Source organism: Ranitomeya variabilis, chromosome 1, assembly GCF_051348905.1.
Source record: "Ranitomeya variabilis isolate aRanVar5 chromosome 1, aRanVar5.hap1, whole genome shotgun sequence".
Classification (NCBI taxonomy): domain Eukaryota; kingdom Metazoa; phylum Chordata; class Amphibia; order Anura; family Dendrobatidae; genus Ranitomeya; species Ranitomeya variabilis.
Window position 1 is genome coordinate 723,687,363 of NC_135232.1, and position 118,010 is coordinate 723,805,372.

General features: G+C 44.3%; 1 protein-coding gene across 3 annotated transcripts; it reads right to left on the reverse strand.

Annotated features, from left to right (window-relative positions):
- Positions 1–9,452: 9,452 nt before the first annotated feature.
- On the reverse strand, positions 9,453–99,423 carry CCDC88C (coiled-coil and HOOK domain protein 88C). 3 transcript variants are annotated; one of them, XM_077267769.1, is made up of 31 exons: positions 99,083–99,423; positions 95,230–95,330; positions 91,059–91,167; positions 65,155–65,224; positions 56,903–56,961; positions 56,414–56,497; positions 55,977–56,117; positions 54,311–54,495; positions 54,123–54,204; positions 53,712–53,870; positions 52,939–53,085; positions 52,686–52,830; positions 52,083–52,264; positions 51,769–51,906; positions 49,984–51,054; positions 49,254–49,381; positions 48,819–48,960; positions 48,197–48,367; positions 47,448–47,609; positions 47,070–47,347; positions 46,316–46,459; positions 42,394–42,580; positions 41,522–41,667; positions 41,340–41,429; positions 38,856–39,088; positions 35,988–36,176; positions 34,958–35,026; positions 34,627–34,680; positions 13,608–13,906; positions 12,918–13,139; positions 9,453–11,356 (listed from the first exon to the last, which is right to left on the reverse strand). In XM_077267769.1, exons 1-31 carry the CDS (start codon positions 99,140–99,142, stop codon positions 10,451–10,453), a joined length of 6,153 nt encoding a protein of 2,050 aa, XP_077123884.1. In that variant the 5' UTR covers positions 99,143–99,423; the 3' UTR covers positions 9,453–10,450. The 3 variants fall into 3 exon arrangements, with proteins under 3 accessions (XP_077123884.1, XP_077123890.1, XP_077123899.1); XM_077267775.1 differs by lacking the exon at positions 12,918–13,139; XM_077267784.1 differs by lacking the exons at positions 9,453–11,356; positions 12,918–13,139; positions 13,608–13,906; ... (1 more) ...; positions 34,958–35,026; positions 35,988–36,176 and adding an exon at positions 37,761–38,150.
- Positions 99,424–118,010: the final 18,587 nt, after the last annotated feature.

Below are 118,010 nucleotides of genomic sequence, written 5' to 3' on the forward strand. Positions count from 1 at the left end.
TTGCTTTCAACACAGTGCTGTGCCAATACCTAAATCCCTATTTGCGACTCTAAACTCCCTAACTACGTCTTTTATATGGGGGAGGACTAGGCCCAAACTTAAACTGACTGCTCTGCAGAGACCGAAACAAGGGGGCAGGGCGGCTTTGCCGGACTTTTATTTATATTATCTGGCCGGGCAGGCTAAAATTATAAATAAATGGATGCCCAATAACCCTCTTCCTAATTCTGAGAGCCATTTGCTCCATTCTGCGCGGGCTGATTGCCCACTAGGGTTCCTGGAGATGGATAAGGTCAGTGTTCCTCGTCTGCTGCCTCTACTCCGGCTGGCACGATTAACATGGAGGCAAATCAAAAAAATTACTAAATTTGTAGATATAATAGCCGAAATGCCACTGTGGAATAACAGTTATTTCCCGGGACTGTGGGGCCACCCGTCCGCGGAATTTTGGATGTCGCACGGTCTTCTCTCGGTAGGCAATATACATAGTCAGGGGGTCTTTATCTCCTTTGAACAACTACAGAATACTTATAATATCCCGAGGTCTCAATTTTTCCGTTATCTACAGTTAAGATCAGCCTTTCAATCACACATGCGAAATATGGGTATAGGGCGGACCATTTCATCTCTACCTTTAATAGGAATTCTCAAATTGCAAGGTCCTCAAGGACTTATTTCCTCTCTATACACCTATCTGTTATCCATAGGAGGGGGGTCTATTATAAATTCTATTAAAGGGAAGTGGGAGGCACTTCTTCGTAATACACTAGGGGAAGAATGGGACGATATTTTGGAATCTCCAACTAAGGTCTCCCCATCAATTAACAATAAGATGATCCAACTGTACATCATATACCAGTCTTATCTGACCCCGACTCGTCTTTTTAAAATGGGCCGTCTCCATTCGTCAGATTGTCTGAGATGTCACTCCAGTGATGCGGATTTCATTCATATAATTTGGAGGTGTCCTGTTATTTTTCATTATTGGAAGGAGGTGACGACATTATTGACGTCTTTGTTGTCGATTCCTGTCCCACTTGAGCCATTAACCTGTTTATTTGGGGTGTGGGATGCGGAAGCTTGGGATCACCACACTGGGATTTTCTTGCGAGAGACACTGTTCATGGCGCGAAAGGTACTGGCACTGCGATGGATGGGTGGTTGTTGCCCATCGCTTAGAGCCTGGGTTGATTTAGTAAACTCAATTATTCCGTATGAACGGACATTATATCAGAATAGAGGATGTCCTGATAAATTTGAGAAAATATGGGGTAGATGGAACTCCTCTCATCACACTCTATAGTCTGCAACAATACAATATCCATATGAGAAGCAGGGTCTATGGCTTCTGGGGATTGCTTACAGGGTGTAATATATGCGGAGATATCTTTTTGGCGGCGTTTTATTAGTAGTTAATGTAGTTAAGTTATATGATAGGAGATTTACACTCACCGGCCACTTTATTAGGTACACCATGCTAGTAACGGGTTGGACCCCCTTTTGCCTTCAGAACTGCCTCAATTCTTCGTGGCATAGATTCAACAAGGTGCTGGAAGCATTCCTCAGAGATTTTGGTCCATATTGACATGATGGCATCACACAGTTGCCGCAGATTTGTCGGCTGCACATCCCAAAGATGCTCCATACAAGGCAGGATGGATCCATGCTTTCATGTTGTTTACGCCAAATTCTGACCCTACCATCCGAATGTCGCAGCAGAAATCGAGACTCATCAGACCAAGCAACGTTTTTCCAATCTTCTACTGTCCAATTTCGATGAGCTTGTACAAATTGTAGCCTCAGTTTCCTGTTCTTAGCTGAAAGGAGTGGTACCCGGTGTGGTCTTCTGCTGCTGTAGCCCATCTGTCTCAAAGTTCGACGCACTGTGCGTTCAGAGATGCTCTTAGGCCTACCTTGGTTGTAACGGGTGGCGATTTGAGTCACTGTTGCCTTTCTATCAGCTCGAACCAGTCTGCCCATTCTCCTCTGACCTCTGGCATCAACAAGGCATTTCCGCCCACAGAACTGCCGCTCACTGGATTTTTTTTCTTTTTCGGACCATTCTCTGTAAACCCTAGAGATGGTTGTGCGTGAAAATCCCAGTAGATCAGCAGTTTCTGAAATACTCAGACCAGCCCTTCTGGCACCAACAACCATGCCACGTTCAAAGGCACTCAAATCACCTTTCTTCCCCATACTAATGCTCGGTTTGAACTGCAGGAGATTGTCTTGACCATGTCTACATGCCTAAATGCACTGAGTTGCCGCCATGTGATTGGCTGATTAGAAATTAAGTGTTAACAAGAAGTTGGACAGGTGTACCTAATAAAGTGGCCGGTGAGTGTATAAGATACTAATGATCGACATGCACCACTTGTTACTTTTGTAATATTCCAGATGTGACGATGCATTGTAATTATTTGCTTTGTTATGTTACAACTGATAATGATGGACACGAATGCAAATGTGTGTACTGTATGATTTATTTTGTAATTAATAAACGAGTTTAAAAAAAAAACCTCACAGCTGGGGGCTGCAACCTTCATCTGTCAGCTTCAGCAAGGCTGATCCTCAAGAATAGGGGAGTCCCCACGCAGTATTTTTTTAATTTTTTAAATAAATAATAAAAAAATGGCCTGGGGTCTCCCATTTTTGACAACCAGCCTTGCTAAAGCAGACTGCTGGGGGCTGGTATTCTCTGGCTGGTAAGGGGCCATGGATATTGTGTCCCCCAGCCTAAAATTAGCAGCCCGCAGCAACCCAGAAATGGCGCATCTGTCATCTGACTCTTTGCCCTGCTCTTCCCACTTGCCCTGTAGCGGTGGCAAATGGGGTTCATATATATGGTGTTGATGTCATCTTTGTATTGTCTGGTGATATCAAGCCCACGGCATGTCTATAATACACTTATCAATTGCTAATCCTATAGTTACATGGTAAATAAAGACACATCCAGAATGAAGTATTTTATTTGAAGAAAAACAAAACTTTTTTAAATTAAAAAAGTAAAACAGTTATATTCACCTAACGCCCATTCCATTTAATCCTTCGCCTCCTGTAATAATACAAAAAAAAACCTATCCCTCACCTATCCATCGTTCTGTCCCACACTGTAATCCATGTCTGGGGGATAAACAGTTTTCAACCTGTACGGTGCCAAGATGTGACCGTCCAGGCTGAGAACCACCGAGGAATGAGCTCAGCTTCCGTGACGTCATCAAGGTTACCGCTGGTCACGGAGTCTGTATTCCCAGCCGGGCTGAACTGTGGTGACCTCGGTGAGAACACCGCTAGCAGGGATCTCACCGAGGTCACCGCAGTTCAGCCTGGCTGGGAATGCAGCCTCAGTGTCCTGTGGTAACTTCGATGACATCACCGCTAGTCATGGAGGCTGAGCTCGCAGCAACTCATTTCCCAGTGGTTCTCAGCATTTTGACTTTTTTTTCTCGCTTCGCCGTTTAGTGATCAGGTTAATCCTTTATTATAATTGATAAATCAGACGATTCTGAAAGCGGCAATAACAAATATATATATGTTTGATTTTATTGTTATTGTTTTATTTTGAATGGGACGAAAGGGGGGTGATTTGAACTTTTATATTTTTTAACTTTTTTTTATATTTTTAAAAACATTTTAGGAGACTAGAAGTTGCCATTGCCCGATCGGCTCTGCTACATGCAGCTGAAGTTCAGATCGCCTCTATATACAGGTCCTTCTCAAAAAATTAGCATATAGTGTTAAATTTCATTATTTACCATAATGTAATGATTACAATTAAACTTTCATATATTATAGATTCATTATCCACCAACTGAAATTTGTCAGGTCTTTTATTGTTTTAATACTGATGATTTTGGCATACAACTCCTGATAACCCAAAAAACCTGTCTCAATAAATTAGCATATCAAGAAAAGGTTCTCTAAATGACCTATTACCCTAATCTTCTGAATCAACTAATTAACTCTAAATACATGCAAAAGATACCTGAGGCTTTTAAAAACTCCCTGCCTGGTTCATTACTCAAAACCCCCATCATGGGTAAGACTAGCGACCTGACAGATGTCAAGAAGGCCATCATTGACACCCTCAAGCAAGAGGGTAAGACCCAGAAAGAAATTTCTCAACAAATAGGCTGTTCCCAGAGTGCTGTATCAAGGCACCTCAATGGTAAGTCTGTTGGAAGGAAACAATGTGGCAGAAAACGCTGTACAACGAGAAGAGGTGACCGGACCCTGAGGAAGATTGTGGAGAAGGACCGATTCCAGACCTTGGGGAACCTGAGGAAGCAGTGGACTGAGTCTGGTGTGGAAACATCCAGAGCCACCGTGCACAGGCGTGTGCAGGAAATGGGCTACAGGTGCCGCATTCCCCAGGTAAAGCCACTTTTGAACCATAAACAGCGGCAGAAGCGCCTGACCTGGGCTACAGAGAAGCAGCACTGGACTGTTGCTAAGTGGTCCCAAGTACTTTTTTCTGATGAAAGCAAATTTTGCATGTCGTTCGGAAATCAAGGTGCCAGAGTCTGGAGGAAGACTGGGGAGAAGGAAATGCCAAAATGCCTGAAGTCCAGTGTCAAGTACCCACAGTCAGTGATGGTGTGGGGTGCCATGTCAGCTGCTGGTGTTGGTCCACTGTGTTTCATCAAGGGCAGGGTCAATGCAGCTAGCTATCAGGAGATTTTGGAGCACTTCATGCTTCCATCGGCTGAAATGCTTTATGGAGATGAAGATTTCATTTTTCAGCACGACCTGGCACCTGCTCACAGTGCCAAAACCACTGGTAAATGGTTTACTGACCATGGTATTACTGTGCTCAATTGGCCTGCCAACTCTCCTGACCTGAACCCCATAGAGAATCTGTGGGATATTGTGAAGAGAAAGTTGAGAGACGCAAGACCCAACACTCTGGATGAGCTTAAGGCCGCTATTGAAGCATCCTGGGCCTCCATAACATCTCAGCAGTGTCACAGGCTGATTGCCTCCATGCCACGCCGCATTGAAGCAGTCATTTCTGCCAAAGGATTCCCGACCAAGTATTGAGTGCATAACTGAACATTATTATTTGTTGGTTTTTTTGTTTGTTATTAAAAAACACTTTTATTTGATTGGACGGGTGAAATATGCTAATTTATTGAGACAGGTTTTTTGGGTTATCAGGAGTTGTATGCCAAAATCATCAGTATTAAAACAATAAAAGACCTGACAAATTTCAGTTGGTGGATAATGAATCTACAATATATGAAAGTTTAATTGTAATCATTACATTATGGTAAATAATGAAATTTAACACTATATGCTAATTTTTTGAGAAGGACCTGTAGCAGATATACTGACTTGCTATGAGCGCCGACCACTGGGTGGCGCTCACAGCGAGCCGGCACTGACAACCATAGAAGTCTTCAGGAGACCTCAGGTTGTCATACCAACACACCGGTGACCCGCGATCACGTGACGCAGGTCACTGGTTGCGTATTTCTGGCCCGATGGCCGGAAGGGCGATTTAAATGCCGCTGTTAGAGTTTGACAGCGGTATTTAACTGGTTAATATCCACGGGTGATTCCAACTACGGCTATTGTGGGCACATGCCAGCTGTTCAAAACAGCTGACCGGTCACCGGAAAGATGTGGGCTCACCGCCGGAGCTCACATCAAAGGGAGGGAGACAGACATTGGCGTACTGTTACACCCGATGTTGTTAAGGGGTTAAAAAATATGGCGTGGGGACCCGTCTATTCTTGAAACCAGCCTTGCTGAAGCTGACAGCTGAGGGTTGTAGCCCCCTGTTATGAGTTTTGCCTGATTGGTTATCAAAAATACAGGGGAACCCACGCCATTTTTTTTTTTAAATTATTGATTTACAGCACAGGAGCCGGCTGATGAATACTCCCATCCGCTGCTCCTGCTCTCACTGTTGTTAGCGGCAGCAGATGTCGGCTGATCAGCAGTAGTCCCATCAGCTGACACCAGTGAGCGGAGGTAAACTTTATACCTCTGATCACAGCTGCACTCAACGCTGTCTTTTGACAACGTGGGAACTGCGGCTGTCTGACGGTGATGATTTTACTGCCATTCAGAAGCGGTGTTTGCCACGCTGTCATACCCATGACAACATGGCAAACACTGGCTGTTTGGGCCCCCCATTCAAGGGTATGAGGTCTGGGTACAGTTCTGGTACCCAGACCCGAACATCCAAGTGTCCACCCATCTCTAGTCGTTCACCAGGCGATAAATTGTCACTGAACTCCCACCAGCTGACCTCTATGTAATGTGCATCTGCATTGTCCTATAAAATAAAAAATCTTTTTTTTAAAGTTTGGCAGAAAGCGATGTTTATGTGACACAACCCAGAATAAGAGCAGATAAAATATACAAAGACATCCCTCAGGAAGTCCAATTGTTTATTCCTCCTGGAACGTCCCCCCATTATTGGCTTTTGTAGGCTACTGAATCATCGCCTGGAATTTAGACATTTGTGGAGATTTCAGCATCAGTTTCTAAATTCCAGCATTTCACATCACCGGGGATTACAGTTCTGTTATTGTTAAAGGTATTGACCTGACCAATAATAAAGTTATTACTTGTAACAGTCATCTTTCCCCACCCCAATGAACTTTTGTATTTTAGGGAGATTGGTGCCTTCTAATAGGTCTTTTGGACTGAGTGATTTCCCTACTCAGGGACAGTGGATGTAGAGCAAAAGGACGCTAGCAAAATTTCAATTCAATTTTACTCACTAGAGCAGGGGTGAGGAATTTTTTCTACCAAAGGCCATTTGGATATTTATACCATCCTTTGGGGGCCGTACAAACGCCGCCCACAAAGTACATCCTGACTCTGGTACTGGTGTCAGGACATAATCTTTCATTGCATGTCCTTCAGTGTTCAGTAGTGAACAAAGCGTGTGTGTGTGTGTGTGTGTGTGTGTGTGTGTGTGTGTGTGTGTGTGTGTGTGTGTGTGTGCTAACAGAGCAAGAAGAAATTAATGACCTGGTGGTATCAAAATACAGCTCCCTGCCCAAGAATGCGGTCCCTGAGTATCTGCCCTGGGGCTTGATAAAAGGTCATCGAGGGCCATAAATGGCCCGGGGGGCCTGAGGTTCCCCACCCCTGCACTAGAAGGAAATGAACTTGAGGATTACAATATATATTTAAGTGATAGTAGGGTCGTCTTAGGTTTATAGTACTGTGCTAATTGTGAAAACACTTTGGTGACAAATACCTCAGCAGCACTTCCTTCACAATGCTCCACAGTGCTGGTCATGTCTCAGCAGATGTGCTCTTGCCTACTCACTCAGTTACTGCTCAGACAAAACTAATATTCATGGGTGTAGGAGTGAGAGTAAGGTGGATGGGCACCTTAAAGGGTTAGTCACCTAGCGGTGAATGGAGCAGGTGAAGCCACGTCTACTGCTATCTTCCAGGACACATCTGTACTTGGCTGTTAATGATGCACCAGTCCCATTCTCATGAGTTATACCAGTGCATGATAGCTGACTATCATGTGTGCTTCCAGGCAAATACAGAGGTGAGTTGACCAGTAATTACTGTTAAGGCTGGATGTCTCACAAACAAATTTCTATTGAATGGGAACCCCGACATGTGATTCACGCTGCCGAATCCCTGGACAGCTTGAATGGAAGTTTGCTTTGGTCATCTCAGCCAGGTGAGTTTTGCTCTGGATTTCTGCAGCGTTTGATAGAAAACATACTTTTAGAAGCAGCCAGGGACACTGTGATTCAGATGCATAGGCCAATTCCTGACTTCTTTTCCCCATGCTGTGAATCTATGATAGTGGTACAGATAAACCGCTAAAGGTACCTTCACACTCAGCAACTTTGCAACGAGAACGACAACGATCCGTGACGTTGCAGCTTCCTGGATAGCGATCTCGTTGTGTTTGACACGCAGCAGCGATCTGGATCCCGCTGTGATATCGCTGGTCGGAGCTAGAAGTCCAGAACTTTATTTGGTCGTCAAATCGGCGTGTATCGTCGTGTTTGACATCAAAAGCAACGATGTCAGCAATGTTTGACATGGAGCTAACGACCAGCGAGACCGATAAGTCAGTCGCCGTTACGTCACAGGATCGCTCCTGCATCGTTGTGGAGCTGCTGTATTTGACGTCTCTACAGCGACCTAAACAGCGACGCTGCAGCGATCGGCTCATTGTCTATATCGCTGCAGCGTCGCTGAGTGTGACGGTACCTTAAGGACCAGCCTCATGAACTAGGTCAGCCAAACGTACTTTGCTGAAATAACCAAGACAAAGAGCGGTCCAGGCGGAATGAACCAGGTGTCAGGTGACCATAAAATATGTTTTCTGACTTGTCAGCAGCATGTTATAGAGAAGGAGCAGATATCCATGTCGGTGAGAAAATATTCAATATAACTTGGATTAAAATGGTTGAAATATCTGCTCATTCTAGACTTGGCAGTCAAGGGGGCAGTCCTAATCGGATTGACAGCTATGTATGCACAGTTATACAGGGCAGGCGACTTCTTTGGAGTCCAGTGGGCGGTTCCAAGCAAAGAATGAGCAGAGGGTTTCCCCATGCATCATTCCTTCCATAACCTTCCATTTTGGAGCTGATCGGTTGAATGGCCATCTTTCCTAGAAACTCTTGCCTCCACATTTGATTTGCTCTCCTCTGAAGTGCAGTTCTTCTTTACTCCCTGCTCCTGTCTGGCCGTTCCATGCTTTGTGCTGCCGACAGCTGCGTTATGTAGCATTTGTGTAAACAGCACATGGCCGGGTATTAAGTGAGCTCTGCTCGGCTGCCTCCTCCTCAGTGACCTGACCTAATGAGGTAACCTGCGGATTACACTATACAGAGGAATCTATTGCACATCTCTTTTTTTATTCTTTGGTTTTCAGTGCACAAAAAGTTTGGAAACATTCAATGCCACTGTTGGTCACTCATGAACCATGACACGAACACCACATTCAGACTGATCCTAAGTGTGGGTTGGCAGTAAAGATGAATGGAGGCTTCAGATCCCAGATCTAGTGTTTGGTGGGGTTTCAGGGACCACACTAATCACCTATACTGACACTGTGATTGAAGGAAGTTCTGCTTCTGAAATCGCCAGTGATCAGTGGTGATCAGAGAGGAAACCTGAGAGCAAACAAACATTTTCCTGCAGCACCACCACTGGTGAAAGGAAGCATTACATAGATCCAACTGAACTCATCTGCTGTCAATGTAATGTGTGGATGGGATGAGTCTTCTCTATTTGTAGATTATGTGACCTGACATAAACCCCAAATTCAAGGTGGAAGTGAAGAGTTTCTGCTGAAAATATTCACTATATGGGTGCACGTAATTTCGACTGTTACGTTATCCGCAAGACTAGTAGAATTGGGCGTCACCGCTGCATTTAGCGGCCCACCTTGTGAGAGCCAGTGTCCTTAAGAGATGGGTTAACCGTCAAAAAGGAAATAAACACCAAATATCAGAAACCACACATTTATTTCCATGTTACAAAGACTGAGGCGGTTTCTATACTTTCGGCTGTAGGAACATACAGTGATTAGTTGGCGAACATTCATATACTGGCTATGAAGACACGAAATAGGTTGCAGCATTACAATGTGACAAAACACCTGCAGCGCTCATCGCAATTCAATAAGGCCACACTTAGCACCACATGGTTTTAGCTCGGGACGATCCTGGTGTGTCTTGGTGACCGGTTAGCGAACAGAATCCAAAAATTAATGAAATGCGGTATTTACAGAGCGAAGCTCTACAGTCCCATCATTTACATGCTATGTACATGGGGAGGCAGCAGGATGGAGACAAAGTGCACACGTGTCCGGGGCAGAGGGGGCGCTCGTAAATGAGGCCTGTTTAGGGAGTGTCATGTAGATACTTCATCTTTATGTAATCGTCTTGATAATTATTACACAGTCATAGACCAGGGAGCCATTGTACACTGCAGACATATTCTCCCAATATCTCTATATACAAGAGGGCGGCCAGTGACTGATCCCAGCCCCACAGAATATTCAGTAGTAAATGCATCCAATAAATTAACAATAGTTTCTTTTATGTTAAAATTCTGAATTAATTAATTTGTAGACTAGAAGAAAGTAGATGGAGAAAGTGCAAGATCAGGATGAAGCACGCAGACCAGAGCCGTCATCTCCTCATTCACAATTACTGTCTAATAATGAAGTAGGGAATAAATAAGAGGCAGCTCCGGTAAAAAGAAAGGTGACTGTCCCCGCTGACCACGGTGTAGGCACATTAGGACCTGTGCTGCCAAGAGTCCCTACCAGCTGCTAATCACAGCTTGTAGACCCCACAGAAGGCGATTACACAGGTACCAGCAGCAGCTATGACATGTGCAGCTATTAAGCAGCTCACACTCCAGTGTTTGCTCAGATTTCATACCGTACATAAGAACGATTATAGTCCTATATCCTAATGCCCAGCGTTGTTTCTGCCAGTCACACGCAACCATATTCATACCAGACTGTTTGTGGGTCGACGGTGGAGTCTGGGGAGGCAGGGGTACTCTTTGGGGAGGTTTTGTTGGGGTCATCTTCAGTAGTCACTAAGGCTTGGCAGTCAGACGAACTTGGAGGTGTAGGGTGAACAATTCCCGTCTGACTTTCCTGCTCAGGGATACTAGATATGGGTCGCACTGGTGACACCATGGCCACTTCTCCATATCGAGAGCTGGGTCTTGGCCTGCTTCTACCTGCAGTTTGGGTTGAAGTGTACAGCTGCTGCAAGGAGCTGCTGGATAAAGCAGGTTGTAGTGTCTTGTTTTCTCTGGAGACAGCCACTGACAGGCGTCGCGTATCTAGAGATCGGGTGCGCAGATCTTCACTTTTTACTGGGTTGGGTATCCTGTTTGAGTGCTGTCTGTCACTTGGGGAGCCAGTGGGTGTAGATGTTCGTAGGATATGGCTACTAAAGTCTTTTAGCAGAGGCGTTTCGAGCTCTGGTTTCTCCATACGGGTCTGGTCTGAACCATTGGCTTTTAGAAGATCTGCAGTAGCCAAGCTGAAAGCCCTACTCAGAGAGCTGCTCCTGCTGGCCATGGACCCTGGCTGCTGAGGCTCAGGAACTTGCTTGGATGTGGTGACAGGCTGCTGGATTTGGGTCCGTCTAAGAGATGCCAATTGGTTAGTTGCAGGATCTGTCGGTCGCAGGTTCGGCTTCACATATTGGCCTGGCCTCCCAGGTTTGGCCTCTCCAGATAATTTGGCTGATAGATTAACATAGTTTGGTGCTGTGCATTGAAAGTCGGTATAACCAGCCTGGACAACTGGGCCTTCAAAGTCAGAAGAGTCACCGATCTTCTTGAGATAATTGGCCACCATATCATCCCGACCACTGGCCGCGTCCTACACCAAAAAAAGAAAAAAAACAAAGATTAGTCAGTTGTCTTACCAAGATGGTTATGGCTGTAGCTGGCACCCGAGTACACACCAACTGGAAGTCAAAAATCTGCCAAAGATATTCTAGTCTACATAAATTATCACTTATCCACTGTCAAGCTCATGGGGAAGCTTTAATGATGTGCAAAGTCTGATCTGAAGCTCCTTGTATGTTGAGAGCATCCTTTTAGGTTTTTTTTTGTTCTGAGCTCTGTACCCGGTTATCTCCAGACAATGACTGGTGGTGTGCGTGCTTGAACTCCGCTCCATTGAGACATAGACCTGGCAGAGGCCTGTTCCTGGTGTCGGTCTGACCCCCATCGATCAGTACGTTATACCTCATCCTATGGATTTGGAATAGCTTACAATCATGGTGCAGAGTTTACCCTTTCCATTGCAAAGCATGAAATCCGCTCTCATTCTGCACAAAGTATTGTCCTACTGTGATTGTGAAAATGCACTGAAGAGGATAAATGTTAGGTGCAGGCTGAACCTGGACCAAGTCCAGAGATCAAGACCAAAAGAAAACAGCCGCACTCAAAAAGTCTTGCTATGATTGCAAATAGAAAACACTTGAATTTATTTTATATACAATACGCGTTCACCACACGAAAAATAAAGCAAGATATCAAGATAACGAGGTACGTTATCGTACCTCATTATCTTGATATCTTGCTTTATTTTTCTTGTGGTGACCTCCTATTGTATATAAAATAAATGTAAGTGTTTTCTATTTGCAATCATAGCAAGACTTTTTGAGTGCGGCTGTTTTCTTTTGGTATTGTGAAAATGCAAGCAGCAGATTGTGTGACCCCCCTCCAAAAAAAACAATAAGCTGCATTGTATTGGCCCTATATGAAAAATCTGTGATGTGAACATTAACGCTAAGTTGCACTTTGAAATCTCTGTTCACAAAGTTTAGTGCAAGTTCCATCCTTTCTATTGCCGATTCCTGCAAAAATCAATCATTGGGCCCTTATTGCACATCCCCAATGAGAATTCAATTCTCGCCACAGAAAATATGCCATATTCTGAACCCATTGCATAAACTTGGAGGGCCAGGAAGTTGCGTTCTACAGTGTGGTTTGTACAACTGAAAGTCGTGTAAAAAAAAAACCGCACATTCACTCCATCAGTGAACTGAGTTGCAGACGATATAACCGTCCTATGTGGAGCAGAAGCGTCCATGTACCTTGTCCCACAAAATAAAAATTGTCTGTACCACCCATCAGATCGGGTTCCCTGTAATCCCACTCTTCTTACAATCCCAAATAGTATGGGCAGAACATAAACCAGTCAGGAATGCTAAAACAATTAGAGATTAATAGATTAGTAGATGCCGCATCGCCCAGGGTGAAGAATAGATCGTCCACCTCGTACCACCATGTTAATGTGCACACACAGCTGAGAGAGACCCCCCACAGAGGAGTGTCCCAGCAGGTTAATTAAGGCCCCTTCACTAGTGAATGTTAGACATGCAGACTTGGTGTGGTGAGGAGATGGAGGACATATAACTGCAGCGGAGTACCCTGGGGATATAAAGCGAGGTCGCTCTTCTGTCGATGTGTTCCACATGAGGCCTCCAAGTGCTGTTTTCGATGGATGGCGACGAGGTTCTCGTAGATGACTCTGAAGGTTCCTTGAAGTGAAATGTGGGAGATGGGGAAGAAGAGGAAGGGTGTAGGGACTCGGCCTCTAACAGAAACTCCTGAAGGGTGATGAGCTCGCTGTCAATTATATTGTGCCGGCGCTGGAGGAGAGACGGGGGCGTAAGAGCAAGCATTATCAACTTCCCATAGAAAAGCAAACAATGTGGCATCTGCACTTCTGTATGTACAGTTTATCGATGTATAACATGGAGGAACTCCTATCTTATAACAGAGCTGCTTTGCAGCTAAGTGTCAGGATCCAGGAGCTCCCATCACCCCTCACTGGCTCCCATCTGCATAAAGCGCAGGCAATGAGGCCGGAACAGGCAAAAGCTGTACCTCCGACTGTCGGACAACAGCGATGGGAAGTGAGAGGCAGTATGATTGTGAATGCAGCTCTGGATGTGACTGCTGTTCTTTTGTTTTACACCAAAGTACTATATTTCAGGCTGAAAATCAACATAATATGTAAGTATTTAAATTCTCATAAGTGAAGCATTTAATTCCAGCTCCAGGGCAGTGGCCTGACCATAGCATTTCCATGGTCAGTGTAGTATATAGATACTTACCGTGGGAGGAGACAGCTGATTACTTTCCTCCAGAAACTCTTCTAATGTCACCATTTCACTGCTTGGAGACCCTGATCGCGGCCTCAGCTGTGAGCGGCTCGGCGGTCTCCTCTCAGGATTGGTGCCAGACACCAGACTGTTTGGTGTAGAAGTGGCGTCTAGTTTATGGCCAGAACCCAGCATGTTGGAGCTAGTCTGCCCAACATAGCCATCTCTATGTGATGTAGCAGCTTCCCGGGTGGGGACAAAATCATCGCTGCTCGTACTGTCTGGTCGTCCTGGAGGGAAACTTGCAGAACCTAGGAGAAAAAATAACAGATTCACCAATAATCCTGTGTGTTGCTCACACTGATAATTTCTGGCTCCTGATAGAAATTCTTATTACATTCTTACAATACAGGTTTGACTCTGAATTTTGTTTTTTTGGCTATTTTAATAAAATATAATCATTGTACAGTTGTCCAAACAATTAAAGTTATAGCTAGCTCATCCAGTCTGTCGTCTTTAGGAGATCCGCTCACTGCCAAGAAGCCGCACGGAGTAGAAATGGGAAAGGCACATCCATGATGCAATAGCCACAGGAAACAACAAATAATTCCAGCAGATTTTTCCGACTTGGCAATTAAAATCCATTATATTATATCCTCTTTAAAATATTCCATTTGGCAGAAATCTTTGGTATACAGAGGGGGATCTAAAAAAGGGCACACTGCTGCTTTATGCGTGCAGACAACTTGTTTCGACCTTTTTAGGTTTTCTTCTAGGTCTCAAATGTGAGCAGTGTCCAAGATAGTAATACACCCTGCTCTTAGGAACTTAGTCCAATTAGGAACAGGGTGGATTGATTTAAATCACGCCGATTTAAATCATGATTTAAATCACGATTTAAATCAAAAGATTTTTTTCTATTTAAATCGGATCGATTTAAATCATGATTTTAATCATGATTTAAATCACTGATTTAAATCAAAAGGGTTTTTTTAATATAAATCACGATTAAAATGAGAAGTGAGAGCAGTGCGCATGTGCACCCATAGTTACACGGACGAAACTAGGGGCAACGATCTAACGCCAGGGTGAGGGGGGGACCCCAAAGTAAGTAAAAATCTTTTTTGTTTTACTATATGGCAATAGGTAGGTGTTTAAAAGCAGCATGTCTTAATTGTATAAACTATTAATAGCCTCCACATTTTGTTCATACTGCCCCTTTAATTCCACACTTCTAGCTTGGTTTCACTTTTGGTTTAGTTTCTTTTTCCATTCAGTTGACATGCCCAAACTTGTTGGATAGTCAGCATCCTACAGAAACCTCTGGAAGAGCATGGCATTGTGAATGTTACACATATACAGCCTTTGTTCTACTGAGTTAAACAACTCAGCTTTATCTCATGATGGAAGAACCTTTGGATGGTAAAATATTTTCCTCAAAAAGCAGTTTATTGAAAAAAATCCGATTTAAATCAAAAAAATCCGATTTAAATCAAAAAAATCCGATTTTTTTGATTTTTAAAAAAAAACATTGATTTTTATCCACCCTGATTAGGAATCTAGTAATTTACATAATTAAAATAGGGTGTATACCCTTAGGCTACTTTCACACACAGCATATTTGCTGCGTATTTTTACGCGCGCGTATTTTGCTGCTGCTTTACCTGCGTTTTTTTACGCAGGCAAAAAACGCAGCTGCTTTCACACACAGCGTTTTTTTGCTGCGTTTTTTTGCAGCATTGTGTACTGAAAATAAAGTTTGTTTGAAAAAAAAAAAAAAAAAGGGGAAAAAAAAAAGAGTCATTGAGGTCATTTCCTGTCTTTATGACTCAGAATACAATACACACTGGAGTTAACATCATGTCGATTCTGCCAGCTGCAATGGCCTTGAGCCAAAGACGCCTCAGCAAGCGGAACAGACATCAGCTGGGGTTTACTAACCCCACTGTCACTAACCCCAGGTTACTAGGGCAGGCGTCAGTCAGACGCCCCCCCTCGTAACCCTGTACGGTAAGGGTATGTTCACACGATCCTGATTTCAATCCTTTTTTTTCAGGACAAAAACCGCAGCTCTTGGCAGAAAACGCAGGTGCGTTTTTGGTGCGTTTTTTGGTGCGTTTTTGATGCGGTTTTTAGTGCGGTTTTTTATGCAGTTTTCTCTGCAGATTGTCTGTGTTTGACACAAATAAAGCTTTAACTGCAGTGGGGGAAAAAAAAAAAGAAATGATGTCATTTCCTTGTCCAACCCTTTTCTTCTTCCATCCTCCATTTTGGGACTAAACACCAAAATGAGTGGACGTGTTTTGAATGACAGCGCTCCGCAGAGTGCTGAGCGTAGGCCAGATCACAGCCCGCGGATCCAGCTCTATCCAGCTATTTAAGTCTACGTTCACATTTGCGGTCTGCGCCGCAGCGTCGGGCGCCGCATGCGTCATGCGCCCCTATATTTAACATGGGGGCGCATGGACATGCGTCGCACTTGCGTTTTGCGCCGCATGTGTCACTGCAGCGCACGCATCCGGGCGCAGAGGACGCAGCAAGTTGCATTTTTGCTGCGTCCAAAATCAATCAAAAAAAGGACGCATGCGGCGCACAACGCAAATGTGAACATAGCCTAAGTGCCACGTATCAAAGTGCCACGTATCACGTATTTCAGTGCCACGTATTTCAGTGCCACATATTTAAGTGCCACGTATTTAAGTGCCACGTATTTAAGTGCCACGTATTTCTTTGCCACGTATCACGTATTTCAGTGCCACGTATTTCAGTGCCACATATTTCAGTGCCACGTATTTCAGTGCCACGTGCCACGTATTTCAGTGCCACGTATCACGTATTTCAGTGCCACGTGCCACGTATTTCAGTGCCACGTATCACGTATTTCAGTGCCACGTATCAAAGTGCCACGTGCCACATATTTCAGTGCCACATATTTACGTGCCACGTGCCACGTATCAAAGTGCCACGTATCAAAGTGCCACGTGCCACATATTTCAGTGCCACGTGCCACGTATGTAAGTGACACGTGCCACGTATCAAAGTGCCACGTGCCACATATTTCAGTGCCACGTGCCACGTATCAAAGTGCCATGTGCCACGTATCAAAGTGCCACGTGCCACATATTTCAGTGCCACGTGCCACGTATCAAAGTGCCACGTGCCACGTATCAAAGTGCCACGTGCCACATATTTCAGTGCCACGTATTTAAGTGACACGTGCCACGTATCAAAGTGCCACGTATCACGTATTTCAGTGCCACGTATTTAAGTGACACGTATCACGTATAAGTGCCACGTGTCACGTATTTAATTGCCACATATTTAAGTGCCACGTATCAAGATTTTCCATGGAGAACAGACACATCCAGAGATATTTCTGCTCTCCACGGCTGCAGCAACACACTGACAGGAGCCATAGTTCCTGTCGGTGTGTCACTGCGCATGCGCGAGCGAGGTTACCGGCGGTCATTGACCCCGGCACTCTCGCTTAACGGCAGTGCTGCGTGGGAAAGTTCAACGCAGCTGTACTGCTGTTAACCGAGACGCCGGAGCCATTGAACTCTGGAACAGTACGCGATACACTGCTAGGAGCTTCGCTCCTGGCAGTGTATCGCCGGAGAGCAGGGGATCGGCGTGGGACACTCGTTTTATGGATTCTGCGGACAGGGAGTATGGATTTGGTTTATTATTTTTGGATTTTTTCCTGGAGGATCGAGGGCTTCGCCTACAAGTGTGCTGTTGGTGAGTATATACTCTGTGTTATGTGTTGTATGTACTGTGTGTCATGTATGTGTATTGTGTGTAGGTGTTTTGTGTAACTTTACAATTGTGCTAAGTCGCCGGACACAGGGACAACTCTCCCATCCTAATACCGGATGGGAGTAGTAGTCCCATACGGCGACTTAGCACAATGGTGGCACTAGCGTCGCATGGGGACACGCACACACACGCACACACACGCACGCACACACACACACACACACACAGAAGGACTCCATGCTGCTTCACTGGGGGGCGGGGGCTTCCCTCTTCCTGTCCGACGTCACGTCCGGTCCTGGGTGTCAACCCCTCCGTACAAAGACGCCGACACCCAGGACAAAGGCGCTGTGTGTGGAAGGTAATATGGGGCCCTAGGGGGATACGCAGACACGCCGCTGCGTAAAGAATTGACATGTCAATTCTTTTTACGCCGGCGTGTTTGCAGACAAAAGCGCCGCGTTTTTTTGTGGTGTGTCTGAACGGCAAAGTGAATTTCTCATTCACTTTGCCGGCAGACGAAAATGACATTGCGCATTTTTGAAAAGCGCCCGCAAAATAGCGCTCAAAAATGCGCTATGTCTGAAAGTAGCCTTATACTGCAGGGATAAAACTGTTATATGTGGAGTGTGCTGGAATTTAATAAGCATATTGCCCTTTATTTTTTACATATAATATCATATATATCAAAATCAGTTGGGTCTGCTAATTTTCACAGACATACTATTAATAATTATTCATAAACAGATGAAGTCAAAAATTTTCCTTTGACCATCATTTTTAAAATTTAGCCTGTGGTGTTCAATAGAAATAGATATTTGTTAGACAAAAATTATAGTTTCCACATTATTATTATTGCATCTATAATATATTAATAACTCATTATGAAAAATAAGAACTATATTGGATTTATACAAATACATCTTATTTTGTAATATTGCATGCTCACATCTCCAATATTGAAGTAGAGTATATAAACAAATAAAAATAAATGAATTGACAATTATTACTGGATCTTAGAAGATGCATATTTCATGTGACAACCTTTAAATATTATTCATTGTTGCCTTCATATAGGCAGGAGTTTTTATATTTTCTACAGCCTTATATCTATCTCTTTAAGTCTCCACATTGGAGAGCTGGCAATTCAATATTGGCTAATTAGATCTTGCCTGCTGTTCAGACCATTTGGTACACGGCTTTCCAGTGTGAAGATCCAATAACTGTCCGCTGCCTCGGAGTAACCCTTGACTCTGCCCTGTCCTTCAAACTGCAAATCCAAGCTCTTTCCACCTCCTGTTGCCTCCAGCTCAAAAATATCTCCAGAATCCGTCCTTTCCTCAACCCTCAATCTACTAAAATGCTTGTGCATGCCCTCATCATCTCCCGCCTCGACTACTGCAACATCCTTTTCTGCGGCCTCCCTGCTAACACTCTAGCACCTCTCCAGTCCATCATTAACTCTGCTGCCTGACTAATTCATCTCTCTCCTCGCTACTCCACTGCTTTCCCCCCTCTGCAGAACTCTTCACTGGCTCCCATTCCCTCAGCGTATCCAGTTCAAATTACTAATACTGACCTACAAAGCCATCCATAACCGGTCTCCTCCATATATCTCTGAACTAATCTCCCGATATCTTCCTCACGAAATCTCCAGTCCTCCCAAGACCTCCTACTATCCTCCACACTTATTTGCTCCTCACCTAATCGCCTGCAAGATTTCTCCCGAATATCCCCCATCCTCTGGAATTCTTTGCCCCAACACGTCCGACTATCAACCACATTCGGATACTTCAGATGGAGCCTGAAAACCCACCTCTTCAGGAAAGCTCTGCACTGACACCGCTGCCTCCTCATCACTACCGAAGCTACCGCCTCACCAACACTGGAGCTGCCGCAACCCCTCAACCTACTGTCTCCTTCCCCTCTATCCTGTAGAATGTAAGCCAACAAGGGCAGGGTCCTCGCTCCTCTGTATCAGTCTGTAATTGTTAGTTTGCTTACTGTAAGTGATATCGGTAATTTGTATGTAACCCCTTCTCATGTACAGCACCATGGAATCAATGGTGCTATAGAAATAAATAATAATAATGATTGAGTAAAATCCTCCTGCTGTTTCCTCCCCGTGAAGGTTTCTTTATCTTCTCTAAGCCATAAAAAGACAAGTCACTCAGATCCCCTTTATGTTTGTACCAGAAATGTTTGGACACTGCGGAACTACCAATTACACTCTTTTACTGCATCTGACAGATGTTTACGGATCCTATTTTTTAGAGAACCCGTAGTACATCCAATATATTGCAGTTTACAACTATTACATTCAATAGAATAAACTACATTCGTAGTGTTACAATTGATGAAATTATTGATATGATATTCATCACCATTTTTACTGAAACTATTTTATCTGTTTTTTTTTGGTAAACCTACAACACTTACATTTCCTAGCTCCGCATTTATAAAATCCTTTCAGCTCTAACCAAGTTTGAGATTTTTGTTGCCCGACAACATTGTGTACACTAGGTGACAAAATTGACTGGATAGATCCCGGCTTTTTAGCAACAAATCTAATTTTGTTGCTTTTTAGAATCTTCTCTAGATCCTTTTCTTGATTTAGGATAGATAAATATTTCTTAATGATTTTAATTATATTTGCATATTGTGGTGTATATTTCGTACTAAAGGTAAAGTTTTGTTCATTATTGCTATTAAATAACTTTTTATTATTCTTATTATTTTTCAATGGTTTTTCCCTATCCACATTATCCACTATCGTAGCTGCTGTATCTAAACACCATTTTGGGTAATGTCTGGCCTGTATGTAGTCTCTGATATATTTTGTTTTGTTTTTTTCAATCTTATTGGTTTGTTTTTTTCGCTGTTTCTGCGGGCTCTAATTAACTCTCCCACAGGTATGCTTTTAATAGTGTGGGCTGGATGGCATGAATCAGCCAATATTGTACTGGATGCAGTCGGTTTTCTAACTGGAGCAGTGTCTACCTTCTTGGTCTCCGAATTCCCTGAAAGAGAAATGTCCAAGAAATCTATTTTTATGACTATCATGGGCACAAGTAAATTTCAAACTGAAATCATTGATGATAATATTTTTTTTTAAGTCTTCTAATTGATTCTATTGGACCTTCCCAAACAAATAATAGGTCATCAATATAACGCCCAATCCACATGATGCGATTTTTAAAAGGATTATTTTAATTGTATAGGTGCATTTCTTCCCACTGTCCCATTACCAAATTTGCAAGAGACGGTGAGAAATTTGCACCCATACTAATTTTGCACCCTTTAGTCTAAAGAAAATATTTATCACAAAATCTGAAATAATTATATTCCAATAAGAATTTGACTCCATCCAACAAAAAAAAATCTTTTATCTCTTTCTTATAATCACTATATGTTTCTAAGTAATAATGTAAGCTATCCATTGCTACATTAAATGGTATTGACCTATAACATCACAAGTAACCCATGTATAAGAATGTTGCTATTTAAGAGTCCATCATACTAATGACTGCTTTTGTATCTCGCACAAAGCTGGGCTTTTTTCTTACCAAGGGCTGCAAATAGAAATCCACCCACTCCCCTAATCTTTCTCCTAATCTCCCTATACCTGCCACTATAGGTCTCAGTGGGGGAGGAAAGATGTTTTAGTGAATTTTGGGGAGTGAGTGGTAGATGGGTACTATAGGAGACTCAATATATGTGTATTATTTTATTGCTAATAGCACCTGTATATACCCCTTCACCTAGTCATTTTATTATTAGCGAGTTAAATTCATTGGTTGGATCTTGTTTTAGCTCAGTAAAAGAATCCTCATTCTGTAACACCGATAGATTCAATTTTTCATATTGCATACTGCAATACTAATACTAATTAGTCAGTAAAATCCCCCCTCCTTATCTGCTTGTCTTATCAGCAGGTCACAATTCCCATCTAACTCATCCAGCCCTCTTTCTTTATTAGATACATTTTTTTCTTGCGGTTTAATTTACATTATTGTTCTAAGTAATTAACTCTTTCTCCACTAGTTCTCGAAAAGTGTCTAGAATAGACGGCCGAGATTTCAGGACAAAAAAATAGGTTTGGTGTGGGGAAGTCCTGATTTAGTGTAATTTCCTCTAAATTGCTGCTCTTTTTCATAGCATTCATATTCATCAATGTGATCCGGTCTTCAAACAAAAACAAAGTATCTTTTTCAGTTTCTTCTTTAATAGAACCAACTTGTTCAAATGTCTGATTTTTAAAATTACATTTTAAAGTAAAAGATCTCACTAAACGATTGACATCTAATATTGTTCTAAAGACATTAAACTGATTTGTAGGTGCAAAACGTAACCCTTTGGAAAGCACTGAGATTTGGGCCTCTTAACAGATAACTGGATAAATTCCAGATTGGTTTTTGTTATTTCATACGTTTTTTCTTGGTAATGGGACGGTGGGAAGAAATGCACCTATACAATCAAAATAATCCTTTTAAAAATCACATCATCTGAATGGGGCATTATATTGATGACCTATTTGTTTGGGAAGGGCCAAAAAGAATCAATAGAAGACTTAAAAAATATATTAATATCAATGATTTCAGTTTGAAATTTACTTGTGCCCATGATAGTCATAAAAATAGATTTCTTGTACATTACTCTTTCAGGGAATTCGGAGACCAAGAAGGTAGACACTGCTCCAGTTAGAAATCTGACTGCATCCAGTACAATATTGGCTGATTCATGCCATCCAGCCCACACTATTAAAAGCATACCTGTGGGAGAGTTAATTAGAGCCTGCAGAAACAGCGAACAAAACAAACCAATAAGATTGAAAAAAAATATATATATATATATCAGAGACTACATACAGGCCAGACATTACCCAAAATGGAGTTTAGATACAGCAGCTACGATCGTGGAGGGGAAAAAACTATTGCAAAATAATAAGAATAATAAAAAAATATTTAATAGCAATAATGAACAAAACATTACCTTTAGTACAGAATATACACCACAATATGCAAATATAATTAAAATCATTGAGAAATATGTATCTATCCTAAATCAAGAAAAGGATCTAGAGAAGATTCTAAAAAGCAACAAAATTAGATTTGTTTCTAAAAAGGCGGGATCCATCCAGTCAATTTTGTCACCTAGTGTACACAATGTTGTCGGGCAACAAAAATCTCAAACTTGGTTAGAGCTGAAAGGATTTTATAAATGCGGAGCTAGGAAATGTAAGTGTTGTAGGTTTACAAAAAAAACATAAAATAGTTTCAGTAACAATGGTGATGAATATCATATCAATAATTTCATCAATTGTAGCACTACGAATGTAGTTTATTCTATTGAATGTAATAGTTGTAAACTGCAATATATTGGATGTACTACGGGTTCTCTAAAAAATAGGATCCGTAAACATCTGTCAGATGCAGTAAAAGAGTGTAATTGGTAGTTCCACAGTGTCCAAACATTTCTGGTACAAACATAAAGGGGATCCGAGTGACTTGTCTTTTTATGGCTTAGAGAAGATAAAGAAACCTTCACGGGGAGGAAACAGCAGGAGGATTTTACTCAATCATTATTATTCATATATATAGAGCACCATTGATTCCATGGTGCTGTACATGAGAAGGGGTTACATACAAATTACAGATATCACTTACAGTAAGCAAACTAACAATGACAGACTAATACAGAGGGGCGAGGACCTTGAGGATTCTACAGGATGGTGGGGAAGGAGACAATAGGTGAGGGTTGCAGGAGCTCCGCTTTTGGGGAGGCGGTAACTTCAGTAGTGATGAGGAGGCAGCAGGGTCAGTGCAGGCTGTAGGCTTTCCTGAAGAGGTGGGTTTTCAGGTTCCGTATGAAGGATCCGAATGTGGTTGATAGTCGGACATGTTGGGGCAAAGAATTCCAGAGGATGGGGGATATTCGGGAGAAGTCTTGGAGGCGACTGGATGAGGAGCGAATAAGTGTGGAGGAGAGAAGGAGGTCTTGGGAGGACCGGAGGGAAGATATCGGGACATTAGTTCAGCGATATATGGAGGAGACAGGTGATAGATAGCTTTGTAGGTCAGTATTAGTAATTTGAACTGGATACGCTGAGGGAATGGGAGCCAGTGAAGAGATTTGCAGAGGGGGGAAGCGGTGGAGTAGAGAGGAGAGAGATGAATTAGTCGGGCAGCAGAGTTAATGATGCACTGGAGAGGTGCAAGGGTGTTAGCAGGGAGGCCACAGAAAAGGATGTTGCAGTAGTCGAGGCGGGAGATGATGAGGGCATGCACAAGCATTTTAGTAGATTGAGCGTTGAGGAAAGGACGGATTCTGGAGATATTTTTGAGCTGGAGGCAACAGGAGGTGGAAAGAGCTTGGATGTGCAGTTTGAAGGACAGGGCAGAGTCAAAGGTTACTCCGAGGCAGCGGACAGTTATTGGATCTTCACACTGGAAAGCCGTGTACCAAATGGTCTGAACAGCAGGCAAGATCTAATTAGCCAATATTGAATTGCCTTATATTAAAATTCCTGCCTATATGAAGGCAACAATTAATAATATTTAAAGGTTTTCACATGAAAAATGCTTCTTGTAAGATCCAGTAATAATTGCTAATTCATTTATTTTTATTTGTTTATATATTCTACTTCAATATTGGAGATGTGAGCATGCAATATTACAAAATAAGAACTATATTGGATTTATACAAATACATCTTTTTTTTCCTAATGAGTTATTAATATATTATAGATGCAATAATAATAATGTGGAAACTATCATTTTGTCTAACAAATATTTATTTCTATTGAACACCACAGGCAAAACTTTAAAAATGATGGTCAAAAGAATTTTTTTTTCTTCATCTGTTTATGAATAATTTTATTAATAGTATGTCTGTGAAAATTAACAGACCCAACAGATTTTGATATATAGATGTTATATGTAAAAAATAAAGGGCACTATGCAGCAATATGCTCATTAAATTCCATCACACTCCGCATATAACAAAGTTTTATCCCTGCAGTATAAGGGTATGCACCCTATTTTAATTATGTAAATTACTAGATTCCTAATTGGACTGAGTTTCTAAGAGCAGGGTATATTACTATCTTGGACAGTGCTCACATTTGAGACCTAGAAGAAAACCTAAAAAGGTTGAAATGCGCTGTCTGCATGCATAAAGCAGCAGTGTGCCCTTTTTTAGACCCCCCTGTGTATACCAAGGATTTCTGCCAAATGGTTTATTTTTATTTAAAGGATACAATAAAATGGATTTTAATTGCAAAGTAGTAAAAATCCGCTGGAATTATTTGTTGTTTCCTGTGGCTATTGTACAGTTGTGGTGCAAAGTATTGAGGGTAAGCCAAATGTTGGTTTTACGAATGTAACCTACCACAGTCTCTGTTTTTTTTATATGTGTTTTTTTTTTTTGTTATTGAATTCACATTAGAAACATTTTAAGTTTTTGCCTATACATGATATATCTGTCAGTAAGACTGAACATTCCCAGCGTGGCCCCTTATTCTCCAGACTTCCGCTCTTAGCCCGGCAGCTGGATAGCAGCTTCTGAGCCAAACCCTGACTGGTGACAGCCCGTTCTGGTCTCATCAGCGTTGGGAAATTACAAAAGAAAAATTGTGAATTAATATGATGATTGGATCTGTGAAAACAAATACAGTGGGATCTACTTGGGTTAAGTGTTTTGAACTCTGGGACTGAAGAAAACGTAAGAGAAGTCAAGTTGTCCTGTTTAGCCTTTTCACAGTGAATCTTCCTGCAAGTGTTTTTTTATTCCATCATCACTCTGTAATTTTGTGGTTTTATTTGTGGTTGATGTGTCTGGGTTGTCTATAGAGGTGTTGCATTCTGCCATGTATGAGAGGGCCAGCTGAGTCAGTAGCTGATGTGACTGTCATGGAGTAAAGAGATGGTGGACAATGGTAGAAGAGACTCCTAGAGTGTGTGAGGTTTCGGGGGGAGGGAGCTTAGCGTCTTCTTGCTGGACCTTGGGGCGATTGAACAGGACAAGTCTTAGAATGTGAGTGGATTGTGTTTATATAGGGGAGAGGTGATGTTATGAGGTTACATGGGGAAATTATTATTCTTATTTATTATTATTATTATTTATTTATATAGCACCATTAATTCCATGGTGCTGTACATGAGAAGGGGTTACATCAAAATACAAATATCACTTACAGTAAACAAAACTAACAATTACAGACTGATACAGAGGGGAGAAGACCCTGCCCTTGCGGGCTTACATTCTACAGGATTATGGGGAAGGAGACAGTAGGTCGGGGGGTGCAGTAGCTCCGATGGTGTTGAGGTGGCCGTGTGGTCATTACAGGCTGTAAGCTTCTTTAAAGAGGTGGGTTTTCAGGTTTCTTTTGAAGGATCCAAATGTGGTGGATAATCGGATGTGTTGGGGCACAGAATTCCAGAGGATGGGTGATATTCGGGAGAAGTCTTGTAGGCGATTGGGTGAGGAGTGAATAAGTGTGGAGGAGAGAAGGAGGTCTTGGGAGGACCGGAGATTACGTGAGGGAAGATATTGAGAGATTAGTATGGAAATATACGGAGGAGAAAGGTTATGGATGGCTTTGTAGGTCAGTGTTAGTAGTTTAAACTGGATACGCTGGGAAATTGGGAGCCAGTGAAGGGATTTGCAAAGAGGGGAAGCAGGAGTGTAACGAGGAGAGAGATTAATTAGTCGGGCAGCAGAGTTAAGGATGGACTGGAGAGGTGCGAGAGTGTTAGAAGGTAGGCCACAGAGGAGGATGTTGCAGTAGTTGAGGCGGGAGATGATTAGGGCATGCACAAGCATTTTGGTAGCGTGAGGGTTGAGGAAAGGACAGATTCTGGAAATATTTTTGAGCTGGAGGTGACAGGAGGTGGCGAGAGCTTGGATGTGCGGTTTGAAGGACAGGGCAGAGTCCAGGGTTACTCCGAGGCAGCGGATTTTGGGGACAGGGGAAAGTGTGATTTCATTTATTTTGATAGATAGATCAGGTTGGGAAGATATGCGAGATGGAGGAAAGATAATTAGTTCAGATTTGTCCACATTGAGCTTGAGGAAGCGAGAGGAGAAGGAGAATGTGGCTGATAGACACTCTTGGATTCTGGAAAGCAGAGAGGTGACATCTGGGCCAGAGAGGTAGATCTGAGTGTCATCAGCATATAGATGGTACTGGAAGCCATAGGACCTTATGAGTTGTCCTAGGCCAAGTGTATAGATCGAGAAGAGTAAGGGCCCAAGGACAGAGCCTTGAGGGACACAACAGAGAGGGGGCGAGATGAAGAGGTAGTATGGGAGTAGGAAACGCTAAATGTACGGTTGGTAAGGTATGAGGAGATCCAAGATAGATTTGACCCCAAAGGAAGAGAGGATCTGTTGTAGGAGGCAGTGGTCAATTGTGTCGAAGGCAGAGGACAGGTCTAGAAGGATAGAAGGAGGAATGTAGAGAATTGTCTGTTAGCTTTGGCTGTAAGTAAGTTGTTAGTAGTGATGGTCAGGGCAGTCTCAGTGGAATGGTGGGGACGGAAGCCAGATTGTAGGTTGTCGAAGAGAGAGTTAGATGCAAAGTGACAGGAAACTTCAGCATGGACGTACTGCTCAAGGAGTTTGGATGCAAATGGGAGCAAAGATATGGGGCGATAGCTGGACATAGCGCTTGGGTCAAGGGATGGCTTTTTGAGGATAGGTGTGATTGTGGCATGTTTGAAAGCAGTGGGGAATGTACCAGAAGTTAGTGATAGGTTGAAGAGATGGGTTAGGGATGGGATTAGGAAATGAGGTGTAGTGTGTGTGTGTCTTTTTATGGGTGGCTCTGAAGGAGCATATTATGTAAGACCAAAAGATTAAGCAAGTGACAAGAGATTGAGGACTGGTATGTGTGTGAGGGGGATGTTAAAATGGGGCATGATGACAGTAGAAATGTTTGCAGAGAGAAAGAGTAGAAGTTGGGTGGTGAAGTGGTGGATAAAGGTCTGGGGGGGGGGTTGTTATCTAATGGTGCATTGGAGCGAGATTGTCCATATACAAAGTGCCCTTAAAACCAAGAGAGGGTGAAGGTGCAGTGGTTATAAAGGAGAAGGGCAACTCCTCCACCAAGTTTTTTTATGCCAGTGTGAGGAGCAGCAGTGCAGCAGGGGAGGATGTGTTAGAGATTAACCAAAAAACACTTATAAGGTTGAGGTCCCTTCAAGAACAAAAAACACACTCAGCGGGTTGATGGGGTCGCTCTCCTTTTCTTCTGTTGTATTCTTTGGAGAGATACGTTAGCTCTTTTTTCCTCCTTGCTATTTGTATTTTTATTTTCAGGTTTTTGGGATCGCGTATCCGGATCTCTGTTGGTTGTGAGTCTTTTCTGGAAGAATTGGAAACTGTTGTAATTTACTTGGCTGCAATCTACAAGTCATGTGGAAGTCGCAATAGATTGGGATAAGTGGCGGGACTGTTGGACGGGGTTAACGGACTGTTTTAGATAAAGTGCGCTCTCTCCTCCATGTTAGGAGGGGATGGAAAGATGGGATTGGGATTTGGTGGGAGAGGTTTTTTGCTGTTTAGGGGGGGGGGGGGGGGAGGTGGGGTGGAAGGGGGGAAAGCATTTATACAATGTACGCCACTGTAGTTATGGCTTCAGCCGTAATTGGATGAAAAAAAATGCGGGGCAATACGTTCTGAGGAGGGAAAATGTCTGGAAGAATGAGAGTTGTGAGTCGGAATGTCAGGGGTTTGGGGTCTGGTGTGAAACGGCAAGCTGTGCTCAATTTGTTGTGTGATACCAAGCCGTCAGTGATTTGCTTGCAGGAAACTCATATGGTAAAAGAGAGAACACATTTTCTAGCCAAAAGATGGGTACAGGCGGGATATCATGCTACATATTCAACATATTCCAGGGGGATAGTATTCTCATTTGTGCTGGGGTACCTTTTCAGTATCACAAGGTGATTATAGACCAGACAGGTATATTTATATGCCTACTTTGTAAATTGTATGGATCCTTGATATGGCTGGTCTCAATATATATTAAACCGCCTTATTGTGGGAGACTGCTCTACAGGGTCCCAGAGATAATGGAAGAAACCCCGGGACTACCATTTCTGATAATAGATGATTTAAATAAGATTCCAGACATACATTGGGACAGGGGTAGATGAGAGCCGTTGACACCGGGAGGTAACTGTACACCTTTTGGAGCGGTTCTGAAGGAAACTGTTTTGCACGATTTATAGAGGATTTTTCATCCTGGTGTGTATAAGTATTCTTGTTTCTCGTCCTTTTTTGCATCTTTGTCGAAAATTGACCTTGCATTGGGCAATACTCAGATATTGGGCCTTGTTGTATATGGCTGGAAGGATATCGGATCATTCCCCCATGAGTGTGATACTTGAGGGAGTGGGCTCTGCGCCTGCTAGAGGGTGCATGTAGAGGCTGAATCCGTTGTGGGTACAACTTATTGACCTGGATGGACATGTAGGGGGTGATATTAGAGAACTAGATGCTGCAAAGCCTGCCCCCATTGGCACGTCACCACCCTCCTGTCCTCTCACTGTCTCCGCCACTCTCTCCTCTTTGCACCTCCGCACTCAGGAGCCCCGAGATCAGCAGCACGGAGAGCAGCATCTCTGGGATCCATCTGCCGCCCCTGCTCTCATCCATGTGAGCGGCGATCAGCACTCTCTCCTGCCAACATGGCCCTCAAAAGAGAGGGAGTGGTGGTGAGGCGAGTGAATTTGGGTTACAGGGGTTGTGGGTTTCAAGTGTGGTGTACATGGATTGTGTGAGGTATGAGTAGAGGTGAAAAGGAAAGTGGACCGCTTGTTGTTATTTTGTGTGAAAAGTTGTGTAGAAGGTTTAGAGCAGCATATAAGTGCAGGTGTGTAGTAACAGGGAAGGATTGAGTTGTGTTTTTTGAAGGGATGTATTCGTTGTAAGAGAATATGGAACTGTTGGAAAAGAGTCTTTATGGTTGTAGACTATGGGAGTGGTTGTTTAGTAATGGGTATCACGTTCATCCCTTCTCTCTCTTTCTGGTATATTTCTGCTTTCATCTTAAAAAGCTGCACTTAGACCACAGTCAGCAGAGACCTGGACCTCTACCACCCTCAGCACACACAATTATTACCAGGAGTGAACAAGAAGGAGCCCAAGTAACAGATAACCTAAGCGGCAATAGCTTCCCCTGTACTGGAAGCTTTAGTTATAAGCAAAACCTCCAGATCATTAGAGGACAGGTTCTTGTGTCAGACATTACCACTATCCCCATTTCAACATGGAAACAGCCAAAAATCCACTGGTCTCTGTGCCCTTAGTGAATGTAGACACTATTGGATAGATTACCCGCAAGTTGTACTTATTCACCACCAGAGCAATCCACAAATCACAGACACTGACCACTATGGATACTAAGTGCTATGTCGCTTTGTGGTTGTTCGGCTTGTTCTTAATCGGCAATCAACAGTCTGTGGCTGCCCATTTTTATTTCAGATTTCTTAACCCCTTCATGACCCCAGCTTTTTTCGGTTTTGCATTTTCGTTTTCCGCTCCCCTTCTTCCCAGAGCCATAACTTTTTTATTTTTCTGTCAATATGGCCATGTGAGGGCTTATTTTTTGAGGGATAAGTTGTATTTTGGAACGACATCATTGGTTTTAGCATGTCGTGTACTTGAAAACAGGAAACAAATTCCAAGTGCAGTGAAATTGCAAAAAAAGTGCAATCCCACACTGTTTTTTTGTTTGGCTTTTTTGCTAGGTTCACTAAATGCTAAAACTGATCTGCTATTATGATTTTACAGGTCATTACGAGTATGAACACCAAACATGTCTAGGTTATTTTTTTTATCTAAGTGGTGAAAAAAAATTCCAAAATTTGCTTTAAAAAAAAAAAATTTCCGCCATTTTCCGACACCCGTAGCGTCTCCATTTTTCGTGATCTCAGGTTGAGTGAGGGATAATTTTTTGCGCGCCGAGCTGACGTTTTTAATGATACCACTTATGTGCAGATACGTTCTTTTGATCGCCCGTTATTGCATTTTAATGCAATGCCACAGTGACCAAAAAACCCCCCGAAATTTTGGCATTTCGATTTTTTTTCTAGCTACGCCGTCTAGCAATCAGGTTAATCCCTTTTTATTGATAGATCGGGCGATTCTTTTTATCTTTTTATTGTTTTATTTTGGATGGGGCAAAAGGGGGGTGGTTTTAACTTTTTTTTTTATATATTTTTAAAAACTATTTTTTTTTTTTTTTAAGTTTTGGCATGCTTCAATAGCCTCCCATGAAGCTGCCACAACTTGATTGCCTCTGCTACATAGAGGCGATGCTCAGAGAAAAGCGCATTAAATGCCACTGTCAAGAGTTTGACAGTGGCATTTAACTAGTTAATAGGCATGGGCGGATCGCGATTCCGCCCACGCATATTGCGGGCACATGTGAGCTGTTCAAAACAGCTGACATGTCCAGGCTTTGATGCGGGCTCACCGCTGGAGCCCACTTCAAAGTGGGGGTACTGCCATTGGACGTACTATCCCATCCAATGGCAGTAAAGGGTTAAGGGAAGGTAAACTGGGGGCAGCAATATCCATGATACCGAAACCAAGCTCAGACCACAGACTGTGGTCTAACGACAGACCAATATTCCTTATCAATATAGACCTCAAGCTCTTAGCTAAAATTCTGTCTCAGCACCTAAACTCGGGCCTAGGATTCCCAATACACAGAGACCAGATTGGCTTTGTTCCCTGTAGACAAGCCTTAGACAACATACGAAGAATCTCCCACCTACTGCACCTCTGCAAGCAGTGTAACCTAGCGAGTACGCTATTATCGCTTGATATTAAAAAAGCCTTCGACTATCTCTTGGCCATACCCATTTGCAGTCTTAGGTAAATGGAAGTTCCCTGATTATTTTCTTTCATGGATCCATGCTCTATATAGTTCCCCTTCGGCTCAGGTTCGCTACAATGGCTTCTCTTCTGCGTTTTTTTTCTATTAGAAGAGGCACTCGCCCCTATCACCTCTATTATTCCTTCTCGCAATTGAACCATTAGCTATCCATCTTCCTCTTAGCGCTAATATACAAGGTATAGAAATTGCATCAGTTTCACACAATCTTTTTATGTTTACAGATGATATATTACTTCTCCTATCAGCTCCACAGACATCTTTGCCAGCCCTACTCCAATCCCTTAGTAATTTTGAACGAATTTCCAGCCTAGAGATTAACCAATCAAAATCGTATGCCATGAACATATCTCTTCCTGCTACTATTATCCCACAGCTCCAACAAGACTTCCCTTTTCAATGGGCCACTAACCACCTTGAATAGTTGGGAGTGAAACTGACAGCCAATCTGGACTCCCTCTTTTCAGCCAACTATCCCCCAATGCTTCGCAAAATTCGCTCGCTACTTCAAACATGGGAGAAGTTACATCTTTCCTGGCTAGGCCATGTATGTGCACTTAAGATGACTAAATTCCCCAAATTGCTTTACTTATTTAGAGTTTTGCCAATCCCTGTCCCTTCGCACTACCTCAAAACAGCCCAATGATTAGTTAATACTTTTATTTTGAGGGGTGGCCCCCCTAGGGCTAACAGAGCCACTCTTTATTGACATTGTTTAAAGGGAGGTCTGGGAGTTCCCCGATCTCTCTAAATACTACCAAGCAGCCCAACTAGCCCAATTAACCTTATACCATGTCTATTCGGGAACCACCCCTGTGGTTTTCACTGTGCTCCTGAATGTCACCCATGTACCCTCGATGCCTTGCTATGGATCCTCCCAGCTCAACGTAGGCAAATTTCAAGTCCCATCATAGCACATTCCCTTAAAATTTGGGACTCATTGAAATATTCTTCACAGTTAATTTCTCTTTTTTTGCCCTTCGCCTCCCTCTGAGGTAATCCTCAATTTCCCCCAGGTATTGAGTCCCTTGGGAACTTCTGTTCATGGGTTGTAGCAGGGATTACTAGAGTCCACCAACTCTTCAATGTTGATGGAATTATTCCATTTCCAGCCCTGCAGGAAAAATATAATTTCCCCCTCAGAGAAGTGTTTTGTTATCTACAACTTAAGATCTTTGTCACTTCACTGTTAAGAAACTCTATTCCACCTTATACATTTACTCCTTTCGAGCAAAGATGCCGCCAAAATCCACAAGCCCCAGGCACTATATCACCCTTCACATAGGTGTTGCTAAAACTACACTTCCTGCTGGGAGTCAGATATTGGTTCCACTCTAACCGTCTCAGAATGGTCTCAAATTTGGTCCTCCTCTACTGAAGGAATACTAAACACCTTCATATTGGAAACAAATTATAAGGTGCTGACTAGGTGGTACCTGACCCCAGCTAGAGTGGCCAAGGCAGTCGCTAACTACTCCCCCAACTGGTTTAGAGGGTGCGACTCCACAGGAGATCTGTTCCATATATGGTGGTTATGTCCGATAGTACATAGATTTTGGAACAGAGTATACCACCTTATCTTCTCTATTACAAATGTTAACCTAAAAAAAAAAACCTTGGGAAGCTTTACTTAATAAACATATTCTCAATGCCCCTATTCACACTCGAAACCTTATTGCATTTATATTTCTAGTAGCCAAACAAACCATAGCATTGGCCTGGAAAAAAAAACAGTCCTAGACCTGTCAGATGTTAAAAAGAGTCTCTCCTGGTATATGATTAATGAAAAATTATCTGCCATACTTACAAAGTTCACAAATTTGAGAAACTATGGCTTCCCTGGGTGGAATATGCCAATTATACCCCCTTTGCCACACTCATATTTTGTCTAATCGCTCCAGATTCCCCTGACTCTAGTTGAGTCACTTAACTGGAATTGGTCATAATACACACTCCTCTTTGGGCTTCTTTCCCCCCTTCCTTACCCTCTTAGCTAATTGTTTGTTTCCCTCTTTATAACTATCCTTTTAAAACATGTCTGTATTAAGGTTTTCAATATTTACCTTGTTTATAAAAATTTATTGCTGAAAAAAAAAAAAAAGGCAAACTGCCGTTGTAGTGACCATTGCGCTGCAGTCACCAGTACATTATGCCCAGCCTGTGCTTCTGGAGGCATGCACACGTTAGTTAGGTGTGCTCTCATCGCTTCAGAAATGCCAAACGTGGGCACAATATGTGGTTTAGGCACACTGGGGCTCAGAATGGGGGGGTATTTGGATTTGGGAGCTGAGAATTCGCTGAATTTCTTTTGGAGGGCGAGGAACCATTTCTCTTTTCCAGAGCCTTTGTACTACCAGTAACATGGAAGCCCCCTATACTTCCATTAACAGATGACAGAACTGAGTAAGGACTTGCTTTTTTGTGTGGACTGAGTTGAAGCTTTTATTGGGAACATTTTACATAACGTTAGGGATCACATTTATCCGGCGCTCTACGCTGAGCACTTTATTTATTTATTTTTTTTACTTTATCCCACTATGGAACTATCATTTTTTTTGAAGGCTGATTGCTGGTATAGCATGAGGATGCAGGAGCATCCCTATGCAAACTGTCAGCACTGCACTGACAGGCAAACTTGCTGATCATGCCCTGAGAATGATCAAGCAACTTTGCTAGCTCTGGTGACCCGGATGTCGTCGGGTCACCATGACAACGATCGGGACCCTGCAAGGACGTTGCGGGGTCTCTGATCCAAGGACAGAGGGAACTTGCTTCCCTCTGCCTGCTCCGGAAATGCTGCGATCGAGTTTGGTCACAGCATTTAGGGAGTTAAAGTGCTGGAAGCTGTGCAGTACAGTTACTGGCACTGAATGCCGGGTGTCAGCTGTCAGAATTGGCTGACACCCAGCAGCGATTGCGCGCACACGGAGGCGCTCAGTTCAGTAAGTACCAGGTCACAAGGACGTATGGATACGTCTCGGGTGGGAAAGGGGATATTATTATTACACCTACTACATATTGGGATCGGATCTTGAAGATGGGAATACACATTTAAGTTTCAACATTTTAAATATCCACCTGCAACAAGTGAATGGAAAGATTTGTGAACAAGGCTCAGTGTAGTTCCCACAGACAGTATCTAATGCAGTTAGAAAAAAAATGCAGATTTGGGACACATTTTGAATAAGGGTTCAAAATGTTAGCAGGCTGCTGATGTCATATTGTCAGCGCAGATTACTGCACATGTTCAGAGATACGTGAAAATCCCAGTCACAAGGTTGCTGCAGTAATACACACATTAATTGGACTTGTTACTACTCCATCTAGTCTGGACAGTTTGCAAATCAGGAGTCAATAGTGTTCACTCACCTTTCAGCGTCAGCGGGGAGCTGCCTGTGGAAGTGCTACTGTTGGGCCGAGGGACTAGAAAGAAAAATGTAGTTTTATGAAGGATAAGATAGTAGTAACGCGTGCCATATGAACTTCTAGAGACAGAAACCACATCGGGAAGCCACACCGAGTCCACAGCAGAAACCTGAGGCCGTGCCGTGACTTCCTGCTGCTGTTCCATGTAAATTTGAGTCTTTTTTTTGGTCAACATCAGAAATTTGGATCCAACATGTCCCCAAGGATCAGCAACAACTTATTATTTTACTGAAACCACAAGTCTACAAATATTAGCATTAAAAAATAACATTACCACAAAGTCCTCCAGGGCTGCGCTCATTATCCGGAAACTGTTCAAATGGGTTCTCATCAGAATGGTTACCTAAATATCAAAAAGTCAGATATTTTAAAAAGAAAGCCAAAGCAAAAAAAGTAATCACCAAAATTTAAAGGGAATCTGACATCTCAATTTGCCGCTATAAACTGCGGCCACCGCCATTAGGGGCTTATCTACAGTATTCTGTAATGCTGTAGATAAGCCCCCGATCTAACCTGAAAGATAAGAAAAAGAGGTTAGATTATACTCACCCAGGGGCGGTCCCGGTTCGGGTCCGATGGGCGTCGCTGGTCTTAGTCCGGCCCCTCCCATCTTCATACGATGACGTCCTCTTCCTTACTTCTGTTGCGGCTTCTGTGCAGGCGTACTGAATTGCCCTGTTGAGGGCAGAGCAAAGTACTGCATTGCGCAGGCAGTGGGCCTCTCTGACCTTTCCCTGCGCCTGCGCACTGCAGTACTTTACGCTGCCATCAACACGGCAGAGAATGACGCCTGCGCAGGAGCCGCGACAGGAAGCAAAGAGGACGTCATCGCATGAAGATGGGAGGCGCTGGACCCGGACCCGTGACGCCCATCGGACCCGGACCTCGACGCCCATCGGATCGCACCTGGGTGAGTATAATCTAACTTGTTTTTCTTACCTTTCAGGTTACATCGGGGGGGGGGGGGGGGGGGGGGGGCTTATCTACAGCATTACAGAATACTACAGATAAGCTCCTAATGGTGGTGGCCGCAGTTTATAGTGACAAAATGAGGTGACAGATTCCCTTTAAGTGAAAAGGTAGTTTACATGATTCGTCAACCCTACACATTTCAGTGAGATTTGCATATGACAGTATGTGCATGGGGGTCCTTCCTCCACCACCAAGAGCAGTATAAGTTAGTCTATAGGGAGCCATTACCATGGAGCTTTAGGAAAATGTCGCACATAACCCCACCCCAACAGTACCCTCCCCATTATTAATCCACACTTGCCTATCTCTACAGGAGCTGCTCCGATACTCACCTTTCCATCTGCCTGGCTGCTGAGACCTCAGACTTGTCGCCGGGCTCAAGTGAATTGCAGATGTGGAGAAGGCCCTGGAGCCGGCTTCTATCCTCCGTGAGCGAGAAGTCCGCTCCGAGCCCTCCATCTCCTCACTGCTGCAGCCATGATAAGATTTACGATGCTCCTTGTGACCAACATCAACCAGGACTAAAGAACCAAAGAGCACACGATCTAGTGAGCAGATGGTATACAGTATACAAGGAGCCCTGACGCAGCGCACGGCGGCAGATACTGACATATAAGTGCATCATGCTGGAAACAATGTAACAATTGGAATAACATTTTCTCTTCAATGTATTTGTAACTTCTCATTGTATCTGTCAGCCAATTACAGAACAATATAACCCCCCATATGTTAGCACTCTAAAGAAGGGAGATGGTGCAAAGTCTACAGCTGCCCATAGAGGACGTGCACACAGGAGATCGATCTACAGTGGTGTCTATTCACACTCTGAAGAAACATTTCCACAATGTACTGGGAGTCAGATCCGTGCCGCGCTGCGCCAGACTAAGCTATAAGTAAAGCAACAAAATGTCAAGCAATGCGTTACCCCCTTCACATCGGGGAGGCGATATAAGGGACAGAACAAGGGCAACAACATGTGGGAAAAAACAAGCAATCTCACGGGCTACACTACCATGACCCCCTGCCCTGGACCATGGGGAACAACTCCCCCAAATCCTCAAATATAACACACGGAGCTGCGTTCTTGCTCCCGACAAATCATATAAATTACATTCAAGCACTAGCCATTGCAGGATGCTTGCCCAGACCACCAATTGTAAACCCACCCTATAAGTAGGTGAAACCAACTCCCTAGAACGACATGTTGTACGATCGCCTCCACATATCGGATGATGCGTCCATTTTAGATGCTCGCACAGTGAACAGAGGGTTAATCGGCAAAGCGCAAACGACAGGTTAGAGGAGAGAAAGCTGAAACTGGACATGCAGAACAATGTCTGGACAATGGAGGTCACTGGTCTGACAAGAGGGGAAGCCGCCGTGACCAGGGAAGTATTCATTCATTTCTATGTATGTGTATATATAGGAGATTTCACATTTGCTATGTTACCTGCCCTATATCTATATAAATATGTAAAGTGAAATTAGTTTTTATTCAGGTTTTCAACATTTCCTCAGTCCTGTACTACAGCCTCCACCCAAAATAATACAAAAACCGCTGCACTCTAGGCTGCAGCTACATTAGATCCAAGGGCTAAGTCGTCTGCAAAGAGAAATGTCTATGTAGTTAACACCACAGGTCTTCAGCTGCTGTCAAACTACTACTCCCAACATGAGCGGACACAGGTTTCAGGGAATACTGGGAGTTTGACAACTGCTGGAGCTGCTGATCCTCTGTTAGTGCAGAGATTAAAAGGAGGCGAGGAGCAGTAACCTCAGCTAATCTACATATACAGACAATTGCTAGGAAGGCAATCGCAGTATATTCAGCAGATACGTTACCACTTAAAACAATGCCAATATCTGAATTACTTTCATTTGTTCTGTTTGATACTTCCAGCAGCCATAGCTACAAAAATATTGTAGGCTCAAAAGAAGTTCTGCAGCAGCTACCCAATGTAATTAAAAGCACAGTTCTGCTATACTTCTAACATCATGAAAAGATACTTCCCTGCGCCACATTTGATGACGGACAGTAACACAGCAGCGCAACATCTTGCAGACAAAAATATCATGGCTGCAGGAAACGCTGAGACTTACGCTGCCAGGACAATTACTTTGTGGTGAGTGACGATTGGGTGAAACTTCAGTTTTAAGAAGGGAGAGGTGTCTGATCAGCTTCACACCATTACTTCTGGGTAAACATACAACTTAGACAATACAGATAACGTGCGGAGAGTCAATTTTGGTCCTTGAGGCAAATGTATAAAAATGGAGAGTAATAAATTAAGGATAGGGGTGCGCTCTAGAAAGAGACTACACAGAGCATCAGAAGTCCCTGATCTCTGGAAGGGAGACAGAGCTCTTATGGGTAGTGGGCGAGAGATCTACAGACGACCAGAACCGCAGGCGCTCCGAGAAACGGCGCTGACTCTGTGACGCCTTCTTTTCTTGACTGTTGCTTTTCAAAAATGGAAACTTTTTGCGAGGAGCGGCTACGGATAGATAGAGAAGTCACCAGGCAGGACAGGAGAGAAGTGAGAGTTATACGGGTTAAACAGAGATAAATGTGGAATAGACGCAGACAGATAAAATGCATCTTAGATTATAGTCCAGTTTTTAGCCTACAAAGCCTTAGTTCCCCAAATGTCCTCATCTGCCTGTTGCTACCAGTAGGTGGCGTTCTCTACATGACTTCTCCAATCTAGAAGCTGGAGACAGACTGCCACCTAGTGTTAGCAACAAGCTGCGCAAATATTGGACAAATCAGAGTGCGCCTGAAGTCTCCTTTTTGGACTTGATCCATAATTCTAGTTGTTGACTGCAAATGACTGAAAGCCACAAATAAAAACATCCCTAGACTTTCTCCTGTGAATGAGAGATTTATATGTATTCACAATCTGCAGCAAACAGATAGGAAGTGAGGACCTGCTGCAGCCATGGGGTTAAAAGAGGTGAAATCAGGCACTTTGCAATTCTTCAGATTAGCTAAATAGTGACCTTTGGAGATGTATTGGCCTCATATAAATCAATAGGTGGATACAGATTCACACTGTATGCTCAATGGTCTGAAAATTGGAAATAAGCAAAGTTCATTGGATCTGAAAACCAGCAAACAGTTTAGGAGGCACCTAGATCTGGAGGAGATTCCAGATCGCTCTGACCAGGAATCATTAGGAGTGTTCACGCACACAACGCACCTTTACTGGTGAAGGACTTGGCCGCGTCCCTCTCATCAGACCCCAGAGAACAGTTATCCGTATTCTCTTGCTGCACTCTTAGGGGCCGCGTACAAGATGGCGACGCAGCAATCTCCACGTTCTCCACGGTTTGGTTGGTGACATCACCCACTGACTTGGGTCGCTCTCGGGAGCTCTCTTTTCTTGGTTTGATGAGCTTGGCAAGAGCTCGAGCACCGGACCAGTGGTTCTTCCTGCGGACACAAAATCCCAATAAGAATAGTCAGTAAACTGGAAGCTGGAGCCTTGAAGCAACGTACATTGGATATTGATAGGTGAAAAAGACAGAAATTACTTTTGTGTACTTCTGCTTTAACTTCAATAATACAACGCGCTTCACTTTTTGGTCCCAATTTGCGGTCAGCGCATTTGCAGCTCAGTAAAGTAGCAGCAGAGTAGATGATAGATAGTTTACAGATTCTTAGACACACGCTGCACAAAACAATCAGCAGCCAAAAATCAGCCTTCAGTGCAGAGATGAAATCAGGAGAATTGTCAATACAAAGAGCAAAGATCAAGATCCACAGCAAATTCAGCATTAAGTATGCCACATGTGGATCTGCAGCGATAACAGTACACACTAGCATCGAACTATACACCAATTACATTACACAGGGTCTACACGCAGCCCCATGCTGTGCACATCTAATACCGCCATACTGTGCCTATATCATACCATCATTTCACATTACTCACTATCCACAGAATACACTCATGCAGTCCACACTGAATTCTGCCATACTGTCACCAGTACATAATACTGCCCCAAAGGATAAAGATACCCTCAGCCATCAGCGATCACACTTACAGCTCTGCTGCATATGGACGAATTACAACTACACTCATGTAACTGTACAGACTTTAGAGAACAGTGGAGACTCCAAAATAATAATAAGATGGTCGGCACTCCGTGTGAACGTGGTGAATGTGGAGAGAAAAAGGCTTTTGTCAATAGTGGAACAAACATGAAATGGGATTATTTATGCAGTAACACCAAGGAAATGACATCACCACAAATTAACATAAAAAAATGCAAAACAAATATATGTATACACACACACATAAAATGATAAAAAAATATTCCAAAAAAGTTGTGATTGAATAACATAATATTCATCCTACCCTATCCATACATCAATTATTTCTAAGATATATCAGACATAATATACGGTAATTCATTTTTATAAGGACGTTATTCTTTCAATGGATGCAAAACAATCCTTTTATATGCATATTTGGAGTAATAATGAGGGTAAAAAAAAAAAAAATCTGATTTGTTTTATTTTTTCACGTATCTCAAATGAATATATCAAAAATCAATACTTTTGCCATGTGTTTTTTTTTTCCTCTCGTTATTTAAACTATTACATTTGTTTACTATTGCATACAAGGAAAAATATCCTCATGTGCATTTTTTTTTTTCATTTTTTTGGGACTCATTAATGCCATCATCATAAGTCCATCATGAGGTATAATGACATTTTATTACAGCTTCCATGTCTTTTTTTTTTTTAAAAAGACAATTTGCCCAATTAAAATATCAGGTATTAAAACAAGTTAAAATTCTCAGGCAAGGAGGGGATATTAAAAAAATTACTTCTTTGCAGAGAAGCTTACTGGATACACAGTTTGAACACGATATCACAGCATGGTCAGGAAAAGGACTATAAAATCGGTCGTATTATGTCAGGTAAATTCATTCTGTCTGCTTCTCTAAATCTTATCTTTTTTTATTCTTTAGACATCCCAAGCACAATGATTCAATAATGAATTATTCTCTACACGGAAATGCATACAATTAGTACAAAAATTTATATATTTATTATTATAATATATGAAGCATTGCATGAAAGATTTTTCTATATGTTGATAACTGTTCTCTATATGTGAATATAAATATCTCTATGACAGTTTTTTGCAGTGCGCTTTTTACCTTTTTTTTGTAGTTTTTATATGTTAAACTAAAAAAAAAAAAAACTTACTCTAAATATTATTCCAAATATGCATATAAAAGGATTGTTTTGCATCCACTGATTGAATAACATCCTTATAAAAATGTATTATGTCTGATATACCTTATAAATAACTGATGTATGGATCAGTTTGGATTTTGGGTAGGATAATTATTACGTTATGGAATCACAACATTTTTGTATAATTTTATGTATATATATTTGGTTTGCTTTTTTTATATGTGAATTTAGGATACTGCATAAATAATCCAATTTCAGGTTTGCTCCACTATTGCCAAAAGCCTAGGATAGGCAGAAAAGTAGGATTGTTTGGATTCCACTGGATTAAATAAGCATTTATTCTACACATGAGTGCCGGGATTTTTTTCCATTTAATAATGTCACCAGATTACAGCTATCTATATATCTCAGCTTGCTGTTATGTGGTCCGGGACTGTGACATAAGTGTCTTAGGACAAGGAGTAACACCTACTTCTTGGGTGCAGGGTCATAGAATTTATACTGGTCCATTATTTTCTCCTCCAGCTTCTCCTTCTGTCTTCTTAGGTCGTTCAATTTATCTCTAAAAGGAAGGGAAAAATAAACATTAAATAGCTAGAAATCAAAAATCTGATAGATTTGGTTGACCCATGACTTCCAGGCCCTGCACCTTACATGTACTGTTTCTGTTCCTCGTAATAATGCTCTTTACTCTCCATACTTGACTCCAGCAACATCTGGTTCTGCTGATTCAGCATCTGGATCTGGCTGAGAAGATGATGGTTCTCCTCCTCCAGATTTCGCTTCAGGCGGCTCATTAGCTGCAACACAAAGTCACATCGATCCAGCTCCACTTCGCGTAACGTCTGCTCAGATATGATGCATTTATCGTACAATAACTCCCAGCTGTCCCGGGACATTCAGGACTGTCCCCAATTTGGGGAGTTGGCCCAGGAGGTCGGGGGATGACCAATTTAAACTCTGCCCTCAGTTGAATACAGTGGTGCAGCAGGGAATCCACAGATCCCAAGTCCACCACTCCATATGGTAGCAGACCAGAGCAGTAGCAGAGCAGGACACATAGGCAAGTGGGAAGTTTTCGGGTGTGTCTGGGGTGGGATGAAGGGGACTACAGGAAGCATCATACTATATGTGGGGGCTTCACTAGCAGCACATTTCAGGGTGCATGCATATATAGAACTAGGTGTGTATCCAGAGGGTGTGTTTGTTGTTTTTAATGGACATAATCAATGTACGGAAAAACAACAGTCGTGTCACTAGGCCGCGCCCTTTTAGAAGAATGGAAACAAACAGCAGAGAAGATAATATCACATTGGTTTCTGTCTGTGGCCCATAGACCGTAGATAATGGTCACCCTACACATCTGTCTTCCTACTTCCATCATCAGTTGGGGGTCTTTATGGTGACAATGTGACACTATAATTTCCAGCACACGGAGGTTTGCACACTGAAAGTTGTAATGGAGGAAAGTTTTCCACCATGGAGAAACGAGTATGCCCCGCAGTGTAGTTAACCCCTGGTCCTACCTCGCAGCGGTTGTCCAGCTTGGTGAGAGTTATGTCCATGTTCTGGTGCTGCTCCTTTAACTCATCGAACTTTGCCTGCCATCGGTTCAGCTCCATCTGGGCGTTATTCAGCGAGCTCTTCGTGTCCTTGGTGTGTTTGTGTAAAGTGTTATATTCCACCTGGAGCTCATTGTGCAGGAACTTCAGCCTAAAACACACAGGAGTCGCAATGTGAACATCCCACAGGTCAAAACTTAAAAGGTTATTCATTTCATCAGCATAAAACGGGTGGTCTGGGATTTTCATGTATCACATTTTATCTGATTGATGGAGATGTGACACCCGGCCACTCCTGAGGATCAGATGTTTCCGTGCTGGCAGCGGCTGGATGGGCTGAGTTGCGCAGTTGCATAACACATATTCCTCAACTGAACGTATACTGTACACATGCCCCCTATGGATTCAATGAGGGGCGGATGTGCAGTACCCGGCCGCAGCCACTCTGCCAATGACTGAGCTCAGCACACCCAGTAATTGCTGGCACCGGGAACAGCTAATCCACAGGAGGAACCGGGTGTCGAACCCCCACCAATCAGAATGGCCATCAATGTAGAAGTCCTGGACATCCCCTTTAATGAAACCTACTGCATATGAAAAAAAATAGATGTTAAAGGGGTTGTCCAGGGCTGACATATTAATGTCATTATATGTAAGATCAGTAGGGGTCCAACATACTCAGCTGTCCTCTGTGTACCATCCAGTAAAGAGAAATTGGACTCTGCTGTCAGCGCAATTTAGTACAAAAACAGAAGGTGCTTCTGTATATATAGTAATAAAGTATTGAAAAAATATTTTAAGCATGAAAAGGCAAGAAGATCTTGGTCCCAGGCAAAAAATCTCTCAGAGGACTCTCTCCACACTTTACTAGTTCCACATAGATAATGGGATGCAACCGCAGTACAGATACAGAATTGTACAAGGAGGCAGGTAATAGCAATGCAAAGAAATAGGACAGGGCAAAGCCATTATCGTCTCAACGAGTAGTTGTTTCAATCAGAAAATGGGGGGGGTACAAAAACTTACAGGCTGTGCGTTGCCAGTGCAAGATGACGGTCGAGTCATGTGAATAGTGTCATGCATTTTGTACATGTATTGTGATGTTTGAACTAGGTCATGTGGTGAATGTAATGCAAGTAATGCATAGTGTTATAGGTACAGAAGCTGCTGAGTAGTTACTGCAAAGGTAACGCCTAAGGTGACACTGGTACACTAAGCTCAGGTATAGGGAAAGGATAGGAAGAGATATAGGATCCTATACAGGGTAGGATGTAGTTAATACTTGGGACTAGCCCATACTGGAGGGAAGCTAGAGGTGAGAAAAGGGGAATTGCTTCCTGATTGGGGAGTTAGTGAAAGTAAAGTGTTCGTTGGAGGCAAGGTCAAGTTCAGGATGCAGGGCACTGGAAGCACGATGTCAACAAAACGTTGAGGCGGTATGAAGTTGTACAAAACTCTCTGGAGACATTCCTGCAACATCCGAAGCCTACTGCTCAAAATAAGTGGTATGAAGAGAACCTTAACCCCTTCCGTACGGAGGAAGATGGACGTGGAACTGCGTGAGGGAAATACTGCGGTGCCGGGCAGATAATCCCTGGGGCTGACAGGAGTTGCAAGTATAGGGATTGTCCGAGCTGAACTTATGGAAATGTATTGTGTTAATGAAGCAAGTGGAGAAGGGTGCTGTGTAGTGATGGGCGGACACCTGGATGTTCGGGTCCAGCCAAACAGTTACAAAAAGTTCGATTTCGGGAACCAGAACAGTACTTACACCCGAACCCCATTCACTAGAATAGGGGTCCCCAACATTCAGTGTTTGAATCATAGAATGGTGGAGTTGGAAGGGACCTCCTGGGTCATCTGGTTTAACCCCCTGCTCAAAGCAGGAACAGCGCAGCAAACACTGCTTCTGATCGGCGGTGAAACAGTAGACGGGATTAGGTGCCGATTTACCGCATCTAATACAATCTATTACTGATGACCAGTGGAATGAAGCACTGGAGGCACATACGATGGTGTCTCCAGCTGCAAATAACAAAGGATTAAATAGATTGGTCATACGAGGCTTTTGGCGCTAGTTAACTTCATTACAAATCACTATACATGAAGTCTGTTTAAGAGAATATCCCATTGGCCGTTGATTACTATGGCAACAGGGACGCATAAATGAACCTACGGCGGAGAAGTGAAAACAAAGCCTTATTATATGTTTGTATATAGATTATCATGGATAATAAGGTGACGGTGATTTTTAAAAGGGATATATATATATGCACATAAGTGTTTGATGTCTGTTTTTATATTTTAAAATATTGTATTATGATGTGAAGAGGGCGGTGCTTAGTGGTGATTGGCTCCCTGTGTGGTGTCCACACTATTTAAGACCGCCTGGCTGACATATTTGTATGCTTGAAAAAGACCAGCATATGGTCGAAACGTTGCTTATGCTATATGGCTAAATAAAGATTTCTTTGGACCATTACACCCGGTGGAGCGCTGTTCTTCTGTGCAGAGATTGACGTTTTACCCAGGAGGGTTCCCCTGGATATGGAACGAGCGCCCTAATGAGTGAGTGCTGTCAGTCATTTGTATATTTTATCTGTTGGATTCCATGACAGACAGAGGCCGCGACCAATGAATATCCGTGACAGAAAGACAGAAGGACAGACAGAAGGACAGACAGAAGGACAGACAGAAGGACAGACAGAAGGACAGACAGAAGGACAGACAGAAGGACAGAAGTACCCCTTAGACAATTATATAGTAGATATTGTGGATGATGATTTGATGGATTACTCTGATATTACACTGCAATGTCACATGCCTATTATATTATTTTGTGGAATCTTTCAATAAAAAGTTTAAAAAAATATCTGCATGATTCCATTTTACAGGTGCGGATTTACCGTTGTTCAATGGACAGCAGCGTTTTAGACGCAGCGAATATATGCTGCATCCAAATCGCTGCTATTTCCGGATCGTGGGCACATATAGCCTTACTGTGCTGTGCCAACTGATTTCTACTGTGAGACATTCACAGTGATGGAGGGATAACAGCGTCACTCCATACACTGTAGTGGTCGCAGCTCAGCAACTATCGAAGACAATGTGATCTGATCTGCAGTACAGAGAATGGCCACTAGATGGTGCACTTATAAGCCCTGCTCTGGCTCCACGCACCGTGTACATCTGGTGGTCTTTCCACCCAGTAAGGCTACTTTCACACTTGCATTGTTTGACGTACGTTGCAATGCGTCGTTTTGGAGAAAAAACGCATCCTGCAAAGTTGCTCGCAGGATGCGTTTTTTCTCCATAGACTTGCATTAGCGACGCATTGCGACGTATGGCCAAACGTCGCATCTGTCGTGCGACGGATGTGTCGTGTTTTGACGGACCATCGGCACAAAAAAGTTACACGTAACTTTTTTTGTGCATCGGGTCCGCCATTTTCGACTGCACATGCGCGGCCGAAACTCCGCCCCCTCCTCCCTGCAACTCAGAATGGGCAGCGGATGCATTGTAAAACTGCATCCGCTGCCCACGTTGTGCTACATTAACACACTGTCCGTCGGTACGTCGGGACGACGGTTTTATCCTAACGATAAGGTATAAAATAATTTAAGTTTCAGACAACACCTTTTAATTTGCCCGATGTCCTATTGCAAACAGAGCAGTGAGGGTAGGATCGTGCTGCCTCTTAGCTACAGATTGGTCTGAAATTTGAGACTAATAAAAGAATAAAAATGAAATAATTACTACATCTAGATCTGCACGTTACTGGACGAGAAGGATTTCATAGTCATCGTGGTTAAGACCGCCAATGACAAGTGACCATTTTTGCATCTAAGTGTCGTGTTCATTCCAGACAACCTCCTGCGGCTCTCACCTCTGCAGCTCCTCCTGTAGCTTCTCCTTCTCACCGGCAGCCTGGACGTTCTTCCTCTTTTCCTGCTGCAATTCTTCATTCTCGCAGTTTAATGCTCGGTCCCGCTCCTCCAGCTCCGCTTTATGGCGCAGTAGGTTGTTGTAGCTTTAACAAAAAGGCAGCGGCTCATTATAGAAAAATGGAAATTGCACAGATCCCAAAGCTCCTGAGCACAAGGGTCATGCCGAGTGATTAGAACCTTCGTCCTCTCACTACTGGGTCATTACAATGTATCAGTCTACAGTCCAGCAAAGGACAGAGCTCTGCCTGCACTGATACATTGTGACACATTACAGGTTTTTGGCCTTTGGGTGACAATAACATTTCCACTTACTGACAGTAAGCAGAGATATTGAAATGAGGAGAAAATGAAGCATATTATATACTAGAAGGTTACAAAACATTTACGAGGATATTTTAAAGATAGTTAAAGGGGTTGTGTCCAGGATTAGGAAAGCATCGCTGAACTAATCCAAGAACAGCCCTGAAGCTTTCCTTAGGTGATGTCCAATATTGTTTATCGGCTCTAATGAAATGAATGGGACTGAGCTGCAATAAAAAGACACAACCTGTGCATAAATGTGGTGCGATTTCTGGAAGAAAGCATTTTTGGGGAAAAAAATGTTTACAATCCCTTAAAAGTGTGTAACAGATTATGTAGCAACTCCAGCACCCTAAAATCCTTCCAACCCTATGCCCACCATTTAGCACTTACCTATCCTCCAGGATGCAGTTTGTCTGCTCCAGGTTCTTGTGCTGCGCCTTCAGGGCGCTGTGCTGATTGATGAGACCCTCGTACTCTGCAGACTGGCGTTCATACAGGGAGACCAAGTGATTGTGATCTCTTAGCAGTGCGTCATGGCTGGCGATGGCCTCCTCTCGCTGGTGTGCCACCTTGTCGTTCTCGCCCTCCAGGGTGGACAGCTGGCTCTGCAGCTGAGAGATCTGGGATGTTAAGGAAACACTTTGGGAAGCAGCGGCCGAGCTCTCAACCTGAACAAGATTAATATAAAAGGGTTAAAGTTCGGCATATAAATCTCCACCACCTTGCCATCCTCCACCCCCTCATTGTGGCATCCCTGTAGCTTCTCACCTGCAGGTTGGCAGTTTGCGTCTGCAGTGTAGTGTTGTTTTCTTGAAGGAAACTGATCTGTTTCTGCAGCGCCCCCATCTGGTTGTTGAGAGCATGGTTCTGAGTCTCCAGATGCCGCACTTGCTCTTTCATCAACTTCTTCTCTGCTTGTAAAGCTGCATTCTACAAAAAAACAGAAAAGAACAAAAATACATAAAATTTTCTTAAAATCCAACATACATTACTTCAAGAGAAAGGCCAACTGATGCCAGTCATTCCCAGGCCTTCTCCGATTAATGAACATTGAGAAATGTGTCTGGGTGCAGCCACCACTAGGGGGAGCCTGTGGAGACAGATTTAAATATGTTTGAAAAAACAAACAAACAGAACAGTGCTTTACTCTGGTTTCTCAGGTACAGCACCGAGTCTGCGCTGCGGATCACAGTGTTTGTTATAGTCTGCATCACTGACGTAACGTCGATATCTCTGCAGCCAATCACTGAGCTCAGTGACTCGCGGCGTCTACTCGGGAAGAGCCGCAGAGCTGATTGACTGCCATCAATGTGATCAGCGCTGCAGACAATAACAGACACCTGAAGCAGAACTGTATCATACAAATATAAACAGATAGGGGTAAACCGAGGTTTCGGAACTCTGTATCAGAACAAATATAAAGATAGTCTAATATACTATACATTTTGATGACCATTTACCCTAAGGCGTTACAATAGAAATGAAACGAGAGAAACTCCTCAAAGACAAGAACTTACATCCCGCTCCACTTCGATGACTCGGTCCTTCGCCCTCCACAGATCCCGTGTGCTCTCCGGCTGTCCATTCTCCAGGGTCTCTGTGCCATGGATTTTTTGGATGCTCCGACCCCGAGAATTCGGGACAATCGAATCTACGGTCTCATTTTGCATCTCAAGGTCTTGTTTCACCTGAAATATTGGAAAAGACATATATAGTAGTCATAGCAGTAAAGAACAAGATGATCGGGACAGAAGAATTAGATCGCTTGGCATTTTAAGACACTGCTCCCCAAGAGCTGACCATCTAAATCTACAATCCAACTTTCTTCTTTTGATGCCACTCTCTCACGCTCCGCTGGCACCTTCTGCCCCTGCTGGTGATGGCCGGACCCTTCCTGGTGCTGATTAGGTTTCCTGTTCAGACTGTATATACATGGAAGAGTCTGTATTCATCACGGTAGGAGATTAATATCACCATTCTGCTTTGATCTGCAGAATTTAACGGTTGTAAAGGGCCCCTCCATTCTCATTTAAAATAAATCAGAAAATACTTTGAACACCAGTTCCTGACCAGTTATGCTTCGGACATTGAATGGCTAACATGAGTTTACCCATACAGTCCCAATCCCCTGTGTATTACCGAATTCAGCTCGTTCTGAAGCTGCTGGTTAAGATTCCGGACTTCGTCCACTTGACCTTCGAGCGAAAGGATTTTACTTTCTTTTATGGCCAAAGTTGTCTTTAGTGTTGATTCGATCTTACTTTCCAGAATCTTGTATTTCCTGTAATTACGGTACAGTGTGAATAACTGCGCATTTAAATAAATGTATTCACGTTTTTGTCAAGAATTATGACGAAGGGTGTAGAAGTGAGGACTCAGCACCGAAACTTAGCCCAATTCATAACTATTACAGTCATCCTCCCCCCAGCCTCAAATGGCCGGAAACAGTGAGCAATAGATTGAATCCATCTACTTCTTCCCCCTCCTCAGGTCACACATCTGTAGATGCTGTATTATTATACCGCCAGGAACAGAGGCTGAACTGAAGCTTTTTTGTACATGGGGATCACTTACTTTTCAGCAATACTGTTCTCATCTTGCAGCATTAACTCTTTATTTAACCCAATCTTCTCAAGTTCCAGGCTCAGTTTGTCCAATTCGCTTGACATTTGTTGGGTTTTTAATTTTTCTAAGACCAGATCCTGTAGACGGGGGTCCAAGTTAGTAACATAGATGGGTGTACAAGGAATCAACATCTGATCTACACACCAATATTTTACAGGAAAACTCCACTTTTAATGCAGATTATCATATGCTAATTTCCATTTAGCTGAGCAAGATGCAGTCGTACAGTGACAAAGACAGACAAACAGGTAATCTGCGCCAAAATGTAAAATACAGTACACATCCTCCCTTCGGTTTTTGTGTATAGACTGCGCCAGTGACATCCCGACAATAGTGCACATCAAAGTGCAGCAAATGTCTGAGCTCGGCGGATGTAGACAGCACAAGCCACAAGGATCAGCGATTGGCTGCAGCGGTGTTGTGCACTCTAATCATGATGTAACTCCTGCAGCCAATATACAGAGGCCAGAGCAGTGGTGATAAACCTAGACTTCAATGAGGACAACCACTTTAAAGGTGTCCCCACTTAAGACAATTCATACTTCTTAGAAAGGAACTTTTCCATCTCTTGAACCCCCAAATGAGGATCCAGAACCAAGTACTATCCTCTATTAACTCATCATCTTGACAGAGAGACAATAGATTTCCCACTAACATTAGTAATGTGCTGAGCTCGTACCTCCCTTAGTGTCGCCAGTGTCCTCTTATCAACAGTCATCTGTTGCACCAGGTCTTTATTCTCCTTTTCTAGCTCTCTGGTTCTAGAAGACGACTCCCTTAGCCGAGAAACCTCCTTCTCTAGTGTTTTACTCTCCTTCTCCAGGTCCGCTAGCTTCACTGTGTTGTCATCCAATATGGCGTCCTTCAGCTCTACCTGCTGCCAAAGCCTCTTCGATTCCTTCTCCAACATCTTCTTGTCCTTCTCCAGTTGCGACATTTCCTGCTCCGCTATCTTTTTTTCTTGTTCCAACCGTTCCAGCCTCTTGCTGGAAATCTTCATCTCCTCCAGGGTTTTTTGCATTTCTTTATTTTCCTTCTCTGTGTCCTTAAGCTCGGTCTCCAGCTCCGTCACTTTCTTCTTTCCAGTCTCAACCATCTGCTGAAGCCTCCAGTTTTCCTCGTTTAAGCCTTGGTAGCTCACTTCCAGACGCTCAGACTTTTTCCCCAGCACCTTCAGCACTTCCACTTCCTTCTGCAGATCTTCCTTCTCCTTCTGGAGCTTGGTATTCTCTCTTTCAATCTGGTTGATCCTGGCACAGGAGAACCTCATAGCTTCCACCGCTCTCCTGAGCTCTACGTTCTCTTCATCCAGCTGCTTGTTTTCCTTCTCCAAAACCTCCAGCCGAATGGACACATTCTGCAAAGTATCAAGAGACTTCTTGAATATTCTATTTTCACTTTCCAGCTTTCCATTCTCCTTCTCCAAAATCTCCACCTTTTCTTCAATGATCCTCATGGAGGACAACTTCTTAGCCAACCCTTCATTCTGCTTCTCCAGCCGTCGGACTTCCTTCTCCATCTCCTCCACTTGTTCAGCCTTGTCCTTCACCTGATCATGTGCCTTCTGCAGCTGCTTCTTTTCATGCTCCAGATCGTTCAGTTTACTGCTGGTGTCTGTGATGGTTTCATGGAGCATCTTGTTTTCCATCTCGACTTCTTTGACTCTAGAATCAGTGCTTTCTTGTGCTCTTTGTCTTAAAGCTGCCATCGCCTGGGACAAGTGTTTGCTTTCCTGTTCCAGCTCCTTAATCTGGAGAAAACAAAATATCCATCTAGGATTATTGTCTGGCTACAATGATTAAATAAACAAGACTCCTCTCAGTTCAGGTGACCTTTCAGAATAAGATGATGTGTCTTTGTGAGGGTAACAAAATTTCTGGCCATTATATCACCATTATATCCTGCACTTTCCACCAGTTTCTCCTCTGCACACGCTCTCTAATTCACGGTTCTCTGAGCTGTTGTATGGAGACAAGCTGCTATTAAGTCTCCAATACACAGCACACACAGAGACATGAGGGATTGCTGCCCTCCTGTCTCCATGTAGCACATTACCCGAAGCAGCCTAGTGGCTATTATATAGTAGTACTGAGCAGTGTACTAAGCAGTGTAACTGTGAATCTATATCTAGCGTGAGATAGAAGAATAAAAATTCTAGAATACAGCAACATTATATAGCAGTAATGAACAGTGTAACTGTGAATACAGCACTCATGCTTGTGTCTCTGCCTCTCACTCTGTTCCTCCCTTCTGCCTTCTCCATAATGAGATCGCAGTCAAACTTGTCTCGAGCAAGATAGATTTAAACAGTATTTCAGATTAAATGATGAAGGAGCAGAAATAGTGGATCTGAATCTTTCTTCACTTATATCAGGCAAGATTTATTACACCGCTTCTTGTATCCGCTTGTACTATTGATTTATGCCAAGTTTGATTAAATGACAGTGACCATCTCATTACCTACCTGCTTTTCCTTCTCAGATTTTACATTCTCTAGAATTCGAGAGAGATTATCCTTCTCCTTAAGTAAATCTTCGCTGAGACTCTCCAAGTCGAAGCTGCTCTGTTTTTCCTTCTCAATCTGAATGTGCAGGTTTTCAATCTAAAAATAAATTAATAAGTTCTATAATTCGTCACATATTTGCCCCCACATTTCACACACAACAACCCCCATATGTTCATATAACCAATATCCTTATTGGGATCTGAGTAAGACCACCAAATGAGGGAAGCCACACGGGAGGGGGAAGTAAGTCACCTCGTCCATCCGATGCCCACCTTCTTGTTGAGCTGCTGGTTGTCCTTCTCCAGTTCCAGGCTCTTCAAGCTGCTTTCCTCCAGATTGATGGAGGCTTCTCGTAACTCTTGGATGATCTGCTGAAGACCCTGGTTCTCTTTCTCCAGCTTCAGGATGCGACTGGACGCAGATTCGTTCAGCTCAAACACAAATGATTTCCTGGCTGTCAAGGAATAAGTTGTAAGTATCTGACCGGAAGACAGAGCGTAGAGAGCCAGACCCTCTGTACGTAATGTGCCCATTTTCAGCACTAAAGCCATGCACTTGGATTCTGCACTGTAAATGATGACCTCTGATCACGCGGATTCTAGATTGTGGCCGACATAATCTGTAGATTTATGCCAAAGCCACCAACAGGGGGCGCTCCTCTGCTACATTTGTCAATTGTAGGAAATTCGTTGGTGACTCACTGAGTAAAGGTAAAGAGCAGGTAACACGACCTGAGCCCTGGAGCCAAGAAACAATCACACTCTACTAATCGCATCCTTAGATCACCTGAGCTGACAGCAAAGGTTTTCTTTCTGGTATAGCTAGTATATACAACATTATTACTATAAATGACAAGGTCACCCCGCCATTCTTACCATCGGACAGCTCACTGCTCTTGGACACCTGCTCCAGCTCCCAGCCCAGCTGCGCCGACTCGTTCATGCTTTGCTTGTGAGCGATTTCCAGCACCATGTTCTCCTCTAGCAGCTCCTCGATCCGGTTCTTATCCGAGAATCGGTCCTGGCGACACAGAAGCACCACGTTATGAGCTATGACTGTCCCATTACCCAGAGTAACCCATTGTGGTGCGGCTTACTGCAGCAGGTATAAAAGCGTTTTCCCCCTCACCAGCTCCAGGTCATGGATCTTGGATTTCAGCTGCAGATTGTCCTTCTCGAGCTCGTGTACTTTGTCGGTCCGTGCCCGCGCCGCCTCCAGCTGCTCCTCCAGCAGAGCCTTGGTCTCGATGAGAATCACATTATCTTCTCTCAGCTCCTACACAGCGATGACAGCCGATACATTATCATAAAGACTGTGTGATATGAAAAGTCTGAAACTCCAGAATTGGCCACTGCAGGGTCAGTTTACACTCAGTTTCTGGCATTGTATTCAGCTTAAGAACTTCAACTCCCCAACTCCTCCTAGATGGATGTCGCAGACAAACAATCTGATGGCAGATTTTACATTAGCATTTTACATTTGTCTTTCATTTGACAATCCAGAACACATTCCTGCCGGTCAAATGGAATTTATACCCCACATGTGCCGTAATAGGCGGTAATATAATAAATGTATGTATTAATCTATACAAAGAATACAGGGAGTCGTCCTGGGTCAGCGCTCCTGCACACAATGTCACATGGGATCAGCGTCGTCTCAGTTTCGCCGCAGCTCTCTACATGTAAAGTTAATGAGATCACATTTCTCCTCCAAAGAGAAACTGGAAATTTAATCTTTTCCAGCAAAGTTCATTCTCCAGGTGTCACGAAACCTGGCACAGGGCATCAGAAAATGATGCCGGCCCTGAATGAAAAGAGGGATCTACATAGAATGTGACCCACTCACCACCATAAGCTTATGTAATCGCCTAGAGTTCCCAGACGCAGATATATGTCACCTACGTCCATCCGTGCCTTGTAGAATTCCACATCGTGAAGTTTCTCTTTGCAGCGGATGAGTTCACTTTCTAGGCGGTCAACTTTGCTAGCCGCTTCCTTCATCGAATCCACCTCATCCCGGTACGTGCGCGCAGTCCGAGCCTCAGCCGCCAACTGGATGTTCTAAGAAACGTCAAGAGGTTAGAGGAAAAAATGTTATATTTGTGACTTCATAGTTGAGATTTCTGATTGAGTACGGGTGCAGATTAAAGGTGATGTGGTCGCCCACAAGTCGCTGTAAATCGCAGAATCGGGGTTTCCACATGGAAAGAAAGTAGCGCAACTCGCTCGATAATTCCTTATAAATCTGAAGGACCGGATGTCACCAGGAAGCCCCAAGTCCAAGCAGATGAAAAAATATCATTCCTATTTTACCTCCTGTTTGAGCCTCTGAAGCTCCAGGTTCAATCTTTCAACTTCATGTTTAGTGTCCAAGAGAATCTCTGACTTTTCTTCTCTGAGCAGGTAAAGAAAAAAAAAAAAAAGAAAAGATACCTATTTCTTAGAAACCAGAAGATAAAGCAAACGTACTGCTCAATATAATAATAATAAAAATAACTCACAATTCCTGCCGTAGCCGTCGTAATTTCGCTTTGCTGTCTGCGAGTTCCACTGCCAGATGTTGCTTGTCCTCTGTAGAAAAATGGTTGACCACATTTGACGACACATCTGAACTTGTAGACTTGACCGGAGCAGGCGGATTCAGAGACTGGAGATAATCCCTTTCCTGGGTGAGATCGACAATCACCTGAAAGAACCACGATATTAATCAGCCATTTCTCCATGACCCTCGACATTGTACCTTGGTGCCGGGGCAGACTTCATATTGTCTTTGCTCTCAGTGTAGCTTTTCGTGTGCCCAGTGTCACCCCCTTTGCTTAATGTTTTTATCAGCTACCATGAGGAGCGGGGCAGGAACCAAAAGGCATTGTCAATTTTCAAGTTGGTTCGGTGACTGTCCTGACAATCTAAACCAGCAAGAGTTGTCAGTCAAGCAGGTACATGCCGTACCTATTAAAATGTTCTGCCAAGCAGAGACAAGCGGCGACATATGCATCAGGCAGACGCTTATCTCCTAGTGAAAAAAAGGGGGCAACCAGTAATTGCTGTAATAAACAGGTGACTACTAATGCAAAATCTGTAATATTGGTCCCCACCTTCTATATAACCGGTGCTCCAAATACAGACAGACTTTTTGGGCCCCCATCATTTACCAGGGCTGGGATGCCCCCTTATATCATTATGACCCTGCCTCAAAAGTCAGTGGATCCCATAAAAAAAAAAAATAAACACATCTATAAAATATCGAATATACATGGCGACAGCTAAAACTTTTTACTCTGCCAGAAAAGCAAAAAAGTAACTCAGGACTCGAGGAACAGTTTGGCTCTGAGCCCTGGAGACCTGATAATTTATTGCTCAACTATAAAAAGTCCCAAAAACTGTACTTTATTCGCCACCCAGAGACATTTCCATAAACAGACCCCAGGGCGGCCGGCAGAACATCCCGTCATGGATCCAATGTCAGATAACGCATTATGAGCGCAGTCAATGGAGCAGAGAATGACCCCCCCCCACGGCCCACATTCATTTTGGCTGCTGTTCAAAGAGGACACGTGAGCGTCGCGTCCTGCGACAGAGGTCACCGCCACCAGCGGGAAGAGGTGACGACTGCTCCCTTCCTCCCCAATCATCGGGTGGAAAAAAAATCAAATCACAGGACGAGCGCATCGTTACTCCCATGACCCCCTAGAGACAAACATGATATTACACCATCAAAATATGGAGAAAAGGGACCCCCAGGCTGAAAGAAACGTGACCTTGACCTAAGAAAAACAACTTGTTGACCTCAGTGTAGGAATGCCTCCCGCTTTGGGGGACTTGGATTGTCTGTGGACGCCCATTCAATATCTGTTGTTTGCTGGGGGTGAAGGGCATCATCAATGGAAACTATATCAAACCAAAACTTTCAGGCGTCTGGGTGACCCTCCCCACTAATAAAAATGCCAAAACCTCATCCCTGGCTCCTCACAAATATGGAAGGCTGCAAAAAAATAATTAAACTACGAGTAGTGATCTGTTTGGTTCTTATGGACCAGGCTGACACTTGTTTTTAGGATGGAAGTGGGGGGTTATGTGACTTGTGGATTTATGAGGGGACGGAGCTAACATCTCGCACCATGGGACACTGCTTCATGGCGATGATTGCACCCGCCACTGGCATCTTACCTCTTTATAGTCATCCCGCTCATCGAGCAGCCTCCTGAGGTGCAGTGCCATGCTTCGGGACAGCGAGTCCAGCTCTTCAGGGGCCACGTCCGTTACATCCAGCCATTGTAGATCAAACACATTCTCCTGGTTATGGGTCACCTGTCACACAGCGAGATCCACCATTATTAAAAGAAGCACAACTGGCTTCACTTATTGATCTGAGAAAGATGGACGACAGCGGTACGGTCGCCATGATGACTCCAACAACAGAGGTCATCCAGCTTTACCGGGCCCTAGAACAGTAACCAGTCACCGATGCGTCATATTTATTATCGATTACTCAATCTCGTGATCAGTGACCGCCATCATCTGTGTCCATGCTGCGCACATCATAGGCCCGTCTCCAGGACGACTCAATAACCCAATGAATAATAGATGGCGGCAGCGAGCGTTACCTCCTGGATGTGCGATACGATTTCCTCCTGTGTCTCGATATCCAGCTGCTTGATCTTCTCAATGTACTCCTCTTTCCTGTCGCACTGGAGAGAAAAACAAAAATAATTATATAAAGGCTTTTCTCTCATCTCTTCCAGACTTAAATATGACAAATGTAACCAGGCAGAGGAAACTTAGGAAAGCTGTGTGACATGATGGCGGCCATATTGATTATCACACAACTTTGCTAGAGATGATGTCGGTGGCAGCAATAACAGGAAGGAACACGATTCAGGTAAGGCAACCATAATGATTGTAATCCCCCTCATTGTTGTGATCTCAGCTAATTACTGACCCTGACAATACGGATTTTCCCAGCGCTGGAGGCGACACATCCGCTCTGCTGGGACATGTCGATTCTAATCCCACAACGTCTTCTCTCATTATAACACACCGATAACACGACAGTGTTCTCAGCCAAGAGCTGACAACACTGCCCGGAAACCCACCTGTACGGCGCAGCCCAACATCAGCAGCAGAATCTTCTTCACCTCCTCCATACTTCTCCCTGAATGAAACACAAACGTATAGAAATAGATGAGTGTGTAAAAAATCCTACATCTATGTATGAACCATAAGTGCGTATATTTATGTGTATAGATGTTTGTACAGTCCTGCTCATCATTATTGGCACCCACGAAGTGTAAGTACATAATGTGGATTATCTCCTGACAAAAACGAATCAAGTGAAACTGTTTTCTGTAACGAGCACTTGTGTTAAATACATAGAATCATAGTATGTCAGAGTTGGAAGGGACCTACTGGGTCATCTGGTCCAACCCCTGCTCAAAGCAGGATTTACTAAATCATCCCAGACAGATGTACAAGATATACAAGACAGCAAATGATAAACAAGGATTAAAAACAAACAATGAGGCAAAAACAGAAAGACCCGAATCAGGCTGTGAACCTGGTATTGGCCCCTTTACATTACATTAGAATGGAAACACATTTTGACTCGCCTGTGGTAAATCACAAATGAGAATCGCCTGTGATTGTTAGTGCCCATGTGACATGAATTAGCCAATGAATGATGACTTTAGTGTTTTAAAAAGCCACATGGTCGTCTCTGTTACTTTGTCACAATGGTGAAGACAAAGGAGCTGTCTGAGGACATCAGAACTGCTATTATCAGCTATCACAAGACTTCCAAAAGGTATAAGGCCATCTCCAAAGATGTTGGTATTCCAGTTTCAACATTGTGCAATATTATTACGAAGTTTGCCAAGCATCGAACCGTCAAAAATCTCCCTGGACTTGTGGGAAAGTGGAAAATTGACAAGAGAGGTCTTCAAAGATTGGTGCGAATGGTGAAAAAAAAACACCACATCAAACATCTAAGACCTGAAATCCAACCTGGAACAGTCTGGGGTCATGGTTTCAACAAGTACCATATGCTGCACACTGAACCAGGCAGAGATTTATGGGCGAAGGCCAAGGAAGAAACCATTGCGGAAGAAAAGACATAAAAAGGAACGACTGCTATTTGCCAAAGAGTACCTTGACAAACCACAATAATTCTGGGAAAATGTTCTGTGGACAGATGAAACAAAAATAGAGGGATTTTTGTGTACTCACCGTAAAATCCTTTTCTCCGAGCCAATCATTGGGGGACACAGACCGTGGGTGTTATGCTGCTTGCCACTAGGAGGACACTAAGTGATACAAAGAAAGTTAGCTCCTCCCCTGCAGTATACACCCTCCTGCTGGCCCTCAGCTAACCAGTTCGGTGCAAAAAGCAGTAGGAGATCAGTAACAACATATTAGCTTACAGCATGTCATATATATATATATATGAGGGTATAACATGTCAGATTACATAACAAGCATAAGCTAGTAACAGGGTGGGAGCTGTGTCCCCCAATGATTGGCTCGGAGAAAAGGATTTTACGGTGAGTACACAAAAATCCCTCTTTCTCCTACGCCTCATTGGGGGACACAGACCGTGGGACGTACCAAAGCAGTCCCTGGGTGGGGACAACGTCAGATCAGGCCTTGTGTAACTGCTACTTACAAGTGTGCCACCGCGGCCTGCAGAGTCCGCCTGCCCAGAGTGACATCTGTGGAAGTCTGGGAATTATAATGCTTCAAGAATGCATGCGGACTGGACGAATCCGCAAGCTTGCAGGCGTGTCTTGTTGACGCCTGGTGCCTAGAACCCACGATAGACAGGGAGATAGACTGTCATCTAACACGGAAGGACTCCTGGATGGTGAAGGAAAACACCAGGCTAAATGGCCGATGGAGACGGCCAAACCCTTCCTGTAAACGTCAGGAAGCCTTCCTCTTACTGTTAGGAAACCCAAGATACAGTGTCCAACCTTCGGAAGGACGCCGTCCTCAAGACGTACCTACTCAGAGCACTCGCTTCGTCCGGAATATGGGGGACTCATTCCATTTTGTGGAGTGGTGCCAAAAGAGATGAGGGAAGAACTATGCCCTCATGACAGTAGTAATACAATACCACCTTGGTAAATAAGGACAGGGAAGGCTTGAGGACAACCTTGCCTTGAAGGAAATAAGAGAAAAAAAGTCTGAAAAGACCCGTTAGCCCCGAAGACTCGTCAGGATGAGGATATCGCCGAGAGAAAAGGGGGCAACCTTCCCTAATAGAATAGATCCCAATGATCTAACGGTATGCAATAGGGAAGAACTACATGTGAAAACATCCTGCGAGGTGGTCCCTACTTGCAGTTTTGTTGCGAAAGACAGAAAGCTACCAGCTCCGCAAGCGAACTGACGTGGTCAGTGCGGATTTCCGAGGATCACTGAGGCCCTTTCTGCTTCTGAAAAGCTGTCGGAAGTGGAAACTGGTACCACAGAATAACCGGAGCATGCAGTGCGATGGCTCCTGGATCTCGAGGCCGAAAAACAAACTCCAGTACACAGGCGATCAGTCAGGACGCCATCCGAACTACAACTGTAGAACTCCAGTGAAGGCGGGTCTGATGGAAGACTTCCGGTGAAGTTCCCACTCACTTGAGGTGAAACCCTGACGGCTAAATATGTTCGCAGCCCAGAGTTCTACTCCTGGGATATGTACTGCCAAGATCACCGAGTCATAGATCTCGGCCCATGTGAGGTACTTTGGCCATTGACGTATGACACAGCCGTGGCGTTGTCCCGATTGAATTCGGATGGGTTGACCCGCCATAAGGTACTGGACCTACTATAGGATTACCTTTGAGATCTGCAGAGCAATGATCGGGAGAAGAGGACTGGCATTGGAAGTTACTAGTAACCATGGAACCGGGAGAAAAAACCCCGGATGAAGAAGGAGCTCAGAGACTATCGTCTGAAAGGCTGCTTGACTTGCTGAAAACTAATGGAGCGAAGGAAACTGCTTCCATTGTCGTCTCCGTTTTTGTTTTGTTTTTTTTTCTTTAAGAAACCTCCCAGCAAATCGAATGAAATGAGGGGATGAGTGAGCAAGAGCGCGAGCTCCCTGTTGAAAAACCATGACCTTGTCTGGAGGGAGATTTACCACCCTTCTGGAAGAATACTGGATCATCCTCAAAAAGGATATCTGCTGGACTGGAAATGAGGAGTTGCCTAAGTCTAGCCACCAGCCCAGGTGAGAGGGTATCGCAAGTGATATAGACGACTTAGCGTAGTCCTGCAAGGGCGGGTAAACAGTCGGCCAAACAGGGTAGGACGGCTACGCCTCTAGGTGCAAGATGACAGCCGCCATGACCTTTGCGAACACTCGGTGCGGTAGCAAGGCCGAAGGACAAGGCGTGACTTAAATGCTGTTCACGAATGGAAAAGCAAAGAAATTTTTGAAGAGGTTAGGCATCCTGAATGTCGATGGATGCCAGAAACTGCACCCTGTTTTATTGAAGTATGGCTGAGCGGAGGAGACTCCATTCGAAGAAGAAGAACCTTGTGAAAAGATTGTTAGAAGTTTGAGGTCCGGGATCGGTCCTACTTCTCGTTCCCCTTTTAGGAACCAAGATCCCTTAGATCTAGACTGTCCTGGACAACCCTTTTACTGTTGGTCGGGGCTGCGGAAACGTACGATCCTTCGTTAGTCTCCCGCTCAAAAATATGATTGACCAGCTGAACTGTCTTCAGGAAAGGGTACTTGTGTGAATCAAAGTAGTTAAGGTCTTCCAGGTAGGAAACCGTTGCTCTAGCAATCCATGCAGCGGCTAGGGAGGGTAGAGGGCTGGACCCGTAGCCGAAAACGGAACAAACCAGATGTGCTATTTGACAGATCGTGGCATTTTTAATTGAGGACCTATCGGGCAGGGATACTGTAGGTAAACCACAGGAGATTGTACCCAGTTAATCTGCCGAGTGGCAGAATGCGCCGCTGCTTTCAGCAGGTCATTGCAGAGTTAAAAATTAGGAGCCTCGATCCACCATCCTCTTAACAGGGAAGTGGAGAGGGAACATTCGCCTTCTTGCATCTTCTGTTAAATAGTGGTGATGCAGAGGGGGGTGCTCAGACGCCCGAAAAAGGGTGCCTCTGTACATCCACAGAGTTCAGGTCTCCGGGTGGACAGGACAGGTTGTCTGGCGATGGGCCTGGATGCAGAAAAGGATACCTGGAGGTGACCTTCTTGTGCCCGTCTGTTGATGGTGTGGGGAGACCGGCGCCCTTTAAAGTGCCTGTCACCCTTAAAAATTATACCGGGCATAGCGTCCCACGTAGAGGCTTCTGTCCAGTTAATCGCATATCCGGACTGGATGGCAAAAGCTCTACGAGGGAGTTTAGACTGAGGGATAAACTGGGATCAGCGGCAGAGGGCTCCTCATTTATGACCAGTTTCGGATTGGTCATGTGCCTTTAAGACCAGGGAATACTGGTCGTGTGCCTTGAAGACCAGGGAATACTGGTCGTGTGCCTTGAAGACCAGGGAATACTGGTCGTGTGCCTTTAAGACCAGGGAAAACTGGTTGTGTGCCTTTAAGACCAGGGAATACTGGTCGTGTGCCTTTAAGACCAGGGTATACTGGTCGTGTGCCTTTAAGACCAAGGAATACTGGTCGTGTGTCTTTAAGACCAGGGAAAACTGGTCGTGTGCCTTTAAGACCAGGGAATACTGGTCGTGTGCCTTTAAGACCAGGGTATACTGGGCGTGTGCCTTTAAGACCAAGGAATACTGGTCGTGTGTCTTTAAGACCAGAGAATACTGGACGTGTGCCTTTAAGACCAGGGATACTGGTCGTGTGCCTTTAAGACCAGGGAATACTGGTCGTGTGCCTTTAAGACCAGGGTATACTGGGCGTGTGCCTTTAAGACCAAGGAATACTGGTCGTGTGTCTTTAAGACCAGAGAATACTGGACGCGTGCCTTTAAGACCAGGGAATACTGATCACGTGCCTTTAAGACCAGGGAATATGTTCACGTGCCTTTAAGACCAGAGAATACTGGTCGTGTGACTTTAAGGCCAGGAATACTGGTCATGCGGGTTTAGGTAAAATCTCGCAGCGAGCGAGAAGTGCCAATTCAGGGGGCGGAGCCACAGGCGGCAGAGGGCTCCTCATTTATGACCAGTTTCGGATTGGTCATGTGCCTTTAAGACCAGGGAATACTGGTCGTGTGCCTTGAAGACCAGGGAATACTGGTCGTGTGCCTTGAAGACCAGGGAATACTGGTCGTGTGCCTTTAAGACCAGGGTATACTGGTCGTGTGCCTTTAAGACCAAGGAATACTGGTCGTGTGTCTTTAAGACCAGGGAAAACTGGTCGTGTGCCTTTAAGACCAGGGAATACTGGTCGTGTGCCTTTAAGACCAGGGTATACTGGGCGTGTGCCTTTAAGACCAGGGAATACTGGTCGTGTGCCTTTAAGACCAGGGTATACTGGGCGTGTGCCTTTAAGACCAAGGAATACTGGTCGTGTGTCTTTAAGACCAGAGAATACTGGACGCGTGCCTTTAAGACCAGGGAATACTGATCACGTGCCTTTAAGACCAGGGAATATGTTCACGTGCCTTTAAGACCAGAGAATACTGGTCGTGTGACTTTAAGGCCAGGAATACTGGTCATGCGGGTTTAGGTAAAATCTCGCAGCGAGCGAGAAGTGCCAATTCAGGGGGCGGAGCCACAGGCACGACGTGGGCGGAGCCTCGAGACTTCCATGAATAGGCCCAAGCCGGGGCGTAAATTTCTGCAGCCGGCGCCAGCGTAGAAGTTAGGGGCGGTCACCCGTTGCTCGAGAAAATTGAGCGCTTCCGTGCCAGGCGAAAAACGCCAGGAAAAAAGGCAGAGCCGCCTTAAGGCGCCACAGTGCGCTTCTGGTGGTGCGGCCTACACATCGGCCTAAGCCAGGAACTAAATTTTGTAGCCGGCTGGAGCGTTACCTCAGGGAGGTGGGCCACAGGGAAGTCTGAGACTGCCTGTGAATATCCCGCTGCAGAAACCCATCGCTGGCAGGATCCACTCACCAACGGTGCGCGTCCCAGCATGGAGCCGCCGCGGATGTCGGGTCGGTGCAGGGATAGAGGAATAAACCTCAATCCATCATCCCTCTTGTTAGGGAGCTGGAGAGGAACCATCCGCCTCCTTGTGCCATCCGCTTTCACAGTGGTGGGACAGTGGGGGCTGCCCGGATCATGGAGAGAGGCTTCTGTACTTCACTAAGTTCAGCCCATCGGGACCGTGAAGGCACCTTCACCCCTGAAGGGGATTTCAACTGCGGCCTAGTCCGGCTGAAAAAGCCGGGGACTAAATTTATGGAGCCTGCCGGTGGAGCGCGTCGGCGGGCCGCACGCCGAATGATTGCCGCTGGCGTACCGGCCAGTGGCTCCCCCAGGACCGCATCTTCCACGCAGGCAGCGTGAGGAAGAATGGCCCCCGAGATCTGCAGGGCGCCTCTCGTCCCAGACGAGAAGCGCCGATATAGGGGGCGGGGTTACGGCCGTGGGAGGAATCTGCCCACTGCGGCCTACTCCAGCTGAAAAGCCGGGGGCTGAATTTCCGGTCTGCCTGGCGATGCGCCTCTCCCCAGGGGCTCTGCCGCAAGTACCGCCGGCGGCTACCCCATAGAGGCCACTGCGGCCTACTCCGGCTGAAAAGCCGGGGACTAAATTTCCGGCCTGCCCGGCGGTGTGCGGCGGCGCGGCCGCAAAGTGATCCGGAGCGCAGGAGGGGAACTCCTGATGTACTCACAGTCCGGTAATGCAGGTCCCCCTGTCCCTGCGCGCTCCATCCTCATCCTCTTCTGTAATCCCTTTGGGCTCTCAAGTATGCAACGCCATGTAAAGTGGGCCTTGTATGTCGGGCCCCCGGAGAGGAACATTAGAGCAGGCTCTATGTGCTCGCCGTCTTGCAGGGGGAAGGGAGATCGGGACCAAAGATGGAAACCCGTCGCCCCAGTAAAATTTGGCGTGCTCCAACGTCGCAGGAGAGGGACGGGGAGGTATACTCGCCGTGCTCGCCTGTTGCTGGTTCGGGGGAGAGCGGGTCCCATAAAAAAGGATCCGTCGCCCCCTTCACTCCGTTGTTTACAGAAAAATAAAAATTAAAATTAAAATAAGAAAGTTGGGGTCTGAAAACAGACCCAAGTGCCTCCTACAGACACTAAGCAAGAACTGGTTAGCTGAGGGCCAGCAGGAGGGTGTATACTGCAGGGGAGGAGCTAACTTTCATTGTATCACTTAGTGTCCTCCTAGTGGCAAGCAGCATAACACCCACGGTCTGTGTCCCCCAATGAGGCGTAGGAGAAAGAGCTTTTTGGCAATGCAAAGCAACATTTTGTTCACAGACGGTGCAATGAAGCTTATGAAGGAAAGAACACCCTACCAACAGTTAAGCATGGTGGAGGATCCATGATGCTGTGGGGTTGCATTGCTGTGTCTGGTACTGGAGGCCTTGACCGTATCGCAGGAATCATGAAATCGGAGAATTATCAAGAGATTTTAGAGCTAAAAAAATCTTGGTTTCAGGCAAAGATCATGGGTCCTCCAATAAAACAATGACCCAAAGCACACATCCAAAGGTACACAGGAATGGCTGAAAAATAAAAAATGGACTAGTTTAAAATGGCCAGGAATGAGTCCTGACCTCAATCCCATTGAAAATCTTTGGGATGAGCTGAAATCTGCCATTGGAAAAAAGAACCCTGCAAACATTCAAGAGCTTGAACAAACTGCGAAGGAAGAGTGGGAGAAAATACCAGCTGAGAAGTGCAAGACGCTTATAGATGGCATCAAGAAATGTTTGGAGGCGGTCATCAATGCCAAAGGGTGTGCAACCAAGTACTAATTAGTGGCGCCTTTACTGCTGCACATGCTGCTTATTCTGTTCCTTCTTTGAAATTTCAACATGTAAGTTGAGAAACAATATTTTATTCTTGTATTACTGTGGACAACTAATCATAAATCCTGAGGATAGAACTATGGTACATTTCCATTTATTTCTGAAGATATTGTACAGTCTATAAAAAAAAGTTAAGGGGTGACAATAATGGTGAGCAGCATGGATACTGATACTTGGAAAAAAGTTTTAGGCAGGTGTGAAATAATGCTGCAGCGTAAGAAGCATTCACAAATAAAAAAAAATAAACCATCATCATTTCTATCATTTACCAAAATGCAAAGTGAAAAAAAACAAAAGAGAAATGTGAATACCATCTATATTGTAATTTACTAAGTATTTCTCCTTTGCAAAAAAATTTCCACACCTGCCCAAAACTTTTGCACAGTGTTCCACAAACATACAAGATAATTGTATTTCTGAAAAAGATGACGCACCTGTCAGAGGGTCTTTACCAATCAGCAGAACATTGGGCAAAGTCATCACGATCAGCTGCTGCAGAACCTCCTGGAAAAAAATAAATATATATAAAAAACCCTACCTCTTTATTTTCTTTCATTCAGTGGAAATTAAAAGAAAATTCCACTACAAAGTCAATATGTAATTTGGGCAGATTTTGTAGTGAAATGCAATTCTGGTAACTTATGGCGTTCAGCGCAGTTTTCAGGCAGTTAGTTTAGCAAATCTTTGGCGGTTTTTACAAAGATGGTTGCAAAAAAGAAACAAAAGTTATATACTATACACACACACTGTCCATCACCAGCAATGCCCCTACCCCTTGAATGCGGGATCGGACCACTATAGGTAAATAATTCACTAATGATGCTGATTCTAGGTGCAGCGAGCGCTGATATCGGGGGGGCCTATATGAGGATGAATACACATGGATGTTGCCCGAGGGGTCTAGGCCCCAGTTCTGATCATCAGTCGCACATTCCAGTGTCCCCTCAAGCCTCTAAAAGAATTAGTCACAGCCAATGGAGACGCCTGAATATAAAGAAACAATACAAAAAAAGCAGCGGCGAGGAAAGAGAGCGCTAAATAAACTCCAAAAAGAACAAAACCAGTATGAGCTCATCCTCCCACATGATTAACCCATTCACAGTCGAAACAGTAGACCCATCAGCACTGGGATCCAAAACCCTTACACCACCTGGTTCATGAGAAGAGTGTCAAAAACTATGTGGAACCAGACGCCACTTTGGTTCTTGTCAGAAGCCCCCTATAGGCACTGTACTGGCAAACATGGGTGCCTAACATCCAGGGAACATGTGTTATTCTACCCCAAGCGTAAAAAACAGTCCCTAGAAGGATAAAGACTAGTTGTGAGATCGGTCCTACATTCTGGATTATCAGACAGATGTGCGCTGGATTATCAGATGCTAGATGAAACGCACATATACACCGAGGTAGTACCGAGGTTCTACGGTCCAGTCTGGGTCACTTGGCGAGGATGTCCACCATGCTGTACACTACAGTCACGTGACCCACAGCGCAGTCTTTGTTGCGTTCGACAGGAACCAGTTTTACAACATTAACTCACATTTTTCTTTGTAAGCCGATCCCCCTAAAATAAACAGAAGATATCGACGTCCCAAAGTCCATATCCATAAAAAGACAGCACAGGAAAAACGCACACGACAGCCCCCGGCCCCATAAAGCTGCACCACGCGTTCCCAATCTGTAAACATCCCAAAATGCACCACTGACAGGCCGATAGAACGGTGAGGATCCCAGGAAAGCTGGGTGACCACCCCTGCAGGTGATGCCCGTTAATGGGGCGTTTTTGGCCTACGGATTTTAGAGGGAGGGAACACAAACAATAATGTAAGTCAGTCCTGGTTCCCACTATAGTGTAAAATTCCCTTAATCCAGCATGTTAGGCGACTTTCACACGTCGTGCATTTTAGAGCAGACTTTCCGCACTTTTGCAGCATTTTTATACCAACCGTAGGTTGCATTTTTGTTCTTTTTGGTACAATCTGTGTAAATTCACTTTTGTTAGGATTTTTAAACTTGCAGCAAACGCCACTTGTTGGGGCGGATTTTACCCAGTGCGTCCCAAATCTGCAGGATAAGCCGCCATTTTGTTTCATTTTTGTGTGTTTCCATAAAACAAAAAACAATGATTAAAGTTCAAACATTATGTGCATGAATATTAAATGAATAAAATTCCTCCAATCTGGCACTAAATGTGCCGGATTATAAAATGTTCTTGGTTAACAGAACTATCAGATAAATTACAGACTCCAAGAACAAAGAAGAGTCCCTGTATACAATTCTGTGATGACCGGACACAATATGGCGGATACACAGCCGGTGGTTTAGTAGTGAGGAGACAACCTTGGATTTCAATCATTCGCCCACAGGAGAACGAGCAGCGAAGGGTTAAATGGATTTATAAATCGCAGAGTAAATAATCCGAGCGTTCATCGGCCTCAATAATAGGAGTCAACATGACGAGGACCGGCCAGGGGTGGAGGAGGGTGGTAATGCAGAGGATGATCTCACAGGAAACTGCATGACTAGCAATTCCCTGAATATCTTAGGCTACTTTCACACTAGCGTCGTACTCGGCCCGTCGCAGAGCGTCGGGCCGACGTACCGATGCTAGCGTTGTTTGCGCTGCACAACGGGTGCAGCGGATGCTGATTTTCAGCGCATCCGCTGCCCCATTGTGAGGTGCAGGGAGGAGGGGGCGGAGTTCCGGCCACGAATGCGCGGTCGGAAAAAGCGGACACGTCGCACAAAAAAAGTTACATGTAGCTTTTTTTGTGCCGACGGTCCGCCAAAGCACGACGCATCCGTCGCACGACGGTTGCGACGTGTGTCAATGCGTCGCTAATGTTAGTCAATGGGGAAAAAACGCATCCTGCAGACAACTTTGCAGGATGCGTTTTTTCGCCAAAACGACGCATTGCGACGTATTGCAAAAAACGCTAGTGTGAAAGTAGCCTTATGGGGCAATTTATAAAGGTTCTCAGGATTGCCGATCCAGAAATAGCACCACCAACTAACTACAGGTTGTCTATGGTATTACAATTCAGCTTCACTGAAGGGGGCTGAGCAGCAGTACCGCACATGACCTGAGGATAAGGGTGGCGCTGCTTTTATTATCCTGCATGAGCCCATACACTCATAGAACATCCAGAGTTCTAAACTCTCCATGACCAGGATAGAAGTGCAGGTTATGGCAGTCTGTATAGACACGGGGTCCCAAAATCTCCCAGATCTTCGAATCGCCTTTACCTGACACACAAAGGGTTAAAAAAAAAAAAAAAAAAAAAGACTCCAGGTTAAGTTGTGGATCTGATGCCAAGAAAGTACAAAAGGGCAGCTCTTAGAGACGCCTGAAGGACATTTGTTTAATATTACAGCATCATAAAAACTCAACATAATCTATAGAGAGAGAGCAAACACTGCACAACGAACAGGTCCCACAGCAGCACAGAGTATTTCAGGAGAAGAGCCTACAGATCTGTAGTGGCTTCTATCTAACTAGAAGCACAATTTTTTCAGCAGCACAGGAAAGATATATATCTTGGTACCGTTTTAGCCAGTGGATAGAAAAATATTCAGAATTGAGAGTCCTCAGTGGTTGATACCTTTTAACGGCTAACTGAAAAGATGGTAACAAATTGCAAGCTTTCGAGACTACGCAGGTCTCTTCATCAGGCATTGGCTAATACAAATTCTGAAAAAAAAACACATTTATGCACAACACAGCACAGAAAAAATGCCATAGATAAGACAGGTGACTTGAAGCAGAATTAGCATTATGTGAGTGATAAACAGTTATGTCCATAAATATTGGAACGGTTCATAGATAAGGAGTGTGAATGCGTTATTGTCCTCTGATTGGGGTCTGGTTCTATGTTATGGTGACACCACATGGTCTGAGGAGCAAATTCCTTAGTTGATGTAAAAAGACATAAATCCATAGGACACATTCATTCCTGCACTGAGTGTGTCAATCAGCTTATACTCCCAGACTCTTCTGTCTCTCTGAGATTTGAAGTTACCTTTTAATACAAGTAATTTATGTCCATAATGCTGTGATCCGGGAGACAAAAATGTATTACCACAGGTAGATCCATTCTTATTTCTCTTATTGTATGGTGCGATGAGAGTTCATCCTTGTTCTCAGTTTCTGCCCTATCTCCCCTACATTCAGACCCCCAGTGGGATATTTAATACAAATAATTAAGTACACCACATTAGATGTGATGCAGCTGAAAGTACGTGGGATCTTGTAGTCCTGATGTGAATTGTGGATCTTTATCTGGTCCGCGGTCATTATAAATGGACAGGTTTTACATTTTTTCTGGTTGCAAAGAAAGGTTCCTGCAGCTGTTGGAGAGGACAGCAAGCTTTTTTCTGGTTGCAAGTAAAGGTTCCTGCAGCTGTTGGAGAGGACAGCGAGCTTGTTTTACTTGTATTAAAAAGGTAACTTCAAATCTCAGAGAGACAGAAGGGTCTGAGAATATAAGCTGCTGATGACCTTAGAAACTCAGTGCAGGAATGAATGTGTCGCATGGATTTATGTCTTTTTACATCAACTAAGGAATTTGCTCCTCAGACCAAGTGGGGTCACCATAACATAGAACCAGACCCCAATCAGAGGACAATAAAACATTCCCACTCCTTATCTTTGAACTGTTCCAATACTTATGGATATAACTGTTTATCACTCACATAATGAGTGATTCAGCATGGGTTTGTAAATAATAAGTCATGTCAGACTAACTTAATTTCCTTCTATGACAGAACTAGATGGTGGCCCAATTCTAACGCATCGGGTATTCTAGAATATATATGTCCACGTAGTATATTGCCCAGCCACGTAGTATATTGCCCAGCCACGTAGCATATTGCACAGCCACGTAGTATATTGCCCAGTGACGTAGTATATTACCCAGTCACAATAAAGACATCCCACAAAGGACCACAATATTTTTGATCTCTCACACATACTCGTCGTATGTAGAAAAATTACCACATAAGAGATCAGTAATATTAATCAGGGACACTCCAAAAACACATTATAAAGACCAGAGAAAAACACATGGAGTATACGTCCCATTTTAAAGATAAAAGTATACGTTTTATTTATAGAAAAATACAAACAATAATTAATCACAATTTTTAGAGACAATGAGGAGACCTAGGGAAACACTGAATAGTTACAGCAGTGAAAACCCCAATGGCACCCTGACAGTATTTTTCCCTTAAGTGCTATTAGTGCAAAGTTTCCAAGGTACAAGAGCATCTTACACCAAAATAACTACAACTGGCCTGACGAAGCCGACGCGAAACGCGCGTTGGGGCTGCGGCGGTGACCTCCTCTGACACCTGACCCATGGGTAAGAGCTATCTGAACCACGTTTTAATATAACACATGCTGACTGGGTAAAGGGCACCCTATTGTGGGCCAGTTGTAGTTATTTTGGTGTAAGATGCTCTTGTACCTTGGAAACTTTGCACTAATAGCACTTAAGGGAAAAATACTGTCAGGGTGCCATTGGGGTTTTCACTGCTGTAACTATTCAGTGTTTCCCTAAGTCTCCTCATTGTCTCTAAAAATTGTGATTAATTATTGTTTGTATTTTTCTATAAATAAAACGTATATTTTTATCTTTAAAATGGGACATATACTCCGTGTGTTTTTCTCTGGTCTTTATATTACCCAGTGACGTAGTATATTGCCCAGTGATGTAGTATATTGCCCAGTCACGTAGTATATTGCACAGTGACGTAGTATATTGCACAGTGACGTAGTATATTGCACAGTGACGTAGTATATTGCCCAGTCACGTAGTATATTGCCCAGTCACGTAGTATATTGCCCAGTCACGTAGTATATTGCCCAGTCACGTAGTATATTGCCCAGTTACGTAGTATATTGGCCAGCCACGTAGTATATTGCCCAGAGACGTAGTATATTGCCCAGTCACGTAGTATATTGCCCAGTCACGTAGTATATTGCCCAGTCACGTAGTATATTGCCCAGTCACGTAGTATATTGCCCAGTTACGTAGTATATTGGCCAGCCACGTAGTATATTGCCCAGAGACGTAGTATATTGCCCAGTCACGTAGTATATTGCCCAGTCACGTAGTATATTGCCCAGTCACGTAGTATATTGCCCAGTCACGTAGTATATTGCCCAGTCACGTAGTATATTGCCCAGTGACGTAGTATACTGCCCAGCCACGTAGTATATTGCACAGTGACGTAGTATATTGCCCAGTCACGTAGTATATTGCCCAGTCACGTAGTATATTGCCCAGTCACGTAGTATATTGCCCAGTTACGTAGTATATTGGCCAGCCACGTAGTATATTGCCCAGAGACGTAGTATATTGCCCAGTGACGTAGTATATTGCCCAGTGATGTAGTATATTGCCCAGTGATGTTGTATATTGCCCAGTCACGTAGTATATTGCAGTTACGTAGTATACAGCACAGAGCCACGTAGTATATTGCACAGCAACGTAGTATACAGCACAGAGCCACGTAGTATATTGCACAGCCACGAAGTATATTGCCCAGCTACGTAGTATATTGCCCAGCCACGTATGTCACAGGTTAAAAAAAATAAAAAATAAACATATACTCACCTTCCGCAGGCGCGTTGTAGTTCTGTCGCCTGTGTGAGGTGCAGGCGGCAGCTTCCGGTCCCAGGGTGTGCTGACGTCGCGGTCACGTGACCATGACATCATGGCAGGTCCTTCTCGCGCAGGCCCTGTGATGACGTCGCGGTCACATGACCGTGTCGGGGTCACATGACCGTCATGGCAGGTCCTTCTCCCAGACCATCCTTGCCACCGGAACGTGCAGCTTGCATGGACCGGCCGGAGCATCGCGAGGAGCGGGAAAGGCGGCGGAAGGTGAGTATATAATGATTTTTTATTTTTTTTATTATTTTTAACATTAGATGTTTTTACTATTGACGCTGCATAGGCTGCGTCAATAGTAAAAACTTGGCCACACAGGGTTAATAGAGGCGGTAACGGAGTGCGTTACCTGCGGCATAACGTGGTCCGTTACCGCCGGCATTAACCCTGTGTGAGCGGTGACCGGAGGGGTGTATGCGGGCGCTGGGCAGTGAGTGAGTAGAGAGTAAGGAACGGCCATTTTCTTCCAGACTGTGCGCGTCACTGATCGGTCGTGGCAATGGTCGTGGGCGTTTTGCCACGACCAATCAGCGACTTGGATTCCATGACAGACAGAGGCCACGACCAATGAATATCCGTGGCAGAAAGAAAGACAGACAGAAGGACAGACAGACGGAAGTGACCCTTAGACAATTATATAGTGGGTGGATCAAGGAAATGCTGTAGGTATAGTATATCTTGACTTCAGCAAAGCATTTGACAAAGTATCTCACACAATCCTTACCGAAAAAAATGACTAAGTATGGAATGGACAAGGCAACTGTTAGGTGGATTCATAACTGGCTTAGTGATCGGACCCAAACAGTGGTCGTAAATGGCTGCACATCCAGTTGGAAAAATGTCTCGTGGGGTACCACAGGGTTCTGTCCTGGGCCCTGTATGGTTCAACATCTTTATCAATGATTTAGATGAAGGAATTGAAGGTAATTACATTTGCTGACATAAAGCTAGGAGGGATAGCTAATACTAGAGAAGAGAGAGAGAGAATTCAAAAAGATATAAATAAACTGGAGCAGCGGGCAGCAACTAACAGAATGGTTTTTAACAGGGGAAAATGCAAAGTACTACATCTGGGCAATAAAAATGATAAAAGCATATACAGAATGAGAGGAATAGGGCTAAACAGCACTAGTGATGAGCGAGTGTACTCGTTGCTTGGGTTTTCCCGACCAGGCTCAGGTGATCTCTGAGTATTTGTTAGTGTTTGGAGTTTCAGTTTTCATCGCCTTAGCTGAATGATTTACAGCTACTAGACAGCTTGATTACATGTGGGGATTCCCTAGCAACCAGGCAACCCCCACATGTACTCAGGCTGGCTAATAGCTGTAAATCATTCAGATGAGGCGATGAAAACTCAATCTCCGAACACTAACAAATACTCAGAGAACACCAGAGCATGCTCTGGAAAACCCGAGCAACGAGTATACTCGCTCATCACTAAACAGCACATGTGAAAAAGACTTGGGTACAGTAATAGATTATAAACTAAACATGAGTCAACAGTGTGATGCAGCAGCAAAAAAGGCAAATGCAATTTTGGGATGTAATACCAGAAGCATATAGTCTAGATCACGCAAAGTCATTATTGCCCTCTACTCCTCTTTGGTCAGACCTCACCTGGAATACTGTGTCCAGTTTTGGGCACCACATTTTAAAAAAGACATCAACAAACTGGAGCAAGTTCAGAGAAGAGCCACCAGAATGGTGACCGGTCTGCAAACCATGTCTTATGAGGAACGGTTACAGGATTTGGGAATGTTTACCTTGCAAAAAAGAAGACAGAGAAGACGTAATAGCCATCTACAAATATCTCAAGGGCTGTAACATTGTAGAAGGATCATCTTCATTCTCATTTGCACAAGGAAAGACTAGAAGCAATGAGATGAAACTGAATGGGAGGAGACAGATTAGATATTAGAAAAAACTTTTTGACAGTAAGGATGATCAATGAGTGGAACAGGCTGTCAAGAGAAGTGGTGAGTTCTCCTTCCATGGAAGTTTTCAAGAAAAGGCTGGACAGACATCTGTCTGGTATGATTTAGTGAATCCTGCTTTGAGCAGGGGGTTGGACCAGATGACCCAGGAGGTCCCTTCCAACTCTATCATTCTATGATTCTATGATAATGGTAATTCTGCTTAACATCACCTGTCTTATCTATGGCATTTTTCTGTGCTGTGTTGTGCATTAATATGGGATTCTCCAGAATTTGTATTAGTCTATGCCTGATGAAGAGACCCGAGTAGTCTCGAAAGCTTGCAATCTGTTACCATCTTTTCAGTTAGCCATTGAAAGGTATCAACCACTGATGACTCTCAATTCTAAATATTTCAGCAGCACAGAGCATTTAAGAAGAGTGTGTGGATCTTAATGATTATGGGGATCTTAATGGTTACATGGGGGAAAGAAGCACAGAATATGTGAGAAGTAGAGCCTACTTATTTTGTGAGAGGTCACAGACTGCAAGAAAATAGCAATGTGCCCCAGCAGAACAGTGTGTTTTAGGTGAAATCTGCTGATCTGTATTTAAATAGGAGTAGGAGCAGCAGTGTGGAGGATGTGATAACGGGGGGGGCTGATCACACACCATACAATATAGGTGACTGGTCTGCAAACTTAGGCCATGTGCACACGTTCAGGATTTTTCGTGTTTTTTCCGCGTTATTTTGCTATAAAAACGCGAAAAAAACGCTAACATATGCCTCCTATTATTTACAGGGTATTCCGCATTTTTTGTGCAAATGTTGCATTTTTTTCCGCGAAAAAAATCGCATCGTGGAAAAAAAAGCAACATGTTCATTAAAAATGCGGAATTGCAGGGATTCCGCACACCTAGAAGTGCATTGATCTGCTTACTTCCCGCACAGGGCTATGCCCACCATGTGGGAAGTAAGCAGATCATGTGCGGTTGGTACCCAGGGTGGAGGAGAGGAGACTCTCCTCCACGGACTAGGCACCATATAATTGGTAAAAAAAAAAAGAATTAAAATAAAAAATAGTGATATACTCACCCTCTGATGGCCCCCGAAGTGTTCCCGCCTCTCCGGTGCATGCTCTCTCTTCCGTTCCTATAGATGGTGTGGTTCAGGACCTGTGATGACGTCGCTGTCTTGTGATTGGTCGCGTGACCGCTCATGTGACTCACGCGACCAATCACAAGCCGCGACGTCATCGAAGGTCCTGAACCACACCGGCATCTATAGGAACGGACGCCGCTGAGGAGATTGGCTGTCTGCAGAGGGTGAGTATAACCATTTTTTTATTTTTTTTATTATTTTTAAACATTCTATCTTTTACTATAGATGCTGCATAAGCAGCATCTATAGTAAAAAGTTGGTCTCACTTGTCAAACAGTATGTTTGACAAGTGTGACCAACTTGTCAGTCAGTTTTCCAAGTGATGCTACAGATCGGAAAACTTTAGCATTCTGCAAGCTAATTACGCTTGCAAAATGCTAAAAAAACGCAAAAAAAAAATGCGGATTTATTGCAGAAAATTTCCAGTTTTCTTCAGGAAATTTCTGCAAGAAATCCGGACGTGTGCACATACCCTTAATGTCGGCCCAGTCCCGTCCTTGGTGACCCCTCACAGGTCAGAGCGTTTCATTGTCCTTAGGTCCAATGTAACAAAGCTGTAATTAAGCCACATCATATCAGGAATTCCGGGCAATCCACTACCCCATCTGTACCCTACAAAATCCACAGACCTCTTCCTTTCATTGTAAACTAATAAAGGCTAAAAAAGCTCCAAAGATCGGACCAAACACTCATTTTGGAGAGAAGAGTTTAGGATATTGAACTTGGAAACTGCAAGCCCCAATGGTACAAATTCTAAAAAATAATTGCTATATGTGGATATTAATGCACTATGTGATGATCACTGAGCGGTGTAATGTGGGCAAATGGGGTCACATTGTAACCTTTAGGGTAGCACCATCAGAAAGTTGTAAAAAGTGGGAATCTGATGAATTTTGCAGGACTTGCTTGTCGCCACAATGTAAGTGCTTTCGCCAACGTAGCTGTTCAGAACTTTCTTCGCCCACAAGATCAGTCTTGGTAAAAAAAAAAAAAAAAAATCAGCCTAAGGCTATGTTCACATGCTGCGTTTTTTCAGAGTTTTTTAATGCAAATTTTCAGCTGTGTTTTACAGTACCAGCAAAGTCTATGAGATTTCAGAAATCCCATGCACACACAATGTTTTTTTCTCCTCAATATTTTGTGCAAAACCTTGGGGTTTGCAGGATGCAGCATGTTTCACCCATTGACAGCTATGGGTGGTGCAAAAAAATGCTGAATAAAAATGCAGGTATCAGTCTTTGCTGCATTTTTTGTTTCAAAACCAAATGAAGTAAAATCAGATTTTATTTACTTATTCAGCATGCACAAGAGACAAAAGTACCATGACAAAACCGCAGCAAAAAAGCAACAAAAATTATGTAAAACCTGCTTTTTTGCAGCGAGTTTCTTACTGCCTAGAGAGCAGGTTTTGCCAGCGGAAAACAAAAGCAAGGTGTGAACATAGCCTCATACTCATGTATGAGTATTTTATAATTTTGAAATCGTTATTAAACCACTGGTAGATATATTGAGTAGACCAAAATATGCTATAACCGGAGTTGCATAAAATATTAAATCGCCGGCTCCGATAAAGGAGGGCGACCAGTCACCAGTGGCCTCAGAAAATCCTTTAAAATAGTAAACTGCATAAAAGCTGATGAGGGAACACCAAACCTATCTTTAAGGTGGGTAAATGAAACAAACTTGTTACCATCAAAGATGTCATGTAGTTTAGAGATTCCCCAATCAGCCCAACTTGAAAGCAGATCAAATGAGAAAACAGTAGCCAAAAAAGAGAGGGGAAGTCTCAGCATAAGTTCCATCCTAGTGAAACCACTTTTAATTTTGAGAAATTTCCGCCATGCCACAAGAACAGCTACAAATATCGGATGATCAGACCGAAGCAAAGATTTAGAGGTGAATAAATTGATAATAATATTACAAGGTGGAGAATTTCTATTAAAATATAATTCCAATTCCACCCATGAAGGTGTATGATCTGCAGACCACCAATATAGACTCTGTTTAATTAAATTAGAGAAATAACAGGCCGAAACATTAGGAAGACCCATACCTCCACGCAATTTATGTTTATACAGATGACTAGAGGCTATACGAGCTCTCTTGTTGCCCCAAACAAACAGATTGGGGTGTGCCTGCAAACTGGTCAAATAGGAAGTAGAACCAAGTAAAGGAAGGGACCTGAAGATATAGAGGATCTTGGGAAGAATTATTGATTTTACAATAAGGCACCTTCCCCACCACGATAATACTTAATCATCATAAAATCTAAGCTCTTTAGAAATGGAAGCTATAAGAGAATCCAAATTGCTGGGAATCAAGGAGCTAAGGTTTCTAGAAAACCTCAGACCCAAATAAACAATATCCGTCTCCGCCCAACTCCAGGGCAAAATATCCTTTATACTCCGGATTTGAGAATCAGTGAGATTAAATTGAAAAATTTTCGACTTGGACTTGTTTATTTTAAAATATGAAAAAAATTATTATTATTTTTTTTTTTTTAAGAAAGGTTTGCAAATGTGGAATAGAATGACAAGGATTGGTAAGGGACAGGAGAATATCAACAGCATATAAACGGATTTTAAATTCCTTACGATCCATGCAAACTCCCTCTATGGAGGGATTATCTCTAATGAGCTGAGCTAATGGCTCTATGGCAAGGGCTAAAAGCAATGGAGAAAGGGGGCAACCTTGCCGGATACCATTAGAGATTGGAAATGGGGAAGAAAAGTGATTATTAATATAAATTTTTGCCTGAGGATCGGAATATAAAGCCATAATTTTATTTATAAAATCCAAATCAAAGCAAAATTTTTGTAGGGAACATTTGAGAAAAGTCCAATTTAAGCAATCAAATGCTTTCTCTGCATCAAGGGAAATTAAAGTGGAGTTCATTTTTGGGAATTAATTAATTTAATAATATTTATCAGCCTCCTGCTACCTTCAATGGATTGCCGGTGCTTGATAAATCCAATCTGGTCCGTGGAAATTAATTTGGGCAAAATAAGGTTAAGGCGGTTAGCTAAGACTTTGGAATAAATTTTGAGATCGGTATTAATTAATGAAATGGGACGGTAATTAAGTATTTGATCAGGACTAATATGAGGCTTGGGAATAAGTATAATTGTGGCATCCAAATTTTCCCTAGGGAAAGAACCAATGGACGCAGCGGCATTGAAAATTTGAAATAAATGGGGGACAAGAATTTCACGGAATGATTTATAATAATTACTAACTAAAGAGCCCGGCGTTGCCTGGGCATAGTAAATATCTGTTGTTAGTTATAGCATCTCACTTCTCTTATTTTCCCATCACTCCTCTCATTTTCCCCCTCACATCTCTCATTTTCTCCCTTACACCTCTCTTTTTCCCCTTCACTCCTCTCATTCCCCCCTAACACTTGTCATTTCGACCTCACATCTTGTCATTTTCCGATCACTCCACTATTTTCCCTCACTCCTCTCATTTTGCACTCACATCTTTTCATTTTCACCTCACACCCCTCATTTTCACCTCACACCTCTCATTTTCCCCTCAGTATATACATTGTTTGTCATCTCCCTTATATATAGTATACACCTGTATATCATCTCCTGTATATAGTATATACCTGTATGTCATCTCCCCTGTAAATAGTATATACCTGTTGTATGTCATCTCCTCCTGTATATTGTATATACCTGTATGTCATCTCTTCTGTATATACTATATACCTGTATGTCATCTCCTCCTATATATAGTATATACCTGTATGTCATCTCCCCTGTATATAGTATATACCTGCTGTATGTCATCTCCTCTATATACCTATGTGTCATCTCCCCTTTTATATAGTATTTACCTGTATGTCATCTCCTCCTGTATATAGTATATACCTGTGTGTCATCTGCTCCTGTATATAGTATATACCTGTGTATCATCTCCTTTTGTATATAGTATATACCTGTGTCATCTGCTCCTGTATATAGTATATGTCTGTGTGTCATCTCCTCCTGTATATAGTATATACCTGTGTATCATCTCCTCCTGCATATAGTATATACCTGTGTGTCATCTCCTCCTGCATATAGTATATACCTGTGTGTCATCTCCCCTGTATATAGTATGTACCTGTATGTCATCTCCTCCTGTATATAGTATGTACCTGTATGTCATCTCCTCCTGTATATAGTATATACCTGTGTGTCATCTCCCCTGTATATAGTATATACCAGTGTGTCATCTCCTCCTGTATATAGTATATACCTGTGTGTTATCTCCCCTGTGTATAGTATATATGTGTGTATAATCTCCTCCTTTATATAGTATATACCTGTATGTCATCTCCTCCTGTATATAGTATATACCTGTGTGTCATCTCCCCTGTATATAGTATATGTGTGTGTGTCATCTCCCCTGTATATAGTATATACCTGTGTGTAATCTCCTCCTGTATATAGTATATATCTGTGTGTCATCTCCTCCTCTATATAGTATATACCTGTGTGTCATCTCCTCCTGTATATAGTATATATCTGTGTGTCATCTCCTCCTGTATTAGACCTTGTTCACACGTTATTTGCGCAGTATTTTTACCTCAGTATTTGTAAGCTAAATTGGCAGCCTGATACATCCCCAGCCAACAGGAAGCTCTCCCCCCGGCAGTATATATTAGCTCACACATACACATAATAGACAGGTCATGTGACTGACAGCTGCCGGATTTCCTATATGGTACATTTGTTACTCTTGTAGTTTGTCTGCTTATTAATCAGATTTTTATTTTTGAAGGATAATACCAGACTTGTGTGTGTTTTAGGGCGAGTTTCACGTGTCAAGTTGTGTGTGTTGAGTTTTGTGTGGCGACATGCGTCTAGCAACTTTTTGTGTGTCGAGTTGCATGTGACAGGTTAGTGTAGCAAGTTGTGTGCAGCAAGTTTTGCGCATGGCGAGTTTTATGTGTGGTGCGTTTTGAGTATGTGCAAGTTTTGTGTGAGGCAACTTTTGCATGTATTGCAACTTTTGTGCATGTGGCAATTTTTCCGCGTGTGCAAGTTTTGCGTGTGGCGAGTTTTCCATGAGGTGAGTTTTGCACGTGGCGAGTTCTGCGTGAGCCTAGTTTTGCATGTGGCGAGTTTTGCGCGTGGCGAGTTTTGAGCGGCAACTTTTGTGTTTCGACTTTTACGTGGCGAGGTTGGTGTATGTGTGGTGAAATGTGTGCTGAGGGTGATATACGTGTTCCAGCACGTGGTAGTGTGTGGCGCATTTTGTGTGTGTGTTCCTATCCCCGTGTGTGGTGAGTAACCCATGTCGGGGCCCCACCTTAGCAACTGTACGGTATATACTCTTTGGCGCCATCGCTCTCACTCTTTAAGTCCCCCTTGTTCACATCTGGCAGCTGTCAATTTGCCTCCAACACTTTTCCTTTCACTTTTTCCCCATTATGTAGGGGCAAAATTATTTGGTGAATTGGAACGCGCGAGGCTAAAGTTTCGCCTCATAACATAGCCTATGATGCATTCAGGGTCCAGACGTGTGACACTGCAAAATTTTGTGGCTGTAGCTGCGACGGTGCAGATGCCAATCCCGGACATACACACATACACACACACATTCAGCTTTATATATTAGGCTACTTTCACACTAGCGTCGTGCATTGCACGTCGCTATGCGTCGTTTTGTAGAAAAAACGCATCCTGCAAAAGTGCTTGCAGGATGCGTTTTTTTTCCATAGACTTTTATTAGCGATGCAGTGCGACGCATTGCCACACGTCGCAACCGTCGTGCGACGGTTGCGTCGGACCGTCGCCACCAAAAAACGTTACATGAAATGTTTTTTGGTGCGTCGTTTGCAGCATTTCCGACTGCGCATGCGCGGCCGGAACTCCGCCCCCACCTCCCCGCACATCACAATGGGGCAGCGGATGCGTTGGAAATCTGCATCCGCTGCCCCCGTTGTGCGGCGCTTTCACAGCTAGCGTCAGTGCACGACGCTAGTGTGAAAGTAGCCTTAGATTGCTATAACCATCAGGACCAGGGGCCTTATAAGACCAATTGTTTTATTGTGTTACTAATCTCTCCTGCAGTAAAAGGAGCAGCCAAAAAGTCTGCATCCATGGAATCAAGTTGTGGAAGAAGACAAAAAGTCATCAATAGATCTCGCACCTGGAATGGGAAGAGAGGGATCAGACCGCAAATTATATAATTGATTGAAATATTGTGCAAATTCATTAGACCAAGTGTCTTTGTAACCAAGTTCATGTGTAATCCAGAAGTCCGCGTTTCATGCGTCAGAAACATATCAGCGGCCACAATGTACATCTACAGGAGGATTGTGTACATGACTGCAGGTGATGACGTTTCAAGTCTTCTATAAACAGCACTACCGCTCGTGAGAAATAAATCTCTATATATATAAAATAGTCTAAGGTCCACTTCCGTCTGTTTGTCTTTAACAGAAATCCCGCGTAGCTGATCGGCCGGGCGCTACCAATCAGCGATATTGGGGCAGGATTTAAACACCGCTTCACTTTTTACTATTGATGCTGCCTATGCAGTGCAGCGCCCCAGAGTCCTGGTCGTTGCAGTACTGTGGCTCCGCCACTATGGGGAGCTATGGTACGTCTGATGGCACTGAAGGAGTTCATCTGATCAGGTATCACAGACACCAATACATTTCACAGCCGGGCCTCCGGGGGGAGCTAAGGGTTCTATTCACTAGGCCACTCCCCACCATAGTGGGTAAACTGGGGGTCAGGCAGGAAGTTAGAGAGGAAGCTGACTGGGTTGGAACCAGGCAACACCTTGTGGCAGAGGGTGTTGTGGGGGAAGATACAGTAGGGTCTCTGTCAGGGGTGGGATCCTGACAGAGGTTTGGCAACTTGAACGAACGTAACGGGACCGTGCCTGCTCAGTATAGCGGCGGTGCCCAAGGAGGGATCAGAAGCGAGATAGATTGTGCTGAGTGAGAAACGAGATCAAAGCGATAGGAGAATACCAGTAGGAGTCGTGCTGTAAGACCGAGGCAACATCCTACTGAGGCGCACAACCGGTGGCCGGAACGCCGAGAGAGTATTATAACATTCAGCTTCAAGCAATACTCTAAACAGCGGCAGGACAGTCAGTCTAAGGCGGGCTGTCTCACCTAAATCACCTATGCAGTCTTGGGGGGCAACTTGTGGAGAGGGGCGACTCTAGGATCCCGGAAGAGCTCCGAGCCTACCCGTCAAACGGGTGCCGTTCCAACCAGAACATCAGGGAGGGACGGAGGATTAGCAGAACATCATCTAATCGAGTTGTGAGGGAACTTAAGAAACAGACACAACAGTTGTGGGGACTTTCCGTAAGCACAGCAGGGAAGGACTACAACACATAGCGCAAGCAGGAAGGCACAGATTTCCACCTGTGAAGAGAACTCTGGAGGTGCCATTGGACCGGCCGGACTTGCGCAGCCTGGTGAACCGTATTCTGGACTGAGGACCCAGAGATCTTCAGTAAAGAGGTAAAGAGACTGCAACCTGGTGTCCTCGTTATTTAACGCGACCTGCACCCCACAACTGCACCGTTACAGTCACCACCATCTACATCTACCTACCCATTCACTGTGCGCCCCACGGCAGGGTCACGGACCGGGGCCTAGCCACCGTGACAACCCCAGAGCAGAGACTCAGAGGCCCGGTACCGGGTACCCCTCGGCCCTGCGGCGGTGGGGGCGCTACAGCAGCATCAATAGTAAAAAAGATATCATGTTAAAAATAATAATGTAAAAAAAATCGTGATATTCTCACCTTCCGGCGTTCCCGGCAGCTTTTCCCGCTCCTTGTGATGCTCCGGTCCCAGTAATGCTTTGCGCTAATGACCCCAGATGATGTAGCGGTCTCGCGAGACTGCTACATCATCACGGGTTATTGCCACAAAGCATCACTGGGAACGGACCTGGCAGGAGCATCGCTAAAGGCCTGGGCTGGATCTGGGGGCCGCCGGAAGGCGAGTATATAACTATTTTTTATTTTAATTCTTTTTTTTTTTTTTTAACAGGGATATGGTGCCCACACGGCTATATATTACGTGGCTGTGTTATATACTACGTGGATTGTGCTGTATACTACGTGGACTGTACTATATACTACGTGGGCTGTGCTATATACTACGTGGGCTGTGTTATATACTGCGTGGGCTGGGTTATATACTGCGTGGGCTGGGTTATATACTGCGTGGGCTGGGTTATATACTGCGTGGGCTGGGTTATATACTGCGTGGGCTGGGTTATATACTGCGTGGGCTGGGTTATATACTGCGTGGGCTGGGTTATATACTGCGTGGGCTGGGTTATATACTGCGTGAGCTGTGCTATATACTATGTGGCTGTGCTATATGCTACGTGGGCTGTGCAATATACTACGTGGCTGTGTTATATGCTACGTGGCTGTTTTATATGCTACGTGGCTGTGTTATATGCTACGTGGCTGTGTTATATGCTACGTGGCTGTGTTATATGCTACGTGGGCTGTGTTATATGCTACGTGGGCTGTGTTATATGCTACGTGGGCTGTGTTATATGCTACGTGGGCTGTGTTATATGCTACGTGGGCTGTGTTATATGCTACGTGGCTGTGTTATATGCTACGTGGGCTGTGTTATATGCTACGTGGGCTGTGTTATATGCTACGTGGGCTGTGTTATATACTACGTGGGCTGTGTTATATTTCTCTGCTGTATCTGTGCATCATGAACCGTGGTATGTGTTAAAGGGGGGGCCCACTGAGACTCTTTTGCCCGGGGCCCTCAAAAACCTGGAGCCGGCCCTGGCTTCACTGATTGTCCGGCCGCGAATTGGAGCAGGATTTGAACCACACTTCGCTGATTGGTCGCGGCCGGCCGGCCGAATCCTGTGTATTCATTGCATTATTCTTAAATCTTCATAAATAAAACTACATACATATTCTAGAATACCCGATGCGTTAGAATCGGGCCACCATCTAGTTATATAATAATAACCAAATATAATAAATACAAAAATCTCCTGCAAATGGAGGCAAATATTCCCAGCAGTTATTTCGGAGTTATATCTGGTCCTGGTCATCAATATACCGTCATGTGGGAGTTATTCCTTCAACTTTCCTACAGCACCGAATGGCAAATCTGCTGTGGTATCAGGGGACACGATATATGTAGGGGTCTGCGAGAGCCAGGCAGTCATACTCCTCATCGCCACCCAGTGATATGAGGTAGATAACTTGTCAGCAACCCCAGGACTGGCACTGGCAGGGTTCATTCACACACTCCGGTCAAATCAGAGGTGGAGGTTTTGGGGCTGTTTTTTTTTTTTTTTTTTTTTTTTTGGATTTTTTTGGATTTTTGGATTTTTAAAAAAGCAGGTCAGCAGCATCTCGTGTTACCTGCGCCCCTGATGAGGAGTGACACATGACAGCTGCACCCCCAGATCAGCTCGTCTCTGGCACCATCTGTCACGGGGGGCAGCTGTGATCCGACGGCTGCTATTACCAGTATTCTCAGAAGATTACCCCACTACCACCGTCCTGGCAATTATCAGCTTTCAACCCCAAGCCGCAGAGAGGCGACAGGCAGCGCTGCCAGGGGAGATGATGAAATGACAGCTCTGATCAGACCGACCATCACGTGGCAGCCACATATTCGGAGAACGGTGACAGTATCACCCATCATAGGATTAGAAACACAGCTCAGCAGACAGTATCACAGGATAGGATTAGATACACAGCTTCTGTATAACCATCGCAGCTGCATCCCACCATCCGGACAGTACATCCTTTTAATCTGGCTGCAGGTTTATCAGTTAGATTTGCCATTGTACGAGGATCGGCTGGATGACCTATACGTAAGTCCCAGGATATTATCAACCTCCCGGCAGTGACTCCTATAATAACAGAACTGTGTGGAATTGTTAATTGAGCAATTCTCTAACATATTATTATTATTATTTATTTATAAAGCACCATTGATTCCATGGTGCTGTACATGAGAAGGGGTTACATACAAGTTACAGATATCACTTACAGTAGGGGCGAGGACCCTGCCCTTGCGGGCTTACATTCTGCAGGATTATGGGGAAGGAGACAGTAGGTTGGGGGTACATATATCCATTCACACTGCAGCTTCCAGCTAAACCGTCTTATGGGACCCAGTACATAGCCATTACATGTATGTTATATGTACAGCACTTCAGGCTCAGCCGCAGGTGGAGGGGGATGTTGTGTAATCCACAGATAGAGGCTACAACAATCCATAAAGAACGTATAATAACAATCACGCTGCGCCCAGTGTGTACAATACACAGCAGTTACTATAGGGACCCGGGGCCAAGATTCTGCCTACATGGCGGCTAAACCACCTGCCCGGCCCACTATGGCTAATCACGTGTAATTATGAGACGCCCATTGTTTACAAGACCAGACACGGGGCGGCAATCACACCCCAAGTACAGTATGTACTGACACAGGGAATATGTGCTGCCCTTGGCCACAAGCAATGTGGCGACCACAGGCCATATAGTGCACCGAGCCCAGCACGTACGAGGCGGAGGACACGGTGCTGCCATCCAACTCCATCTGTAATCATTCTGACTAATTAATGTTTCCAGCACAGAAGTAATCAGTAAATGTGGATCAATGTTAATAATAGATGGGCCCCTGGGGCCGCTGCCTGTCTGAGTCCTCGGCAAACATAGCTGGATTTAATATAATGAGGCATTATTAACCATTGTGAGCCCAGCTTTACACGAAAGATGCCTCAATGGGAAGGTTTGTTAAAGACACCTCAAAAATTAGATTTCACAGTCTCCAATTTATGAGCAGTGAAAGGTTAATTTCCATCTAAGTGGTGCGATTATTTTCAGCGCGCATCTCTTCCTGTCCAGAGCATATGTGCCATAGAGGCAAACAATGCGGCTCCTACAGGGCCCCAACACAGATTGTAGAGTCCCTATATAAATCCCCTTTCACCCAAGAATCATTGGAAGGAGATGGGGTGATTAGGGGTATGGTGGTGGTAACCAGCCCCAGAAAATGGGATTTGGCGTTTTAATCTTTGTAATTGTTCCTGTCTCCCATGTGCGACCCCCCAAACAATTCAGAGACATCCCACCTACTCTTTGAGCTTTAGATTAGATGGCAGAGGCTCATCTGGGGACTACTGGGATCGACTGGATCCAGTGATCTCCTCCTGATCGGATGGACGTACAGATAATTCACTAGCTACAAAGAGAATATTTTGTATGTGAAACACGCTGCGTGGAGGAAATCAGAGGGAAGTCGTCTCCCCAGGATTTTGCTGAGTGTCTAAAATATCAGGATTTCTTTTTTTCTAGGCACCGGTTTGGCGAGAAATTGCTGATGTCTGGTGATCCCTGTGGGGAGGAAGAGGAGGGTGTCACTGACTGACAGATGTGTGATGGTTGCCCCATTTATGGGACAGGTTTTATCATCTTCTCGCCAATAGGATGCACTGGACTTTCCAGCAGAAACTGGGAGCTTATCGAAATGATCACTGGGAGCCACTGGCCTGACACAGAGGCCTGCAGCATGTGGGGGGAAATCCATGAACATGACGTCTGCACTGTGCCACCAGATGCTGCTCTATCAGTAGAGAAAGCTGCAACTTTCCAGATTCATTCATGTGTAAATGTATCTCCAATTGCCTATGTGACAGACAATCCCATAGAGTAAAGAGAAAGACCAGCCCCTGCACACTAGCACAGCAGACCCTGTATGCATCAAGCTGTAGTCATGACAACTAAATTAACAACTCCCCATTCTTTATACTGCAGGCAGCCTGAAGGGTGACCCTTGTGCCCATGTGCTCAGAGCACAGTGATCAGCCCATGTAAAGCTGTGGGGTGATTAGTACACTATGGCCACCGATGGAGCAGGCTGTATTGTAACAAAGGAGCAGGACTTGCTGTATGAAATAATGACCAACCGAGGCAATAAAGTCTGCCCCATCTGTGCTCAGGCCAATTTAATCCAACAGAACCCCAAGACTCTTCCACTTTTTGACACAAAAGAGTTAAAAAGAAGCTTTGGAGCCCTCCCTGGGGACTGTGCTGAGAAGGTGTCTCTGGGGACCCCCAAGTGTTTACTGCAATGAAGAGAAAGAGGAGGAGGATGGTACAAAGTCTAAGCAGGGCTGCAATACAGGAGATTCTAAGAACATATTACAGAGTTGCACTAAAAAGGGCCACTAACAAGTCAGACTATGCATGACATATGCCGAGAAGACAGATTAATCAGTTAGTGTCACTTTAAGATACTGCAGAACCTAGAATGAGAAGCGGTTGATAAAATAATAATGATAGGCTTATTGGCATGGCAACAAATAATAAACAATCCACTAGTGTAACCAGATGGAGCTGCATACACCCCAAGGAGGGATCATCCACACACAAGGTGAGAGGTGACTTCGCCAATGTAACTCTATGGGGATCACCGCGGCTTTGTCCTCACTGTTTACTTACAACCCACAAAGTCAGTGTACTCCTGCAGCTCTGAATACCACCATTGATATGTCGCCATCAATCCAGTAACAGCAGGTAAACAGAGCAGGCAGTTTCTGTCATCACCAGGGGATGGCGGCGCAGAGGACGTGCAATTATCTGCAGAGTTGTCAAAATGGACCAAGAAGCACAAGATGTTTAATCCAGTGCTAAATGATCAAATTGGCAAACTCAAAAACACAACGTACTGGAAGGGTTCACATCACCGACGACATTATCACCCCGGGCTACATAGTTAAGCTCTCTGCTTGCTGTCAGTGACAGGAAAATTCAAGATTACATTCAGGAACAGAAAGACAGATCTTAAGGGGTCAGTTAAGGTACCTTCACACTAAACGACTTTGCAAAGATAACGATAGCGATCCGTGACGTTGCAGCGTCCTGGATAGCGATATCGTTGTGTTTGACACGCAGCAGCGATCTGGAACCTGCTGTGATATTGCTGGTCGTTGCTGAAAGTTCAGAACTTTATTTGGTCGTCAGATCGGCGTGTATCGTCGTGTTTGACAGCAAAAGCAACGATGCCAGCAATGTTTTACAATGGTAACCAGGGTAAATATCAGGTTACTAAGCGCAGGGCCGCGCTTAGTAACCCGATATTTACCCTGGTTACCATTGTAAATGTAAAAAAAAAAAACAGTACATACTCCCCTTCTGATGTCCGTCAGGTCCCTGGCCGTCTGCTTCCCGCACTGACTGAGCGCCGGCCAGCCGTAAAGCACAGCACAGCGGTGACGTCACCGCTGTGCTCTGCTTTTACTTTACGGCTGGCCGGAGCTCACAGTCAGTGCGGGAAGCAGACGGCCAGGGATCTGATGGACATCAGAAGGGGAGTATGTACTGTTTTTTTTTTACATTTACAATGGTAACCAGGGTAAACATCTGGTTACTAAGCGCGGCCCTGCGCTTAGTAACCCGATATTTACCCTGGTTACCCGGGAACTTCGGCATCGCTGGTCGCTGGAGAGCTGTCTGTGTGACAGCTCTCCAGCGACCACACAGCGACGCTGCAGCGATCGGCATCGTTGTAGATATCGCTGCAGCGTTAATGTGATGGTACCTTTAGACTTTGGCATCAGAGATGATCATGAAGTGTGCAGGGTCCTAACGGATAATCTCATCATTAAAAGTTATCACCTATGCACAGGATCACTGGGACCCCTGGCTAATCCCGAGATGAAGTCTCTGAAATGCCTTATCGGAATAGAGCGGTGGTCACACGTATTCATTTCTCTATAGAGTCCCCTACTTAATTAAAGGGGTTGTCCAATCTCAGGAAAGTGGACGTCAAACTTTGAAAAATACCTAAAATAAACTCCGTAGATACTGGCCCCCCAACGTTTCGGCTGCAGCAGTGATGTCGCATCAATATCACAAGTCACTACTCTAGGTAATCACAGACCAACGGTGACAGCTCAAGCTGCCTACCTCAACGATTGGCTAGAACGGTGATGCTGGCACTTCCCTGTATATTGTACTAGCTATTGAACCCGTTCTACGCCCGGGTGGCGAGCATTTATATTGGTATATGGTCTCCATCCTGGTATGTGCTGCTCCCATCTTGCTCTACCATCCTGTCATGTGCTGCTCCATCCTGCGCCCCCATCCTGTCATGTGGTGCTCCCATCCTGCGCCCCCATTCTGTCATGTGTGTGCGCCCCCATTCTGTCATGTGCTGCTCCCATCCTGTGCCCCCATTCTGTCATGTGCTGCTCCCATCCTGCGCCCCCAATCTGTCATGTGGTGGTCCCATCCTGCGCCCCCATTCTGTTGTAATGTACTGCACCCATTCTGCCTGTTCCTGTTTCCATTCTGCCATATGTTGTTCTCATCTTTCTCTCTCCGACTCTACTGCCCGAGTGCGGCTGTGCTGAGTGCGGGCGGCTGTGCGTGGCGGTGGTGAGTGCGGGCGGCTGTGCGTGGCGGTGGTGAGTGCAGGCGGCTGTGCGTGGCGGTGCTGAGTGCGGGCGGCTGTGCGTGGCGATGCTGAGTGCGGGCGGCTGTGCGTGGCGATGCTGAGTGCGGGCGGCTGTGCGTGGCGATGCTGAGTGCGGGCGGCTGTGCGTGGCGATGCTGAGTGCGGGCGGCTGTGCGTGGCGATGCTGAGTGCGGGCGGCTGTGCGTGGCAGTGGCGAGTGCGGGCAGCTGTGCGGGGTGGTGCTGAGAGTGCGGGCGGCTGTGCTGGGCGCCGAGTGCTGGGGGGCCTGAGCAGGCGGGGACACCGGCGCGCTGTGGGGGTCAAGTGCCGGAGTCGCCGCTTGCTCAGGCCCCCGGCACTTGCTATATTTACCTGTCCCCCGTTCCACTGCTGCGCGCCTCTCTGTCTTCCGGGGTCCTCTGCCTGTGACTGTTCAGTCAGAGGGCGGCGCGTATTAAGCGCATCATCGCGCCCTCTGAACTGAACGTCGCAGGCAGAGGAGGTGAGGACGGAGTAGCGCGCATTGGCGGAACGGAGGACAGGTAAATATTGCATACTCACCCTCCCGGCACGTCCCTGCTTCTCCGTTGGAGATCGCGGTGTGCGTTCAGTGCTTACGCATACCGCGATCTCCTGGGAGCGTCGCTCTGTGGGGTCCAGACTGCGCCGGCGCTTGCGCAGTCTATAAAGGCTTCGGACAGAGTGACGCTCCCAGCGTTATATTATTGATATGTAAAGTAGTGAATGACTTCCAAACAGAAGCCGCCTGAAGAATGGTCAGGTCATTTTTACCCAATTCTTGGCTTTCTGAGATTGAAATGGTTAACAAAAAAGCTCCAAAAGTCTGGCCATATTAACAGATGTTGGGCGGAGAAAAAGAAAGATGTCGCGTGCACATACACTGGGACTAGGTCCCGGTCCTGCTCACATAGCTGCGGGGTTGGTCACAGTATCTCTGCTCACAAAGCCGCAGAACACAAATCACAATAGGCTTTTAGCTCTTCACGCATTATAAGGGCGCATTTTGGCAAAAAGTCGACTCAGATGACCCAAACTATGCCCTGCAAGATGCCCTGCTCACCTGGCTGGCCCGTTTCCTATGGCCCAGCACACAATGGAGGAATACGGGTATAATTATATCCTAAGGGTTAGTTTGTGGCCTCCATTGTGCGCAATCACAGTCCTGATATAAAGCGCTACAGGGAGAGCCATGAAATATACAATGATCCCTCCACACAGCAGGAAGCGTCAGCGCAGAATGTTCCTGTTATTGCTTTCTAACAAAATACCTATTAACAATATGGAAACATTGAATCATGTAAGTAAACAGACACGATGCTGCAGCTGCCGCCTGACCTGACCATCACAAAATACATGAATGAAACCAAAATTCTTTGCCACAGTGATCCCAAAACTGTACTGAATATACTGCGCTCCACCACCAGGGGGCTCCTGCTAATGAGGGAGAAGGGACAACTGCTTTAGTGATACAGAACTTTCACCAAACCGTTGTTACTTTCCTTCCTCTGCTCATTATAGCTGGTGATGAGCGAATATACTCGTTACTCGCGATTTCCCGAGCACGCTCGGGGGTCCTCCGAGTATTTTTTAGTGCTCGGAAATTTAGTTTTTATTGCCGCAGCTGAATGATTTACATCTATTAGTCAGCTTGATTACATGTGAGTATTCCCTAGCAACCAGGCAACCCCCACATGTACTTATGCTGGCTAACAGATGTAAATCATTCAGCTGCGGCAATGAAAACTAAATCTCCGAGCACTAAAAAATACTCGGAGGTCACCTGAGCATGCTCGAGAAATCTCAAGTAACAAGTACATTCACTCATCACTAATTATAGCACATACAGCACATTATAGTACAGTGACATTTTGCTTCTCTGGAAGTCCATGACAGACCCACAGAGATGACAATTAGTGCAGTGAGACGTACAGCAAGTGATTTGTGCTAACCAACGACGAAGCAATGGCGCTAAATATAAAGAACACACAGAGAACTAAAAAACAAAATAAATAAATAAAATAAAAAAATTCAGGGAATGAGGGGTTTAAAGGCACAGCCGCCATCAAATTAATACTAGAATACGAGAGGTTAATCACGCTGAGGATTTCCTGTCAGTATCTGAACAGGAAACCGTTGTCATACCTGATAGTAGGTCTTGATGTGTCGCACCAGGATAGTGAGGTTCTGAATCCGCAGGTTCACGTCGTTATTCACATTTTTGTTGATTCGCTGATTAGATGGTCGCGGATCACTGTGTGGAGAAAGAGATCATGGATTACAGAGCACAGTGTCAGCATATGGGGGGGGTACAGGTTACCAGCACCCCATGGTTTAAAGATCCCCATTCTTATGAAATGATTGTTTGGCTCATCCGAGTGTGGATGTGTTCTCAGTGGGAAGAAAGATAAAGGCGATGCTGGACCACTTAGTCGCCTCCAAAATCCGGCGTCACTTTCACTCCATCTTCCTCTGAGCATCCCTGTGCAGAGCCCATCTGTACCCTCCCTGTGCAGAGCCCCTCTGTACCCTCCCTGTGCAGAGCCCCTTCGGACCATCCTTGTGCAGAGCCCCTACGGACCATCCCTGTGCAGAGCCCTCTGTACCCTCCCTGTGCAGAGCCCCTTCGGACCTTCCCTGGGTAGAGCCCCTTTGGACCTTCCCTGTGTAGAGCCCCTTCGGACCCTCCCTTTGCAGAGCCCCTACGAACACCCCCCCCCCCCCTGCGGAACCCCTCCAGATCCCCCTGTAGAGCCTCTTTGAACCCTCTCTCTCTCTGCAGAGACCCTCCAGATCCCCCTGTAAAGCCCCTATGAACCCTCCCTCTGCAGAGCCCTATGACCCCTCCAACCTGTTTCCTCCAAACCACCTCTGTAACTTCTGCTCCAGACCCCTGCATCCCTTCCCATCCAGACCCCTCCATATACCTCTAGACCCTTCAGGCAGCAGCTTACCTTAAAGTAGAACAAAAGTATCCAGCAATATAAATTCTACAGCCCTGATCCTTCTCTCCTCCGAAAAAACAAACATATTTCGGGGGGAAAGTCGGGAGGCTTCCACATACTATAGATGCTGCACTGGTCCCACTAAAATCACAGGACTTATTGATTTTAATGGCTGTGGGGGTCTCAAGAGAACTGGAGGACTATAAATTGTAGAGGGGGAAACACTATTTTGAACAGATTTACACTTATGCTCTAGTCACATCCAAAGCTGCATCACAGAGCTTGAGCTTTCCATCTATATTCTGCAACCTGAGCTCGAAAGACACAAGCAGAAAACATTCACAATTAACACCAGATCTGAATATTAATAACACTAATTCCTGACCCCACAAGTAATATCTGAGGCTCCAGCACAGACTTCACGAATTGGCCGCACAGCTGTGAACGTCTTGGCGCCTTTAGCAGTAAATCCTATAACAAGCTGATTATAGGGCGCAGGTTCTCGTGTGTCCGGCACATGTAACTATAGCGCTCAGCTGTCCGCAGCTCGTGGAAATATCTGAGCGACTGACAACTATTCCTCTGCATAACAGGAGGACGTCATCCCGGGGGCCGCGGGTGACAGCTGCGCAGTCTGGAGGTCAAAGGGTATAAAACTTAGTAACATTGACAATGTAAGCGCCAGTGTCGGAGAAGAACTCATTCTCCATCCCTGGTCTGGACTGTTCATCACGTGGGGTCCAGATCTGTCATCTATTTAGAAAACTTTGGAGGTGTAAGATGAAGCTCCAAAGAAAATCCTTAAACAGGACCCCCCCCCCCCCCCCAACCATGTGCCATTTTTAATATCAAGCTCTTATTTGGTCGACTGATCTTTGGGCAATACCTGAGGTGACTGTGAGCTCTGAACCCCTATAGCAAATGCAGAATAGCTCTGCTGTCCCCTTATATGACAAACTGACCATTGGCCACTGAGACCTGGTGGTAAGTAAGAGCTTGGTCCCCAAAAATGCTGCAGACCCCCCAGTCAGGAGTCATGTAGCACATCTACTGTGGTCACTTTCGTGGTTTTTAGGGGCTGCACAGCCAAAAATTACAACATCGCATAACGTAAGTGCAGGTGGATGCGTCCTTTTACTACTTGCGTGCCGTGGTCATGGCATCATGCATTTAAAGCAGGCAGTGATGCGGCATCTGGACAGCGCCATCTTCAGCAAAATTCCCCTGGACCTCTTCCTCTTCCTAACCTTGAATCCTTTCAAATCAAATCATGAGCAAAGACCCTCAGGAACCAATTCTGATTGTCTCCAAAGCAGTATATCCTAATGTTCAATGCTTTGGTCACCTGTAATGTCTTTGCCATCCTGGAAAACATCAGCAAGCAGGTCAGCTGTTTTTTTTAAGGATCCTCTTATGGCTGCATCTTAATACTCTTTTTCCTTAACCCTCACAGCTCGCCCTATGGACACTCAAACAGTCTCAGAATATGAATCCTCAAAGTACTGTAACATATAGATGTCAAAAAAGGGGGATCTCCAAACCCTTTCATGAGCCAGAACCGAGAATTGCAACGCAAAAGTAGCAGCTGTAACATATTCACACATGACTTGCTCTGAGCTGGAAAGGAAGTGGTTGAGAAGCCGATATGCAGTTTTCGTGATGAAAATTCACATTCATCTGCGGACAGTGATGTAGTTTATACTATATATACATTAGTCATAGGTCTGCACTTCACACATCCACCTAGGACTCAGTGAAACAACCAACCATTAATGCGTAGAACAAAAAATTGCAGTCCCAAAGCCCGATCTGTATATATACACACGTGGTCAAAATTGTTGGTACCCCTCTAATGACAGAAAAACCCAAAATGGTCACAGAAATAACTTGAGTCTGACAAAAGTAATAATAAATAAAAAAATCTATGAAAATGAACAAATGAAAGTCAGACATTGCTTTTCAACCATGCTTCCTCCACAGAATTTAGAAAAAAATAAAACTCATGAAGTAGGCCTGGACAGAAATGATGGTACCCTTAACTTAATATTTTGTTGCACATCCTACGATTCCTGTAGCTGTCAATGAGACTTCTGCACCTCTCGACAGGTATTTTGGCCCACTCAAGAGCAAACTGCTCCAGTTGTCTCATGTTTGAAGGTTGCCTTTTCCAGATGGCATGTTTTAGCCACTCTTGGGTGTTTTTAGCTGTGTGTTTTGGGTCATTATCCTGTTTCAAGACCCATGACCTGGGACTGAGACCAAGCTTTCTGACACTGGGCAGCACATTTCTCTCTAGAATCCCTTGATAGTCTTGAGATTTCATTGTACCCTGCACAGATTCTAGACACCCTGTGCCAGATGCAGCAAAGCAGCTGCAGAACATATCAGAGCCTCCTCCATGTTTCACAGTAGGGACAATGTTCTTTTCTTGATATGCTTAATTTTTCCGTCTGTGAAAATAGAGCTGATGTGCCTTGGCAAAAAGTTCCATTTTTGTCTCATCTGTCCATAGGACATTCTACGAGAAGCTTTTTGGCTTGTCAACATGTAGTTTGGCATGTAGTTTTTTCCAACAATGGTGTCCTCCTTGGTCGTCTCCCATGAAGTCCACTTTGGCTCATACAACGACGGATGGTGCGATCTGACACTGATGTTCTTTGAGCTTGAAGTTCATCTTTAATCTGTTTAGAAGTTTTTCTGGGCTCTTTTGTTGCCATTCGTATTATCCGTCTCTTTGATTTGCCATCAATTGTCCCCCTGCGGCCACATCCAGGGTGGTTGGCTACAGTCCTATGGATCTTACATTTCTGAATAATATGTGCAACAGTAGTCACAGAAACATCAAGCTGCTTGGAGATGGTCTTATCACTTTTACCTTTAACATGTTGGTCTATAATTTTCTTTCTAATCTCCTGAGACAACTCTTTCTTTCGCTTCCTCTGGTCCATGTTGAGTGTGATACACACCATGTCACCAAACAGCACAGTGAGTATCTGTAGCCCTATATACAGGCCACTCACTGATTCCAAGATTGTAGACACCTGTGATACTAGTTATTGGACACACCTTGATTTGATATGTCCCTTTTGTCACATTATTTTCAGGGTACCATCATTTCTGTCCAGGCCTATTTCATGAGTTTTATTTTTTAAGAATTCTGTGGAAGCATGGTTGAAAAGCAACGTCGACTTTCATTTGTTCATTTTCATAGACTTTTTACTTATTATTTCTTTTGTCAGACTCAAGTTATTTCTGTGACCATTGTGGGTTTTTCTGTCATTACCAACAATTTTGACCACGTGTGTATACTGCTGGACTTGGCTTTAGAGATTCACCCCTCAGAACACAGAATCTTCTCCCCCTGTACTCACATCTGCAGCATTATCTTGTTGAGGAACACGCCGTCCACTAGATCCATGTAAGTTGCCAATTTACTCTCATTCTCATTACCACACGGCCCAACAGTTTTCACCTACAGAAGAAAAATTAAAGAGAGCAGAGAAGTGAGATTAGGAGGAATATAATAGGTTATTGAGTAGATTACTACCCGACCTCAGGCACTGCACATTCCTGGGAGAGCATGTAATGTAATGCCCAGAATCTGCACCAAGATGATTAACGGCTCATAAGTATCAGTCACAGCCTCCTCCATATACAGCACCCTGCTGCGTGTAAGAGCAGAGCACCCAAAGATATCCCTGGCCCCTGCACCGTGACAGATGTAGTGTATGTACACAGGGATTGTACCAGCAGAATAGTGAGTGCAGCTCTGGAGTATAATACAAGATGTAACTCTGGATCAGTAATGTAATGTATGTACACAGAGATTGCACCAGAAGAATAGCGAGTGCAGCTCTGGAGTATAGTACAGGATCAGTAATGTAATGTATGTACACAGTGACTGCACCAGCAGAATAGTGAGTGCAGCTCTGGAGTATAATACAGGATGTAACTCAAGATCAGTAATGTAACGTATGTATACAGTGACTGCACCAGCAGAATAGTGAGTGCAGCTCTGGAGTATAATACAGGATGTAACTCAGGATCAGTAATGTAACGTATGTATACAGTGACTGCACCAGCAGAATAGTGAGATGCTAGTAGATGGAATTGAACGAGTCAAAGCACGAATACCAGCATGTCTCTTGCCTGCAACAATTAGCATTGGCAATTATATGTTAGGTTTCTTTCCTGCCTCTTCAGAATTCATTATGGCACACATCCCTCACTCTGCAGTCAGGACACAAAGCTCCCAGCTCTGCTCTGCAGACAAACAAAAGCCTTGGAACTGAGAAGGATGTTATTGTTAATGTGACCCAAAGCAGAGACAAAAGCATCAGCCACAGATCCCCCCTCCCCCATGAGACTCCCCAGCAGTCACTTCAGTCTCTCGAGAACCGTTAACCTCACAACACCTGTCTCATGAGAGTGACGGCCTGTCTGACAGAGCTGGAGAGACCTGACCCCTAACAGTCATATCCCCAACCCCCGAGCACCTGTGATGACAGATTTACACCCTGTGTGGTCATGGTACCAAAATTAGCCAAACATGGACCCAGTTGGTGACTCAGTCAATAGAAGGCCTGAAAGTCGGTGACAAATGGGTGGAAGGTGAAGCTTTGGACTATTGCTCTCTAGGCCAGCGAGAAAACACCACCCCCCATCCCTGAGAACTTGAAAAGGTGAAAGTTGATCCCGTAGTTTTGTTGCGTGTAATGAAGTGTTTCATGTTACAGTCCACATAGAGTTACTGCACCCAGAGATGGACGCAGCAGGTGGGAAGAAAATCGCATGTACTCTCGTCTATGGAGGGCGAGCACGAAACACATCCAAACTCGCCATATAACGGCCGTAATCAGGTGGTGACCTGATAAAGTGAGTACAGACAGGGCAAAGATGGCCACCAATGCTCCGTCCACCTGCAGTGGGCCAATGGATGAATTATTTTGCAGCTGGTCCTACTTTCATTATGGAGGCATGCACCATAACTATTTTTGCAGCTTGCTCTTGCGTGACTATTTGAGAGTTGCAATTTAACAATTTTTACAAAAAACAGTCCAGCCACAGTCAGGGTAGACGATACTTGGGAGTAAAGTTGTATGCAATTAATTGGCAAAACATATAACGCAACAGTTTAAAGAAAAAAAAAATCCTCACACTTTACACACCTTTCAGGGGTCTAGCACGAAGCCTCCACCACTGCTCTGTGTCTGTTATTTTCTGCAGCACTGACATCACGTCTACAGCGCTGCAGCCAATCAATGAGTTCACCGCCTCCGCGCTATCCATTCCGCTAACTGCGTCAGAGCTGCCGAGCTCACCAATTGGCTGGAGACAATAACTACAGTGAACGGATGCAGCAGTGGAGACTCCGTGCTGGACCTGGGGAGGATGAGAGAAGCTCACTTTATTTTTTACATACTTACCTCCTGGACAGGCGTAACGCCTGAGATGTCGGTGCTGTGATTCTCAATGGTCAAGTAATATTGCAATTACTAGCCACTGATCAAATGCAGCCTCTCTCCACTTAGTCAGAGCAGACATCTTTTGGAAATAACAGTATCGCCAATGCAGGAACAGTGCCGGTCTGGGAGTTAAGTAAATGATTGATTTATTCCATATAGGACAATTATTTAAGAAAGGGTTGTCCAGTAGTCGACAACCCCTAAGAGGCCTCATTCAGATGTCTGGGAATCACGTAGGTGTTTTATACAAGTTTTTCCCAGATAGAACAATTACCTATTATAGTCTATGCGGCTATTCACATGTTTTGTCCAGAAAAAAGTCAGTTAATAAATAAACAAGACGAAACATGTCCAAATTTGATCTAAGTCAAGGACCAAATTACCAACACACATCTATAAGTCTGCAAAATAGGTCAGAGAATGCACACATTTGTATGAAGTCTGCATTTACCTCTGTAATGTATAGGAGCAACTTTGCAATTTATTTTTTTCATATGAAAAAAAAAAAAATTACTTAATGAAATATTAGTAATATCTGTTTCAGGTAAAGTTGGGTGACAATCAATAGGACCCCACAGCTTCTGGTGGTTACGCCACGTTTATGATATGTCAGCCAACCTCTAAAACAATTGATCCTCCTCCTGTACTAAGTCACAGCCCCGGTCCATAGATCAGTTGGGGGTACACCTGGTGACACTGTTCTGGGTAGTGCCCCTTTAAACGGTTTTATTACGGTACTTTAGAGGGGTCTCAACATCCTACTTAAAGAGCTTGCAATCTAATGGCTGATCACTCGGTATCTTAGGGCCTCGTTCCCACTTGTGCAAACTCTGAAGGGGTGTTTTTTTTGCCAGTATCCACAGCAAAATACACTAAAGCATGTTTGCTGATTATTGCTCTTTCACCCTTTTTAAGCGATTTGTTGGTGCGGATTTGATGCATTGAAAAAAAACGCTGATTGTAAAAAAAAAACAAAAAAAAAAAAACTGCAATTGTGATCTTCATAAGTTTTGATTTTTTATTCCCACCCCCCTCAAACTCCTCATAGTAGATTAAATAAAGGGAAAAAAATGCAGGAAAAAAAAGCACAAAGGACATGAGTTTGAGTTTTCATAAATCAAATTATGCAGACACAAAAAATGCAGCTGAAATAAACAAACAAAAAAAACCCACAAATACAGCAGCATTTACGTACTCTACGTGGGAACATGCCCTAGGGCGCTAAGTGGTGTCCCAGGTAGAATAACTATTGTCACAACTTTTTGGCTGTACTTTATACTGGGTCTACAGGAAGTGGCCATCTTGTCCTTAGAGGGGAATTATCACCTGCTTGTGACCCCCCAGATCTTCAGGAATGCTGCCATTCAGTTGTAATCAGGCAGGATGGGGGCAGGGCTGGGGAAGATCAGGGGCTGCTGGATGCATTCAGTCGAGGACAGGTCAATACACAGCAGTACCAAACAGAAAATATAGCAGCAGCAGCAGCAGGTGGTCTGTGCTGAGGGGGAGGATTGCAGTAGAGTTTGCATACAGTACAGGGAACTTCCTGAAACAGAAAACACTGATACATTGTGATAAAAGAAAAATAAATAAATAAAAGAGAAAAAGTTATAAATAAGTGAACACTAAGATCAAACTTGAAACAAAGTATGTGAACTTCAGCAGATGAGTTACCATGTTGCCATGCAGTAGTTACAATGTAACCATGTTTAGGGGACCCCAGCAACCACCATATCCCTCAGAAATGCGGAACACTCACCCATGTCACCAGTGGGCTCTCCAGGAACAGGTCCAGGAGCTGAGAGATGGTAATATCCATTATTTCCCAGGAGTTCGAGCCCTAATTGCAGAAAAGTGTAAGAGAGTAGTCCATGCTGCTGTCTGTGCCCCTGGAGGGAGCGGAGTGCTATCAACTGAACAATGAGAGTCTGATCTCTGCAGGGGGCAGAGGCACAACCCTCACTCTCCTCCTCCTGCCCAGCTCCTCTGTGCCCTCAGTCACTGCCCTCCATGCAGGGAGTCCATGCAGGATACAGGGAGTTTGCCAGCAGACAACTCACCTCACTGCATGTATGCAACTAAGTCCAGGTAGTAATTGTGCAGGCAGCATGGAGAGGTGGCTGGGCACCAGGGGCTGCAGTCAGTGGGTGGAGTGGGCTCTGCATTAACCAATGGGAGGGGGAGTGCAGTTGGAAGGGGCTGGCTGGGGGTTTGAACAATGCTGGGGTCTGGGTGAGCTGCACCTGTGCCCTGCATGTCTGAGGTCCAGAGTACTCTGAGCTGCCACAGCAATATTATGCCCTAGCAAACTCAACATTTCATTCATTGCAATGCCTGGTCTAGTAGTGGCCATAGCTGAAGCTGCTTTAAGTAACTCTTGTGTGATTTTAGTTGCTTGGAGGAACTTTATTCACCCCCTTTGAAGACATGGAGAACTTGCAATGATGTGACCAATCTGCAGCGACTTGTATCAGTGCCCATGTCCTGACGCCCTTTGTGCCTTTACAGCTGACTGGATCGGCCATATTGTGCAGGGTGAATTTATATGAATTTTTTTTTTTTACCACAGCATAAAAACTGAAATAAAAATTCATGCAGTTTATAATGTGATTTACACAAGTGTTTTTGGCTTTTTTCCCCAGGCAGAACACTTACCGTAATTTTTCCTGGAGGAGGAAAGAAAAAAAAAAGCAAATTCATATTGAAATCTTGTGCTGATTTGGTGCAGTTTTGACCACACAATGTAACTTAAAATCCAGCCAAAGGCTGTATTCTATCATACACAATCCCTGTAGTGGCACACTTTATAGATGTTGGGGGGGGGGGGGGGCCTATGCTGAGGACCCCTGTTATGAGCCAGAGAGGAGAAATGGTCACCATATATTGCCACATTTAGGCCGGGGTCACACTTAATGTACTGTAAAGCGCTGCAGAATATGTTGGCGCTATATAAATAAAGATTATTATTATTATTATTATTATGGTAAATCGGTCCGAGTCTCCCTGCCGAGAGTCGCACGAGTGGTCTCCGTGTGTAATGCGATGATGCGATTTCCTCACACCTATGTATCCGTATGACATCCGTATGGCTTTACATTTCTCACTGATTTTCCCCATTGAATTTAGTGGCTCAATGGGCTGAAATGAGGAAACTGCGTGGGTATTTCTCGCAAGCTAGACAAATGGTCCGTGTGGTGTCAGAGTTTTTCTCGCACTCATAGGCTTGCATTGGCGAGTCTCGGGCAATATACGAGTACAATCGCATCATCTCCTTATTTCTTTTATATAGCGCTAACATATTCCGCAGCGCTTTACAGGTTGCACACATTATCATCGCTGTCCCCAATGGGGCTCACAATCTAAATTCCCTATCAGTATGTCTTTGGAATGTGGGAGGAAACTGGAAGAAACCCACGCAAACACGGGGAGAACATACAAACTCCTTGCAGATGTTGTCCTTGGTGGGATTTGAACCCAGGACCCCAGCGCTGCAGTGCTAACCACTGAGCCACCGTGCAGCATGCTGCAATTTCACTCGCACGTAGAATACGTCATAGAAAAAATACGTTGCTGTGAACTGCCCCATAGATTAACACTGGGCCGAGTGCTATGGGATGTTCTCTCACATAGCACTCGTCGGTATTCTACGCTAGTGTGACCCCAGCCTTACCCTGCAGGTATTGGTCGCTTGCGATTACAGCTTCTTAAGGGGTGATCTTCATGAGACAGCCTCTTTCAGGAATTGCTATTTAAGCAGTTTTGTTAATCTAATCAGACTTTGAGAGTCCTGTTAATGCCGACGCCTATTTGATATTCTCTCTATTTACATTGTATACTAATAAGCAGCACCTTCCGTGCAGAAGTGAACATAGTACAATGAATATGTATTCTCATCCTCCGGAGGGAGCGCTTGTCTGTTTAGCATTGTAAAGTCTCAGCGATGCGTCCGTCAGCAGAGTGTATGGCTGCATATGATGCGGGTGTTATCAGATTTGACATATCTGTAAGGTCTCATCCAGACATCTGTGTTTCAAGTAGATGTCCTGTGATTTTTTTGCAGAGAACACATACTCATAATAGATACAGGTCGTCGGCAAAAAAATTAAGACGTGTCCCCTTCTTTATGTGATTTACAGATCCCACAAAAAGGTCTATCACTTGGATGCCGTCGACGTGTCACACGAGTACTGGCCATTTTATAATGTTTAGGTTGAGATCAGGTACGGACTGGGGATGAAATTCAGTCCTGGCATTTGAGATCAGACAGGCCCATGTTGTCCCCATCCACAAGAACCAGATGGGATATATCACTATTATTACCCTGGATGGAGGAAAGGAAGATTTACTACAAGACCAATATTTCTAATGATACCCGTGGCCTGCTGGGGTAAGTGACGGAGTCAGCGACTTTGTGCTCCATCACAAATCTTAACAGTGTGGGTGTCTTGAGAACACTGATTCTGTTAACAATGTAGCAGTGAAGGCAGCCCACAACCAGACAGGCCCTTCTGGCATTTGCCAGATGGCCAGTCCGGCCCTGGTTGAGATGCATGTAATTTGAGTTTGTGCAGAAAATAGACCGCTCACTGACCCAATATTGGCCAAAGTGCTAGTTCACACAGAGCCCAGGTCTGCATGGGCAGGTAGCAAAATCGTATTGTTCGCTAGTCTGGCCTGACAGCAGCACGTAATAGCATTTCTCATATGAGAAAAAGAATGCCAACCTGATGGTAAAAACAGACAGACTGATAATGGATGAAATCGGTGAAAAATGGTATGCAAAAAATAATTTAAAAAAATGGATGACTGCATGAGAAGAGCAGCGATCAGGATCCAGGTCATACCCGATCACAGTGATCTCCAGTGCTAGAGTCTACAGTGTTGGTAAATGGAGGGTGGCAGGCTGGAGACCCCTATGAGGGGGGCTGCAGAAGTCGCTCTACACCCGGCCCTCGTGTCATAAAAGGCCTGGGATGACTGGTAGCTAATTTATACAATTAGCATCATGCCGAATTTAAACAGGGTTTTGTAAATCCATAGATTTCATCATCCTTATTGCCACCCATTTATTATACATCAACAGTTCAAACAACTTAGGCTACGTTCACATTTGCGTTGTGCGCCGCAGCGTCGGCGCCGCAGCGCACAACGCAAACAAAACCGCTGCAAAACGCACGCTAAAACGCTGCGTTTTGCGCCGCATGCGTCCTTTTTGGCCGAAAAAAAATGCAACTTGATGCGTTTCTTGCGTCCAACGCTTGCGGCCATGCGGCGCAAAACGCAGCACAACGCATGTCCATGCGCCCCCATGTTAAATATAGGGGCGCATGACGCATGCGGCGCCGCTGCGGCGCCCGACGCTGCGGCGCTGACCGCAAATGTGAACGTAGCCATACAGGGACAAATTAATTTTCCTATATACTAATTTTTATAGACGCGTAGAGTTTAATCTGAAAACCTGATGCTGCAATTTTTTATACGTGTACCATTAGTCTACATGTGAAGCTGTTCATCTGAACTAATCATTTGCATTGATCCAGCTGCCGTCTGTGTGTGGTCTATTTAGAACAGAGGTGAGGAACCTTTTTGCTGCCAAGGGCCATTTGGATACTTAAGTCATCCTTTGGGGGCCGTACAAATTGTGTGCCAGCAGTATGAACACTGCGTGCCCGTGCTCACAGAGCAACAAGAAATCAGAAGGCTGGTGGCCATCAAGACACAGCTGCCCGCCCAAGTACCGTGGTCCCCAGGAATGTGTCCGGGGGCCAGAGAAAAGGTTGTCACGGGCCGTAAATGGCCCTCAGGCCTGAGGTTTCCCACCCCTGCTTTAGAATAAGAACCAAATATATGCTCGTCTGAACAAGCCTTTAGGACCAGACAAGAGGAGTCAAGGTATTACTGATCCAGGGAAACACTCCTACAAGACAGGAAGTCAGCCATCTGTGGCAGAGAGGATAGAGACTGAGGTTCATGTAGGGGTAGAGAATGGAGTGGTGAATGGATGTTGGGGGGAGTTGCTCCTACTGTGTAAACATAGAGGACATACAAAAGGAGGGGAACTGAGATTTCTGGCTGGATGTTATCTCAGCAGCCAGACATTAGGTACACTGGGCATTTGTATCACTGTTGTTGAGGCAGTCTGATTTTATACACAGAGCCACACACCTGACATTATATGTGATTATCAGGTATCTCGTCTTCTCTCCATTTCCAGCAGCTGGCGTGGTCTTGCATCACTAGCGGTGCCCATCTACATCCATGATTTTAATGTCCCGTTTTGGAAGAATACTCTAAAAATGAAACATCTCAAAGAAAGAGAGCAATTAAGACACATGTATACATAGTGTTACATTACACATTTAAGCAAAATGTGCACTTTTTTATGCTCTGGACTCTGCGTGATCCTTGTGAGGACCAAGTGCACGATGGACCAAACACAGACTGCATAACAAGGATGTAATGAATCGAATGTGCGCTATTCTGGGCCATTTTATGGAAAGGTTTGTTGGTAGCAATACATTGCATCCTTACGCACTTTTTTTGTGTGTCGTGATCCTAGGCTTTATAAAAAGATGAAAAAAGTTCTGTTTTTTTTTTTTTGTACTCATGCAAAGTATCCCCCTCCTAAATTATAGCCTCCCCCGACATGTGCCCATGTTGCGGTTTTCTGTGCCGATTTTTCCGCTCAGGTTTTTGAAAAATCCACAGGTAAAACGCACTGCGTTTTACCTGCGGATTACCCGCAGATTTCCTGCATTTTTTGTGTGGATTTCACCTGCATTTTTACACCTGCAGATTCCTATTGAGGAGCAGGTGTAAAACGCTGCGGAATCCGCACAAAGAATTGACATGCTGCGGAAAATAAACCACAGCTTTTCCACGCAGTATTTTCCGCAGCATGTGCACTGCGGATTTTGTTTTCCATAAGTTTACATGGTACTGTAAACATGGATCCGCAGCCAAATCCGCATACCCTGAATGACAATAAGTGAAACTTCCCTCTCCCATTTCTCTCCATGTACATACATGGTTCAGTAAATCTCCACCTAAAGAATCAGACCCAGCAATCAGACTTTTCCAATTTGTAAAGTACAAGGCAATCCGTTGTATCAATACGATGGCGCCATCTAGTGACTATAGGGGGTTTCTCAATCAAACAATGCTTCCAAAACAATTATCAAATGCATGTTACAGAAACGTCAGGAGAAAAAGGGAACACTGGCTGAATCCCAAAAGTTACATTCATGTTATAAGATCTCTAAAAAAAAAAAAAAAAAAAATCTGATTAGTAATGCGGGAAGAGTTGGGGATTGATTCACATCTTTATATGATTGTTGTTATAGGGATACATTGTAATAACTACTGTCTCTTCTGCGAGTCAGCGAGTCTCAGCCAGCAGCCTGTATCACATTATTCAGGTATTATTTAAGTCCTTAGCCTAGGATTACACAACGAATTGTGGCAGCGCAACTTTAGGAAAGCAAATGTCACACCAATAGTTACAACTGATGACAATATATGTGACAGCGCAGAAATGCAGCAGTGTTGGGTCAGGAATACGTCACGATACAACCACATTCATTGGCATTAGCTGCAATGTAGTACAAGAAATATGGCGTTACATCGCACGGGTACAAGCCGCAGGCATCATTCACACGAGCATAGATGCAGTCCATGCACACCACGGTCCATTAGAGAAAGCACACGATGGCGTTAGGCTGATCTAGATCCAGCAGGATGGAGGAATATCGCTCCTCCCTTTATATTTCCTATTCTCGCTAAACCCACTTCTAATTTAGATTATAAAGTAGTTGTTTTACAGAAAATGGCGTATTTTGTGGCCTCTTTCTGGTGGCAGATCATAAATGGCAGTTGTTTGTGAACATTCTGGGTTTTTTTTCATGCTGACTTTTCCCATGTAAAAAAAAAAAAGCACAATAAACTTGGAAAAGCATATAAAAATTATGGAGTGTTTTACAACATAACACCGCAATAAAGAAAAAAAAAGTTAGACTGGATTCCTATTGTTTCATCACACATTTGGGACTCAGTCAGGGGCGCCCATCCGTAGCCATGAAAATCGGAATTAAGACAAACTCCTGACTGAGCCAAACTCATTTCAAATGGATCCTTCAAGGGTTCTGTCCAAATCCTATTTTTCAGGGCTACAGTAATACACCCCCTTGCAGAGTCCTGACCTTGGGATCAAACATAATGTGAATGTGGCGCCCCTAGGGGTATTTGCCACAAAAATAGTTATTGACACTAAATACAAATATTAAAATAGCAAGACTGCACTACCATCTCCGACCAGAAGGGGGAGCTCCAGAGACTCCCCTTGATCTATTCTGGTCTGAGAAAAGGATTGGCAGTTGGGTTGAGGAGCTGAAAGTGAGAGGTCGTATAACTGAACTCCTAACAGCCCTATGACGGATTAAAGGTCCGTAATACCCATAGTAGGAAAAGAGGAATAGAGAAAAAGGACATTGTGAGAACCGGGTAGCAATAACCTCTACCCAGAATAGGCGCAGAGACGGATACCGGATCCGTGGCTATATTTATTATATATAATACAGCAACCGGAAGGAAGTGAGGTGATATCAGCTTCACCAGGGTAAGACGCAGCAACAGACACAGAGTTCAGCGGTACTCCCAGAGGGGGTAAGCCGACAAAAAGGACTTGGGTTGTCCGTCAAACCAGAGCACAGAAGAGACAGATTGGGTCGGCAGCCAGTTCACAAACAGCAGCAGGGCCATACAGAAACTGCACATAATAAGAGGTGGAAATCCTGACAGGGTCAGAGTAATTCAGAATTCTCATACAGACTCCGGTGACAGTACTGATTGCAATTCCCTTTGTGTTGAAGTAAACTGGTTAAACGTTTCAGCGCCTCAGTCTTTCATTTGGACAATAGCCATCAATCCAGGATCGGGGCCATCATAGCTGAGAGGACCTGCTGCTGATCAAGTAAGTGTCTGTTCCTTCATGATACCCCTTACACTGTGCATCGCCTGAGGCCACAGCACCGGGTCAAGCCACTAGTGACATCCCCGTCAAGAGACGGACCTCATTGATCTGGTGCTGGGTACCTCGGTCTCCCGGGCGTCACAACTGGCGTCACGAACAGGATGGGGCCAGCCCGTACACCGGGTATTGTGTGCCGTAATTGGAGTCTGAAACTGTGAAAATTTGGATGAAAAATCTTGGAAATTGACTTTAAAGAAAATCCCGTTCCCCATTGAAAACTATTGAAAGTGACTTTTCTCCATTGGTTATAATGGGGTAAAAATGTCCGCCATCCCCTGAAGTAATCATCTCATAACCGTTAGGCACAAAACTGTTAATCGAGCTACGTCATTACCCAAGCCCCAGCCTAACTGAAAAACTTCAAAATCCATCATCACAGAGCGTGCGGCAGTTAGAGGCAGCAGGGGGCATGTCATTGTCATCCTGCTGCACAGAGGAACGAATCTACATTATCTAGACGGAAGCTGGGACCGGAGGGGTCTGGATTAACTAAGGGGGTACAGTATGTCGCAGCACGGAGACGCCGCAGCACCCGGCGACGCTAATGCAGCTGAAAGACAGAGTGTCGATAGAGAGCCTGGCAGCGCAGCAGTGGCGCCCATCATGCCGGTGTTGATGCCATATACCCCGGGTGGCCCGTGGCTTCCAATGTATGAAGGTGAACCTAATACCCTTGACGGTTTCAGGGAAAAGATGCTGGCTCATTTTGATATGTTCCCCGTGGGTGAAGCTCAGCGTGTTAGTCTCCTGATGATGCGGTTAAGTGGCCACGCTAAGCGAGAAGTCATGGCATGGGCAACTGATCTAAAAGGTACAGTTGAACGCATATTTGCTGGATTAAAAGCTACATTTGAAACCACTACCAGCAGCAAAGCTAAAGTACGATTCTTTAATTGCAAACAAAAAGCTAATGAGGGCGTGAGAGATTTTGCCTTAAACCTGCAGGAAGCCCTTAAATCACTTACACTGGCTGAACCCATTTTTAACACAGGAGCCGATAAACTGCTAAGAGATCAATTTATTGAGGGACTCTACACCCCTTCTCACCGGGAAAATGTGAGCATGCTTGTTTTTAAGAACCCTGAATTGACATTTGCCCAATTAAAGGAGAGCGCTATACGTCTCCAGCTGGCAGAGGCACCTCGGGATCAGGATCTCACACAACCCATGGCAGATGCACTTCAACGGGGAATGCCAGTGACATCAGCTACGTCCGGTGCCAGTGCTAAGTCCCTGGGGCCCATTACTAATGAGGCTCTTCAGCAAAAGCTTGAATCTTTAACTGATGTTGTTGCTTCAATGGCTAAAACCATGCAGGAGATGAGAAAACCCAAGATGGAGTTGGCAAACCGTAGAGAGGATGTTCCATGGATGAGGTCCCGGAGATACCCGACATGGAGAGGACGACCCCGTGACCGCTACCAACCGGATGGACAGCCCATTTGCCGCCGTTGCCAGCAGCCAGGCCACTTTGCACGAAATTGTGATTGAAACGGGAATCCCCTGGGAATGCGGGCCGCTTCGCAGGAATGAATTTTCAAGGCCCAACACCCTGGCACGACAGGTACATCGGAGGATGACCCATCATCCCTATCGTGCTGGACGGAATTCCCCTCAACGCTTTGCTGGATACAGGTTCCCAGATTTCATCTATACCATATATCCTTTATAAGAGGTACTGGGCTGAGGTAGATATTGATAAAGGACCCTCTGATGTTGAACTAGATATATGGGCCAGTAATGGTAAGTTGGTGCCGAAACTAGGATTCAGGGAGATGACCATAAAGATTGGTAAAGCAGAATTGAAGAAACAGGGTATAATTGTCGTTGATGTTGACTGACAGAACTGTGAACCAACTGTATTGATAGGAATGAATGTGTTAGAGAACTGCTTTTCCGAAGTTATTTCTGTCTTACAACAAATTGCTGAAACTGCCCGATCCTGCCAGCAGAGAGTTCTCCGGAGGGAAATAAAAGTATTAATGTTAAGGCAACAGATAGAAGTTGCAGGTGGAGAAATCGGCAGTGTGAGGGTGAGTGATCCAACGTCTATTGTAATCCCACCAAAAACAGAAATGCTGGTATGGTGTAGAGCGGCCATTGGTACTAAAGGACGAGACTATCAAGCCTTAATAGAACCAGCGTACACCGACAGCAGGCCCACTATACTCACGGCACGAGGGGTGGTCGAGGTACACCGGGGACGGGTGCCGGTACGACTTGAACTGTGGAGAGGAAGACGTCACTTTGCCAAGGTACGCTACAGTGGCAAAGTTATATACTGTTGACAACAATGCCATCACAACCGTTGAGCCCTTAGAATCGACCTGTCAGGTGGAAAATAACGGCTCAGATGGAGAATCGGAGGATTGGTGCCAACAGCTAGACGTGGGTGTAGATTCAACACCTATCTATCAAAGACAAGGGGTGTATAGATTAGTAACGGAATATGAACAGGTCTTCAGTAAAACCCATTGGACTTCGGACGGATAGAAGGGGTGGAACATACAATCCCCACCGGTGACCATCCCCCGATAAAAGAAAGATATAGACCCATACCGCCCGCTCACTATCAATGCGCGAAGGACATGCTGAGAGAGATGAAACAGGCCGGGGTAATAAGAGACAGTTGTAGCCCTTGGGCGGCCCCTCTGGTGATTGTCAAAAAAAAGGATGGAACCATGAGAATGTGCGTAGACTACCGGCGGATTAATAACATCACCCATAAAGACGCCTATCCCTTGCCTAGGATAGAAGAGTCCTTGACTGCTTTGAAATCTGCTAATTATTTTTCCGCCTTAGACTTAACAAGAGGGTATTGGCAAGTCCCTGTGGCTGAGAGAGATAAAGAAAAAACGGCATTCACCACACCAATGGGTCTAAGCGAATTTAATCGCATGCCGTTCGGACTCTGCAATGCATCCGGTACTTTCCAGCGACTGATGGAATGGTGCCTCGGACACAAGAACTTCGAGACCGTCCTCCTGTACCTAGATGATGTGATCGTCTACTCAGACTTACGAACAGCACTTAACAGATCTGGCAGAGGTGTTCGAAGCCTTATCCAAGTATGGTATGAAAATCAAACCATCCAAATGTCACCTTCTCAAGCCAAAGGTACAATACTTAGGGCACATCGTGAGTTCGGAGGGAGTAGCACCGGATCCCGAGAAAATAACTGCCATAAAAGATTGGCCAAGGCCTACCAACGCAAAAGAAGTGAGGCAATTCTTGGGATTAGTGGGTTACTATCGTAGATTTATAAAAGGATTTACCAAATTGGCAGCGCCCTTGCAAGATGCTTTGATAGGGCAGACGAAGAAACCTTCAAACCGAAACCCTCCTTTTCAGTGGAACGACGAAAGAGAAGACTCCTTTGAACAATTAAAGAAGGCACTAACCGGAGAAGTTCTGGCGTACCCGGATTACCATCAACCTTTCATCCTCTACACCGATGCCAGTAATGTGGGATTGGGAGCGGTGCTGTCACAAAAGCAAGAAGGTCGGGAGAAAGTCATCGCCTTTGCAAGTAGAAAACTCCGGCCTACTGAAAGAAATTCTGAAAATTATAGTTCCTTCAAATTGGAGCTACTGGCAGTAGTTTGGGCTGTGACTGAACGTTTCAAACACTATTTGACCGGTGCAGAATTTATTGTCTATACTGACAACAATCCATTGACCCACCTAGACACGGCTAAATTAGGTGCGTTAGAACAGCGATGGATAGCCCGGTTATCTAATTACAACTTCGTGATCAAGTATCGAGCAGGTCGCAAGAATGGAAATGCCGATGCCCTATCCCGGATGCCACACTTGAGAGATGTAGAAGAAGAAACGGGGGAGCTTGAAGAAATTGAACTACCAGCCTTTCATCAGCCCAAGGTAAAACATCGTCAGTCAAATACCTATCAGAAACAACAAGAAGTGAATTTTAATCCGTTAGCACACCATAGATGGGCTGACACCCAAGATAGTAATCCGGCTGTGAAGCTAGTGAAGGAACTATTGACTGAGCAAAGTGCATATCCCGATGAGGATGCCCCAGAAGAGACGCATCAACTCTGGAAAGAGAGAAGCAATATGTTCCTGTATCAAGGGAAACTCTGTAGAAGTTACACCAATCCGAAAAAACATGAATTGGTTTGGCAGATTATCGTGCCTAAACAAGATGTGAGGATGGTCCTCGAGGCTTACCACAATGGTGCTGGTCACTTTGGTTGGAAAAAGCTATAAGTACTTCTGAGAGAAAGATTTTATTGGGTCGGGATGAGAAAATCAATCGAACAGTGGTGTAGAAACTGTGGCCCATGCAACCGCAGAAGGAACGATCAAAAGAGCTAAAGAGCACCACTGCAGCCCATAATCACCAAACAACCACTTGAACTGGTAGCCATGGACCACGTGAAGTTGACACCGAGCCGGTCCGGTTACGTCTATGCCTTGACCATCGTGGACCATTATTCGTGTTTCTTGGTAGTAGTACCTGTAAAAGATCTGACTGCAAAAACAGCAGCCAAAGCGTTCCAAACGTACTTTTGTAGACCCCATGGATATCCGGAACAGGTTCTAACTGACCAGGGTACAGCCTTTGAATCAGAGATCTTCAGAGAATTCTGTAATATGTATGGTTGCAAAAAGATCCGGACGACGGCCTATCATCCGCAAACAAACGGCTTATGTGAGAAGATGAACCATATTGTGATAGACCTACTAAAGACTTTACCTGAAACGGAAAGGAATCAATGGCCAGAGAAATTGCCTGACATGGTGGATCTGTATAATCATGTCCCGGTGAGCTCTACCAACTGCACCCCAGCTTATCTTATGCGTGCAAGACCCGGCCAATTGCCAATCGATCTAGAAATGGGAATTCTGAAACCAGACGCAGAAGTTCAAGACTCCAATTGGGATGTCGTACGGCAAAAGCAGTATCGCCAAGTGCAAGAGAGTGTGGAAAGAAGCCTCCAGCAAACCAGAGAAAGACAAGAGCGAACTTTCAACCAGAATGCTCTAGCAACTCCATTAAGACCGGGTGACCAAGTACTCAAGAGGAATCGTCGAACCAATAAACTGGATAATCAATGGGAAGCCGTACCCCACACAGTTTTACCAACAAGAATGGATAATCCTAAAATGTGTCTCATTACCAAAAACGGAGGTTTAACATCTGTACTAGTGTCAAGAGACAATCTTAAATTATGTCCGGAAACGTTGAAAGAGCCAGAAGTTGTCCAGCCAGAATCAGAAGTTATTCAACCTATACAGGTTCAACCAGTAAAGGAAAAAGAGGAGGAAATGTATCACACCTGTATAGGAGACTTTCCCAAAACCCTACTAACATACCATGGTGCAGTAGTGGTTCCCATGGTGGCCTTTTATCCAACACCGAATCCAATATTAGAAGTCCCAAGACAGGAAGAGGCTGACCCCGTACTACAAGAGGTTCCAGGTCAGGAAGAACAGATTCCTGATCAGAGTGATCCCATTCACGGTGGACTTACCAACCCCATAGTGGTGGAATTATCTTTAGCAGAGAGGGCAGATACTATATCCGCAGTAGACAGTAGTACACCACATAAAGAGACACCGCTATTACGTAGATCCCAGCGTAGTACCCAGGGTCAATTACCAGCCAGGTATGCGGATTACCAACTATAAGACTATAGTCATTGTTATCGTTCTGTAACGTTTAAGCCCAGTACCTACAGAGACTTACCTGTATGAACTTCTTGCATATTCTTGAACTTTTTATCAGCCCGGAAACACTAAATCAAAGCTCCGGAAAGACTGCTTTGTGAACTTTGCTTCCTAGTACCTTCAAGGATAGAACTGTATTAATGGACGCTATTTGAAGTGACTTTTTACAGAATTCCATTTTTTTTTTGTTTCTTTGAGTGGTTTTTGTAACTTTTCATTTTTAAGACTCTGTACATATCAATTGTCATTTCAAAATGTTATCATCCCACAGTCCCGGAGTACTGTTCTTAACTAAGGGGGAATGTGGCGCCCCTAGGGGTATTTGCCACAAAAATAGTTATTGACACTAAATACAAATATTAAAATAGCAAGACTGCACTCCCATCTCCGACCAGAAGGGGGAGCTCCAGAGACTCCCCTTGATCTATTCTGGTCTGAGAAAAGGATTGGCAGTTGGGTTGAGGAGCTGAAAGTGAGAGGTCGTATAACTGAACTCCTAACAGCCCTATGACGGATTAAAGGTCCGTAATACCCATAGTAGGAAAAGAGGAATAGAGAAAAAGGACATTGTGAGAACTGGGTAGCAATAACCTCTACCCAGAATAGGCGCAGAGACGGATACCGGATCCGTGGCTATATTTATTATATATAATACAGCAACCGGAAGGAAGTGAGGTGATATCAGCTTCACCAGGGTAAGACGCAGCAACAGACACAGAGTTCAGCGGTACTCCCAGAGGGGGTAAGCCGACAAAAAGGACTTGGGTTGTCCGTCAAACCAGAGCACAGAAGAGACAGATTGGGTCGGCAGCCAGTTCACAAACAGCAGCAGGGCCATACAGAAACTGCACATAATAAGAGGTGGAAATCCTGACAGGGTCAGAGTAATTCAGAATTCTCATACAGACTCCAGTGACAGTATTGATTGCAATTCCCTTTGTGTTGAAGTAAACTGGTTAAACGTTTCAGCGCCTCAGTCTTTCATTTGGACAACAGCCATCAATCCAGGATCGGGGCCATCATAGCTGAGAGGACCTGCTGCTGATCAAGTAAGTGTCTGTTCCTTCATGATACCCCTTACACTGTGCATCGCCTGAGGCCACAGCACCGGGTCAAGCCACTAGTGACATCCCCCTCAAGAGACGGACCTCATTGATCTGGTGCTGGGTACCTCGGTCTCCCGGGCGTCACATGAACATAGCTTTATGGAAGCCAAGCAAAATGCTCACTCGTTGGGAGAAACTATGCTTTAGTGTGAAAAGAACAGCATTACTCTCAGCAGCACATCTTCTGTCGTTATGCTGCCGAGATCAATGGCAACTTATGAGTACAGTTGAGTGAATTTGATCGGGTCCCTGCATATTCAGAAAGTTATAGCACTTGCCGAATAAGCTGCAGTGGGAACCCGGCTACATGGAGCACGCTGGCTCATTGGCTGTCCGGCTCCGCAACTGCATGTGTCGCGGCTGTGTCACTGTCATAGCACATGCATGGAGAGCCCAACACACAGGCTGTCCATACATGTGCTGTGACTGTCACACATGCAGCTGCGGCCCAGGATAGCTGATCAGCCGGCTTGCTCTATGTATACGGGTTCCCTCTGCAGCTTATTCGGCAAGCGCTAATAGCTTGCCAAATAAGCATCAAATTCGCTCAACTCTACTTATGAGCTCTGAAACATCTATTACTGATCGTTCAGTGCAAATCTGAAGCGAGGTTGGCTGGTATAACAATTGCTGATCAGCGAAAAAGGAGCTGATCAGGGCCTATTTAGTGCCATTGGTCGGCAGGTGTAAACAGACCTTTAATTCACAAGCTTATTAGTTGGCTTTTCTTTTTCCAATTTAAGCCAAATTTTAGCACAATTTTGCCACTTTACTACACAAATCTCGATGAAGGATTTGGAAAAATGTATAAAAAGGTTCATTTAAACTAGCTGATCAAAGGCATTAAATGACTGCCAAATAGTTAAAGTATTGTTCAAAATACTAGCTGTCCAATATGATGAACGAGGTTAATCCCTGTTTTTGGTATAAATTGTATCACCACATGTCACACAATTGGTTGGTGATCTGCAGGTTTCTGAGTCTGTGTATTAGAATAATGAATTGAAGGGGGAAAGTGTTCAGAATAATAGCAGTGAGATCAATTAGTGTGGTCAATCATTCTGTGAAGATACAGGTGTGAATCAGGTGGCCCTTATCATAGGGTGAAGCCAGGACATGTTGCACATACATTTCTCCTTGAAAGCCTGAGAAATATGGGTCATTCCAGACATCGTACAGAAGAACAGCGTACTTTGGTTAAAAAGTTGATTGGAAAGGGTAAAACTTGTAACGTGCAGACAATGATCGGCTGTTCAGCTAAAGTCATCTCCAATGCTTTACAATGGAAAGCCAAACCAGAGAGACGTGGAAGAAAATGGAAGACAACCATTCTAATGGATGGAAGAATAGCCAGAATGGCAAAGGCTCAGCCAATGATCGGCTCCAGGATGATCACAGACCGTCTCAGGTTACCTGTGAGGACTGGGACAGGTAGAAGACGCCTGTGTGAAGCCAAGTCCCACAGTTAAAAAGCTCACTGCTTAAGCCCACATCAAAGGGAGGGTGTCCGACGTGGGTGTACTATTATGCCCAACCTCGGAAAGGGGTTAACATACTTGAAGAGCTCATGTTGCCATGCACTGAATAGGATATGCTTTTGAAACACAGCAGTAAATAATAATAATAATAATAAAACGAGCAAAATCTTCACTCCAGTCCAACAAAATTGAGGTTATGGAGTCTTCAACCCAATCCCTGGACCTTAACCCGATAGGATACTTGTGGGGTGACATTAAAAATGCCATTTCTGAGGCCAAGCCAACAAACGCCAAAAAATTGTGGGATGTCGTCCAAGCGTCCTGGGCTGGAATATCAGGTGACAGGGGCCAGAAGTTGGTGACTCTATGCAACATGGATGTGAAAAAGTTCTAAAAAACTGTGGGTAACAACTAAATATTAGGTCAGTGATTCACAGGAATGAGAAATCCACACAAAAGAAAGTATATATTGTGAGTTTGTAAAGACAAATGCAGACAATTTTTTTAGAACAGGCAATATTCATTTTTTGTTATTTTCTGTAAAGTAGTTAAAAATTATATACATAAAAGAGTGCAATGTTCCCAATGCTGGAAACAAAAACTAGTGTAAAGATTTTGTGATTAGGTCATGTTTTTGAACACACTACTATACTTGGTCATTTAATATTTTGTTTACACAGGCAAACCTTGCTTCAAATTGCTCAATGAACAATCTGTAACAGATCAGTAATATACAGGTGCTTCTCACTAATTTAGAATATCATCAAAAAGTTAATTTATTTCAGTTCTTCAATATAAACAGTTAAACTCATATTATATACTCCTCCTGTACCAGTTATGACTTGTATTGTTCAAGATTATTGTACTTGTTTTTATTATGTATACCCCTCCTCACTTGTAAAGCGCCATGGAATAAATGGCGCTATAACAATAAATAATAATAATAAATAATAATAATAATATAGTCATTACAGAGTGATCTATTTCACGTATTTATTTCTGTTAATGTTGATGATTATGGCTTACAGCCAATGAAAACCCAAAAGTCATTATCTCAGTAAATTTGTATAATTAACAAAAAACACCTGCAAAGGCTTCTGAGGGTATGTGCACACGTTGCGGATTTGGCTGCAGATCTGCAGTGGATTTGATGCTGCGGATTCGCAGCAGTTTTCCATGCATTGTACAGTACCATGTAAACATATGGAAAACAAAATCCGCAGTGCTGCGGAAAATACCGTGCGGAAACGCTGAGGTTTATTTTCCACAGCATGTCAATTCTTTGTGCGGATTCCGCAGCGTTTTACACCTGCTCCATAACTGGAATCCGCAGGTGTAAAAAAGCATGTGAAAACTGCACAAAATCAGCTGTAAATCCGCACGTAAAATGCAGGGCGTTTTACCTGCGGATTTTTCAGAATCTGCGTGTAAAAATTTGCACACGAATCCACAACGTGTGCACATACCCTGAAGCGTTCAGAAAGGTCCCTTAGTCTGTTGTAGTACGCTCCACAATCATGGGGAAGACTGCTGACTTGACAGCAGGTCTGTGGAGTTGGTAAGCCATACCTCCGACTCCTCAATTTCCATGACACAGACTGCACCAAAATGGGCTCTGACTCTACAGCCCTGCTTGACAGATGTCCAGAAGGCAGTCATTGACACACTCCACAAGGAGGGTAAGCCACAAAAGGTCATTGCTAAAGAAGCTGGCTGTTCACAGAGTGCTACATCCAAGCATATTAATGGAATGTTGAGTGGAAGGAAAGTGTAGTAGAAAAAGGTGCACAAGCAACCGGGGTAACCACAGACTTGAAAGGCGCATCCAGGACATGGGCTACAAGTGTTGCATTTCTTGTGTTAAGCCACTCATGACCAAAAGACAACTTCAGAAGCGCCTTACCTGGGCCAAGGAGAAAAAGAATTGGACTGTTGCTCAGTGGTCCAAGGTGTCGTTTTCAGATGAAAGAAAATTTTGCATTTCATTTGGAAATCAAGGTCCCAGAAACTGGAGGAAGAGTGGAGAGGCCACAATCCAAGCTGCTTGAGGGCTAGTGTGACATTTCCACAATCAGTGATTGGGGAGCCATGTCATCTGCTGGTGTAGGTCCATTGTGTTTTATCAAGACCAAAGTCAGCGCAGTCGTCTACCAGGAAATTTTAGAGCACTTCATGCTTCCCTCTGCCGACAAGCTTTTTGGAGATGGAAATTTCATTCTCCAGCAGGACTTGGCACCTGACCACACTGCCAAAAGTATTAACACCTGGTTTACAAACAACAGTATCACTGAGCTTGATTGGCTGCAAACTCACCTGACCTTAACCCCATAGAGAATCTATGGGGTATTGTCAAGAGGAAGATGAGAGACACCAGACCCAACAATGCAGACAAGCTGAAGGCTGCTATCAAAGCAACCTGGGCTTCCATAACACCTCAGCAGTGCCACAGGCTGATCGCCTCCATGCCACACCGCATTGATGCAGTAATTGATGCAAAAGGAGCACCGACCAAGTATTGAGTGCATTTACTGAACATACATTTCAGTAGGCCAACATTTCGGATTTTAAAAGCATTTTTCAAGCTGGTCTTATAAAGTATTCTAATTTATTGAGATAATGAACTTTTGGGTTTTCATTGGCTGCAAGCCACAATCATTAACATTAACAGAAATTAACACTTGAAATAGATCACTGTTTGTAATGGCTCTATATAATGAGTTTCACTTTTTGTATTTAAGAACTGAAATAAACTTTTTGATATTCTAATTTAGTGAGAAGCACTTGTATATGCGGGAGCTGCCATGTACAATTCCCCAAAATTTGCAGTAAATATATTGATTCCCCCCCGACGCCATAACTGGTGGGTTAGTGCGCCAGGTTAGGGTGATGGCTGACCAGTGGGGAGAGAGGGAACCACAGCTTCTTGGATGTGGTATTCAATCCTGCACTTTAACAACCTCCCACACAGAAGTAGCAATGATAATTGTTTAACTTAGTCGGTTTGGTCTGATTTTACGTTTGTGGGTAGAACCCACAGATATGTTTTGAGATATTATATTGAAGCTCTCTGTATCTGTTCTACATTACCTTTAATACTGTCAGTATTATGTATTAAATTCGTTCCTGGTAATTATTGGATGTCAAAACTTGTTAATTTTCTGTATCCTTAATGTACCTCCTCAATAAGCGCAGGTCAGCAGCAAAATAACATCCATTTTACTTGAATTGTTAAATCCAGAGGATTTTTCTACACAAAAAAAACATAGCATTTTTTGGTGATACAGGGAAACATGTCCTAACACATGATTTCTGGTGCAAATTATTGTAGAACTGTAAGCTTTGTAAATCACTCCCATAGCATGATTTTCAGGATTTTTT

What these genes read in the sequence shown, in the direction of transcription:
- CCDC88C (XM_077267769.1), bottom strand. Translation starts at nt 99,142, where the DNA reads ATGGATATTACCATCTCTCAGCTCCTGGACCTGTTCCTGGAGAGCCCA. An exon ending in CACTGGCGACACTAAGGGAG is followed by an intron (nt 49,382 to 49,983) that starts GTACGAGCTCAG and finishes CCCCGTCTACAG; the next exon opens with GATCTGGTCTTAGAAAAATT. An exon ending in TTCAGAACGAGCTGAATTCG is followed by an intron (nt 48,368 to 48,818) that starts GTAATACACAGG and finishes CCAATATTTCAG; the next exon opens with GTGAAACAAGACCTTGAGAT.